Raw genomic sequence first — 144,179 nt, 5'->3', positions numbered from 1 at the left:
GTCCTTTCTATAACTAAAAGAGGGCAAAAAAGTTGTACATCGAAGACAAGTACATTAAATGTTTATAATACCTTACAATAGCACTCTGCTTCTAGCCTGGGAGGCAAATTTAGATGTTCAATACTGCCTTGACTCATATGCATGCATAGCTTTCGTGGTATCATTATATGGCAGAGGATAAAAGGGAAATGTCGACAGTGTTTTAAGAGAATTGCACAATCAGGACTGGAGAGAACAAGTCAAATCTTGTGCAAATGCTCTTCTCAATGCTTGTGAGCTAAGCGCACAAGAAGCAATGTACAGATTGTTGAGTCTCCCGCCTTTCAAATGTAATTTTTCAACCGTCTTTGTTCCTGCGAATTTACCTGAGAGTCGAGTTTCATTCCTTAAGCCAATGTCATTTAAAGTGTCTAGGGAAGATGAAGATGAAAACTTTTTTGCGACATCGATTATTGACAGATATGCAGCCAGGCCTGAGCAACTGCAAGACATGTGCTTAGCTCACTTTGCTGTTACCTATTCACCAAAGAAAATACATACCATTACAGACTAATATGATGAAACTACAGAAGAATCAAACATTTTAATTGAACTAAAAAACAATATTGGAACAATGACCACAAACAGAAAAATAACAGTACTTTGGTATTATCGACATTCGAAACTGAAAATGCAAAAACATATATCTATTCAAAATTACTTCTGTTCGTGCCTTGGACTGATGAGCAACAAATAATTAGGAATTTTTTGTTTGTTTGTTTTAGGTTTTTACGTCACATCGACACAGTATAGGTGATATCGCGACGTTCCAGCTGTACTGGTGGAGGAAGACCTCATGTGCCTTTCCGTGCATTATTTCGGCACGAACGGTCACTTGAGTAGAATCACCGACGTTCCCGAAGCTAGCAGGATAGCTTCCTCACATGAAATAATCCAAAGTCCCTGTCGGGTCAAACCCACAGCAGTGAGGGGCAAGTGGTTTGAAGTCAACGACCTTAACCACTCGGCCACGGACGCCCCTTATTAGGAATACTTTCTAAACAAACAACATTACGATCAGTATGAACATATTGTACAAGAAAATCGGCCAGAACTTGAACATCATGAACATATTATCACTCAAGCTGTTGAAGAGTTTCAGGAGTTTGGCCACCCTCTTCATGCGTTTGAAACTGTTGCCCCAGCCACTGTACAGGAAATGTTATTTTGGAAGTTGACGAGTTTGCTTTCTTAAATCCAACAAATGATCTTAGTTCCGCCCATTGTTTTCTCGTTTAGGGCACACGCTTTTTATTACTTGGGGACCATACGCCGCTTTTCATGGAATGGCACGGAAGTGTCACATTGAAGGTTCCATGATAACCGCCGTATGAACACATCTGCGGATGTTTCTAAATACAAAATTTACTATTTCACGTTTAAATGTTGAATTCTGCTTAAGCCGGTGCTAGGGGGCGTGGACGGTAACTTGCACTTTCCAGTACCGTCCATGAACAGGCTCAATCAAACCGAGCCTGCAACATTTTCAATTTTGCCTTGTTGGGCTTTCTTTAGGGATTCTGTATTTATCTATTTTTCTCAAATCACATCCAGTAATTGACATTCCAGTTGCACAAACCAGTTCTTCTTCATCTTAAAAGGCGTGGACGGTAACTTGCACTTTCCAGTACCGTCCATGAACAGGCTCAATCAAACCGAGCCTGCAACATTTTCAATTTTGCCGTGTTGGGCTTTCTTTAGGGATTCTGTATTTATCTATTTTAAAAGATACGTCCGAGGTTCTGGAATGACGATCAGTACCGAAATTATATCAGAAATTAAAATACCAATTACATTGGCCCTTAGTCAAACAAAAACCTACATAAAACTTTCAGATGACAAAAGAAATACTCTCAGAACCAAGGCAGATTATATTGACCTGCTGATAGTGGATGAAATATCTATGATTGGAAGTAACTTGTTGCTCCAGCTGCATTAAAGATTGACAGAAATTAAAAGTTCATCAAAGTTCTTTTATTGTACTAGGAGATTAGCACCAGTCGCGGATATTTCTAAATTCAAAATTTTACTATGTCATGTTTAAATGTTGAATTCTGCTTAAGCCGGTGCTAGGGGGCGTGGACGGTAACTTGCACTTTCCAGTACCGTCCATGAACGGGCTCAATCAAACCGAGCCTGCAACATTTTCAATTTTGCCGTGTTGGGCTTTCTTTAGGGATTCTGTATTTATCTATCTATATTGTAAAGCAAAAGTTTGTTTTTTAGCCTGTGCTGGATCATGTAGCAAAACTCCACGGGTCTCTTTGGAACTGCTTTATGTTTACCGAGCTTGATAAAATCATGAGACAAAAATACACTTTGCCGAATTAGTGAATAGAATCCGTACCGAAAGTCACACTGAAGATGATATAAAACTTTTGGAGTTTAATAAAAGTTCTCATACCGAACAATTTAACAATAATCTTCATATCTATGCTTGAAATTTTGATGTTGACCATTTCAACAGTGAAAAACTAATATGTCTTCAACAACATATCCAGATACTCACAGCTATTGATAAAAAACAAGAAAGCTTGAAAAACTTTGAAATTAAGAATTTTTCTAAGTTTACAGGAGGGTAACCATGTGAGTTCACAGCGGCTCTTGGTGCAAGGGTCATGCTTATTAAAAATATAGATGTTGCTGATGATGTAGATAATGGAAGTCAAGGTCAAATTGTCCCATTCATAAAATCTAGAAAAGGTGAGCCAGTTGCTATCGCAGTCAAAATTGATGCCCAAAGTGTAGGTCAGGAGGCTAGACGAGAATCACCATACATGTTTCAACTGAAAGAAAATTCTGACTCCACTCTAATATTAAAAGTAGAAACACCTTTTACTGTTACTAGAAAAAAACAGCACACTCACAGTCTATCAGGTATCAGTTTCCTTTAAAGTTAGCATGGGCTTGTACAATCCACAAGGTACAAAATTGACAATGGACAACATTGTTGTCGTTTTTGATGGTTTTTGCGTGGTGGACAGGCATTTGTTGCTCTCAGAAGATCAAGGTCACTCGCAGGATTACATATCATTAACCTAGATTCAGCTACATTAAGTGACTGCCTCTGTGGTGGAGGGTTTAGAGTCGATGATTGAGTCTGTTCATGAGGGATAATGAATGTGTGCAACATCCCTCACGCCCGCTAGCACCGGCTTGAGCGGTACTCGATTCTCAACACTTAATAGTGCTGGCATCAATGATACCGAAGGACCAGAAAAATATAACAACACTGAAGTGAACTTACAAGCAGTGCTTATGTATTTTCCTTTTTTCAAATACGAAATTATCATAGATGTATTATGTGGTGCGAACAATCCCTGGATTTGTACAATTAAGGTCAAGGTCACTGCTGGGGTTCAAACTTTGTCAATGTTGATGTTAATATACATATAGGCAGAGATGGTCGTGTCTGATCTGAAACTAATATGCATGAAAGGATTATATTTTTTATTTCACATATGAAATATCATAAATGTACGATGTGTTGCCCGTAAAATAGATAAATACAGAATCCCTAAAGAAAGCCCAACACGACAAAATTGAAAATGTTGCAGGCTCGGTTTGATTGAGCCTGTTCATGGACGGTACTGGAAAGTGCCATTTACCGTCCACGCCCCCTAGCACCGGCTTAAGCAGAATTCAACATTTAAACATGAAATGGTAAAATTTTGAATTTAGAAACATCCGCAGATGTGTTCATACGGCGGTTATCATGGAACCTTCAATGTGACACTACCGTGCCATTCCATGAAAAGCGGCGTATGGTCCCCAAGTAATAAAAAGCGTGTGCCCTAAACGAGAAAACAATGGGCGGAACTAAATAAAATGGAATTTTGAAAGGGGATCAGTGGTTATGAAGTGGTAAGACCCGTGTTCCTTCCCCTTAGTTCAAGGTCACTGCTGGGGTTTCAACTTTTTCAATATTTATGTTATATACTGATAAATGGTGGTTGTTGTGTCCGCTCTGTAACTTCCATATAGTTACATGAAATATGAAAAACAAGATCAACAAGGAAAGGCGGCGTTCAATGAACGCAACCCCCATATGACCCAGCAACAAGAACCAACGGCAAGGAGCCCAGGCGGACCCCAAACATAAAAAGGACAGGGCAACGACACGTTAATCATTAAATTATAAATAATTTGTAACTGATTAGGAATTCAAAGAAAATAATAATAGGCCCACAAAGGGGAAGGGGACAGAAGACCGGGGAAGGGGGGGGGGGGTTAATCAAAGAAATAAAAACTAGAGGCAATGGGGAAGATACTTACCGTAGACGAGAAAACAACAAGGGACACAAGCAAGTGTCACCAAAACAGTATAAAACAACATAGACAAACATCTGAGGAGACCGCCTCCGTGGTCGAGGGGTTAGAGTCGATGACTTCTAATCCAGTTACCTCTCTGGCGTGGGTTCGATCCCCGGGAGATGCTTTGGTAGTTTAGCGCGGAGGAAGGTAGTCTAGTACTGGTGTAACTCTCCAGGAACGATGGTTAGGAAACTACCCGCCTATATGACTGAAATACTGTTGAAAAAGGCGTAAAATGAAACAAACAAACAAACAAAACAACATAGACATGCATCTGAGGAACACAGTGGGGCGCCGCCTTGGAACGGTCAGCAGCATAATAATGACTGCTGGGGAGTTTAAACCGGTTAATGGTGCACCAAACCTCGCTCTTAGCCCCACCATGTTCCTATAAACGAGACAGTGTAAATAAAATGAATCCCCGCCAAGTGAAATTCTAACAGTTGTCATAGTTACAAAAGGTTAAATAAGTAAAACACTAAAATGATCATGTAGAAACATATAAAAGTAAACCCAATGACCATAACAAAAGTACTCAATGTCCTAAAGGAAGACAGAGCAACAAGAAAATCACCTACAAGGGCCCGACGAAGCAAGGCAGAAGACGAACATTAAGACAATTCAGTCCCAAAGGGCTTTACGAACTATCCATCATAGAGTCTCCCACTTGGTCCGTCAGATGCAATCAAAAGAGGAAAGCGTAGTGTCCAACTGTAAACGGGTTGAACACTAAACATGCAGTATGTCTTAAAATAGTAGGGTCATAATCTCAATTTAATAAAACGTTTAATGATTTTAGTAAAAACAGCAGAAAAATTACCATGACCCAAAATCTTACGAAGTTTGTAAACCACATCGCCATAAAAACCAGGCTGGCTAATCCCTTGTCGCAGAAGAGTTTTTAAATCACTATTGAATTTAGAAATTAAATCAAAGTTACGATTGTAAAATTTAGTAAAATATTTCCGTAATTTATGATAGCGGTAGCCCTGTTTTAGAAGCTTGCTGGTAATAAAAATATTCCGCTCGTTGAAATCCTTTACGTTGTTACAAGCTCTAGCGAATCTAATTAACTGAGAAACATAAACCCCGTAGGATGTTGCATGGGGTACGTCTCCATCCAAATGTGGATAATTAACTATACAAAAGTTAAAGTCATCTCTTTTATCATAAATTTTCGTGTGAATAGAATTGTTGTTGATAGTAATATGAAGATCCAAAAATGATGTACTAAAATTTCAAGAGTTCGTTTTATTAAGTTGTAGTTCATGTGGATAAATGTCAGACACCATTTGATCAAAATAAGGATTATCTAAATTAAAAATATCATCAAGGTATCTGAAAGTTTCATTTTTTATTTAAAAATATAAAGTCACCATAGATGGACAATGTGTTGTGAACAAAACCCAGGTGTCCTTGTCTAACTTAAAGTTCACTGCTTGGGTTCGAACTTTGTAAATTTTTACCACAACACTTAACATGTAATAGGTAGTTTATAACTAGAATCCTTCGGGGCATTTGTCACGTTCTGTCACAGCTCTTGTTCCCAATATTTTTTAAAAAATATTTTGGCTCATCTGGAGGCGTGCGGCTTTAAAACGATACAGTATTGCGGATTATTATAGATTATTTCACAATTAAGGTAAACTCCATATTTGTATATCGAATATATAAGCAGTCTTCAATTACCGTTTTCAGGCAACCATTTCAGTAGGAGTATAATTTATAAGCTCCGAATTTGCATGTGTATGATTAAGATAATGGGCAAAAACTAAAATGATTGCATATAATTTATTAGAAAAATACGATATATATTCTTTATAATGACGGATGTAAAGTCAAAATTATAAATCTATGATCTGCGTAACGTACTCGGATGAATCTGAAACAAAGTGATCCCTCGGAAGCATTAATCACAACAATATAACATAAGAATTGCAGACTCGGTTTGATTGAGTCTGTACATGAGGGATAATGAATAAGTGCAACATCCCTCACGCCCCTTTAGCACCGGCTTTGTTTGTACTAAGTTTGTTCAAATAAAAGCCATGTGGTCAAAATTGGCCCCGCCCCGGTGGTCATTCATTTTCCTTATATGTGTATAACAAAAACTTAAAAAATCTTCTTTGAAAAACCTCAAATAGCTAGAGTTTAGGTATTAAGCACGAAGCATCTTCTAGTGAGTGTCTAAGAAGTTTGTTCAAATCAAAGCCCTGGGGTCAAAATTGGCCAGCCCCGGGGGACATTGATATCCTTATATGTGTATAGCAAAAACTTCTTAAAAATCTTCTTTATAAAAAACCAAATAGCTAGAGTTAAGATATTAAGCATGAAACAATCTATAGTAAGTGTCTACAAAGATTGTTCAAATAAAAGCCCTGGGGTCAAAACTTGCCCTGCCCCAGGTGTGTCATTGTTTTTAACTATATGTGTAAAGAAAAAACTTGAAAAAATCTTCTTTTAAAAAACCCAGCGAGCTAGACCTTAGATGTTTAGCATGAAACATCTTCTAATGGGTGTCTACCAAGTTTGTTCAAATAAAAGCCCTAGGGTTTAAACTGGCCCCGCTCCGGAGCCTATATAAAGGTGAGCGACTTCAGGGCCATTATGGCCCTCTTGTTTTGTTTGGGGTCCGCCTGGACTCCTTGCCACTGGTTCTTGTTGCTTGGTCGTATGGGGGTTGCGTTCATTGAGCGTCGCCTTTCCTTGTTGATCTTGTTTGTCATATTTTGTTATAAGCCAATTCGTTCAGTAAAGACATGTATATGTACACTTAACTATAGAGACGGCTTTTTTCTTGTTGAGTGGTTCAAGTATTCCTCACTTGAATACTGTTGAATCACCCTTAGGATATGTGGCCTGCTTTTAATTTGGGATCATATGCCGCTTTTCATGGAACGGTACTTACGTGTCACATTGAAGGTTCCATGATAACCGCCATATGAACATATCTGCGGATGTTTCATGTACCAGTTCACCTTAAATGTTTAATTCTGCTTAAGCCGGTGCAAGGGGGCGTAGACGGTAGTTTGCACTTAAAGTTACCGGCCATAAACAGGCTCAATCAAACCGAGCCTGCAGCATTTTCAATTGTGACGTGTTGGTTTCTTTAGGGATTCTTATTTTCTATTGTTCTTATATTTGTGATCAATTTGTTGTGATGGGGCTGTGTGAGATGCTTTTTCTCTTGAAAACAGTTTGGATTGTCTAGCTTTTGTTTTATTCTTCTACATGTTTACTTAATATGTGAGTGTGAGCATGCAGATTTTCATTTAAGACCATTTTACGATATAAGCTTATTTGATTTTAGAACGCGAATGATCTTGACAAATGAATTTACTTTTACACTACAAGTTAATCAAATGTCTCTAGCAAGAATAACATGATTTATCAAACCCTTACGGTGGCTAGTCAATGAGACAAATGCGTTTTAACTTCATGGTTATTACGACGAAATATTTTCCGCCTCGAAGTGTAATATTAGATCGAGAACGCGCTTTTTGGTCCACTTAATTCGAATCTTTTTACATTAATTGCATACTTTCAAAGACAAAGTACAATACATTTCGACAAATATGTGCAAAAATAAAATGACTTATTTTATGTTTTTCAGTGGATTACTGATTTATCCATGAAAGTGATATTTGATAATTTCACAGTGAAAATTATCAAAATATAATTTCACACTTTTCAATGATGAGACTACTTTTTTAAGATTTCCCCCATGTGGTACATCAATGATATTATTGTTGACAATTCTGACATTGTCAGGGCTGTTTAGAGAAAAGCAAAGCTGAATTTGATAAATAACTGAAATTTATTTTAAAAGTAATAAAATGAAGAAAACTTACTTCAGTTCATTCAAATAACTTATCACCAAATATCGTCCCAAAATTTTTGTTTCATTTTTACAGTATGAAAAAGTACAATTCCTTCCACATGTTTATGCCATTTATGCAATATGAATTTGTAATTATGATTAAAGATCGCCCTTTTAAAAAAAAATCAAGGGAATCTTGTTCTTGTTTTTTTCACTTTTGTTTATCTTTTCATATAACATTATTTGTTCCATCAATTTCCAAGCCGTGCAAACTGTATGCACGAAAACATAATTGTTTACCATATTCTACACGCCATTGGGATATAAATAATTTTAGCGAATGAAATATTATATATTGATAGACACGTTTTACTTAATATAAAGAATTTAAAACCTTTGTAAACAAATCATCCACTTTGCCAGTGTCACTTCCATCTTTTAAAGCTAGTTTTACAAGCTAATGGAGTATTCAGACATTAACGGTGTTTGTTGACAGACTTAAAACATTTCATTTCATTTTAATACACCCGTTTCAAAAACGTGTCGTATGATAGGAACTCCTCTGGCTTCGTCAAATTTTGTCTGGAGCATATCTCCTACACACATGTAGATTTCATTAAAACTAATAGAAATTTTCACCATTATAAGAAGCCGTGGCGCGGCCATGAACCAGGCCTGAAGGTAAAAGGTCAAGGTCATACTTAGAGCTCACTGAAAAACGCTCATCCGAAACAAAACTTTTACATGTATTGAGGGATCTCAATATAACTTGGCACAGGTCAAAGTTCAGGTGAAAATATGAAGATTTGTATACCATTTAGTCGTCATTTATTTAGGGATTGTAACACAAATAGTCATTATCATTACTACGGCTGCGACACAAGTAATTTAAGTCAATATATGCAATATAAAAGTCACAAACGATGATGAAATATACCGATTTAGTATGGAGCATATCTCAGCATGGATGGAAGACTTTTAAAGTTACTTTATAGAAATGGCCAAATATACATCCGCCTGTCGTTTTGTTTACAAATATATATGATGGGACATGGACGGGAAGTAATTTTGGACCTAAGTACCCTTACAATATTAATTAATAAGCTTTGCATGATTGTCATAATATAAATACTTATCTTATTATTAAAATCATGAATATTTCTGACCCATTTTAGACAAGTGCCCTGTCCTGCTTTTGTTCGGGGTCCGCCTGGGCTCCTTGTTGTTGGTTCTTGTTGCTGGGTCATATGGAGTTGCGTTCATTGAACGCCGCCTTTCCTTGTTGATCTTGTTTATCATATTTTGAACAATTAAACATGTTTTATTGAGTGAGCTTTTTCATGTTATAGACACTTGTTATATAATAGTATATATTATTTTAAACGAACCTGATAATATTTTTAGTATATTAAAATGATTTATTCGGTAGAGAAATATATACATCTGTACATTGTACTTGTACTTGAAACCTTCTTTTCAATAAAATGTCACTTTCATTGCTTGAACTATTTAATTTGGGCTTGTGTCATAAAAAGTAATTTGTTTTAAAGATCATTTAACAACAATGTGCCAACAATATATTTAAAACATGCATTCCAGCTAAAACTTCTTATCCATAATGCCCACATCTCCATAAAAACCTTTTGTGACAAGCGTATTTTGCGACAATATCGCCCTAAGGCTTGTTAATGTTTTAAGTTACTGTAACAGCATCATTAATTTAAACTGAATGTTTGTTAACGTGGCTAATTTTTTATTCATTTTGATAATTAATTTTTGCACTGTTATGTTTTTACAGAAACCATTGAACAGATACTCAAACTTCATGCTCTGTATGTGAATGTAATGTTAGCAATTTTAAATGTAATCACTTATGTTCTTTAAAACAATTGGATTTAATTTACTACTTTTCTTTGAAACATGTAATTATTCTACTAAATTAAATTGTCATTCAGTTAATACAATTTCATTTTAATTGAAAAAATTCATTTATTACTTTTCAAAATACTTGAAGCCATGTTTACTTTCCATGCATCCGTATAGAAATTAATTTTGTGTCTTTGTGTTTCCCATAAAAATAATGGATAATTAGAATAAGATAAAATAAAACATTGTTTTAAAAGTAGCAATCAAATTGTAAACAGTCAATACTGACCAGAATTCGGTTTGCATTCTATCTTTTTACCTTATCTTTGAAAATCATAGCAAATAGGTTGCGATAAAACAATCATTATAAAAATGTGCCAGATTAGCATAGAACTGGCCATAAACATGAATTGAAAATAAATCAAAACCTGATCCCTCATTACGAGACCACTAATTAGCTATATAAAAACCTTTTCCCGACAAGGTCGACATTTGAATTATTTGTTATTTTACGATCAGCCTAACGATATTGACTTTCTTGTAATTCTTGTAATTCTACGGAACAAAATAATTACCGCACGAAGAAAAAGCCGGCAACTAACCAAGGAGGTGATGTGAAAATTGTATTGTCAATTTAACGTGCTGTATATCTGTGCATTTTGAAAAATGTGTGCAATTTTGACAGTCAACTTTATTCTGCGAGGCTTTGTAATGATACTGTTTTCAGTTTTACAAGAAAATACCTATATATTTGAAATTTGAAAGGCTAACAACAACGTTTTATTGCATTGTAAGGCCACCAGTCCAAAGTACATTATTATAATTACAGACTCAGAATGGTCCTGTTTTAATAACAAAAGTAATAGTACGCAGTTTTGTTTCCTACTTTAACCCTTAAATGAGGTTGTTATGTGTTTTGTGTTGCAAATCTAGACACAATAAATAACCGTAATATTATAATTTTTATGATCATATATTTACTATAAATAACACAAAATGAGATACGAAATTGTAGATCATACACAGTGTAGCTTCTTCTATCTTCAGAATTTGTAATGTGAAATTATTTTATTTTATGGCTATTTTCTTTTGTTTCGTTTTTTGTTTCGTTTTTTGTTGTTTTTTTTTTTGTTGTTGTTGTTTTTTTATTTACAGTGCAGGCAAAGTCGTTTGAGACTCATTTTCTTCCTAAAACTCTACTGAATCATAGTGAAATTTTGCCCATCTTAGTGTAAATTGTGGTCGTCAAAAGATATTGCCCTAATTTATTTCAGTTTTATAGTTGTATTTTGTATAATCAATAGTCCACAAGACTCACCGAAGATTCTGTACATATCATTCCGAATGTATCGTTAACGTTCATTTCAGAAAAAGAATACGGCAGTTTTTTCATATTGTCGGCATTTTTTATATTTTGTACTAAACATTTCTCATTATTAACTATTGGTCAATGATCATTATAATAGTCAATCTATTTACATTTATAGTCAATTCAGATGAACTCGACAACGAAAATAAAATTAATAAAATGTTAATTTCACCAGAATATGTAAACCGAGCAAAATTTGATTTTTTTAATAAAGAAGACCTCAATCAAGTGAAATGCATTGAAATCTCCGACGATCATTATTGTAAGCAGGGGAATGGCAATGACGAATTTGCATGATGCCATGATGCTTATCAAAAACTGTAAATCTCTTGCGTGTTTTACAATGCAGTCATTTAAGAAGATGGGAGAAATCCAATCTTTATCTGAAAGTTTGGAATAAATTCTCTCTAAATCTAAAAGAGTACTCGTGCATAGGAAAAACATAATTAAAAGGAAGAAAATGGTAGTGAGTTGATGAATGATCAGAGATGCATCATGGAACTATGCATAAATAAAAGTAATACTATAATTATACATTAACTATAACGATTGAAAGAATAAGGTGATCAGATATTTTCAAAGTTTCACAAAGATAACATTATATATAATAGCAAATCTAGAAAACAGACAAATTGGATATGTTTTCTTTTCGATCTATTGCACGGAAAATATAAGATTAACAATAAAAACTGATTACAAATACATTTATTTTCATTTTCATTGTCACTACGAGTTAAGGTAATCATTGCTTTTGTTTAGCTTTTATGACTAAAATATCTCATTATCGCCTATAGTAAGTAGAATTACTGCTTAAGAAATGTCTCTTCCGCATGTGCTCGTACCATCGGCAAAGTAGCAATCTATTTTAAAACATTTCAAATACATAATAATTTATAATTTTGCATCACCCAAAGTTTGTTTTCTCAGATAAAATAAGTAAAACAGCATTTATAGACATCTATTATAACGTCACCGTTGTAAATAAATACACGGTTGCTTACAGTCAATGAGCTAGATATGTATCGATTCTACAAGCTGTTTTGATTTGAAGAAATAATAAATGTTACAGATTAAATGTTTAAATGTCGGTGTACACATAAATAAGATTATCGTTCAGCGTACATTTATGAAAAAGCGATGTATATAATACTTCATAATCTGATGTTTTGTTTGAGAAACCTCGCTTGTTGTGTTTTTTTACGTAATTTTATTTGTTGCCCAACTAGATTTTTTTTTTTTTTTTTTTTTTTTTTTTGTTATTGTTGTTTTTATACACAAAATCATATGTACAACAGGAAGTCCTTTGGTGTTTAAATGTCAGTGACAGGCGAACATAAATTCCAAATGTGATTTCAGTTTTGTTTGAAATATCAACAAACCTGTTCCTTTTCTCCACATACAAGTGTGTATATTAGTATGAATATAAAAAGTAAGCATACTGCAGAGAAATGTTCTGTTGTCGCAATGATATGATGACCATTTGTTAATCAATTGTCATAAAAAACATTGTCCTTTATATCACAAGTTGATACTGTATCGATAAAAGAAACGTTTTCTCCATATTAACATTTTCAATGAAATTTATTATTCGCAAATATACTGTGTCAATAGAATAGAGATAAACAGAATCCCTAAAGAAAGCCCAACAAGGCAAAATTGAAAATGTTGCAGGCTCGGTTTGATTGAGCCTGTTCATGGACGGTACTGGAAAGTGCAAGTTACCGTCCACGCCCGCTAGCACCGGCTTAAGCAGAATTCAACATTAAACATGAACTGGTACAATTTGGAATTTTGAAACATCCGCAGATGTGTTCATATGGCAGTTATCATGGAACCAACAACGTGACACGTTAGTGCCATTCCATGAAAAGCGGCATATGGTCCTCAAATAAAAAAATGTGTTTGCCCTAAACGAGAAAACAATGGGCGGAACTAAATAAAATGGAATTTTGAAAGGGGATCAGAGGTTATGAAGCCTGCATATCACAGATAATACGTCAAAAGACAAATTTTAAAAGCAGGCCACATATCCTAAGGGTGATTAGACAGTATTCAAGTTAGAATACTGGAACCACCCAAGTTGAAAAAGGCCAAATAGAAGAAACTAAAAATACCACATAACATGAATACACAACAATTATGTCGTGCTGAACGATCTTCAAGGATCGAAAATATTACATCTCTATAAGCCTTATTTATATCTGTAAATCCATCAGCAGCATTGATTTTGGATAAAACAAAAGGCTTTTGTTTAAAGACCTTGTGTATCATGGGTAAAGTAAAGACAAAAGATAAATATAAATGTATATCTATTGCGAATAATCATTAGAAATGAAACAATTCACTTTTATTTCCTTAAGAATTAGATGCAGAAACACGTCTAACTTGCTAACTAACTTCGGAACTATGACGTAAATATATGTCACTGTTAAGTACAACTCAAAACGTTCAGTCGGTAGTTTTGGAGTTGTCCTTGACCTTAGTTGGTAAGTGTAACAATAAAATTTCGGCCACCAAGAATGTTCGTCGACCATGCAGTGTCAAGCGATTGACAAGTGTCCATGTTTTGTTTTCAATACCCGAGGAACTGATGTCCAATTACCTTATCCTAAAGGCCGTTCTGTCACATCTTAGTATCAAAGAGATGACGTGTCAAGAAAAGGTGAAATACATCTTTACAACGTTCGCCCTTCTACTGGTATAAAATGCCTGTATTTGTTTGTATGGCAACGCTCCGAAACACAAATTCACTACTAAAACAAGTAACTGTCCGTACTCACCCACTTGACACTCTGTTACTTTTCCTCTTTCCTAGACGGAAGAAAAAAACATCGTGCATATCATCGCTTCAAGAGTAAAAATGGACTAAGGTCAGCCATTTCACAGTTTTGGGAAGGTATACCTTATGAGGACTATGTCGGAGCATTAAAAATAGATTAATGTCTGAAACATATTTACTGCTGAAGCAAAAGCTGTCATACACATTACATCAAAATTGCAGTCTGCGAAGAAAAGGCAAAGCCCCCCAAGCCCCAAGTCTAGTTATTAAAAAAACAGTCGGGCTAGCATAAAATGCAAAGTACATAGTCCGACGGTTTTGCAATATTTCGGAATCCGAAATGATTAATAAAAATAGTATTATAAACCAGGAGAGATATAAGATATTGATTTCCTTCGAGTTATTGACACGGGATTTTCCGAAATAATATAATCATAGTATCATATACATACGTCGATTCTATTTATAACCACAAGGAGTGATATTTTGAAAGTATTGAAACGCCACAGGGGTAAACAAATTCCATTATTCTGAGATATTATAAGGAAATCAAAATACTCCGTTGTCGAATTGTCAAAAGGTAGTTTCCAAAGCCATTGGAGGTTGGGAAGTGACTGGTTAAAGTTAGAAAATGGCAGAATGTACTGTACAGTGACTATGTGTGGTGGGAAGGGCGATGTAAACAATAATTTTGTGATTGGATGCACGAATTTCAAACTTGAAGCGGTCGTATCACATGGCAGGTCAAATTGCCACACAAAGCCACTAATCAAAAAATACAGAAAATATGATAAACAAGATCAACAAGGAAAGGCGGCGTTCAATGAACGCCAATTCCAGAGAGTGAATCTTTGAAAACAAGAGTGGGCAGGCTTTATTGCAGTTAAAACAGGCAGAAAAATCAAAACTAAATGTTTTATTTAAAAATGCACATGTTGCAGCCAAGCACAATTTGTTTTTCAAGACTTTCAATGTTCTTTGTTTCCTTGATAAAAACAAATGAATCGATGTAGGAAATACATATTAGAATAACAATTCTTGTATACACTTTGGCGCCGCCTCGGAACGGTCAGCATCATAAATCCTGCTGGGTAGTTTAAACCGGTTAATGGTGCACCAAATCTCGCTCTTAGCCCCACAATGTTCATAAAAACGAGACAGTGTGGAAGAAGTAATAGCCATTTTCAGAAGCTTTCCAAAAACTTGTCGCAATGGTGGTCTCGGTTAAGCCTACACTGAATACAGAATTTTACAAGAGTGGTTCTTCTAGAAATCACTTGTGTACAATAGATATTATCATCATCTGGTAATTTGAAAGAAAATGTAGAAGTTATTCACATTCACTTCAACATATACTAAATGATGAAGAAATAAAATAGTTTAAATGATATAAAATTAATATACAAAATGATAAAAAAAAATAGTTTAAATGATTTAAAATTAATATATCTACAATGACTCTTAAATATAAGGAGGCAACAATTCATCACGGTAATCTAAGGAATTCCGATAAATCGCATCCTTATATCTGGTTCCATGTCAAACTTTAGTTCCCTTCTTAAGACTATAGACTTGCTCATTGACACGTTATTAATTAGGTAAATAAAAAAAGATAAAAATAAAAACAATATGATATCCAAACATGACACTGTCACTGAAGTTAACGCTTTTTTAATTCATTAAAGCTCGACTTTGTTGGGCAAACAATTATGCTGTTTTTCTAATCAGTATTTACATGATTAAAGAAGACAAGGTGTGACCATAATACAAATTGTATTTATTAAATAAGTAAAATACACTTAATTAAAATTATCAAAAATACATTCATAATCAAAGCAGAGTCAAAGAAGATAAAAAAGTTCAAGGCCTTTAATGGGATTAGTTCTGATACAGACACGTCATAAAGTATGTTATACATTTAAGACGGTATCCGCCTACTGCCTATATAATAGTATTTTATACCCAATTAAAGCATGTCTTGAAAGACTTTACGCAAAATTATACAAGACAGCTCAGACAGTTTATTTCAAGGTTGAACAAGAGTATGTTGTTTATATCACGATCAAAGCTATTCGTCACAAAAAAGTCTCGGTAAGTAAACACAAATATTGAAGTAAAACATAACAGTATAAGTGTTTTAAAATAATGAATAGTTTATTCTGCGACAGTTTTTTGTAATAAAATAGAATGATATGGTAATCCAAGCACATTAGTAAACCGTTAATATATTACAGTTCAATATTGTTATATGGTTAACGAGACATTATGCTTAGTTTTTCCTTGTCAAGTTTGGCTGAATTGACTATATATTTGAAAGGATTGACTTTTATAATGGTGATTGACCAACAGTTAACATCGGAAAATATTCAGGATAAAACAAGGGTAAGGAGAAACTCCTCATACTGTTTATTATCAAGAGAATGGACAGATCGAGGCCACGCGCGGGTGCTATAAGAACAATATTATTAATAAGCTTATACTAATTTAATTCAGCTTGTATGTGAAGCAGAGTTTATGAGGTTATCAAAGTCTTCTCCAATTTTGCATCATGGAATTTACATACATTGATTTGTGCTTCCATCCTGCATGATTATGCACTGTTAAAAATATTGAATAAGTTGAAACAACTGTGATTTACATAAAAGCAACTGCAATTGCTGCCGCACAATTTTCTTGATATAAGCAATCTAGATTAAACTGAATCCTTGAATATCCAGTTGGCTTTGTATATTTTATATGTAGTCATTTGTTATAATCAGCGTTTTTGCTGTCATTGAAAATTGCTGTTTAATGTTCTGTCGTACTAGGTGTTGTTTATATTTTTCTAAGACATTATTTTAACGGGGGATTGTTCTTATGCCACTAACAAACTTATGTGTCTGAATACAACAATAATAATACTGGTGAAATCCAATATTAACGTTTGTCTCCAGATACATTTGTGTGAAATTATATTTTATTTGTTTGGGTTTTTTTCTGCTGTTTACACCGATTTTAAATGAGTGTCCCTTTCATATCTCGTTGCTCGATCCACCTCACCAGCTTTTCGGGACAACATACCAGTACTTACCAATTTCTCCTCAGGTGACCGACTACTTATTCCGGCGTCATTTCCGAATCACCATTAGACTCAATGTCCGAAATCAATTGTCATTGAGATATAACGACACGCCCAATGATTGAACAAGCAGTCCGGTTCTCCATCGAGATGATTGACTTGTCAAAGTGGTATTTTGTCTATTTCCAATTAAGATATATTGACGGCAATCAAACCTAAATTTCCCGAATTTTAAGGTCACATACATAAAATACTTATTTCCGTTGGAACTTTATTTCTAATAAGAAAACGAATCGCAGAATTAAAACCCGGGAAATTTAAACTGTAATGTTGATAGGTGCCTGTACATTTTCTGTACATTCAGTATCACTGTATTCGCTTTTTTGCCTTTATAATATTATTTGAAGCTTCGTAAAAGCAGATGCATTAAATTGCTTCATAGCAAATTAAACGTGACGGCTTAGACAGTTTATTTCAAGGTTGTATTAGAGCTAAACGTCTATATTATAAATAAAGCAAATCCCCATAAAACAGTCTCATAAATAGACAATATGGTATTAACATAACACATATTGTGTGGTACGAATGGCACAATATTATTAGTGTTCTTAAATAATGACTTGCATGTAATGCAGGAGGTGTATTAAACATAATTCAAACAGAAATTCTGGCACATTTAAAGATTCTATTACAGATCAATATTTTGATATTGGTAATATTTGTGGCAACAAAAGTGTAATATACATGTAAATCATGACTTTTATATAATTTTTGATAACAGAGGTGAAATATTTCTTCATTATATAATTGATAAAAAAAGTCATATCATCTCTGAAGACTCTAATAACTTAATTGCTAACAATATGTGTGTCATATAAACTGAAATATATTAAGTTGTTAAAAAAATAAAAAAGTATTTTAACAAGACAAAAGTATAATATTTAACAAAGGGAATATAATGGAATTTTATTTTTAGAAATAAAACGAAATAAAAATTATTTTCATGGAACACTGTGCTATGCTATAAGTTTAATATAATTGATACTTGATGCTTTTACTTGTTTATTTCAGCTTGCATATTAAACATCTTATTGGAAGTTATTAAAATCATGCCCAATTTTGCATCATCCTAAAATTGACATACACTTATTCGTGGTCTCGGCTTGAGTAGTACTCCAACTTATCGTTTTGCATATGTTATGATATTGAAATAATTGACAAAAGTGCTAGCTAAAAAAAGCTACAGATACAAAGAATACCCGTCCGGATAAGAGTGACGTAGATTAATCTTGTCATTAAGACGTAAATATTTAAACATTTAAAGTCTACTTTATAACTCATTACCCAGGGCGTTTGTAAGTTAGAAGGTACTGATTTCCATCCTTTTATCCTGATAGGTCGTACTGAATTACATAAGGTTATTATTGATGAAATAACAAACATTTAAAAAGAGAAAAACAGAATCCCTAATGAAAGCCAAGCATGGGAAATTTGAGAATAATGCAGGGTAGGTTTGATTCAAATATGATCAACAAGATCAACAAGGTAAGGCGGCATTCAACGAACGCAACCCCCACACGATCTTGTACAAGCCTGTTCATGGACGGTACTGGTAATTGCAAGCTATCGTTCACACCCCTTGCACCGGCTTCTAAAGGCAGAATTAACATTTAACATGAACTGGGGATATTGTGAATTTAGAAACATCCGCAGATGTGTTCATTTGGCGGTTATCATAGAATAATCAATGTGACACGTAAGTGCCATTCCATGAAAAACGGCATATGGTCTCCAAGTAAAAAGATGCGTGTGCCCTACACGAGGAAACAATAGGCGAAAAAATTGGAATTTTGAAAGAAATCGGAGGTTATATATAAAGCCTGTGTATCACAGATAAGCTGTTAATAGATAAAATTAAAAAAGCAAGCAACATATCCAAAGGGTGAACTATTGTCTCAATAATATTAAGATACATCTTTAGAAAAAATAGAATATACCATATAATGCTCAGAACTGTAGCCAGGTCACAGTATAGTTTCCATATATTTTTTTCTGCGATACTTTTAGTCATATCATTTGTACACCGACAAAGTTACATTTATTCTGTTTTAAAGATACGCACCTTCTTCTTTTTTGTGACTAGATTTACTAGAACAGGAGTTAAGCAATTTTAAGTAGTTTAGGGAAATTGGCTACAGTGTTCCTCTGATTTCACCCGAAACAAGAGCAATTAGTTAAAAAGTTGAAATCATTGCAACAGGCAAGGTAAAGATAACTACAAATATGCAAAAGGATCTTCAGAAAACACGCATCATTTATCCGTTCTTAATTTAACAAGACAAAGACAATCCCGTTTATTTCTAGTAATGCACTCATGTGCCAAAACATATGCATTAAATAGACAAAAAAATGAATGAATGGCCCAATTTTCCCTAGTATGATTGATAATAGAATCCAGCTTGATTCTACAATATAATGATAAGATCTAAAGTAACATTTGAACAGTAAGTAACTTTATGTCTGCGAGTCAAACTTAAAAGCGTTAGAATGAATGTATGGAGCAGAATTAGGGTATTTATTCACTTGACTACTTGTTGTTTTAATTTGCATAAGTTTAAATCATATTCCTACAAATTTGATTCATCTGTGAGTAAATCAAAGTTCTTTACTTAAATATTTATTTATTCTTTCTTCATATGTTTATAGTAAGTTGTAATATTCTAAAGTCATTGCCAGTACATCATCTTAATTCGTTTAATTTAATATTAGATACCAATAAATTACTTTTTGTTTTGAACATGTGCTATTTCTACTTATTTAAAAGAAAGTGTGTTTTCTCGAACTTGTTTCTTACAAATGTATTTGTGCAACTCTTATTCTCATTCGATTCACATTGAAAATAAATTTGTATGTAGAGGCTATAAGAATTGTTGTTATAGAGATTTATCCATATTCTAACTTTATGAAATTATTAACATAAAACAACCTTCAGCGAAATAAAACTGACTCATTTCAATAAGAAGAACAGCAGAACAAATAAAAACTAGAAACCACGTGATTAATATTTGGTTTCTGTGTCCTAGCTGTAAAATTCTAGCGTAAAATCTTAGTGACGGGAGATAACTCATGTATTGCTTCGGTATTTTCCGTGAGCACAAGGTGTGAGGATACAATGCTACTCGGCAATTTAATCCAAGTTTATAGGTAGCACACCACAGTAATGTAAGACACAGCTTCGAATGGCCAGAGAGGATTCCTTTGATATAGTAATATTCTGGATTTAACCTTTTACCCCATGAGCATATTGTGAAAAATGGCAGTTGAAAAGCCTCCTGTTACAAGTTCAAACTGCTATAAAACTATAAAAAATGCTTCAATACTGATGAAACTTGGCACACATGTTGACTGGACCATGGCCTCTGTAACAGCATGAATCGTAAATTTTCTGTTACCATGACAACGGGGAACGTCTCAAAATCACTATTTTGCATTGTTTATTTTTCCCCATCAAAACTGGGGGGGGGGGGGCAAAAAGCCGTCAAGATACGTCTATATAAGGGAAAAGGTTAAATGACTGGTTGTCTTTAAAGTGCATTTTCAGCATGAAATTTGTTTTTGTGATATCTAATATGATCACTTGCAAATTCGAAAACATGGCCAGAAATCACATGCTGTTGATTATAGATGTCAAGGCCGCCATTTTTTGTAAAAATTGCTTTTAGTTTGGGGTCTCAAAAAGGAGGGGGGGGGGGGGCAAAAGCCGTCAAGATACGTCTATATAAGGAAAAGGTTAAATGACTGGTTGTCTTTAAAGTGCATTTTCAGCATGAAATTTGTTTTTGTGATATCTAATATGATCGCTTGCAAATTCGAAAACATGGCCAGAAATCACATGCTGTTGATTATAGATGTCAAGGCCGCCATTTTTTGTAAAATTTGCTTTCAGTTTGGGGTCTCAAAAAGGAGGGGGGCGGCAAAAAGCCGTCAAGATACGTCTATATAAGGGAAAAGGTTAAATGACTGGTTGTCTTTAAAGTGCATTTTCAGCATGAAATTTGTTTTTGTGATATCTAATATGATCACTTGCAAATTCGAAAACATGGCCAGAAATCACATGCTGTTGATTATAGATGTCAAGGCCGCCATTTTTTGTAAAAATTGCTTTTAAACAGCATGCACGGTAAAAAAACAAGTCATTTTACAGGGGGTATAAACTATTAGCAGTAGTAAAATATCTACAAGGTTGAGCACCAGTTTCTTTGTGATATTTTGCATGTAAAGGGAGTTGCTAAAGCAGAGACGGTGTTCCTTTAGCCTGTATATTTGCAGGTCTTTTTTGCCAGAGGGACGAAATGTGTTGTTTTGGGGATCGGGCCACTGTAGATTTTGGGCTTCAACGGAATGAATTGCAACTTTTTCGACTGCCTGCCTATTGCAGATGGGATGATTTCTTTGTAGATTTGCAATCTTATGTCATATATTTTCTCAACAAAATGTGTTTTCTTTTTCCAGATTGTGTAGTTTGGTATCAGAATTATTAGACGTACATGTATTGCTTGTAGGACATTGACGGCAGAAACTTGAAATTAACTGTGGAGTGCTACCCTGGATTTCGTGGATTTTTTAAGAGAATATTTCAATGGTTACACCGTCAGAAATTACGGACTTGTACGGAAATATTGGTTCCCGGCCAGATGTATAAATTTAAATTTCAATGTAATTTCGTATTCGTGTTATTGCAGTTCGTATTTGTCTAGGTGCATTCGTATAGATTTTATTTCATTGTTATGTAACCCACTTTGTATTCTTAAAAGGAAGGACGTTCAAGATCATAAGTTAAAACTAAATTATTCAAATTGAAAAGGAAGAAGTATGCAACATAATATCTAATCACGTAGTTTAAACAAGAAGTCGAAACAATTGATCCTTACATTCTGCAGTATCAAAATACAAATGTTTAACTGGCAATTAAAAAGTAGCAATTAAACTTGTTTAAATCAATTTAAATTTATATGATTATAGATAAGAATTTAATGAATACGAATATAAATTAGATAAATAGAAATTGAAAGATAATCAGTGAATAAATACCTAAATTCTGCTCCATATGAATGTCCATATATTTTGTATATGACATGTCTTACTTAATTATTTCTTACACACAGCTGTCTTGTTGTCATTAAAAAGAGTTTTATGTTCTGTCTTACCAGATATTAATCGGTTTCTCTTACTACTTTTTCTAGGAAATTGTATTTACAGAGAGGCACTATTTTATGTTAAAATGTTTATGTGCCTAAATAAAAGAGCAAATGTGGGTGAAATTGAACAAATACTTTTTTGTCTGAAGATTGTTTGTGTGAATGATTATTTGTATGTATGTTTGCTTCTTTGTTGTTTTGGGGATGTATTTTTTCGAGGGGGGGGGGGTGTTAAGCCGACTCATTTTGTCATATCTCGGTGGTCGATCCTGGATAACTTACCAGTAATTAACAATTTCCCCGCAAGTGACAGACAACTTATTCTAATATTATTTTATTTAAATATAGGTAAAGACAAATGACCATTAGACTCAATATCCGAAATCTTTTATTACGATGCGCCCGGTGACAAATCAAGCGATGTCTGCATTAGCAGTCCGACCAATCTGATTAAAATCAGCCCCTTAAGTAGATCTGAACATTAAACAGATTATAATCTGACGTTCTCCCTATTGATGTTAGCAGGCTGACGTCTTATAGTAATTATTATTGATGAGACTATAGCAGATATAAACTATATTGACAACCTAATATGATAACTTAGTCTTCCAAACACAAAAATACAGCTTTCTGAGTTGTATTAACTCATAAAAATAGCTATATTTTCGAAGCAAATTACTGTTGTAACGCATTAACAATTTCACTTAATACTAAAAACATCCAGAACATATTTATAACTATTATTGTAAGCCTTGATTATAAAAGCTCTTGCTCACAGAATCATGAGTATCATGGGTAAAATAAAGACAAATGATTTACATAAATGTGTATGTATTGTGCGGAAAATCCATTAGAAATAATATGATTTACTTTTATCATCTGCTTAAGTAGTAAAGGCAGAAAGATAACTATATGTCTGACTTGCATAAGTGACAACTGTCTTGGTTAAGTCAGATATAATCAATACGGCAGCTGTAAAACAGTTGCAATTATCATTGAATAAGGCGAATATGTTATGCTTGTTTACTTGTTTCGCACTTTTGCCTCAAAGATATTCAGTTTGGTTTGGAAGGAAAAAATGAATATATCACGTTTAATGTCCATAAATTCAATAACTTCTTATTTGAAAACACAATGTCATACTTAATTAATACAGTACCGCCTTTACGTCATAGTAATTACATGTATAGCATTTCAAGCTCAATAAAAGAACATACATTGAATAACTTCACTGAAAATTAAACAAGACATATCAGACAGTTTATTTCAAGGTTGCACAAGAGTACGTTTTCATCACAGTTATTGTAAATTTGTAAAAGCAGTTTCAGTAACAGATTTGTTGATATTAAATTAACATCGATAATGAAGTACGGAGAACACAAAATTGCTGATGTTTTTCAATGATAAATTGCATATTTTACAAAGGTTGTAACAGAACTAAATGAAAATAAGCACTTTTAAAGATTTGTGTTTTTTATGTACATACCATTATTTTATTAATAATATTTATTACATTTGCAGTAATACTAATTTACTATATAGAGGATATGGGTTTGTTTGTGTGTAAGATGAAATTCGATTTCATCGAGTGATCTTTAAAAACAGCATTCTCACGAGTGGCGTAGTTTTTAAAGTTCACAGATGAAAGTAAATTACATCTTACACAACAAACAATCAAATTTTCTTTTTATTTTATGCTTTAAACCCAAGTTAAAACGAAATCTCCTTGATATTAACTTTCATATTAAAATCTGTTTTCCCCACTGGTAGCCTCTATTATGTACATGTATAAGTCGAATTTTTCATAAAATACAAGAAGTCTTGAACTGAAAAATAAGTTCGATAATCAACGTTAAATGGCGGTGATATTCATTTTATTAAAAAAAATATGAATGATCGCTTGTTTTAATAATACAAACAAACAATTCTAGTAGGAGAAAATGTCCAGCCATCCATCCATATTTCTGGTTTCTGATTTGAGGATTGTAACAGACAATATCTAAGTATTGACAGATATGTAAACATTCAAAAAAATCGGCTAGGAAATTGGAAACTTGGATTTTTTTTTTGAAAGGCTGCCTTACGAACGCTGGGTTGTTTACTTATTCTTTGGGCTGTTGGCTGTCATTGCTTTTCAAGTTTTTCATAAAGCATACGGCAGTTATTGGCTCGTAGGATACTGGGAAAATATGCCCAAATGTCATCAAGAAAAGTTTTGCATGTGGAAGGAATGTATTTTTCAGACTGTAAAAATAAAACAAAAAGATTAAGAGACGATATTTGGTGATTGGTAATTTTGATGAATAGAAATAAGTTTTCTTCTTTTTATTACTTTTGACATTTAAGTTATTTATCAATTTCAGCTTTGCTTTTCTCTAAACAGTCTGACATTGTCAAAATTGTCAGCAAAAACAAAATTGAGGTACCACATGGGGAAAATCTTAATAAGGTAGTTTCGTCATTGAAAAGTGTGAAATTATATTTTAATAATTTTCACTGTGAAATTATCCAATATAATTTCACGGATAAATCAGTAATCCACAGAAAAGCATAAAATAAATATCAATAATTTTACGTTTAATAACAGTAAGCATTATAATTCCTCATACAATTAATTATGTTTTTGACTAAATTAGAAAAAAAAACAGAATCCCTAAAGAACGCCCAAAACGGCAAAATTGTAGTTTTAATTTACAACTGCCTTGATTAAGATAGACAGAATACGTACAGCAGCTGTTAAACCTGTTAAAATCTCCTTGAATTCTGCAAATATGTAATGTAAAATAGAGAAAGACAGAATCCCTAACAAACGCAATAAAAATATTGAAAATGTTGCAGGTTCGGTGTGATTGAGTCGGTTTATGGACGGTACTGGAAATTGTAAGTTACAGTCCACGGCGACTCCAGCAGAAGTCTGCATTTAAAAGCGTCAATGGAGAAATGTTGAATTTAGAAACATCCTAGATGTATCTAACGCCACTCCATCTCTCAAACTGAACAATATAAATGTCAAGTAAATATAAATATAGAATTTAATATTAAGCTGATAAAATATTGAGAACTAGAAAATAAAGGTATTGCTTGAAAGGTATGTAGGCGAGAGTGATTTAAATATGCTATCATTATGTTCTCATGTTGTTCTTGCTTAACATTTTTAAGGTCAGAAAGCACACGACTTTTGTTATATTAATCCACTAGTTATGAACGCATATTACTACTTACTTAACTCCTATTATTACAAAAACGAACATACAAATAACTTGTTTAAGTCTTAAGTGGTGGTACGTTATTACCTTTCTTAAACGTTTTTCTTTTTCCAGGAAATAATATAAACCGCACGATAGTCTGTTATTGTGTTTTGTCACCAAAAGACGGAAATAACCTCTAACTTATTGCATCAATTTGTTATCGCAAAAGCACAATTATGTCTCCACGGTGTGATTTATCCATGCTAAATAGTGTTAATAATCCGCCACTATAGACATATATCTAATTGTCTTATTTGATACATGTGTTATGATAGATATTTCACAGTGAGGTTTAACTATACTTTCTTTGATGTTTATTGTTCATAATTTCTTTGTCGACTTTACATCCATCAGAAGTTGAATAGGACAGCTTTTCGTCGTTCCATGATGAACTGTTTTATTCATTAACTTTAAAAGCTGCAATTCGCCGGGGCAAAAGTATTCTTCTCTGCATATCTGACTTAACTTACCCATTCAATTTAATGAAGAAAAGTTTACTTTATATTTGGCTTTTTTTAAATTGGTACAGACAAACAAATGAGCACGTAGGGTAAAATTGAACGACGTTCGTTCCCCCACTTCTATCCTTATTTCGAGGACTTTATGTGTTTGAAGAAGTAATTTTAAACGGCATGATATTATACCTTTGGACTCTTTACATGTGCCTGAACAAAATACTTGTTTCTCTCCTTCTTTTAATCATGTTATAATAAACACAAGCACTTAATGACAGTGTAATTAAAAAAACAACAAGACGTTCGTTTCAACAAAACAACCCTTCCTTTTAGCAATTTTCGAAGAAACGGGATAACTATGTAAAAATGGCATCGATTATTTCGTTTTAATTTCATCAGTCATTAAGCAGAATTTCTTTAGTCACTGGAATTAAGTTACTACATTTGTTTGACATGTTTTCATAAACAATATTTTATCTCAAATGAGACTAAACGACATTCCAGTACTTGTGTTATGAATTCGAGTTGTAGTGGTATATCCGCAAGAATAGAGACGTTTTACGGATAAGTGGTGTGCCTTTAGAGCCTTTTTTATGTTCAGAGTAATATTCAAAGTTAAAATTAGGTGAGGCTTCACAAATTAAAAGAAACATCTTTAAAGTCACTTAATCTTGTTAATGTAAACAAACATCGTCGGTAATTGCAATTTTTTATTTGCTCATAAAAAGCGTGTTAGTTTCTTATTTCCTTACAATTTTATAATCTCTAAAGATTGAATTATTAAATTTATCATAAAATATGATGCAAAAAGATCAGATTTATACACTTCAGTAAGCAAATGTGAACAAGACAAATATTTAAAATATTTTTATTATGTTTCACAGTGCACATGAGTATCTTTGAAAACTAGAAATGTGAAGTAAATGAACATTAATAAACAATATTGATATGTGAATACCTATAAAAATCGCATTTGTTAAAAGTATTTCTTTAATAGATAGAACTTGTTGGTGAATTTAAGTAACAATTTGTTTTCATTGCAACACACTTTATTTCTTATAAAGTCTGTTATTTAACATTATGATTGCATCTTTCTGCTCCATTCTTTCGCAATATGTTCATGGTCGGAGAAATAGTGCTTATAGTGTTCCAATGCGGTAATCACAATCTCCTCCAATTTTGCTTTCTGGAATTTACATACATTGATTCGTACTCTCGTCCTTAAAGCTGCATTCCTCCAGATGAGCTAAAATATTTCAAGAATAATAAACTTGAGAAAAACGTTCTTAGATCTTAAGAAAATTAAAATTATTTAAGATTCAAGTAAACAGTGATTTTTCCCCTGTATTTTACAACCGAATAAAGGCTGTTTCTCCTAGCTCAAAATATGTATTTTCCCCTAAAAATATCTAATTTTTTCCCCTGAAATGCCCTGTGCACTTATCTGACATACTATACCGGCAAGAAGACAGCAAGCTCTCCCTTTAGCCTCTGTTATGTCCCATGTATATTAAATTGAATTGAAATTAAAAATTTATAAAATATGTTGGTAAATTCCATCCTCAGTTGTTGGAATTTGATTTCCCCTTTTCTGATTTAGCGCGCTATATTTTCCCCTTCAGAAAGCCACAGGTTGTTTTGAAAATTGGAAACAAATCACTGAGTAATAATGTACATGTCATGTGCTTTAAATAACTGTTTTGCATAATTTATAACCATATTTCTACTGCGTGATTAACGCACTAAGGGCATATAAAAAATATATGATTTATATAAAAAAAATGCAATTGCTGCTCACAATTTTGTTGATATAAGCAATCTTAATTAAACTGAAAACATGAATATCCAACGTGCTTTGTATATTTTGTATGTTATGATTTGTTACAATCAGCATTCTTGCCTGGCGTTGAAAAGGGTTCAATGTTCTGTCTAGGTATTTTTGGAGTTTCTCCTTTTTTACGAAATTATAAACGCTGGGGGATTGTTATTACACCACTAACAAGCTTATGTGTCTGAATATAATACCAAATAGTGGTGAAATTCAATATGTACGTTTGGCGCCAGACACATTTGTGTGTAATTATTTTGTAATTTGTTTGGGTTTTTTGTTTTTGTTTTTGTTTTTTGTTTGTTTGTAATGTTTACACTGATTTGAACTCCAACTCTTTTTGTCATATCTCGGAGGTCCACTTCGCCAGCTTTCCGTGACAACATACCAGTACTTACCAATTTCCCCGCAGGCGACCGACTTCTTATTCCACCATGATTTCTGAATCAGCGGGGAAAGATAAATAGCCATTAGACTCAATTTCTGAAATCAATAGTTGATGAGAATATATGAAAATTTTAATTTAATATATAATGTTTTAACCAGTGATCTGATCTCTGGATAAGTTATCCGGAGCTTTCCCTATTAATCGCGATGATTGCCTTGTCAATGTGGTAGTTTGTCTATTTCAAATAAACGATACATATTGATTGCAATCGACCTTAAATTGCTCGAATTTAAAGGTAACATACATATGTACTTTTTTCTGTGGGAACTTAATTTCTGGTCTTTTTACTGAAAAAGCACGCGGATTTAAAACCTGAAGTAATTCGAATTATTATTATTGTACGTGCCTGTACATTTAGCATGTTGGAGGTTTTTCTCTATAATGTATTGCTTTATTGCGGTACTTTGTCTTTAAAGTACGCAAAGATTCAAAAACATCTCAAATATAACTGTATAAAATCATTTAAGGCACCTTGAAAGCGCATGCATTGAATTGTTTCATTGTAAATTAAACAAGACGACTTAGACAATTCAATTCAAGGTTGTATTAAAGTACAACGTTTATATTATAAATAAAGCAATTCTCAATAAAACATTCTCATAAACAATAGTATATTAAGTAAACACAGATTGTGTTGTTCGAATGACACGATATTATTAGTGTTCTAAAATTATGAGTTGCATAAGATGTATTAGACTAAATTCAAAACAGACATTTCAACACATTTAAAGATTTTTCGTCTATTGCAGATCAATATTTTGATATCGTTAATATGTGCGGTAACAAAAATCTGAAAATGTGTGATTTCTCGGAAGCATTAATCAAAACAGTCTGTGCATGAGGGATAATGAAAAAGTGCAATATTCCCTACGCCTCCTAGCACTGTCTTGAGCGATACACAATTATTAACACTTAAAAGTATGAAATCAATGAACCCAAAGGACCAGAAAAATATAGCAACACTGAAGTGAAGTACTTGACACCTGCTGCTGTGAAGTATAAACATTTGGAAAAGGTATGATCCCTCGGAAGCATTGGTCACAACAAAATTACATAATTACATAAGTTAAGTATACATCTGTATCAAGACTTTTACATAATTTATTTAAACAGATGTTAAATATTACTTAATATAATAATTTTTGTGATAGTTTTGTCTTATCATCTCTGATGACTCTTATAACTTGATGGCTTACATGGTGTCATGTTAACTGAAATATAAATAGTTGATAAAATATAAAAGTCAAAGTAAATAAATAAGACATACATTGTAATTAGATTATACTAAGGGAAGAGAATGGCATTTATATTTTTAGAATAATGAAATCAATCAAAAACTTGGAATATCATTTTTTAATGGAACACTGTGCTATAAGTTCAATATAATTTATAAGCTTTTACATATTTATTTCAGCTTGCATGTTAAACAACTTACTGGAGGTTATTAAAATCATGACCAATTTTGTATCCTGGAATTGTAGTGGTCTCGGCCTGAGAAGCTCTACAAAACTCATCATTAAGCACTGTTATGATATTGAAATAATTGACATAAATGCTGTTTATTTAATAAAAGCTAAAGTTGCATCGATACAAAAAATACTTTTCTGGATATTAGTAATCTAGATTAATCTTGTCTTTAAGACGTTAATATTTAAAATTTACTTAATAACTTATTACTTGTATTACCCAGGACGTTGTTAAGTTAAACGGTACTGATTTCCCCCCTTTTATCCTGATACGAGGTCGTACTGAGTTACATATTAGGGTAATTATTGATGAAATAACAATCATTAAAAGAGAGAAAAACAGAATTCCAAATGAAAGCCCAACACGGGAAATTTGAAAATAGTGCAGCCTCGGTTAGATTAAGCCTGTTCACGGATAGTACTGGTAATTGCAAGCTACTGTTCACGCCCTTAGCACCGGTTAAACAGAATTTAACATGAACTGAAGATATATTGAATTTAGAAACATCCACAGATGTGTTCATATGGCGGTTATCATAACATAATCAATGTGACACGAAAGTGCCATTTCATGAAAAGTGGCATATGGTCCACAAGTAAAAAGATGCAGCGTGTGCCCAAAACAAGGAAACATTGGGCGAAACAAAATCAAATTAAATTTTGAAAGGGAATCGAAGGTTATGACGCCTGCGTATCACAGATACCCCGGTAAGCTGGATAAAATTAAAAAAGCATGCAACATATCCTAATGATGCAATAATGACTTAATGATTATTTTAAGACACAGCTTTAGAATAAAAATAGAATATACCATATAATGCTCAAAACTGTAGCCTGGTCCCAGTATAGTTTCCATTGTTTTTTCTGCGATACTTTTAGTTATATCATTTGTACACCGACAAAGTTATTTTTATTTTGTTTCTAAGATATGCACCTACTTCCTTTATTTTGATTTGATTTACAAGAAGAGAAGTTATGCAATTTTATGTAGTTTAGGGAATTTGCATACAGTGTTTCTCTGATTTCACTCGAAACAAGAGCGATTAGTTAAAAAGTTTAAATCATTGCATCAGGCAAGGTAAAGATAACTACGAATATGCAAAGGGATGTTCAGAAAACATGCATCGTTTATCCGTTCTTAATTCTACAAGACAAAGGCAATCCCGTTTATTTCTAAATGCATTCATGTGCAAAATATATTCATTCTAAGACAACAAAAGAGAATAAATGGCAGTTATTCCTCTAGCATGATTGATAATAGAATCCAACTTGATTCTACAAGAGACCGATTAGATCTATGAATAACACATTTGAACGGTAAATAATTCTATGTCTGCGAGTCAAACTTACAAGCGTTAGAATGAATATCCAGTGGGCTTTGTATATGACATTTCATGCTTAATAGTTTCGGACACAAAGCCGTCTTGTTGTCATTGAAAAGAGTTTTATGTCCTGTCTTACCAGATATTAATTGGTTTCTCTTACTTATTTTCTAGGAAATTGTATTTACAGAGGGACAGTATTTTATGTCAATTATGTCACTGAAAGGTTTATGTGTCTGAATACAATAACATATGTGGGTGAAATTGAACAAATACGTATTTGTCTGAAGATTGTTTGTGGGAATGATTTGTATGTATGTTTGATTCTTTGTTGTTTTGGGGATGTTTTCTTTTTCGGGGGGGGGGGATTTTAAGCCGACTCATTTTGTCATATCTCGGTGGTCGATCCTGGATAACTTACCAGTAATTAATAATTTCCCCGCAAGTGACTGACAACTAATTCTAATATGATTTTGTTTAATCATAGGTGAAGACAAATGACCATTAGACTCAATATCCGAAATCCTTCGCGGAATTATTACGATGCGCCCGGTGACAAATCAAGCGATGTCTGCATTAGCAGTCCGACCAATCTGATTAAAATCAGCCCCTTAAGTAGATCTGAACATTAATCAGATTATAATCTGACGTTCTCTCTATTGATGTAAGCAGGCTGACGTCTTATAGTAATTATTAGTGATGAGACTATAGCAAATATAAACTATATTGTCCTCCGTATATGATAACTTAGTCATCCAAAATCATAAAAATACAGCGTGCTGAGTTGTATTAACTCATAAAAATAGCTATATTATCGAAGCAAATTACTGTTGTAACGCATTAACAATTTCACTGAATCCTAAAATCATCCAGAACTTATTTATAACTATTATTGTAATCTATAAGCCTTGATTATAAAATCTCTTGCTCGAAGAATCATGAGTATCATGGGTAAAATAAAGACAAATGATTTAAATGAATGTGTATGTATTGTGCGGAAAATCCATTAGAAATAATAAGATTTACTTGTATCATCTGCTTAAGGAGTAAAAGCAGAAAAATAACTATATGTCTGACTTGCATATGTCTAACAGTGACAACTGTATCGATTAAAAAAACAAGAATAAAGATCAACAAAAGCAACGTTTGACAGGACGAGACCCCCGACACACTCATGTAGGGCACCCAGAAGGCACCAAACAAGCAGGGCATGAAGGAGGGCAAATTTAGACATAATATATACAGCAGCTGTAGAAATGTTGCAATTCTTATTGAATTCTGCAAAAATGCCATGCTTTTTTTCTTGTTTCGCACGTTTGCCTCAAAAAATATTCAGTTTGGTTTGGAAGGAAAAAATGAATATATAAAGTTTAATGTCCATAAATTCAATTACTTCTTATTCGAAAACACAATGTCATAATTAATACAGTACCCGCCTTTACGTCATATTAATTATAGCATTTCAAGCTCAATAAAAGAACATGCATTGAATGACTTCATTGAAAATTAAACAAGACAGCTCAAGGCTGAACAAGAGTACAACTTTAACATAACAATTATTGCAAATCTTTAAAAGGAGTTTCGGTAACAGATATATTGGTATTAAATTAACAAAGGTTATGAAGTACGGAGAACACAAATTTGCTGATGTTTTTCAACGATAAATTGCATATTTTACAGAAGTTGTAACAGAACTAAATAAAAATAAGCACATTTAAAGATTTGTGGTTTTTATGTACATACCATTATTATATCAATAATATTTTTTACATATGAAGTAGTACAAAATTACTATATAGGGGATATTTGTTTGTTTGTGTGTAAGATAAAATTCTATTTCATCGAGTGAGCTTTAAAAACAGTATTCTCAAGAGTGGCGTAACCACAAGTGAGAATAATGTTTTTAAAGTTCACAGATGAAATAAAATTACATCTTACACAACAAATTTTATATTTGAAATTTTCTTTTTATTTTATGCTTAAAAACAAGTTAAAACGAAATTTACTTGTTTAAAATCTGTTTTCCCCACTGGTAGACTCTATTATGTACATGTATAAGTAGAACTTTTCATAAAGTACAAGAAGTCTTGAAAAATAAGTTCGATAATCAACGTTAAATGGCGGTGATATTATTCATTTGAATAAAAAATATGAATGATCGTTTGTTTTAATAATACAAACAATTCTTGTAGGAGACAAAGTCCAGACATCCATCCATATTTCTGATTACTTTCTGCGAATTTATATCTGACCTGGCTCTGTCAAATGTAAGCGGCCTCCATTTTTAAAAGTTGTGTATTTCACGGGAGGAAAATAATTGTGTTTGATTCAGAGAGATATCATTTGGATTTGTTAGTCATACACCTTTTTAAAAAAAGAAAACTTATTTGAGGATTTTAACAGACAGTATCTAAGTATTGACGACGACTCCAGCACCGGCTTAAGTAGAATTCTGCATTTAAAAGCGTCAATGGAGAAATGTTGAATATAGAAACATTCTCGATGTATCTTACGCCCCTTCATCTCTCAAACTGAACAATATAAATGTCAAGTAAATATAAATATATAATTTAATATTTAGCTGATAAAATATTGAGAACTAGATATAAATGTATTGCTAGAAAGGTATGTAGGCGAGAGTGATTTATATATGCTATCATTATGTACTCATGTTGTTCTTGCTCAGAAGGCACACGACTTTGATTATATTAATCCACTTGTCATAATTGCATATTACTACTTACTTAACTCATATTATTACAAAAACGAACATACAAATATCTCGTTTTAGTCTTAAGTGGTGTTAAGTTATTACCTTTCTTAAACGTTTTTTCTTTTCCAGGAAATAATATAAAACCGCACGATAGTCTGTTATTGTGTTTTGTCACCAAAAGACGGAAATAACCTCTACATTATTGCATCTATGTGTTATCGCAAAAGCACAACTATGTCTCCACGGTGTGATTTATCCATGCTAAATAGTGTTAATAATCCGCCACTATAGACATATATCTAATTGTCTTATTTGATCCATGTGTTATGATAGATATTTCACAGTGAGTTTAGATATATTTTCTTTGATGTTTATTGTTCATAATTTCTTTGCTGACTTTGTATCCATCAGAAGTTGAATAAGACAGCTTTTCGTCGTTGTTTCATTCAATTAAATTCGCCGGGGCATATCTGATTTTACTTAACCATTCTATTTAATGAAGAAACGTTTACTTTATATCTGGCTTTATTTAAAGTGGTACAGACAAACAAATGAGCACGTTGGGTAAAATTGAACGACGTTCATTCCCCCACTTGTATCCTTATTTCGAGGACTTTATGTGTTTGAAGAAGTAATTTTAAACGACATTATATTATACCTTTGGACTATTCACATGTGCCGAAACAAAATACTTGTTTCTCTTCTTCTTTTAATCATGTTATAATAAACACAAGCACTTTAAGGCAGTGTAATTAAGTAACAACAAGACGTTCGTTTCAACAAAACAACACTTCCTTTTAGCAATTTTCGATGAAACGGCATAACTATGTAAAAATGGCAACGATTATTTCGTTTTAATATCATCAGGCATTAAGCAGAATTCCTTTAATCTCTGGGATTAGGTTACTACATTTTGACATTTTTTCATAAACAATATCTTATCTCAAATGAGACTAAACGACATTCCAGTACTTGTGTTATGAATTCGAGTTGTAGTGGTATAACCTCGTCGGTAATTGCAATTTTTTATTTGCTTATAAAAAGCGTGTTACTTTCTTATTTCCTAACAATTTTATAATCTCTTAAGTATTAAAATTATCGTAAAATATGATGCAAAGAGATCAGATATATCCACTTCAGTAACTGTTAGCAACTGTGAACAACACAAATATTTAAAATATTTTTATTATGTTTCACAGTGCACATGAGTATCTAAGATCTTAAGAAAATTAAAATTATTTAAGATTCAAGTAAAGATTGATTTTTTCCCTGTATTTAACAACCAAATAAAGGCTGTTCCCCTAGCTCAAAATAGGTATTTTCCCCCAAAAAAGCTAATATTTTCCCCTGAAATGCCCTGTGCACTTATCTGACATATTATATCGGCAAGAAGACAGAAAGCTGTCCCTTTAGGCTCTGTTATGTCCCATGTATATTAAATTGAAATTAAATTTTTTATAAAATATGTTAATAAATTTCATTTTCAGTTGTTGAAATTTGATTTTCCCCTATTCTGATTTAGCGCGCTATATTTTCCCCTTCAGAAAGCCACAGATTGTTTTGAAAATTGGAAATAAATCACTGAGTAATAATGAACATGTTATGTGCTTTTTATTACTGTTTTTGCATAATTTATAACCATATTTCTACTGCGTGACTAACGCACTAAGGGCATATATAAACTATATGATTTATATAAAACAACTGCAATTGCTGTGCACAATTTTGTTGGTATAAGTAATTAGTACCAGAGAGAGGGGCCATTTATTTCAAATGTGTGTCCAAACGTATAATTAGTCTCATTTGAAAGCAAAATGTTTACAGATTCCAAAAATCCATTTCTTAAAAAAATCCTCTTTTACAATCACCGGAAATCCAAGATGGCCGCCAAGATGGCCGCCAAATTTTAAGAAATCACCCTGTATAATAAAAAGTATATTTCTGAGTGTATATTTTGATATCTAATATTGTTTTATTACAGCAAATGATAGGATGTATATTATTTTACATGAATTTAATGTTTTTAAAATAAATATGTATCTTTCTAGGAGGAAATATGCCTAAAACCAACAAAAATATGCTAAAATGAATGATTTTTTTGTGTTGAAAACGTTTTTTAAATCCATCAGAAAGAGTTTTTATGTGCAAATTTTATCATTTTGTGTAGTTTTGGATAGAATAAGTTGTTTGATACTGGCACAATTGTTCTAAGATTAAAATTTCTGCTTTGAAAATAAGTTTCATCCGAAAAGTAGGTGGGGTAAATTAAACTGATTTTGCAAAAAAAAGAGTTTCATAAAACAATAAGATTTTTTTTCATTTTCAACTTTTAATTTACTTTTCTGCTATGCAATTAATGTCAAATGTAATATAACAGTCTTGGTTATGTAAAGTTTGTAGTAAATTTCAAATTTTAGTTTAGGGAGGGTGGGGTAAGGTTATATATGATATGTATACTACTTAGAATACTGATTATCATTATAATTGGTAAATATTAAAAACGCTTGCTTTAAAATGTGAATTAGACGAATCAGGTTTTATTTACAAAAGAAAAGCTCGTAAAGGTAGGTGTTTCTTTGTTATTTATAACCTGATAATAAAATATGTTTTGCAAAGTTGTTTCCCTTTGCAAAGAATTCGCTATTTGTTCAGCAGTGCAGACGACACATCAATAAATTCAGATACATTTTTTCCAAACCTTTACATATCATTATACCATCGTGTTAGTGCAAAATGTTTTAAATTAGTTATTTATATTTTAAATAGAAAAGTATATATTATATAGAAGGGTCATTTTAAAAATATTCAGAATGTTCAACATAATGTTCACTTTCCTGTTGGAAATGAAAAGCAGCATCATAATGAGATACAGACTGATGAACAATATCTTGCGAAAGTGGTTTAAGAACTTTTAAAGTCTTGTTCAAAACGAAGTCTCCTTGCAAATGATACGGAACTCGCACCACACAGAAAGAAACCAAAAATGTCCTTGTTTCAGTACAAGATAAAGGACTCAGAAAAACCAGATTGCCTAACTAGAATAGGTAGACTTGATACATTTTGGATATTGAATTTTTTTTCAGTCCTTGATAATACTCCGATGTGGACTGGATGGAATTTTTTGTTTGAAAAAGACCATTTGCCTCAGCAGAGAATATCCTATATGGAAAATATTTCCATTCCACCCACACAACTTGATGTAGTAGTTGAAACGATGCCAAGGTCCCTAATAGTTGCTGAAGAATGTGGTGATAAATACATGGCAGTTACATATGACCTTGCTATTGCAAGACCAGCCCTGCAGATTCAAGCATCAGAATCGCCAGCATTTGATAATCTTTTCATATGTTTTGGTGCATTTCATATCATTCTATCCTACTTCGGAACAATTGGATATTTACTAGATGGTTCTGGTGCTCTTGAAATCTTTAGTGACACTGAAGTGTTAGCTGATGGATCTATAAATGGATTCCTAAAGGGAAAACATTTTAACAGATACACTAGACTTCATCAGGTGTTGATGTGTGCCTTTAAGTCTCTACATGTCAAAATATTTTTTTCAGAAGAAGGACATCTTTTTGAGACATTAGTAAAAAATATGACGACGTTAGCTGCTGACCCATTTGAGGAACACATGAAAATAATTGAATCCTCTCCAGAGTACGAAGATTTCACGACACGTTATGAAGCCTTTACAGAGCAAACTCCCAAAGGAGATCTTGGTAGTACTGCCCAATTCTGGATGATATTAATATATATTGTCTCCATATACCTTAAATTCAATCGAGCCAGTTGAACGAACAATCTATCATTATTTGTTGATTCACTAAAAGACATGTGTCCAGTTTTCTTTGCAATGAATCGGTCCAATTATGCCAGATGGATGGTCAGGTATTACTCTTATTACTCTATTATAATTCCTCTCGTACACCAGTCGATATGGCACTTGAGCAAACAATTAATGCTGATGCAGCTTCAAGACAAACTGGTTTAGTTGGTTTTAACAACTCCGAATCAGCACGTAGACGATGGATGCTGACTCGATCTATGAGAAGTGGTATTTTTGGAGGCTTACTTGAAATTACTAAATTAAACTGAATACATGAATATCCAATGGCTTTGTACATTTTGTATGTTTTGATTTGTTACAATCAGCATTCTTGCCTGGCGTTGAAAAGGGTTCAATGTTCTGTTTAGATATTTTTGGAGTTTTACTTTTTCTACGAAATTATAAAAGCTGGGGGATTGTTATTACGCCACTAACAAGCTTATGTGTCTGAATATAATACCATATAGTGGTGAAATTCAATATGTACGTTTGGCTCCAGACCAATTTGTGTGTAATTATTATTTGTATGTTTTTTTATTTTATATTTTGTTAACACCGATTTTAACTTTAACACTTTTTTGTGATATCTCGGTGGGTGATTCACCTCACCAGCTTTCCGTGACAACATATAGTACTTACCAATTTCCCCGACGGTGACCGACTACTTATTCCACCATGATTTCTGAATCAGGGGTTAAAGATAAATTGCCAATAGACTCAATTTCCGAAATCAATAGTGGATGAGAATATATAAAAATTTTAATTTAATGTATAATGTTTGAACAAGTAATCCGATCTCGGGATAAGTTATCCGGAGCTTTCTCTATTGATCGTGATGATTGCCTTTTCAATGTGGTAGTTTGTCTATTTCAAATAAACGATATATATATTGATTGCAATCGTCCTTAAATTGCTGGAATTTAAAGGTTACATACAAAATGTACTTATTTCTGTTGGAACTTAATTTCTGTTCTTTCTACTGAAAATACACACGGATTTAAAACCTGAAGAAATTTAAATTATTATTATTGTACGTGCCTGTACATTTTGCATGTTAGAGATTTTTCTCTATTATGCATTGCTGTATTGCGATACTTTGTTCTTCAAAGTACGCAAAGATTCGAACAAAAATATAATTCTTAAAAAATAAAACGAACTGCATTTAAAATTTAAACTTGATTTCATTTACACATTTCTACATAATTCACGCATTTATTTGTATATCTGAGGAAAAAGAAATATTGTAAATGTAATGAATGTTTCTTTTTTTGTCAATGGATGCGCCGACAAATTACTCAACCTTAGACACTATATTTAGGATACAAAAAAATCTGATCTCATATCAGTAAATTGTTCATTTGAAAGATTAGTTCTTAAAAATGATATTGACAGGCGGATTGAAAGTACAACCACTGAACATGGACTGGTTGATATGTAAAAGTGCTGCCAGGACTCTGAGAAACGCCTACATTCAACCTTGGTGTTGCTTGAACTTCTTCATATATTTCAATACTTTGAAGTGTTTTTTCAACTTCCTGAGAGCAGTTAACTAGTTCACTGTCGGATATTTCATCAGTTCTGAAGTTTGTCTCACTTGTCATAGGTGTGTCTATCTTTTGTGGTGCATGTATTATCTCTGACAGTTCCTGTTGACGTTCAATGCTTAGGGAATGGTAATGGTTAAGTCACTGCAAATTTTTTATGACCAGAAATTTGAGCAACCTCTGTTGGAGGGACACCTTTATCTAAAAGATTGGAAATGAATGTCTTCCAGAATGGTTTCTGTGTTTTCCACTGAAATCGGCACTTTCACTAAGTGCCTTGGCAATTGTACCGAGAGAATCTTTTCCCATAGGACAAGTGTTAAACCAATTGCCCTTTGTTTGCCAGTATCTATAAACTTGCAGGTAGAACCTACTCTCTGGGTCAACTGTTGGTTTGTTTATCTTATAAAACAGGTACATTTTCACGGGACAATGAGGATCATCTGTAAAAACAACAATATTATTTCAGTTTAATTTCATTTATTTACATTTTTCAACACAATTAGTTTCTAAATTAATAATATTATTCATTCTAACACGACCCGCATTTTTCCCTATTGAACATAAAAGAACCGAAAGTGTGTGTTATTATGCTATAAAGTCACTGTTTGACGTTCCATATTTAGGACATGTGACGTTATCATTATACACGTGACGTAGTCACTAAAAATGTGACGCGTTGACAATAAGTACGAAAACAAATCAGGCGCAATTTAACTTAATATCAGGTACGGCAGCATTAATTTTGTTGATGTCGTGTTAGAATCGAAATAATATATCCAAATCGGTGATTTTATTGCTTGATAAAATCACTGTTTGTCGTTCGGATGCGCATCATTATATCACTCGGGCTACACACTGGTGATATACTTCCCCGCATCCGAACTCCAAACAGTGATGTTATTGAGCAATAAAATCACAGTTTGGGATATATTATTTCGTAAATATATGTCACGTTTGTAATAATTGGTATAAGAAAACTTTTTCTTATCTAAAATTAAAACTTTTTTGAAAATATATCTATAATAAGTTTGCCTTTATAAAACATTTAATTACTAGATATGGCTAACCTATTTCTTCCCATAGTTTAACATTCTTGGTTCATCATTTAGACCTTTCCTGGTCTTGGTTGCCCTCTCTGTAAATTGACGCCCATCTGTGCCATTTGTCTTTCGCAACTCAAGGTCACCCCATAACATCGTAATATGTCCCTGTCTTCCTCACAAGCCTAGATGCATTGTGTTATTCAACTTGATAGTTGAAATAAGAGCTTTTGTGTTACCTGAAATCAGTAATAAAATTAAGATAACGTAAAATATTCAGAATCTTTTTAAATTCATTAGTCAGATATGTCAATTTTAAGAGAATATGGTAATAATAAAATTCTTTTTATAGGATTCAACTATACTTTACCGAGTCCGTAGTAAATAACCGCGTTTAGACCTACTCACTTATTTAAAGTTGTCGCCCTTTACGGTTACTAAGAAACATGTTAACAAATATCTGTCAAACATACATGTAAATTTTTTACCCAGGAATTAACGATGCTTAAGGTAAATAAATATATTGATGAGTTAAAATAAAAATGTGACAGTTTTATGTTACTCATGTACAACTGTATTTCATGTTGTATATTATATACTGTATAAATAAAAGTAAAATATGAATAGCCGAAGAACTTACTTCCGCCTAACAGTTTCTTCTTATAAAGAGTCTCAATTTCTGCATTCGTGAAAGGACCTGATCTGTATCTTTTGTTCCCCAGTCCTTTCTGTTTGAGATCTTTTGCCTTCGCCTTTAGTGTATTTCACGTCTATGTTTAAAGTGAGATGATGTTGTGAGATCTTCTGAATAATCAACGTCAACGAGATATCTTCGGATAGACGAAATTATCTCCTGAATCGTAGAGGGTTCAAGTTCTTCGTCACTGGTGGTATTTCTTACAGTTAGAATAAATACATATCTAGTTCTTTTGGATCTATATTTTCAATATCCCTTTCTTCACCGTCTATTTTCAGCCATTCTCGAAACTTTTCAGGTCACTTCTTATCTTTGACACTGTAGATGAATTCTTTTTAGAATTCACAAAGTTGATAGTATCTTCAAATGTTATAATTCTCTTGGTACGCTCAATAATATATCTAAATCCATAATTCGGTTAGCGATCGACTCTAGTGTTTTTTCACCCGACGCCATTGTCAAAAGCTTTGTACACTGTTTACGTCATTTTGCACGTGCGCTTATTCACTCGCCCATTATGGAAAAACAATGCCGAGTAGCAAGGCGGCCGAAATCGCATAATGACCTATATCTTGCCAAATTGGCCCTGAAATACTCTAGATTTTGTTACTATATATAGTGACATAGGTATTAAAAAATTAAAAAGCATGCAACATATTAGGGGTGAAATAATGTCTTAATAATATTAAGACACATCTTTAGAAAAAAAAATAGAATATACCACATAATGCTCAAAAGTTTAGCCCGGTCACAGTGTAGTTACCATAGTTTTTATTCTGCAATACTTTTACTTATATAATTTGTACACCGACAAAGTTACTTTTATTTTGTTTTTAAGATACGCACCTACTTTCTTTACTTTGATTAGATTTACTAGAAGAGCAGTTAAGCAATTTTAAGCAGTTTAGGGAATTTGCATACAGTGTTCATCTGATTTCACTCGAATCAAGAGCAAGTAGTTAAAAAGTTTAAATAATTGCATCAATCAAGGTAAAGATAACTACGCATATGCAAAGGGATGTTCAGAAAACATGCATCGTTTATCCGTTCTTAATTTTACAAGACAAAGGCAATCCCGTTTATTTCTAAATGCATTCATGTGCAAAATATATTCATTCTAAGACAACAAAAGAGAATAAATGGCAGTTGTTCCTCTAGCATGATTGATAATAGAATCCAACTTGATTCTACAAGAGACCGATTAGATCTATGAATAACACATTTGAATTGTAAATAATTATATGTCTGCGAGTCAAACTTACAAGCGTTAGAATGAATATCCAGTGGGCTTTGTATATGACATTTCATGCTTAATGATTTCTTACACACAGCCGTCTTGTTGTCATTGAAAAGAGTTTTATGTTCTGTTTTACCAGATATTAATCGGTTTCTCTTACTTTTTTCTAGGAAATTGTATTTACAGAGGGACAATATTTTATGTCGATTATGTCACTGAAAGGTTTATGTGTCTGAATACAATAACATAGGTGGGTGAAATTGAACAAATACGTATTTGTCTGAAGATTGTTTGTGGGAATGATTTGTATGTATGTTTGATTCTTTGTTGTTTTGGGGATGTTTTCTTTTTCGGGGGGGATTTTAAGCCGACTCATTTTGTCATATCTCGGTGGTCGATCCTGGATAACTTACCAGTAATTAATAATTTCCCCGCAAGTGTCCGACAACTTATTCTAATATTATTTCATTTAATCATAGGTGAAGACAAATGACCATTAGACTCAATATCCGAAATCCATCAAATTATTACGATGCGCCCGGTGACAAATCAAGCGATGTTTGCATTAGCAGTCCGACCAATCTGATTAAAATCAGCCCCTTAAGTAGATCTGAATATTAATCAGATTATAATATGACGTTCTTTCTATTGATGTAAGCAGGATGACTTCTTATAGTAATTATTAGTGATGAGACTATAGCAGATATAAACTATATTGCCCTCCTAATATGATTACTTAGTCATCCAAAATCATAAAAATACAGCGTTCTGAGTTGTATTAACTCATAAAAATAGCTATATTATCGACGCAATTTACTGTTGTAACGCATTAACAATTTCACTGAATCCTAAAATCATCCAGAACTTATTTATAACTATTATTGTAATCTATAAGCCTTGATTATAAAATCTCTTGCTCGAAGAATCAGGAGTATCATGGGTAAAATAAAGACGAATGATTTACATAAAATTAATGTGTATGTATTTTGCGGAAAATTCATTAGAAATAATATGATTTACTTTTATCACCTGCTTAAGTAGTAAAAGCAGAAGAATTACTATATGTCACAAAGTGAAAGTACGTTTGTAAAATCTTGCATTATATTTTCACGCCGAACCTCATTTTTACTCTATATTCATTGATGTGAGATTGCATCATCTTTTGTTCAATTTAGAGTTTTCGGGTGAAATTATTATTTAGAGTATTTTTATGGTTTGCATAAATTTCCATGTCTCAATTTAAACATCTTGCCGTTTATTTCACAAAAATCCTTTCAGTAATAAGAAAGTTACATTTTTGTTTTATGAACCAGATATATGTATTATGTCTGTATTTGAAGGACGGGCCTTTATTTTACATAACTATTTTTCCCGCCGTCCCAGCTTTAATTCGTGCAAATCGATTTTTCATGTTTTGCACGATCCGTTTTCCCGCTCAGTACTCAGTAGTTTGCTATATAATAACTAAATTTTAAGTGATATATTGCAATGCACTGGACGTTATACAGGTCACTATGACGGTGACAGACAAATTATATTTGAAATAAAGTTACAGCTTGTACAAGGTAAATTTAATTTTCTAGTGATTTTGCTTCATAAATTTTTGCTATTTCGTAAAATACTATTTTCTATTAGAATTGTAGTTTATTTGATTCAGGTTTAGTTATTTGGCAGTAATTTATTGTTTTCTAAATTTTCTAAATTTTTGCAGATTAAATTTCAAAAGCTCTTTTTATTCTAGTGTTTCGCTATTGCAAATTTATACCGAGACATGTTAATTGATCTATGTTAAATGAAGTTTTAATTATATTGTAATTGTATAGGAGCCATGAATATTTTATAGATATATATATATCTATTCATAAATAATTTATTATGGTTCTACCGTATTTGTGTAACTTTATGTAAAATGCTGCAGTATCGTAATGATTTGTTTCAATCAATTTAATTTACGTTATCATCTTACTTCATTTCATTTATCATCAGTTTTTGTTATAAGTAAATATAACGTATCAAAACAAACGTATCTCTAGAGAAGGATCTTCAGTGGCATGATTTTGGAAAGACGTTTATTTATTGGGGTTATTATGTGGCGTATATTTGAATATATTTGCAACGCAGTATTATGCGGATGTGATTGGATTTTTGTTCCACGGAATGTATGGTGTACTATAGTGGACATTTTGTTTATTCAAAGAAGCACGTTATTTTATTGGAAACCGACAAAGGTCGAGTCCAAGGGACTTTATTATACCCTTATGTTTGATTATCATGGAACTTACCATGTTTTATACTTTGTAGCTTGTTATTTGAGGACACACCCGAAGATGACACGGGCCCTCCACACGTATGTCCATGGCTAAAGGGTGACGCATGCCCTTGTTCAGGATCCTATCAACTGTGCCAACACTGTATGAAGTACAATTACGCTTGATAAGATTTTATACAAGATGCCCGCCATTGTGACGAATTTTGTTCAACAACGCCACCACCTTATTGTAACATCATGACAGAAACTTTACGGGAGAAATAGACTGAGATACGTTGATAGTGTTTGTTTGCGCAGTGATTTTTCATATATAATCATTTTTCATTTATAAATATTCGTTTCTTGTAAATAAATTTGTATATATTTTCTGCTCTGATTTGTTAACCTTGCAATAGAGTGTATTTATAGATTTATAGTTCTTTGGAAAAAAAATATTAACTGCATTTTATTTCATTCCCAACATATTTTAAATGGGGCTCAATATGGCACCAAAAGTTATCAAGTAAATGACCGACAGAACGGGATATTTTTCGCTGCATCTTTTAATTCTAGGAATGCACAATTTCTGTACTAGAGTATTTTGAAAGGTAGCATAAAAGTGACATTTGTATTTTTTTGATACTTTTTTTTTTGTTTTTCGTACATATTTTTTTTTTGTTTGTCGTACATATTTTTATTAAAATTTTGAATACATACATTTTTTAGTTTTGCATACATATTCTTTTTTAGTTTGCATACATATTTTATTTTAATTTTGCATACATATTTCTTTTTAGTTTGCATACATATTTTATTTAAGATTTTTTTTGTTCATATTTTATTTTGTTTTTTCGTACATATTTTCACATGACGCCATTTGCAAAGTAAAGATTTGGATAATTGTGGTCGGCCTGGTATCCCATCGTAGTCCCTATTGTGACACTCTATGTCTGACTTGCATAAGTGACAACTGTCTTGGTTAAGTCAGATATAATCAATACGGCAGCTGTTGAAATGTTGCAATTATCATTGAAAACTGCGAATATGTTATGCTTGTTTTCTTGTTTCGCACTTTTGCCTCAAAGATATTCAGTTTGATTTAGAAGGAAAAAATGAATATATCGAGTTTAATGTCCATAAACTCAGTTACTTCTTATTCGAAAACACAATGTCATCAGTACCCGCCTTTACGTCATAGTAATTATAGCATTTCAAGCTCAAAAGAACATGCATTGAATGACTTCACTGAAAATTAAACAAGACAGCTCAAGGGCTGCACAAGAGTACAACTTTTACATCACAATTATTGCAAATCTGTAAAAGGAGTTTCGGTAACAGATATATTGGTATTAAATTAACATAGATTATGAAGTAAGATAAACACAAAATTGCTGATGTTTTTCAACGTTAAATTGCATATTTTACAGAAGTTGTAACAGAACTAAATAAAAAATAAGCACATTTAAAGAATTGTGGTTTTTATGTACATACCATGATTTTAATAATAATATTTATTACATTTCAAGTAATACAAAATTACTATATAGGGGATATTTGTTTGTTTGTGTGTAAGATGAAATTCTTTTTCATCGAGTGAGCTTTAAAAACAGTATTCTCAAGAGTGGCGTAACCACAAGTGAGAATACTGTTTTTAAAGTTCACAGATGAAATAAAATTACATCTTACACAACAAATTCTTTTTGAAATTTTGTTTTTATTTTATGCTTAAAAACAAGTTTAAACGAAATTTACTTGTTTAAAATCTGTTTTCCCCACTGGTAGCCTCTATTATGTACATGTATAAGTTTAACTTTTCATAAAATACAAGAAGTCTTGAAAAATAAGTTCGATAATCAACGTTAAATGGCGGTGATATTATTCATTTGAATAAAAGAATATGAATGATCGTTTGTTTTAATAATACAAGCAAACAATTCTTGTAGGAGACAAAGTCCAGACATCCATCCATATTTCTGATTACTTACTGCGAATTTATATCTGACCTGGCTCTGTTAAAATGTAAAGCGGCCCCTTTTTTTAAAAGTTGTTTATTTCACGGGGGGGACAAAAATTGTTTTTTGATTAAAAATATGCATTTGGATTTTGTTAGTCATACACCTTTTTAAAAGAAAGAAAACTTATTTGAGGATTGTAACAGACAGTATCAAAGTATTGACGACGAGACTCCAGCTCCGGCTAAGTAGAATTCTGCATTTAAAAGCGTCAATGGAGAAATGTTGAATATAGAAACATTCTCGTTGTATCTTACGCCCCTTCATCTCTCAAACTGAACAATATAAATGTCAAGTAAATATAAATATATAATTTAATATTAAGCTGATAAAATATTTTGAAAACTAGAAAATAAAGGTATTGCTAGAAAGGTATGTAGGCGAGAGTGATTTATATATGCTATCATTATGTACTCAATGTTGTTTTGCTCAGAAGGCACACGACTTTGATTATATTAATCCACTAGTCATAATTGCATATTACTACTTACTTAACTCATATTATTACAAAAACGAACATACAAATATCTCGTTTTAGTCTTAATTTAAGTGGTGTTAAGTTATTACCTTTCTTAAACGTTTTTTTCTTTTCCAGGAAATAATATAAAACCGCACGATAGTCTGTTATTATGTTTTGTCACCAAAAGACGGACATAACCTCTAATTTATTGCATCTATGTGTTATCGCAAAAGCACAACTATGTCTCCACGGTGTGATTTATCCATGCTAAATAGTGTTAATAATCCGCCACTATAGACATATATCTAATTGTCTTATTTGATCCATGTGTTATGATAGATATTTCACAGTGAGTTTAGATATATTTTCTTTGATGTTTATTGTTCATAATTTCTTTGCTGACTTTGTATCCATCAGAAGTTGAATAAGACAGCTTTTCGTCGTTGTTTCATTCAATTAAATTCGCCGGGGCATATCTGATTTTACTTAACCATTCTATTTAATGAAGAAAAATTTTACTTTATATCTGGCTTTATTTAAATTGGTACATACAAACAAATGAGCACGTTGGGTAAAATTGAACGACGTTCATTCCCCCACTTGTATCCTTATTTCGAGGACTTTATGTGTTTGAAGAAGTAATTTTAAACGACATTATATTATACCTTTGGACTATTTACATGTGCCGAAACAAAATACTTGTTTCTCTTCTTCTTTTAATCGTGTTATAATAAACACAAGCACTTTAAGGCAGTGTAATTAAGTAACAACAAGACGTTCGTTTCAACAAAACAACACTTCCTTTTAGCAATTTTCGATGAAACGGCATAACTATGTAAAAATGGCAACGATTATTTCGTTTTAATATCATCAGGCATTAAGCAGAATTCCTTTAATCTCTGGGATTAGGTTACTACATTTGTTTGACATTTTTTCATAAACAATATCTTATCTCAAATGAGACTAAACGACATTCCAGTACTTGTGTTATGAATTCGAGTTGTAGTGGTATATCCGCAAGGATAGAGACGTTTTACGGATAAGTGGCGTACCTTTAGAGCCTTTTTATGTTCAGAGTAATATTCAAATTTAAAATTAGGTGAGGCTTCACAAATTAAAAGAAACATCTTTAAAGTCACTTAATCTTGTTAATGTAAACAAACCTCGTCGGTAATTGCAATTTTTTATTTGCTTATAAAAAGCGTGTTACTTTCTTATTTCCTAACAATTTTATAATCTCTTAAGTATTAAAATTATCGTAAAATATGATGCAAAGGGATCAGATATATCCACTTCAGTAACTGTTAGCAACTGTGAACAACACAAATATTTAAAATATTTTTATTATGTTTCACAGTGCACATGAGTATCTAAGATCTTACGAAAATTAAAATTATTTAAGATTCAAGTAAACATTGATTTTTTCCCCAACTATTTAACAACCAAAATAAAGGCTGTTCCCCTAGCTCAAAATAGGTATTTTTCCCCTAAAAAAGCTAATATTTTCCCCTGAAATGCCCTGTGCATTTATCTGACATATTATATCGGCAAGAAGACAGAAAAGCTGTCCCTTTAGGCTCTGTTATGTTCCCATGTATATAAATTGAATTAATTTTTTTATAAAATATGTTAATAAATTTCACTTTCAGTTGTTGAAATTTGATTTACCCCTTTTCTGATTTAGCGCGCTATATTTTCCCCTTCAGAAAGCCACAGATTGTTTTGAAAATTGGAAATAAATCACTGAGTAATAATGAACATGTTATGTGCTTTTAATTACTGTTTTTGCATAATTTATAACCATATTTATACTGCGTGACTAACGCACTAAGGGCATATATAAACTATATGATTTATATAAAAACAACTGCAATTGCTGTGCACAATTTTGTTGGTATAAGCAATCTTAATTAAACTGAAAACATGAATATCCAATGGCTTTGTACATTTTGTATGTTTTGATTTGTTACAATCAGCATTCTTGCCTGGCGTTGAAAAGGGTTCAATGTTCTGTCTAGATATTTTTGGAGTTTTACTTTTTCTACGAAATTATAAAAGCTGGGTGATTGTTATTACGCCACTATCAAGCTTATGTGTCTGACTATAATACCATATAGTGGTGAAATTCAATATGTACGTTTGGCTCCAGACCAATTTGTGTGTAATTATTATTTGTATGTTTTTTTTATTTTATACACTTAACAAATCTTATAAGTGTGCACCATTTATGTCCTTATAACTTTTTCGTTTATCAATATATTTCTACAAAAGTTTGTGTACTGACTATTGGCTGCATTCCACACTTTTCCCGTGTTCAGGCATGTCAATTTTAATTATGAGGTGCGTTCAACCATGAACGAACGGAATTCACAAAATGCACGAGAAATTGTCAGAATGGGTGAAATAAAATTGCCCATGATATTCTCGGATACGATAGATGTCCACCTATCAGAAAAACATAACATGGGTAGATTATCTATACAACAGCATGACATAGCCTAGGATTGGTCAACGCTGGTGTACACGAAACACAGGTTGGTTACAAAATTATTTGTTTTAATGATTATTTTAATTCCTTTGCATTGTAAAAGCCGAATATCATTTAAATTCAGTTTCTACCTATAATACAAACATAAATGCAAATTTTTATTTACTTATTACATGTATGTAACATTTGTAGGTTGCGCCTGGCATGGTGGTACACCGGAATATTTTCAAAAGGCTAATCATTGAATACAGAGCAACTGGCATCGTGGTAACCTTCCTCACGGACACCAAAATTATCTACAACGGTATGCAACATCGATGTGACGACACTTCCAGGCTGTAATACACAGTCAGGGTGGGCACATAAGGTATCAGGACATCATTTTGCAACATCGAATTTTGACACGCATTCACATATTTTAGTAATACATCTTAAATTTGTATCTTGAATGAAAAAAAAATGAATAAAAATGATACTGTGTCTCTTTTCTGTATTTATTCAAAATTTCAGCATGATCGGGCAAATATTGATACACCTTTGAAACCATTTATACATGCACACTTATAAGATTTGTTAAGTGTATTTTGTTAACACCGATTTTAACTCTAACACTTTTTTGTGATATCTCGGTGGGTGATTCACCTCACCAGCTTTCCGTTACAACATATAGTACTTACCAATTTCCCCGACGGTGACCGACTACTTATTCCACCATGATTTCTGAATCAGGGGTTAAAGATAAATAGCCAATAGACTCAATTTCCGAAATCAATAGTGGATGAGAATATATAAAAAATTTAATTTAATGTATAATGTTTGAACAAGTAATCCGATCTCGGGATAAGTTATCCGGAGCTTTCTCTATTGATCGTGATGATTGCCTTTTCAATGTGGTAGTTTGTCTATTTCAAATAAACGATATATATATATATATATATATTGATTGCAATCGTCCTTAAATTGCTGGAATTTAAAGGTTACATACAAAATGTACTTATTTCTGTGGGAACTTAATTTCTGCTCTTTCTACTGAAAAAGCCAAGGATTAAAAACCTGAAGAAATTTGAATAATTATTATTGTACGTGCCTGTATATGTTGCATGTTTGAGGTTTATCTCTATAATGCATTGCTGTATTGCGATACTTTGTTCTTCAAAGTACGCAAAGATTCGAACAAAAAGATAAAAATAAAACGAACTGCATTTAAAATTTAAACTTGATTTCATTTACACATTTCTACATAATTCACGCATTTATTTGTATATCTGAGGAAAAAGAAATATTGTAAATGTAATGAATGTTTCTTTTTTTGTCAATGGATGCACCGACAAATTACTCAACCTTAGACACTATATTTAGGATACAAAAAAATCTGATCTCATATCAGTAAATTGATCATTCGAAAGATTAGTTCTTAAAAATGATATTGACAGGCGGATTGAAAGTACAACCACTGAACATGGACTGGTTGATATGTAAAAGTGCTGCCAGGACTCTGAGAAACGCCTACATTCAACCTTGGTGTTGCTTGAACTTCTTCATATATTTCAATACTTTGAAGTGTTTTTTCAACTTCCTGAGAGCAGTTAACTAGTTCACTGTCGGATATTTCATCAGTTCTGAAGTTTGTCTCACTTGTCATAGGTGTGTCTATCTTTTGTGGTGCATGTATTATCTCTGACAGTTCCTGTTGACGTTCAATGCTTAGGGAATGGTAATGGTTAAGTGACTGCAAATTTTTTATGACCAGAAATTTGAGCAACCTCTGTTGGAGGGACACCTTTATCTAAAAGATTGGAAATGAATGTCTTCCAGAATTGTTTCTGTGTTTTCCACTGAAATCGGCACTTTCACTTAGTGCCTTGGCAATTGTACCGAGGGAATCTTTTCCCATAGGACAAGTGTTAAACCAATTGCCCTTTGTTTGCCAGTATCTATAAACTTGCAGGTAGAACCTACTCTCTGGGTCAACTGTTGGTCTGTTTTCCTTAAAAAGCAGGTACATTTTCACGGGACAATGAGGATCATATTTAAAAACAACATATTATTTCAGTTTAATTTCATTTATTTACATTTTTCAACACAATTAGTTTCTAAATTAATAATATTATCAATTCTAACACGACCCGCATTTTTCCCTATTGAACATAGAAGAACCGAAAGTGTGTGTTATTATGCTATAAAGTCACTGTTTTACGTTCTAAATTTAGGACATGTGACGTTATCATTATTACGTAGCCACTAAAAATGTGACGCGTTGACAATAAGTACGAAAACAAATCAGGCGCAATTTAGCTTAATATCAGGTACGGCAGCATTTGTTGATGTCGTGTTAGAATCGAAATAATATATCCAAATCGGTGATTTTATTGCTTGATAAAATCACTGTTTGTCGTTCGGATGCGCATCATTATATCACTCGGGCTACACACTGGTTATATACTTCCCCGCATCCGAACTCCAAACAGTGATGTAATTGAGCAATAAAATCACAGTTTGGGATATATTATTTCTTAAATATATGTCACGTTTGTTATAATTGGTATAAGAAAACTTTTTCTTATCTAAAATTAAAACTTTTTTTGAAAATATATCTATAATAAGTTTGCCTTTATAAAACATTTAATTACTAGATATGGCTTACCTTTTTCTTCCCATAGTTTAAACATTCTTGGCTCATCATTTAGACCTTTCCTAGTCTTGGTTGCCCTCTCTGTAAATTCAAGATATTGCCGCCCATCTGTGCCATTTGTCTTTCGCAACTCAATGTCACCCCATAACATCGTAACATGTCCCTGTCTTCCTCACAAGCCTAGATGCATTGTGTTATTCAACTAGATAGTTGAAATAAGAGCTTTTGTGTTACCTGAAATCAGTAATAAAATTAAGATAACGTAAAATATTCAGAATCTTTTTAAATTCATTAGTCAGATATGTCAATTTTAACAGAATATGGTAATAATACAATTCTTTTTATAGGATTCAACTATACTTTACCGAGTCCGTAGTAAATAACCGCGTTTAGACCTACTCACTTGTTAAAGTTGCCGCCCTTTACGGTTACTAACAAACATGTAAACAAATATCTGTCAAACATACATGTAAATTTTTTACCCAGGAATTAACGATGCTTAAAGTAAATAAAAATATTAATGAGTTAAAATAAAAATGTGACAGTTTTATGTTACTCATGTACAACTGTATTTCATGATGAATATTATATACTGTAGACTAGATGCAAATAAATAAAAGAAAAATATGAATATCCGAAGAACTTACTTCCGCCTAACAGTTTCTTCTCATAAAGAGTCTCAATTTCTGCATTCGTGAAAGGACCTGATCTGTATCTTTTGTTCCCCAGTCCTTTCTGTTTGAGATATTTTGCCTTCGCCTTTAGTGTATTTCACGTCTATGATTAAAGTGAGATGATGTTGTGAGATCTTCTGAATAATCAACGTCAACGAGATATCTTCGGATAGACGAAATTATCCCCTGAATCGTAGAGGGTTCAAGTTCTTCGTCATTTTTGGTATTTCTTACAGTTAGAATAAATACATATCTAGTTCTTTTGGATCTATATTTTCAATATCCCTTTCTTCACCGTCTATTTTCAGCCATTCTCGAAACTTTTTAGGTCTCTTCTTATTTTTGACACTGTAGATGAATTCTTTTTAGAATTCACAAAGTTGATAGTGTCTTCAAAGGTTACATTTCTCTTTGTACGCTCAATAATATGGTCTAAATCCATAATTCGGTTAGCGATCGACTCTAGTGTTTTTTCACCCGACGCCATTGTCAAAAGCTTTGTACACTGTTTTTGTCATTTTGCACGTGCGCTTATTCACTTGCCCATTATGGAATAATAATGCCGAGTAGCAAGGCGGCAGAAATCGCATAATGACCTATATCTTGCCATAATGTCCCTGAAATACCCTAGATTTTGTAACTATATATAGTGACTTAGGTATTAAAAAATTATAAAGCATGCAACATATTAGGGGTGATAATGTCTTAATAATATTAAGACACATCTTTAGAAAAAATAGAATATACCGCATAATGCTCAAAATTGTAACCCGGTCACAGTGCAATTACCATAATTTTTATTCTGCAATACTTTTAGTTATATCATTTGTACACCGACAAAGTTACTTTTAATTTGTTTTTAAGATACGCACCTACTTCCTTTATTTTGATTAGATTTACTAGAAGAGCAGTTAAGCCATTTTAAGTAGTTTAGGGAATTTGCATACAGTGTTCCTCTGATTTCACTCGAAACAAGAGCAATTAGTTAAAAAGTTTAAATAATTGCATCAATCAAGGTAAAGATAACTACGCATATGCAAAGGGATGTTCAGAAAACATGCATCGTTTATCCGTTCCTAATTCTACAAGACAAAGGCATTTTCGTTTATTTCTAAATGCATTCATGTGCAAAATATATTCATTCTAAGACAACAAAAGAGAATAAATGGCAGTTATTCCTCTAGCATGATTAAAAATAGAATCCAACTTGATTCTACAAGAGACCGATTAGATCTATGAATAACACATTTGAACGGTAAATAATTCTATGTCTGCGAGTCAATCTTACAAGCGTTAGAATGAATATCCAGTGGGCTTTGTATATGACATTTCATGCTTAATAGTTTCGGACACACAGCCGTCTTGTTGTCATTGAAAAGAGTTTTATGTTTTGTCTTACCAGATATTAATTGGTTTCTCTTACTTTTTTCTAGGAAATTGTATTTACAGAGGGACAGCATTTTATGTCGATTATGTCACTGAAAGGTTTATGTGTCTGAATACAATAGCATATGTGGGTGAAATTGAACAAATACGTATTTGTCTGAAGATTGTTTGTGGGAATGATTTGTATGTATGTTTGATTCTTTGTTGTTTTGGGGATGTTTTCTTTTTCGGGGGGGGGGGGATTTTAAGCCGACTCATTTTGTCATATCTCGGTGGTCGATCCTGGATAACTTACCAGTTTTTAATAATTTCCCCGCAAGTGACCGACAACTTATTCCAATATGATTTCTTAATCATGGGTGAAAGAAAAAGAGACCATTAGACTCAATGTCCGAAACCAGTTGTCATGGAGTTCTTACGACACGTCCGATGATCCACAAGCGATTTTTGCGTTAGTAATCTGACGCTCTCAATATTGACATAAGCAGGTGGGCGTTTAGTAATGAGACCAGTACAGACATAAACTATATTGTCCTTATAATATCATAACTTTTTCATCCAATATCATCATAATACAGCGGTGTGAGTTGCATTAACTTATAAATATAGCTTTTTTATCGAAAAAAATTACTGTTTTAATGTATCAACGATTTCAGTAATTCCTAAAATCATCCAAACCTTAGCCTTGATTATAAAGAATACAAAAGTGCTTGCTCGAAGAAACGCAAGTATCATGGGTAAAATTAAGAGAAATGATGTACATTAAGGAGTATGTATTGTGCATAAAATCCATTAGCAATAATATGATTTACTTTTATCATCTACTTAAGTAGCAAAGGCAGAAAATAACTTTATGTCAGATTTGCATATGTCTGAAAGTGACAACTGCCTTGATTAAGTTTGATTTAATAAATACACACAGCTGTAAAACTGTTGCAATTCCTATTGAATTCTGCAAAATTGTCTTGTAAATTTTCTTGTTTTGCACTTTTGCCTCAAAGATATCCATTTTGTTTTGAAAAGAAAAAAATAATAATTCAAGTTTTATGTCCATGAATTCCATTACATTTTATAGAAACACACCAATATCATACTCAAAGAACTCTTTAATACAATTCCATCAAAAAACATCATTGATTATTTGAAAGAGATAAACTTGTATTCTAGGATCTAATTGGCTCATTTTTGTTGTCATTTACAAAGTTTTACATAACATTTTAAGCCTATTTTGGCATTCGGCACGATATGGCCAGTTATGTGTTGACGTGCCATAAAAATCCAAACAAACAAACAAAACCAATATCATACTTAATTAATACAGTATCTGCCAATAGGAATTCAAGCTCAATAAAAGCACATGCATTGAATGACTTCACTGAAAATTAAACAAGACAGCTCAGACAATTTATTTCAAGGTTGTACAAGAGTACGACGTTTACATCACAATAATCTGTAAAAGGAGTTTCGGTAACAGATATATCGGTATTACATTAACATAGATTACGAAGAACACAAATTGTTGAAACTTAAAAATGATAATTTGCATATTTTGCAGAAGTTGTAACAGAACTAAATAAAAAGTAAACACATTTAAAGATTTGTCTTTTCGTTTTTACATATTATTATTTTAATTTGGTTTTACATTTGCAATAACACAAATGTATATAATCAAAAAATTTACATATAATAATAACAGCATTATAATTGCTCATACAATTTATTATGTTTTTGTCTAAAATAGAAAAAAAAACAGAATCCCTAAAGAACGCCCAAAACGGCAAAATTGTATCTTTAATTTACATCTGCCTTGATTTAGTTATAAGACATAATATGTACGGCAGCTGTAAGACCTGTGGCATTTCTCCTATAATTCTGCAAATATGGCAAGTAAAATAAGAAAGACAGAGGTACTACGAACGATTAAAAGTATTGAAAATGGTGAAGATTCGGGTACCGCCCCCCCCCCCCCCCAGCACCACCAGAATTTAACATTAAACATGTCAATGGTGAAATTTTGAATTAAGAAACATCCTCAGATGTGTCCATACGTCACATTATCCCTTTAAACTGAATAATATAAATGTCAAATAAACTTAAAATATATCATTTAATATTCAACTGATAAAATATTGAGAACAAGAAAAAAAGATATTGCAGGAAAAGAATGTAGGCGAAAGTGATTTATCTATTCTATCATTATGAAGTCATGTTGTTCTTGTTTACTATCTTTAAGGTCAGAAGGCACACGACTTTTGTTATATTAATTCACTAGTTATAAACGCATATTACTACTTACTTAACTCCTGTTATTAAAAAAACGAACATTCAAATATCTTGTTTAAGTCTTAAATGATGTAACGTTATTACCTTTCTTAAACAATTTTCTTTTTCCAGGAAATAATAAATAAACAGCACGACAGTCTGTTTTTGTGATTTTGTCACCAAAAGACGGAAATAACCTCTAACTTATTGCATCTATGTGTTATCGCAAAAGCACAATTTTGTCTCCACGGTGTGATTCATCAATGCTAAATAGTGTTAATAATCCGCCGGAAAACACATAACTATAGACATATATCTAATTGTCTTATTTGGTACATGTGTTATGATAGAAATTTCACAGTGGTCTTTGATGTTTTTTGCTCATAATTTCTTTGCTGATTTTATATCCATCAGAAATTGAATATAAATATATCCAAAGACAGCTTTTCGTCGTTCCGTTATGTTCTGTTTTATTTAATAACTTAATTTAATTGATATTTGCAAAATAAAAGCTGCAATCCCGCCGGGGTGAAATTATTCTTCTCTGTATCACTGACTTTACTTAGCCATTCCATTTAATGCAAAAAGTTTATATCTGACTTTATAACAGGCTTGATTTTAATTGGTGCAGACAAACAAATGAGTACGTTGGGTAAAACTGAATGATGTTCATTCCCCACTTCTATCCTTATTTCAAGGACGTTATAAGTTTAAAGAAGTAGGTATTATACCTTTAGACTATTTACATATGAATGTATCGAAACAAAATACTTTTTTCTCATGTTATAATAAACTCAAGCACTTAAAGTCCGTGTAATTACAAAACAACATGTCAACAAAACTTCCTTTTAGTGATTTTCGATGAAAAGCAAAAATAGAATCGATTTCTTTCGTTTTATCGCTTTAATTTCATCAATCATAAAACAGAATTCCGTACGTCACTCGGATTAAGTTACTACATTTGTATAAACAATATTTTATCTCAAATTAGACTAAACGACTTTGCAGTACTTGTCTTATGAATTCGAATCCGCAAGAATATAGACATTTTACGAATAAGTTTTGTGCCTTTTAGAACGAAATCATTGTAAGCCTTATTTATGTTCAGAGAAATATTCAAAGTTAAAATTAGGTGATACTTCACGAATTAATAGAAACATCTTTAAAATCATTTATTCTTGTTTATGGAATCATACCTCGTCAGTAATTGCAATTTTTTATTCGCTCATAAAAAGTGTGTTAGTTTCTTATTTCCTTACAAATTTATAAGTTTTTAAGTATGACTACACATCATAAATTTATCATAAAATATGATGCAGAATGATCAGATTTATCCACTTCAGTTAGCAACTGTGAACAACACAAAAGCAATAATTTTAAATATTTTTATTATGTTTTACTGTGTACATGAGTACCTTTGCAATGTGAAGTAAAGGAACATTAATAAACAATAAAAAATATGCAAATACCTACGGAAGCGTATCAGGGCCTACAGTTGGTGAGATGTTTTGCGCTAAGTCGACTTATTTTTATTCACATTGATAAGATGTTTTTGCATTTCTCAATAAAATTTACTGACAAAGATGAGAAGCTTTTAGGCATTGCAACTGAATTATTTTTTCGATATGCTTGAAGATTTTGTCTCTTTGACAAAAATCCTGTCAAAACTTCTTGATTTCACGACTTTGCTGAAATATTTAGTAAGACGCAAAGACGTTTCTCGCATTGACAAATAGCTCACGTAATTCAACAAGGTTTTTTTGCAATGACTAAAAACTTCTACGTATTACGTATTAATCATAACCTCTTCATGGAATGTTTTACGTATTACGTATTAATGATAACGTTTTCATGGAATGTTTTTGGTCAAAACGAGAAGAGACAAGTTGACATGACGTAAAACGTTTAGATAAGTGGAGGCCCTGATAAGCTTCCGTAAATACCTATTAAACTCGCATTTGTTAAAAGTATTTCTTAAATAAGTAGAACGTGTTGGTGTTTTTAAATTAAAATTTGTTTTCATTGCAACACACTTTATTTCTTATATAGTCTGCCATTTTAACATTATGATTGTATCTTTCTGCTCCATTCTTTCGCAATATTTTCATGGTCGGAGAAATATCCAATCATATGTGATGTATATTCTCATAGGTTCTGTACAATTTTAAACACTGTACGATATTTATTTCAGTGCGTTTGTATACTGCATGTTATCATAATATAGACTGCGTACTTATTGTGTTCTATTCAATATTATGTTTATTTGAAGTTTACTGGAATTTGAAAAACAAATGTTTTGGGTCATTTATGTGTTCGAAATGCTGTTTTTATTTTGATCATTATTATCATAATAATAATAACAATTAACCCATTACCAGATATACACGCCTTTAAATGCCCTTTTCACCCCTTCCCTTTTTGTTGTCTCAAATGGTGAAAAAATGCCTTATTTAGGCCCCCAACACTTGTTTTGTTTGAGAAACGTTATTTAAAAAAGTTACCACTTTTTCAGTACTTTGAAATCAATTTTGATGAATAAAATCAACGCAAAATAGTGATTTTTGACAATTTTGAGATGTCCCCTCGTTGCCATGGTAACAGGAAATTTAAGACTGAGCATGTTGTTACAAAGGCAATGGACCAGTCAAGATTTGTGCCAAGTTTGATTATAATTGAAGCAGTTTTTATAGTTTTATTGCAATTTGAACTTGTAACGAGAGACTTTTCAATGAAAACAGCCATTTTCACAAAATGCTCATGCAGTAATTGGTTAGCACCTATCTAAAGGTTTCAATGTCAACATTTAAATGAGTCACCATGATCGAGTGTCCTTAAAAATTACTAGTACTTTGACTTTCCCACACACTTTTTTTTACATTTTACCAAACACTAAAAAGCTTTTATTGATTTTATTTTGGTTTCTGTTTGAAGCATTGATCATTGAAACGTCCAACAAAAGTATGTGACAGATCAGGTAAAGAAGGTGGTTTGCTTACCACTTAATAGCATACAATCACTTTCTAATCAAAGTATGGTAGTACATTGATGGGTAAGATCTTTTACATCTGTGATAATCTTTCGACATCATTGATGTCCGAGTTTTAAAGATGACTATTTTCAGGTCGACAACTACAGATAGGTTTTTCATCGATGTTTTGCTCATGTAAAAGCTACCAGATTCAAAAACGAAGTTCGTTTCCAATTGTTCTTTTACTGATAAAATGTCTTTACATGAATTCATATTTATATAACCATATTAATAAAATTATTTACACATTTACTGAATTATTGCAACATAGATCAATCATTTCTTTTATGTTTCAGAACATAGTCGAATGTCGTTTACAGTTTTTAAAGAATGCAACATTTTAAGTGAAACATTTCTATTACAATTATGCATTAAGTAGTATAAATTCGTTGTTTTTATCTTTAACAAAGCTTTAGGCATATTAAGAGTATCATTTATAAATCTTTAAGCGTAATGATATATTGCATGATTCACACAACTTTAATGATACAGCAAAAATGTATGCATGCTGATATATATCAATGATCAAACTTCAAGCATGATATTATGTAATTTATTAAACTTTAAGCATGAAGGTCCATATAATTAACATAGCTTTAAGCACGAAAGTTCATATCATTTACACATCTTTAAGCACGAAAGTTCATATCATTTACACATCTTTAAGCGTGAAGGCTCATATCATTTACACATCTTTAAGCGTGATGGTTCATATAATTTACATAACTGTAAGCATAATGGCGACAATAACGAGAAAGATCGTAGATGTTGCTGTGGCTGTTTGCATTCTACTTCCGTTACACAGATCCTCATCGTTACATACACATATTCTCAAGTTGTTGGTGTTGCTACATCCAGCAGATTTTGCCGTTTTCGAACAGCCCCGATTGATTATAGCTATAAGTATGAAAAATAAATTGTTTAAAATAACAATTTTTGAAGCTCATTTGAACATGATTGTATATGTTAATGTAACAATTTTGCATTATTGGCAACGAAAATGTCGTTCATAAGAGATATAGTTCAGTTTCCTCCGTACAAATTCTTATTATAAATTTTCATTCAAGAACATTTTCGCAAAGTTTTTACAGTTGTCTTGAATCAATATGTTTTTAAGGTACAATACTCACTTCTTATTTTTCAATGTATGAATTGCCTTTATACTTAAGGAGTTCAAGAACAGAAGAAAGAGAAAAAAACCTACTATCATTCTGATCTGCAGTCTTTGTACAAAATCCACCATTGCAGTCTACCTTATTTAGATTATCAGTGTCTGCGCCACAGTTTGTTGAGCAGGTGTAGCACTTTAAACCGTCAACTACTGTAAAATATAAATTATATCATCAATATACATGGATGTGTATATAATATTTTTATAACACTCTATATGTTTTATTGTTATGATATACATGTATTTTAGTTTTGTTATTCTGTATGTCTTAACTCTGATTTCCAATTTATTCAGCACCAAGTTTCAATCGTTCACTGGACTAACCAGTTCTATAGTCATCGGTGGCAACGTGGTTGTAACGAAACTAAGATTCAGACCAATTATCGTTCGTTGATAATTATGTATACATTATAATGTAATGTATTGAGACCACCAGTTTTACCTAAGGTTGTAATGTCGCTTTTCACTGGATAGTCGTGACGTTTATACTCGTATAATCTTATATACAAGGCAGCTTTCAATCAACGAAGAAATCACATTTTTATCCTCTAAAAAGGAAGTTACCTGTATAATAAATTCGATATAAAAATTCCTGATACGTTTTATGGCCGTATATAAATGGTCGTTTGCAATGTCTATTGGCTTGTTTAAACCTTTCAAAATAATGATATAAGCATGAAACACTTGTACTTCATGTACTTATATTTCATTAAACCAGACAAGCATGATAAGTTTTGCAACTACACAAAAGTGTGTTAATATAAGTTTGGGTTCATTAAAAGTATGCTTATTGCTTATTGTAAAATGTTTATTTTAGCCCTATTTTGTAGAGAAGGTTAACACCTTATTTGAACCATTCTAAAGTCTGAACCTTTAAACAACCAGTACTGGTATCCACAGAAGGCTTAAAGTAGTTACAGACACCTTCACCACCAGGCCAAAAGTTAGTTACATAACTTTTCCCACACTTAAAATTTTTAATATCTTAAATCCTTTGCATAATCTAACCAAACCCAGTTTATATAATGAGAAAAAATTTAATCACATGATAATAATGAGGAGTAAAACGCATGTGAACATTTTACTTCTGTCATGTAAACCTAATGTTTGCTTTTATTATGAAAGTGATGTCTTGTCATATACTAATCTATCCCCCGTAAAGAATCGTTCCATGTATTATATTTTGAAAAAGAACACACACTAGGAGGAATGTTTAGTATGACAGTTGTGATTGATATATTGTAATAAGAAACATGGTGTACAAGAATTTCGTTGCATATTTTCGATCATTACGATAAAAGGACCTACCGAGAATGAGTATTATATCATAAGTTGTAAGGATATGACACTTCTCTCATTTAAACTGTTCAGCATGTTTTAGCTTTCATTTGATAGTATTGTAAATTAAAGAAATAACGTGATTGATTCAACAATACTATTCCTTATAGATGTAATTTAATGTTACAAATATTACACAAATTCCTTACACAATTTCCTGCAATTGAATTTTCTTTTAATTCATATATTATCTTCACTATTAAAATATAATGAATGCAATTTCAAAATACAAAAGAGATTTCATTGATCCCTTTCATGGAAAGAAGTGATTAATGCAAGCTATCGTCCACACATCTTTGCACCGTCTTAATGAGCAATATTCAACTTTTTACTTTAGGCTTAGAATACTTTTAAAATTTGAGACTTGTATTTGTACTTGCGTTATTCAATGTTGCTCATTTATGCCCCTTTTCGACACAAAGACTCAGTTAACATTTTCTCTTAAAATTACTTAAGTTATCAATTTAAAACTTGTTCACTGTCAATGGCAGTAAGTTTGCATTTTCGCAAAATTGTCTACTTTGATTTTATTATACTATACAGCACTGACAAAAGTAAAACGTAATATCCATGGACATAGCTTGTTCATACATGCTTGCTTTGAATACAATTAAAACATAAAAAGGGTTATTTAAGTCTGTTTTATAATATGTATGTAGTTTAAATCGTATACTGCAATTTGTTTGTACTAGATCTGGCTCCTTAAGGCTTATTTGAAGAACAATGGACAGGTAGATTTTTAGCACGTGGTTTTCGTGAAAGATATAAATGCACCTATCAATTTAATACACACTATTAATACACACTGTGTTACATTATTGGAGTACAATACATTATCGTGAAGTGTTAACTGAAAATAAATAATGAAAATGGTTAAAGAGAGTACACGGTCGAATTCAAAGAAAACGCACAAGGGAACTGATGAAGATTCAGCTTCCGTCGCTTCCGTCGCACAAAGTCCTAAACCAACGAAACCACAGAAAGGGCAGAAACATGATCAACAAGTTGGGCAACAGACACTTGATAAGCATATAAAGTCTTATGCAGAGCTAGAAGAGTTATCAGAGAGAGATATGTTGAGAAAGATGCAAGAAACTATAAACACTCTGGTGACCCAGGAGTATATAGAGAATAAACTAAAAGGAATGTTGACAGCAGACCTCATGGATCAAAAGCTAGAAGATATGAAAATTGTGATTAGAGATGAAGTTACAAAAGAGGTTATGAAAGAAGTATATGTTATAAAAGATGAGGTAAAAGTTCTATCTGACCATGTTTCGGGTATGACAACTATGATAACTGAACTTAGAAACAATATTTTGGACATAAACGAAGAAAACATGTGTCTTTATGGAAAGGTTAAGGACCTCAAGCAGGAGAACGACAAGTTAGAAGAAAGACTAAATGATCGAGAGCTAAAGCTCAGAGCGCTAGAAGAGAAAAACAATGCACTGGAACAATATACACGCCGCAATAGTGTACGCATATATGGGCTAGAAGACGAATTTAATGAGAAAGACACAGATACTTTGGCTAAGGTTCTAACTTTTCTTCAAAACAAACTACAGAAAACCCTCTCAAATTCAGATATAGATGCTTGCCACAGATTAGGAAGATTCGATGCAAAGAGTCACAGGCCGGTTCTTGTTAAATTTGTCAGACGAACCACAAAATTTGACATCATACGAGCCCGACGAAACTTGAAAGACTCTGGCAAAAGCATTCGTGAGGATCTCATCCATCATAACGCAAAACTTCTATCTGATGCACTTGATTACAATGATAAAGTGGAATCTGTATGGAGCCATGAAGGGAAAATTATTGCTTTACTTCATGCTTAAAGACAATCGAAAGATCGCCCTCCGTAGTATAGAAGAGCTTAACAAAGTGGCTATTGAAATACCCCCTCCAGGATCGAAGGCACTCACCATTGGAAAAACAACCAGATTCTCCACTCCTAAGGGTACTTCAGGTTTAGTAACTATATTCTAAAAGTGTATAAAGTGTTGTGGGTGACAGTTGATTTCTTTAAATGATATTGATAGATAAACTTGTGTCAGTCTGAAACAACTGGAATTTAAAACGATTGATATTCATTCTGGACAGATAGTCAAGTTTACTAACGAAAACAGTTCATCAGATATAATTATACTGTTTTTGTTGTTGTTGTTGTTGTTTGTGTGTGTGCAAATTTATGTAAAATAGCTGTAGTTTCCATAATATTTAATTGATAGTGTAATGAGAAAGACATGGCAGCTCATTTGATATTATGTTGCAGATAACTTAAAACTTGTTCCCCTTCATTTAATTGTTTATATTGTTTGGGTTTTTTCTTCCTTTTTTCAGACAATTTGAATAACATGTGGTTTTGTTATTGTCAATTGAACAACACGTGGGTTTGTTATTGTTTACCAGTGCTACACGGGTTTCATTGGCTTTCTAATGGCTGTGACGCGTTTTAGATTTTCTATTTTAAGAAACGCGGGAACTTATTAACCAATCAAAGTCGATTGATAGGTCACGAACTCTAAATTCGTCACATGACCGTCTGCTAACCTCTGTTGAACTATGACGTCAATTTATCACGCATCGTGTGTAAATAGTAATGGCCGCGCCCATGACATTGAAGGGATATATTGAAAAAAAGAGGAAAAGGCCGTTAGCAATAACTTTAGATAAGTATAAAGCGCATATTCTAGTTATTGGTTCACTGTGGTATTAATCTCTTTATTTATGTAACGGTAATTCGTAAGAAATTATGCATAGTATACCGAGGGCCACGAATCTCGCGGCAATAACGCTTTTACAACGAATAATTTATGTAAATAAACTTACCAAATCTAATAGTTTTCAGAAACTTTAAATTTCATCCAATTTCTTCAAAATGACACATTCGTACAACGAAGAAGTCACTCAGTAACAGTTTAATTAGGTCACCAAATGTCATATTGTGGCAGCCATTTGCAATCAGGGGAGGCTACTAAACTCGCGGTAGACTGGTATACAAGCACATTTGTCTATTGCAAGGTTAAAAACAACTATTTTTTTTAAGTCAGGAAGAACTTCAAATCATATCATTGTCACAACAAGTTAACTAGTAAATTCAACAACAATAACATAAAAACTTTTGCATTTTTAACAGACAGTCTTAATTTATTCACAGCATTTGCAGAAGAAACTGACACCTCTTCTGATACTTGATATTTCACAACAGTGTGTGAGATGTACCCAGTGACCACATGTGTCACATTGAGCCCACTTAAGGATTACCAGACCTGGATATCCTTTCAAATGTGGTGTAAAAGAATTTTTGCACTGGCAACAGGGCTCAGAATCATCTTCTAAAGAGGAGTCCTCACTTTCAGTGCTTTCATCAAGATTTATTGGTCCACCTTTGTTACTATTTAGTCCTGATGTTGATGGTTTAGGGTTAGTTTTTATTTGACTAACATTTGCATTTACTTTTGTCTTTTCAGATTTCAGACTATTTGCCTGATGTGTTTTCTTAATTCCTGATTTGTCATGATTTTCTTTAAGAATCTCCTGATTTTTTTCAGAATGAAGATTTCCAATAATTTTTTTTGGAGGAATAGATTTTTTCTTTGGTCTTGATTTTACAACTGTGGTTGTGATTTTTTTACTTTTGAGGAATTGATTTCCTTTTTCAAGAGTTGATATTTCAGGGGAAGCAGTTTCAACAGGACTATTAATAACCTGTGAACTTACATTTTCCACCTCTGTTGTGCAGGGAGCATGCTCTGATAGGTATATCTCTGCTGGAGCAGTTTGCTTATTGGATATCACATCTGGATTAAAGGGATATATCCAGCTTTCTTAAAAGAATGTATAATATTGTCAGGGCAAAAAGCCTTAGCATATGGCCTGGCAGTCAGTTTTTGCAACCTCATATCTGGAAATATACCGTCCTGGGTTGGCATGCATATATAATTTGCATTCACTGTAAAAGTGGCGCTTCATAGGGCCAAATATGCCAACATCAAGGGGTTGTGTAAGATGAGATGAAGTGTGGCGGCAGTACAAAGAGAATAACATTATTTTTTTTTGCCCAGTCTGTTAAAGTCAAGGAGATATGTGCTTTGCATCCATCATATAAAACAATAATCTTAGTATCATTTCTAAGATTGACATGCTTTGAAAAGTGGTTATCATGTATGACTCAAACAGCCCACGGTTTACAAACCCACTCTCAGACATGTCTCCATCAGATCCAGGGGCACAACCTTCAAGAAGTTCATCAATCCAGCGTTTTCCAGGGAAGACATAAAAAGGGGTATATGATTTCCAATGGCATTAGCAGATCCAATTACTGTAACATTTTTTGATTTTTCTGATACCACACATTGGGGCTTAAACTGCTTTCCACAGACAATCTTTGGAGGTCTGTGCTCAGTTGAGAATCCACTCTCATCAACATTGTATATATTTTTGAGGTTTGTCTAATAGGTCATTTTCTCTTAATACTGTGGACAGCTCATTGAAGTAGTTTTTGATAACTTCTGCTGAGGCATTCTTTGCTCGATTAAGGATAACTTCTGTGGTTTCACAACTTTTAATTCATCCGAGTTCCTCTTTATGAACGCTTGCACCCATCCTTTACTTAGGGAGTTTTTAATGTTAAGTTTCCAATTGACTTGGCATAATCTGCTGATATAACTCGGAGTTCACTGGAGCCATAACCATAACCTATAGACGACATATAAACAATATGTTGGACTAGCTGTCTCTCTTCAGCCTCACTGAAGAGACGTGGTGCCCCTAAACAGCAATCAATGGCAACATTATTTCTTGTTCTATCTCTAAGAGTGCTCTCTGGCACCCCAAACATCCTTGAGGCTTTATACACTGATGCTCCATTAAGGTAAGCCTGGTATGCCCTTTGCAAATTTTCCCTATCATAAGGCTTTTGTCTATCGGTGATAGTTTTCACTTTTAAGTCCTGAAAAAAAAAATAATATAACTTATCCCAGAGGAAATAACTCAAATAAGTAAAGCTAATTTTTGTTGAAATATATTAATGATGGAAAATATTTAGTGGTTTCACACCAAATTTAGTGGCCTGGACACAGTCTACTTAATTTGCATAAAATTTAGCACTTTGAGCCTCAGTTGTTTGACAGACGATGGATGTCATTGTTGGATTTGGGTTATTTTCAGGAACATGTGAGTGAAATTATTGATAGTTTTGTTTGAAAACGTTAAAATATTATTAATTGTGTATATTTACTTACCCAAATTGGCGGCATGTTGATGAAAAATATTTCTTTTGTAAGCGTGAAGAAATCGGGTCACGATTGTTTATGTTTACAACGGCTAGGTGGCGCTTTTGTAAACACCGCGAGTTTAGTGATACCGCGAGATTAATGGCCCCGATTATATAACTTTGTCATATGAAATCGCGAAGAAATGAATTTAATCATCGACATCAGTAAGGTTGTAAATGAAATATAATCTATTTTATTTATTCATAATTTTTATAAAGTATGCGACATCTTAATGTTGTGTAAGTTAAAAGCCCTAAAGAATTTTCTTTACTTTGTTTATGAATGAACGCGTTACTTTGTGATAGATTTTTTCTTGCAGCGAATTGAAGAAAACAGTCAAAACTAAGGGAAGCAAAGATATCCGTGTAGCACAGCATGTAATATTATAAGGTAATTTTGTGTTCACTTTTTGTTTAGATTGTAGCAGAAGTGTAAATAACCTTCTGCTTGGATATTGTTATATGAAATATTTTTTGGGCAAGTACCTGTAAAGTAGTACTGATGCCTAGTTTTCTCTGTATAAGATAATGACTTTTTATGCAATTTTTCCAAAATTCAGTAAATGTCCATATCCTTTTAATGAATTTAATTAAAAAAAGAATTGTCTTATGGTGGGTGTCTCTTGGGGTTGATGGGAGTGTGGTGCACAGTTGTGGGTATGCAAAGTTAAAGGTTATTGATTTTATTTCAACTGTTCTTAGTAGTAAATGGTGCTACTGTAATTACATGACAATATCTAAAGCATACGAATTAGCGTATTTTAATTATTTATTATGACAAATAAGGTATCAATCATTTCAATGAATGTTCAGGGTATGGCTGATAGGGCAAAGCGTAGAGATGTCATAAATTTTCTTAAAAGTAAAAAATACTCTATTTGCATGTTGCAAGATACACATTTCTCAAGTCAAGAAGAACATTTTATACGCTCAACGTGGGGATATGAAACTTATTTTTCCAATTACAATACCCAGTCACGTGGAGTTGCCATATTTATTAATAATAATTTTGATTGTAACGTAAATGCTATTGAAAAAGATAATGATGGTAATTTACTTATCCTTAATTGTAAAATATGTGAAAAAGACATAACACTAGTAAACTTATATGGACCAAATAAAGATACTCCTCAGTTTTATGACTCAATTTTGGACAGACTTTCTAAATATGAAAATTCTTTGTATATTCTTGCTGGGGATTTTAATTTAGTGCTTAATCAAGAAGTAGATTGCCAAAATTACTTACATTTGAATAATCCCAATGCTCGGGATAAAGTTCACTCTATTATTTCAGAGTTAAATTTAATCGATGTCTGGCGTGAAAATAACATAGAAAAAAGAGAATATACATGGTTTAGGCATAATCCAATAAAAAAGCACGTTTAGATTTCTTTCTTATTTCAGATCAGTTATATACTGAAGTTGACTGTACAAAAATATTACCAGGGTATCGAACCGACCATTCATTAATTTATATGTGCTTAGAATTTGGAAAATTTAGGAAAGGGAGATCTTACTGGAAATTTAACAATTCCCTTTTACGTGATGAGGCTTACATTGTTAAGGTAAAAGAAGTCATCTCGGAAACTAAAAGACAATACTCAACTAATATTGTAGAAAATCTAGATGAATTAAATGAAATCCCAGCACAGGATTTAATTTTCAATATCAATGAACAACTATTTTTTGAAACTTTACTCATGAATATTAGAGGAATAACAATATCGCATTCATCATATAGGAAAAAACAAGACATAGATAAAGAGGGAGTTATTTTAAGTGAAATAGAAAAAATAGAAAAAGAACAAGATATAAATTATGAAATATTGCAAAACAAAAGATTAGAACTTTCAAATTTGAGGAAAAAGAAAATGGATGGTGTACTTGTAAGATCAAAAGCTAAGTGGATTAATGAAGGTGAAAAGCCAACTCGTTATTTCTGTAACCTCGAAAATAGAAATTTTGTCTCCAAAGTTATGAGTTCGCTTAAAAATGTCAAAGGGGAAATTTTAAATACACAAGAAAAAATTTTGAAAGAAACAAAGAATCATTATGAAAGGTTGTACAACTTAAGAGAAACCAGTGATATTTCTTTAACTAGTCTACTTGCAGAAAATCAAGATATTCAAAAACTTACTGAACAAGACAAACAAAAAATTGAAGGTGTTTTAACTTATGAAGAAATGTTGAATTCTCTAAAGCGTATGTCAAATGGTACAAGTCCCGGTAACGATGGATTTACCACAGAATTTTTCAAATTTTTCTGGTCTGATATTGGTATATTTTTAGTCAGGTCAATTAATTATGCTTATTCAGTTGGTGAGTTATCAGTAACACAGAAACAAGGGGTAATAACTTGTATTCCAAAAGGAAATAAGGATAAGCTATTACTTAAAAATTGGCGACCAATATCTCTTCTAAATGTAGCATATAAAATAGCTTCCGCATCAATTGCATCTCGTTTAAAAAATGCCTTAGATAAAATCATAAATCATGATCAAACTGGTTTTCTTCCTGGTAGATTAATGGCGTCAAATGTTAGAATGTTATATGACATCTTATTTCACTCTGAAAAATATAATATTCCAGGATTGTTATTACTAATTGATTTTGCCGCTGCGTTTGATACTGTTTCTTGGAAATTTATGCATCATGTACTAGAATTTTTTAATTTTGGTCCCTCTTTTAGAAGTTGGATCAAGTTATTCTATACTAATACAGAATCATGTGTTATTATAAATGGCCACATGTCAGACTGGTTCAAACTTCAAAGAGGTTTTCGTCAAGGTGATGCCCTATCGCCATACCTGTTCATCATTTGTGCAGAGGTACTGTCAATATTAATAAGAAAAAACAAAGATATCAAAGGTGTTATAATTAATGAGAAAGAGTATAAGATTTCACAGTATGCTGATGATACTAGTATATTTTTAGATGGCACAGCCAAATCTTTAAAGAATACCATGGAAGTTTTAAAATTCTATGCAGAGATATCAGGCCTTAACATTAATATGGAAAAAACCAAAGTAGTCTGGTTTGGCTCCTACAGAAATAGCCAAGTAGTTCTTTGTCCTGACTACAATCTAGATTGGAACACTGAAGTTTTTACAGTATTAGGTATTAAATTCTCAACAGATCTGAAACAAATTGTAGATTTAAACTTTGATTTAAAAATTGAGGAATTAAAAAGATTATTTGCTTCATGGTCCAAAAGACTAATCTCTCCATTAGGAAAATTAGTAGTTATAAAGTCTTTGGCCTTGGCAAAATTGTACCACCTTTTTTTAAGTATCCCTAATCCACCTACTGAAAAAATCAATAAAATTCAAAGTTTATTTTACAAATTTTTATGGAATGATGGTATAGATAAAGTTAAAAGAATTATTATTACTCAAGATTATAAATACGGTGGCCTTAAAATGGTAGAATTGAGCTGTTTTATGAATAGTTTAAAATTGACTTGGTTAAGACGTATTGTTCATAATGACAATAAATATAGTCAGTTGGTAGAAAGTACTTTGCCTTGTATACATAATATTTTTAAGTATGGAACAGATTTCATAAAAACAAAACTAAGTTGTGATATAAATCCTTTTTGGAAAGATGTAATGAAAAGTTATATGAGTCTTTCTATGAAAGTTAAGCCAAAAACAAGTAAAGAATTTTACTCTATTAATTTATGGTACAACCCTGGCATAAAAATTGGAAATTCTTGTGTTCATCTAACTAGATGGATTAATGGAGGAGTCCTATTCTTAGGTGATTTAATCAGTCAGACAGGTGATTTTTATTCATTCAATGAATTTAATGAAGTATATAACATAAGAAGCAACTTTCTAGAATATATGGGGATTATTAGAGCACTGAATGAGTTTTTAGAAAGAATTCATGCCAGAGATCTACCTAAGGAATATAAGTATAATGTACATATTCCTCAAACACTAGGCATAATTCTTCATGATAAAAAAGGTTGCCAACAGATTTATAAAACTATGATTGAAACCGGACAATATCCTAACTCTCTTTTGAAATGGAAAAATGATTTAACAGAGGCTGTAGAAACAGAGTTTCAATTTAATTCAATATATGAATTACCATATAAATTTACAAAGGATTCAAAATAATCTGGTTCCAGTTTAGACTGAACCACAGAATACTTGCCACAAATTATTTGTTGAAAAAAATGAACATTGTAAATAACGATATATGCACTTTTTGTAAATCTGAGAGTGAAACTCTTATTCATCTTTTCTATGATTGTGAAATTGTCAAAAACTTTTGGAGAATATTACAAAATTATGTCAAAGATAAATGTAATATTACTTGTGATGATTGGAATGTTACTGACATTCTTTTTGGTAATACAAAATATGACAAAGTCTTAAATGGTTTGATTTTAAACGGAAAACATTACATTTACTATTGTAGAGTTAAACAAATAAGGCCTTCTATTTCTAATTTTAAAACTCAAATATATGCCAGATATAAAATTGAAAAATAGAATACATAGCTAAACAGAATGATACATATGAGTTGTTTCAGACATCAGGGCAGAAAAACAAAAACCAAGTAAATTTAGAATAGTGTTTGTGTATTCTGTGTATTAATGAAGTTTAAGTCATGTATTATTATTCTACAACTTTGCACGTCACTGCTGCGGCACCGGGAGACACCACCAAAAAAAATCTAAAATTCCCTATTATTTGAAATTTCAGATTTGAATCTGAGATAAAAACCCTTCTAGTAGATTTCACCGAACCCTTTTTATTTTCTCCATTTTTTATATCCTTTTTCTTTAAAAAGCATATTTATCCCATAGGTACAAAATTTAAATATGGTATTTAAATTTAAGCATTCATTATTACATTACTTCAAGCTATAGAGTAAAACTCTAAATATTATTAAAGGGGGAGGAAGGAATGTTTTTTTTTTCCTTTCCTCTTCTCAAAATCACTGTACAATATGAAAATCCTCGATTGATTTAGAATTCTCTCTACTGCATCAGAATAAAGCAATATTGATAATAGTTATGTACAAATGATATGGTTAATACAGGTTCAATTGAAATCAATGTATTTGTACTGATTAATATGGTTTCATATGAAATTACTGTATTTGTGCTGATTGATATGGCTTCATTTGAAACTATTGTATTCGAACTGCTTAATATAGTCTCATTCAAAACAGTTGTATTTGTACTGATTAATATTGCTTCATCCAAAACTACTGTATTTGCACTGATTAATATTGCTTAATTTAAAATTATTATATGTGTACTGATTAATGTTGCTTCAATTGAAAGTATTGTATTTGTACTGGTTAATGTGGTACTGGTACTGTTTAATATAATTTCGTGGGAAACCATTATATTGGTACTGATTAATATTGCTTCTTTCGAGACTGTTTTGTTGGGGTTTTCTTTTTGGACTGATTAATAGTATATTTGTACTGATTAATATGGCTCCATTTAAAACCATTGTATGTGTACTGATTAATTTTGGCTTTAATTGAGAGTATTGAATTTGTATTGACTATGTACTTTGATGCATGATTACAGTCAAACCTGTGACCAGGGTCTTACAGAGGAGAAATATAACATTTCCTCTATAGACAAGAAGAGGTCTTTATCAAGAGAAACCTCTATCTGTTAAGCACTGTAGGGTTAGTAAGGGTGGCTTTTGTTATGAAAATGAAAAATTAGTTTGGTGGTTTTGACACAGTTTTGACTGTTTATTGATTGCCAATACATTATATTGACCAAAAAATATTTCTGTTACATGTTTTGTACAATATGGGAAATAAAATGTTAATTACAAAAAAAAAAGATCTGGCTCCTTAAGATACATTCTTTGATACAATATTTTAAAATTTAGCATGCAAATATCTTGCTTTTTTTGTTATAAGATAAACAAAATAAGCAGTATCTCTAAATAAAATGAGCAGTCGCAACGTTTAGGTTCTTTCCGTCAGTTTCGAGATAAAGATTATAAATTATCGGCGAGGTGTTCCAAATGTAAAATGAAGAGTTAATTAATCTAGTGAGAAAATCGGTTTGATATCATGGTTATGACAACTGCATGTATATACACATATAACAAATATGCAAACCAACAAACAGCTACCTTCTAAAGCTAAAAAAAATACGATCATTAACTTTTAAAAGAAGATACATTTTACATGGCGAGTAAGTTAAAATATACTGTAATTTTATATATTATATATATATATATATATGACTGGGGAGGACGTATACCTTGATACATCAAGCATGCCGGGAAAAAAAGAAACTGGATATATTTGCGCCAAAATTGAAATCACTAAATAAAGATACGAAAACGACTTTCACATAGTTGGTTTTTATAACTTAAAAAGCTATTTATTTTAGATTACTGAAAGTTTATAACGTATAACGATTTAGCGATAGTACCTTACGAATTCATATGTAGGATTGTTGCGAAACGGTCATAACTTATATGATATAAAACCAGGAGATACAATCATTTAGCGCAGACGTTTATGAAACTTAAACCATTAAATAATATGAATTGTTTTTTATATATTTGAATATTTGTTTATTAAAAAAAATTATTCGACTTTAGAAAGTAATTTGTAATGTTCACAAGATGATTACTTTCACAATTTGTTTTTAAAAGTAATTAACTAAAAAGTAAATTGCCAGAAAATTAATTTAAAACGAGCGAGTACGAGTTTTTATGTTAGATATGCACAAAATCGTTATGCCTTGATAAAAGTGAAGATTTTTATATAAGGCTAAATATGCCCAGTAACCTTTGTAGTTATATATTTTAATAACCAGTTACTTAATTTAATTAATATTTCCTGTTTAATGAATGATAAAATGCGAAATTTTATTTATAGTGATAACCATAAATAAGACAGGATAACATTTATAAATGCAGTAACTACCCCTAAGGGTAGACATGTGTTGATGTGCCTACCTGCGAAAATGCAGGTGTATAAGTGTATTTCAAATTTGAAATTATCTACGCATTAAGAAAATAAATATTGTAATACAAGTTTTATAACACAACATTACTTCACTGAACCCTATAATCAAGAGTTTCATAATGATGGTAATGTTGTTGTTTTTGTTACTGTTACTGTTGTTGTTGCTGTTTCTCTGGCTGCTGCTGTTTCTTGTTGTTGTCGTTGCTGATTAAAGTTTATTTATTATTTATTTTATTTGTTTATTCATTTATTTTTTTATTCATTTATTCATTCATTTTATTTATTTATCTATTTATGTATTTATTTACTTATTTATTTATTTATTTTATTTTTTTAAATTTAATTTATTTATTTATTTACTTATTCATTCATTCATTCATTTATTCATTCATTTATTTATTTATTTATTTATTTATTAATTTATTGTTTTTTATTCATTTATTCATTCATTCATTTATTTATTCATTTATTTATTTATTTATTTATTTATTTATTTATTATTTATTTATTTATTTATTTATTTATTTATTTATTTATTTATTTATTCGTTCATTCATTCATTCATTCATCCACTCACTCATTTATTTATTCATTCATTTATTCATTCATTCATTCATTTATATATATATATATTTTTTTTTATTTATTTATTTATCTGAACTGGAAATATAAACGATCATCGATGAATTGTATTTAAGACAGAACCGCTTCAACTTTTTATCATTAAAAATAACACAATGGAATGATAGAATGAACCGTTTATATCGAAGTTATATCGGCCAAACTATGATAGAAAAATATATTTATATCATATATATAGAGGACATTTCAGTATTTTACGATAAATAGAGGATTTTTTTTCATCGAATTGTATGAAAATAAATATTTCATGAGCGGTGGCAGCCACGAGTGAAATATAAAAGTTTTCAAATCACAAGATTAAAATAAATCCTGAATTTATGGAAAAAAAACTTGAATTTTCTGTTTGTTATATGCACGTTTCTCTTTCTGACATTACAATTTGAATAACTACCCCAAAAACTTTGTGTTTTGGTTAAATTTAAAAGAAAGTAGTCCGACATGACACCAGTGGAAATACGGAATATATGTTTCACTGCAGTGAAAAAATATTTTTTTACATTAAAAATACAGAACAAATACGCATTTTTTTTAATCAATATTTCTCGATATTTCATTTATAAGTATAGACATACTGCGTCAATTGTGTTCATGTGATTATTCTCCATTTACAACTTTCATAACCATTTTTATTCTCAAATAAACTTTAACCTTGTATCATGTTTAAATATCTTCAAACAAGCCATTACATTAAACATCTTAAAATAAGATTAATAAAAAAGATATATTGAGCAATGCAAATGATGTGACAGGAGTTGCCTCGTAAATCAAGTTTTAAATTTACACGCTTTAATTAAGGTATGCATTTAGTAAATTAATTTAAAATTACAAACCAGTTTTATTAACTATTATTTTCTATCTACGTTGGCGTTGAGGATAGGCCATTGTTAGAAAAGAGTGTGATTTGTAGACTAGACAAGTCACTATGAACATAAATCTGGTGCAAATAGCAATATATTGTTAGCGGTCCCTAGTATTCATGATATTAGAGTATATTTTAAAGTGAAATAGTCTGTAATACCATAAATAATAATTATGTTGATAGTAATCAGTATCATACCTGAAAACAAACCGCAAAATAATTATATATGGATGTTGTTTGTTAGTGTTAGATACATGATCCGATATGACTTGTCAACAAATATATATATAGCTGATAATAAATTGTTCTAGAAAAAATATTATTACTCATCATATATATATTCATAATAAGTCACTTTAAAACTCGACATTTTTTTTTTTTCAAAAGTATTTCGTAACATTATCAGAATTGTAAATTTTTACTGTTTTTATCAATATTTTAAATAAATATGGAAAATGTGCGCCTTGTACACCAATCTACTTTAAATAACTTCAATAATATTCATGAAGTGAACTGTCATGAAAAAAAATGGATGCATTGACATGTTGACTGTAATCATTGTATTGTGCACAAGTAAAGTAATTTTATCTATGCTATGTTATTACAGATATCACTTTATAATAAATTAATTCCATCTTATTCAGGCGGACAGTCAATAGAACGCAAATGTAAATTTACATAAATTACCATAAATTACCATAAATTAGACAGGATAACTTTCACAAATAAAGCATCTATACAATAGGGAAAACAAGTGTCGCTACGCCAATCTGTCAAAATGCATGTGTATTAAGTTTATTTGAATATTAATTTATTTACGCATTAAGAAAATAAATAATTGGTATAATACAAGTTCTGTTACACAAGAAAACAAATTATCAAAAGGTTAATCGTGTCTACGAGATAATAAAATGTGGGGGAAAATCAAGAGGCTGTCACGTGGTTGGAGATAAAGGCCTGGTCACACAGCCCGAACTTTGTTGTAGCGTTCCTTAAACGGTAGGGAGAGGGACAAAAAATAGACAACGCTCGTTACCGCGCACAAAATGGGAAAAAAAATCGAAAACACGGGCGTTGCCTTAGCGGTGTACCGCTGCAGTTGGCGTTGTTATAGCTTTGGCTTAACGGTAGCGAGCGTTGGTTTAGCGATGACACCTCCATACCAACGCCAAACCAAAGTTTATTACCGCAATGGACCGCTGCTTCAACGCCTGACACCGTTCGAGCAATCCCGAGACCGCTCGTTAAATGCTTGAATCCGCTCTGACAAAGTTTGTACAACGTTTAATCACCGCCTGGGTAAAGCTGTGGTGGTCCAGCGTTCAAAATTTCACGAACTTGCGTCTAGCGGTGCCAAACTTTGACTGGGCGTTGTCAGAGCGGTGGTGAACTTTGCCGGAGCGGAATATTTCCCGCTCCTCACCGCTCGCAATATTTTGTGCAGCTCAAAACTTTCGGAGCGGTAGGAGGGACCATAAGCGGTGACCGAGCGTATACGGCGTTGCCTTAACGGGGGCCAACTTCTGGTGAACGGTAACGAGCGGTGATGATTTTTTTTTTCACCGCTCCAGGAACGCTCCAGCAAAGTTCTTGCGGTGTGACCGAGCCTTAAATAGTCAAAGGATAGATTCGTGTCTACGAGATGGATAAAAGGAACACAAACATTTACTCGTGATCCTGTTTTAACAAAACATATTCCTTTGTGACCATTAATTAAAAACGTTTGGCAACTGGATAATAAAAGAGTGTTTCCTTTGCATCTCAACTATGACGTCTAAGTGCTTGGTCAGAAGTTCTAAAAATTTTAATGTTTTAAGCTTAAACTCAGATCGCGGGTACCAGATCGGCCAGAAACTAGTATAATTATTATAATGTATACTGAACGACTTGACACAGAGCTCAGATAAAAAATATTTTTATTATCTCGAGACTTAACGTGAATTGGTCTATAAGAAAACGTTTGTCATACAATGAAAAATTTCGTTGAACGTATTTAGTGTCAGACCACGAAGGACATATTGAAACATGATCAAATAGTATATATAATTATATAGCAGATAATAAAATGTTCTAGAACAAAATATTATTATTCATCATATAAATGTTCATTCTAAGTCAAAGAGAAGTATGCCAACATTTTGTTCAAACAACTCTTAATAAGATAACCAAATGATATAATTATATTGTTTTTCTCAATATTTGAAAATTTTACGGAAAATGTTCACATTGTAGACTTATCAAATTTTAAGAAAAGAATAAGGATAAAGAACTGAATAAGTTTAAAAACATTTCTCTTACCTAATAGTTGAGCCAGAACAATTCCAAAGAGCGATACAATAACCAAAGAATTCATTTTGCCGACTTATGAAAGGGTGAAATTATATGTTACAAAACTGTTTCTCCTTTTTACCCTTCTCGCTTGATTCAGTTCATTTACTTAAGATTCGTGATACAGTGGATACATTTGAATAATTTTTGATAAATCGTTTCATTTACGTAATTGTGGAGGCTGTAATCAGTTGTTAAATCATCCGTGAATGTATTATATGTACTAAGCTGTGCTCTGTTTGGTTTTTAATGATAATTGAAAACCATCTAGACTAGTTTAAATAATCATCATTGTTAGCTTTTTAAGTATTAAATATTTTATTATCTTGTTTTTATAAATTTGAATCAATACAAAGGTCGACATGAATGTGATGAAAAAAATGAAAACTCAATTTCTACATCACGTTTATTTTTATTAAGGCCTTTAATTGACCTAACAGTCTAAAATATTCGCTTGTAAAAATTTTAACCAAATTGTAAATATGTAACTTTATATTTTCGTATCTTAGAGTTTTTTTCGATAATGCTGTAAAGGTATTTTACTGCAACTATTATAATATTAATAATATCCCTACTTTTTTGCTGCGTGTATGAGTTAGTTTGTCATGTAATTGAGTTAAGCGTGATGTACTTTGTCAACGATTTGCATTTAGCTTCTTATACCACTTCTAGTTTGGCAAGCAATCGATGCTTTCACATAGCAATTGTTATCTCCCCTGGTCGACATTTTAGGGCCATTCCCAATATATGATGATGAAAATTAACTTATTGTACCGTTGTTTCTTTACCTAGGAACCTTTCTAAAATGTTAAATAGGCTTTTGTAAAATTCAAAAAGTGTAATCAGTAATTATATGTAACATTATTTCAATAACTTAAGTGGTTCAGGTAAATTTGTTCTGCAGTAATATTTTATAGAAATATCAATCTGTAGGTGACTTCTTTATTGCGTGTTTGCTTAAATTTTGGTCAGGAGTTGGTTTTACTTGCTGTACCTAGCATGGAAATTGCCTTCCGCTTGTTGTACCGTTACCTTTTTTACATCACGAACTAATTTCTCATAAAAAACATTCTTCACAAGAAAATCTAAGTGCGTGTTTGAATCATAGCTTATATATTATATATATCATATTTATAGCCGCTATAATCATTGCATATTTAAATGGTTAAATTTAATAAATTTTGTTTTAAGTAAATGTAATTCACATGCTTATTAACTATATACGTACACTGATTCAAAAATAATGTTAAAACAATGTTATGTTAAGAAATTAATGTTAAAAAATAGATATTGTAGTAAACTCGTAATACCTCGATTTCATGTTTTCATTCATAAACAAACAAGCAAGAAAATAGATTAACTTAAGACAGAACAATAATTTAATTCTAAAGATAATTAAATTATAAATAATAAATTCCATGACATCAGTGTTTTCAACATAAGTTCATACACAAATAATTTATATTCAATAAATAGAGGAGTCTTTAATATACGCTTAGTTATAACAAATTAGACTATGCAAGAAGACGGAGGTTGACAATAAGTGTTTACATTGAATTTATACATGTATGTAATATAAAAAACGTGTTTTCTTTTTGTTTTTTTATAAATCCACACGCTAAAAATAGGTCATCAGTAGTATATTTTTATAAAAATTATTGATTACAAACCTGATAAAACAAGAGTACTTACATACGAGTAACGATGAAAAAATGACATTTCATGTCCTTTATATTAAAATGTTCTGTTTCAGTGCGCTTTTCATCACTTAGTGTCCCATTTGTTCCGTTTAATGGTTTTATGGTGTTTTAAAAGTAATATTGGTTTTATCCATACCTATTTGAAATTATTATCAACATTCACTCAACAGCAATGTATTTTTATAAAAATTATTATAATTAGAAACAATTTCATTTTTAAATTATTTTAAATTAAATAGGATAGTAAACTTGTAGTGTGAAGAAGTAAACATTTCATTTCTTTCACATAGTTTATTTGTATATTATAATAAAATCTTTTTCGTTTTTCAAAAATAAAGATTTTTGTTTTGTAGGTATTATTCTTAAAACCCCATTTCGAAGAAAACATGTATAAACTATTTAGCTGTGCTTGTAGAACTTTTTAGGATTAGTAGTTAACAGAACTTTGTCGTCTGCAAAATGTTGCTTATACATACATAGCAAGTTTAAGACATTTACGCCCATTTTACTAAAGTATTAGTCCAGACAACTCATGATAAGATTTACAAAAAAATGATAAAAAGTTTTGGCGAGAGTGGTTTCCCTTGTTTTAATCAAAGTGGAGCATAAAAATAATTGAAAGTAAAATTTAAGTAAAGAAAGATTAAAACAAGATTAAGCTTTATCATATAAAGAATTATCATGTTATTCTTACAATAAATGCCAATGCATAGATCTCTGACCTGTTTAATTCTAATTATCAGATTAGTGGATACAATAATAATTTCACCACAACATGTTTGTTAATTAAAGAGCACATGTCAATGTTTGTGGTTAAATGTATTGTTATTCAAGTCAAAGGTTAGATCTATTTATATTATACAATTTTATCTATAAAGCATCTTTAATAACCGTATCAAAAGCTTGTTTCATAGTCAACGAAAACGCAGTTAATTAAATGGTTTTTCTCTCAAGAATCGGGCTGGTATTCATATAAAAGCACTATTCCTTGCCACTGGTTCTTGTTGCTGTGGCGTGTAGAAGTTGCGTTCGTGGAACGCCGCGTTTCCTTGTTAATCTTGTTAATCATATATGAAGCCTACCCCTGAGAGTCAATGAGAATTTATTTGCAATGATATTTACTCAAGTAATGCCTCAATAATTAGCCGGATAAGAATAATCACAATTCTAATAAATTAATGCTATCATACCTTTACACAACTGCTCCGGATTACAACAAGAATAAAACGATCTTATTGAACATGCTTACTAAGTATGGGGTAATAAAAGAATTTGAGTCTTTGAAATAAATAGAAACATTTCCGGTATAATCATTACGTCTATGTCTTTGCAGACTAGATATTGTTTTTGAAATTTCTTCAATTAAAAATGGCTGGCCTAAATCATCAATTTCTACAGATTCTCCTGACATAACTCTTTCTTATGTGGACTCTCCAAGTGAAGTATTCGAAACTTCTTTGACTTAAATCGTCCATAGAAATATTAATATGACCGTTTAATTGTTGTTTTCCTTTAAACATTTTTATAAACATGTATTTCCAAAATATACGTGAAATAGTTTTGCATAGACAGTTATGATGTTTTTTGTTGTTGTTGTTTTTTTTTTCTGGAATAATAATGGCTTTTAGCCTTTAGTTTACTAGTTGGGTATGAATTCATTTGCTCTAAAAAAAATCAGCTCTATAACTATAAGATGAATTTTCGTTGAAAGTCTTTATATGGCATTATAAAACAATGATTTAGCATTTTGCCGTGATTTAATTTTGTTAAAACCACAGTAACTTTGTTATTTTATGATTTCTACGTGAAAAACTTGTAACTAAAAAGATGAGACTTAGTCAGAAATAACATTAATTAATTTATTCATACATATATCAATATAACTTTAAGAAAACAGCTTATTTGTAATTTTATATTATTAATATAAGGTTCAATTTACTATTGGATTAAGGTCACCAGTTTGAAACCGATCCCCTGTCAAGCTGTGCCTGCGTACGTCACTGCTTATCTTCTTAAAAAAGTCAAACTTATACAACTCGAAGATATGTTTTACAGTCACAGAAATATGTATCATTTCCAAAAGAAAAACTCCTTTGTTATTCTAAATCAATTTATTATCCGTGTAATTTTATGTTAACAAGTCACTTTAAGCAGCGATCAGTAATAAATAGCCATCCAAACTGAGTATGTTTGCTACTGTTATACAAAGATAGGGTTTTCAACAAAATAAAATTGTATTTCTACTACAGATATTACATAGGACAATTGGATCAAAAACCAACACAAATTTAAGTATCAAAACATGTTTCGCTTTATTCAGCTTCATCTCACAACTATTATGCGTTCAATGTCATTTTCACTCTTGCATGGCACCTCAAACGGGGCGAAAATGATTACGTTCTTTAAGACTTTGCACAAAGTTAAAACAATACTTTAAAATGTCGATAGTGTGTCTTGGGAAATTACGTAAGGTTACTGCCTTAACATTATAATTGACAGCAGCCATGTATACTGTTAGTTATAAAGATTTTTGGCAGGTTATATGGCCCTATATAAATGGTTGTTTGAAAATATTACCCGAGCCGCTTTGAACATCACGATTATCAAATGAAATGCGACGTTACAGAATTGCAGTATTAAACGTCACGTTTATCCAATGAAAAGCAACGTGACAAACGTGCGGTAGTATAAATCAAAGTATTAACACGACGAAGGCAATAACGGGCAACATCGATGTTACTGCTGTTGTTGTGTGAGCAATGCTCCCATTACACATATGTCCTTTACATACACAAAGCACTAGGTGTCTTTCTTTGTTTTTACTGCTGCTGCTGCTGCCGCCGCTACTGCTGCTGCTGCTGCTGCTGTTTTTGACGGTTCTGCTACCGCTGATCGTTGTGCAACCTACAGTTTTTTCCTCTTGTATGCATCCTTTGCTGATAACTTGAAGTTTGAAAAATGAATGAATAAACGAAATTATAAAATGTTTAAAGATGATTTCCATACTAGCCAAGACAAATGGCATCTGTTAATGCACAAAAGTAATATTTGTATAATGAGTAAAGAAATGTCTTGACAAGTTGAAAATAATTAGTATTTTCTTTCTGTTTTCCTTTTACAATGTGGCCATACCACGTGAATTTGCGGGTACGGAGCACGTTGGTTTTTCACCCGATTCAGGTATGTTTTTATTTATAACTTATTTATTACTCAACCGCTTTTTATCAGATATGGCGAAAATGCGATTACCCGAAAAGTCACATGGTATGGCCACATTGTTTTATTTACTAATAGTTGTTTTTTTTAAACGTTTCCTTCGCAGAATGTCACAGTTGGCATGAATGAATATATTATCAGGATACACGTTTTGTACTAGATTTACACTAGAAAAAAATTATCAAAAACAAATTAGAAAAGGAACCTACCACCTGTGTCATCAACTGCCTTTGTACATAAACCACCATCACAATTTACTAAAGTTTCAACAGGACAACCAACTGAGCAAAAGAAACAGTCATTGTATGCCACTGTTATATATCAATTATAAACTACAATGTAAATATCATAGCTAAAACAATAGCTGTTATTTTTCACCTTTTCATGAAGACCACTTAAATATGCACTGGTTACTGGAAACAAAGTGATCCCTCGAAAGCATTGATCACAAGAAAATTACATGAAAATTGCAGACTCAGTTTGATTGAGTCTGTACATGAGGGACACCGTACTCAATTTTAAAACACTTAAAAGTGCTGAAATCAATGATCCCGAAGGACCAGAAAAATATAACAAAACTTTTTACAGCTGCCACACCTACTGATACTGTGTGCAAAATTTCATATAATTCACCCAACAACTCCGTTATTCCAGAATAATTATTTTAATTAAGGAAAGTTACCTAAATATCGGGCTAGCACAAAAGTACGATTTTCAATTTAATTTCAGAGTATATTTCTCAATTATATTTTGCATATCTTTCTGTTTTAAGTCCGTTAGATGGTCTATGTAAAGATTCCAATTTCAGTGGTTCTTTTCTAGGCTGTTGGACTTCAGTGGAATTCCATTATGTACATGTACTACAATTTATTGTATTGTCATAATTAAAGTGGTTAAAGTTGGCCATAATAACTCTTTTTTGTTCATATTTTGTAAAATCCATTGAACATAAAATTATATAAAAAATAACAGTTCTTTTTACAAATATTTTTCCATAAATTCAAGGATCTTATTTCAAATAAGTGATTATTTAATACTTCAACATTTCATCAAATGTATAAATATTTAAAGTTCTATTTCAAATACAATAAATGGAATGTAATAAAATAGAGAAAAACGGAACCTTTAAGAACGCCCAAAACGACAAAATTGAAAATGTTGCAGAGACGGTTTGATTGAGGCTTTTCATGGACGGTACTGGAAAGTGCAAGTTACTGTCCATGCACCCAGACACCGACTTAAGTAGAATTTAACATTTATTCATGGTATTGGTATAATTTTTGAATTTAAAATGGGCAGATGTGTTCATACGGCGGTTACCATACGGAAGCCTTAAAGAACGCTCATCACGGAAAAAATTTTAGAATCGGTAAGACTTGGCATTTTGAGGGTGATCAATGCAAGCTGCCGTTTAACCACATTACATTGGCTTAAAATTGTATCTGTTTAAGTAACACCTGAAAAAATATAATCATTGGAATCAATCACTTATCATGAAAATTAAGTGTTTCAATTGCAGACATGCACATATGCCACTTCTTTACCAAGCCTGCAGAGTTAACAGTCATGAATAATATATTTGCAATTAAGTCAACAAATTTATAAAGCTCAACCACGAGCAATTCGTTGCTTTAATAATATATATTCGATTTCCATTTTCAACGATTGAACAATGTTACGTTATTTTAAATTAATAGCCTCGTTTTAAGATTTTTATCTGATAAGGGGACTATAGTTACATGTATCAATTTAATAGTTTGTGGGGGAAAATACATATATTTGTCTTAGAGAAAAAATGCTACCCACATTTCATGACTTTAAAAATAACCTAAAATTAGCTTGGACTATTTACAAAAATGCAGATTTGACTGACTCTGAAATTAAAAGATGGCAAATTGTAAGATTGTTACTTGAATAAATTACACTGGTATTCTATATTTATGTGATGTATTTCTTTTAAATAAATAACTTACATACATGTGTAAAATAGATAATTTGTAAACCTTCTCTAATTAATGTGATAGAAGTTTAAGGTATTTTTATGATAATTTATTTGTAAATATTACAATGTGATATGCATGTATAAATAATGTAAGGTATGAGGGGGATGACCCCGACCATCTCATACCTATTACGGGGTAAATAAACGGGGTTACCCAGTTGGGGCCTCAAAAAAGTTGTTGTTTTTTGTTTTGTTTTTTTTTTCTTCTACGTTGTTGTTGTTTTTCTCTTTCTGTTCTTTTTTCAAATCTGCATAACGCATATCGACCATTTAATTTTTACACCATTTAAATTAAAAAGTGCATGGTAATATTAACTATCTGTCATCTCAAAATTATTTCGTAAAAACATTTAACCACATTTTTAACAGGTCACCTACATCTTAGTTATTGTCTAAGTAAATATAGACTAAGTAAATACAGAAAAAAGATTATTGGTCAATATATTTTATAGATTGTTTGAAAATTTTGTAACTTTATCGCAGAAAAAAGTCAGGTCTGAAATATGTCAAAGTTAGTCAACCGCTAATTTGATATTTTATAGCAAATAGTACTGCACTTTTACATAGGTAAATAGTTGAAATAAGTGCCAAGAATTTTCTTGAACTTTGAATTATTATAAGAAAGCATAATAAAAACAAGTTCCTGTTAACAGTTGCGTGTTCCAATACACCACTTTTTGAGTAATCTGCCAATAAAAATGAGTTTGTAGCTCATTTTCAAAAGCAGATCATTCAAAACCGTGGCAAGATTGTTTTTTATTATTTACAGATATTATTATTCCCTTGTAGGTTGCAATATTTGTTGAACTTTTATGTAATTTTTTAATACTATAGCTGCTAATGGTAAAAGGTAGAAATTGTCCCAAAGTTTTTGCTCCCCATTGTTTCAACATGTTTAATATGCAATATATTAATGTAGTATGCATAGTATATTGGCTGCTGTATTATAGTATATTGGCTGCTGGATAGAATTTTTTAACGCTTTGCAAAGTAACTAAAACGAGATAACAATAAATAAATTATACAAAATAAGTTATCAAAATGCTTAATTTTTAGCACGTTGTCTCGAAAATGACCAAAAAAAGAGCAAAAAATGTCGCATTCTGATCGATTACTCAAAATGTACTATAGTGACATAAATTTGTTTTCAATTATCATTTTGTTCAATCATGTATTGCTTACAAGTAAGATAGTCTCAGTTCAGGTATTGTTGATTTTAATACGAAAAATAACAAATCAAGAAGATCTTATATTGTCCGTTTTTATGAAGATACCCTGACGATCGATATGTCCTAACTAAAGGAGTGCCCGTAAGATGGAGTATCACTGTATATTTCTGCAGAAGACATGAAAACATGAAAAGGACGATCAGAATATAGTTGAAATATAACTTTTTATGTACTAACATGAGAAATCTTACCTGATACACGAGTCAGCGTTATTCCAAAAACAAGTGCTGCTGTATAGAAATTACTCATATTAATATTTCTAACAATAGGTTTCAAATTATCAAAAAGGCTTTTTCTTTTCTCCTTCGGCTATTATTAATCAAATCATACTTAAAAAGACCACTTTATCTAGTGGAAACATAATAATAATTTTGATATATCATTAAGTTATGTAATGGTAAATGCCTTTAATTAGTTTATTCATCCGTGGGTGATTTTTCCCTATCTACACTAATTACAAAATAACAATGTAAATTTGCATAAGCAGACATGATGAACAAATGAGTATTCGTTCTCTCTATAGTGTCAAATTCAAGGCTAAAACACCACACTAAATATCCCTCTAAAGACCATTGTATGATTAAATGATATAATCTCGCTTTTGCGGCCAACGGAATGAAAATCTTTTTAAAACAACTTATTCATCACAGATTTATATACGATAATGAATGAAAAATGGTAAGTATCGGCGAAAAAAAGGATATTTGTCTATTGTGTGACCGTTATTTCTGCAAGCGTCTAGAGGTACTGCTCCGATCCTGAATTGTAAATTCCAATTCAACAGAGATCTTGCGTTCATAATCTCTGATTCCCTTCCAAAATTCCATTATGTTTAGTTCCGCCAATTGTTTTCTCGTTAAGGGCACACGCTTTCTATTACTTGGGGACCATACGCCGCTTTTCATGGAATTACACTACCGTGCCACATTGAAGGTTCCATGATAACCGCCGTATGAACACATCTCCGGATGTTTCTAAATTCAAAAACCAGTTTCATGTTTAAATGTTGAATTCTGCTTAAGCCGGTGCTACGGGAGGGACGTGGGCGGTAGTTAGCCCTTGACAACAGACCCAATCAAACTGAGCCTGCAACATTTTCAATTTTGTCGTTTTTGGGACTTTCTTTAGGGATTCTTATTTTCTCTAGTTGCGAATTATTCATTAAATACGATAATACACACGTCTTTGTCTGCTTAAGGAGTCAAGCTGTTGTTGTTGTTAGTTTCTTTCTAAAGTAAACAACTGAATCCGTTCGTCCTTAAACCTCAAATTTTTAAAGATTTCAAATTGACAGTTGTTCGGGTTTTGCTGTACACAAAGACGGTAATTTTAAGAAACGCTTTTAACATGTTATCTACTAGTATGTGATAAATAGTCTAGATATAATAAAATTAAACACGCAAGTACTGACTGGACGAGAGGTCGTTTTTTGGGGTGTTTTTTTGGTGTCCAATTGTATGCCGATTACTTGAAAAGCGTAGTGTTTAAATCGTTTATTAATTGTGTTATTATACATATATAATTAAAATTTAGATAGATAAATTTTCATAAAATCATGAATGCACTATGTGCTAAAATACTGTTAATATCTCTCCGCAGTTTGCTTTTATTTCAATTGTTTTAACTGTTAACTACAGATGAAAAATACTCTTTAACGGTGATCAACAAGGCAAAATGGTATATGCTACGTCTTATTGAACGAAAAGATACCGTGTCCAATAATATTAAATAAATGTATATTTTCATAAAAGAACACACATAAACGTAAAACAGATACAAGGACATTTACTGTATATAACAGCAATTAACGTTGTACATGCTCATGTTTCATAATATATTTATTTCAATTCTAAGTTTCAGTGCGTTCTTCATTACAGAGTAAAAATAATGATTTTCCATTAGTTCCGTATAATGATTTTGTGCATTTTTAAGTATCATTGCATGAAAATGTAGATAGATCTCAGGTTGGTGGATTATCTTAAATGAGTAACAAACATTTTTATTGGTTTATATCCTAAATACGATGCTCAAATTAAGATTTATCAATTTTGTAAAGCCCAAAAAGCATTATTTTTAAAGATAATACCGAATTTAACATTTCATGTAAATAAAGGGAGGTAATAAAAAATTTATTTTCCATAAAGTCTAAGTCATATATCACATCTTGCGATATTGGCAATGGCTATATTTTAGCGAATCATAATTAGCACTGTTGCCGTTTACGATTGTTTAGGGGCTTTCTTCTAGTAGCACGACATCTCCCTATTTGATAGAAATACATGACGCCTGAGTTTAATCCGATACAGCAAATACAAGACATAATATATCGTTGCTTTACTCTGTTTTCAAACGTATCAATTCTGATTTATACACAAATTCTTGGTCAAATAAAATAAATGGTTATACTTTTATTTGAATATAAATTGTAAATTTTAACAGTGACTATAGGCACGCGATCAGATATGATAAATGTATGCCTGCCTTTAACAAGGAAAATTATGATGCATGTATAAGTTATGATGTTCGAGTGGTTAACGCGTCTGATAAGTAATCTAATGAACGCTTGCCGCATGGGGTTCAAAATCCGTCAGGGGCAAGTCGTTGTTTCCATGAGCAAGAAATTTTACACTCATTGCTCAGTACTGGTTGGTTCTAGGAACGGATTCGAAAGTATGTCAATAAGCTAATAGCTTCCTACACAATCCAACTAAAATAAATTCTGAGTGTATAAAGTTTAGCCAGAAATACTCCATGAATGAATTATGTACCTGGGCTATGATAAACACACGGGTACTTCAAATGTAGTAGTTGCGATAAGTGTTAAATAAATAATTACAAACAAACACTGAAGTAGTGAAATTCATATGAAAATAGCAAGTCTCTAGTGAGATACTTCTCATAGTGGAAACTTTAAAAGGGTGTGATTATGGTGCGTTTGTTGCATATTTCACAGTTAGCTGACTGAGCAGATTCATTTTTTAAAGAATCCGAACATGTTTTAAAACAAACACAATGTAGAAAATAAATAACATTATGTAACTTTAGCAAGGAAAAGGTTTCAATGAACTTATAATAGAACAAATATTAACAACATATAAAAGTGAATACTAAGCTTTATTGGTGTGAGTAAAATTACGGATATTCGCAAAGTGATATTAATTGATTTTGCTAAATTTGTAGAATAAATTTCTAAATTGTTTATACAAAATACTAGTGTGAGTTGAACATTAGATTAACAAACAATGTGTTTATTAATTGGCAAACGACAAAAGGCATATGTATAAGTTACCTGATAAGAATAAACTAGTTTAAATATTTGTATCTGCCATATAACACGCATACCCAAATCTACAAATTATTAAAACATTGACAATTTTCTTAACAATTTGCATTATAACAATATTGACAATAGCAAAGAATAAAATACTAAATTCGGAAAGACATATGATATATTTACTTCGGTGTGTTTTTGTGTAGAAAGGAGTCATTAAAAAGCTAAATTGTATTAATTTCTGAAACTATGAATGTCACGGAAAAAACTCTTGAAGACTTTAGACAGTACAATATAGGGAACTTTCTTTGGATTTATGTTTCACCAATTCTTATAATAGTTGGGACATTTGGGAACATTCTATCCATATGTGTTCTCCTGCGTCCAAAATTACGTTGCTCGACAACAATGTTTTATCTAACTTGTTTAAGTTTTGGTGATTTGTTTACACTGTACACTGGATTGTTACGTTACTGGATAAGTAAAGCTTTCGATGTGGACGTGAGACATTTTTCAAACGCCACTTGCAAGATTCATGCGTTCTTAGTGTACTTATCCCTGGATTTCACTGTTTGGATTCTGGTGTCTGTGACAATAGATAGATGTTTGCGGGTGTCCATGCCATTCAAAGCTAAGATTATATGCACTCTGAAAAGATCGCGCTATGTAATAGCTGTTATCTTATTTTTGCTGGTCATCAAGAACATGCATTTCCTTTGGAACCTTCAACTTGTCGATACGTCGGAATGTGATGCCAAAACGGAAGCAGTCAGTAACCTTTTGAAATATGTTTGGCCATGGATTGATTTTTCAACATTTTGTTTGATTCCGTTTTCCATTATGATAGCATGCAATATCAAAATCATTTACAGAATCATCCGTTCTCAAAAGAAGCTGAACAAACACAAAGATTATTATCGGACACCAACTTTAAAACCTAAGCATGATAGCCCGTTATCACAGGATAATAGTTCTGAAAAGTCTGTTCAGTCGACGTCCATGATGTCACAAATGACGTCACATCAGACATCGCAGCAAACGTCACGTGTCAAAAAACGTTCATCAGCACGAAGGATTTCCTCACTGACAGCTATGTTACTGACTGTTAATTGTGTTTTCCTTTTAACAACATCGCCAATTCAAGCGTTTTTGATTGGAAAAGAATATTGGTATTCTGATAAAACACCAGAAGAAAAAATTGCCTGGTGTAATTTTTGGCGGGCTGTTGTGAATATGTTGCAATATACTAACAACGCTGTACATTTCTTTCTTTACTGTTTGACAGGTCCGATATTCCGAAACGAACTGAAGACGATGCTCCTTGATATTGTAAAAGGACAGTCTGGTGGAACAAAAGTTTAAATGATAAATATTACTGAAAACTTTCATTATGATATAACTATAGATTCATATTGGAGATGATTAATTATTAATTATTATTTGAATACATTACTTATCTTTATTTATCTGACCACTTGCCGGTAGTGATAGATTACGGCTTATGTTTCAGTTTTACAAATTCAACGATTTCAACCTTGTGAATTTATGATTTCATGTTCTAATCACATATCAACGTTTTCACAACATGAGCATTTACTTTACTATTTCAACTTTATAAATTCACGCTTTTATGATCTTAATTTCATAAATTCGGGTTTTTACGTCTGCATGAATTCTCAAAATTGCAAATTAAAGAAAGTGAATGCGTGTAGTTATAATTGTGTGTATATTTAATGAAATTAAAATCCAGCAGAAAATTGTAAGTAATTCCTTAAAGGTACAGTGCTACTTGTAGAAGCCATATTTATCTCTTATAACTACCAACTTGCATAACAATAACACATTATCAGCAGAATATTCTAAGTACCGTGACTGTAAGCTGATAAGCCTCAAAATTGTAAAATAAAAGTTCATATTCACGGACAAATACGACGGTGAGTCAAAATGTAATGCAATATGAAGTATATTATCTAATTTGGCTGGTGATTCGTGTGTTTGTATAAACAATGCTATGCTTCAAAGTATCTCCTTTAAATGGTGCCCAAATCATAATGTGTAGTCAACCGATTAAGAATTTTATTGACATACAGGCGTAACTTCATCAAACGTATGGCCAGTGAACACTCAGTTAATGGTGCTGAAATACGTGCAGACATAAAGGCACAAGCAGAACGCAAAAAATTCTGCTTTTTATGGTTATAATTATATTTGTATTATTTATCGCAACAATAAAGTATTAGTAATATAGCTACTGTGATTGATTTATTTTCAAGAAAAAAACTTTCTTAAATATCCAGCGTAATCTCCAGACGTAGCACCCTGTGACTTTTTCCCATCTCCTAGACTGTCAAAAACACCTTGCAGGTCAATGCTTTCTGAGTAGAAATGGTCATTGATTGGCCATTTGTCCGTTATTGAAGGTATAGCTAAGGATGACACTGTTAAAGCGTTTAAAAATGTAATTAAACATCTATATTTCTGTAGCAAACGATTATTTGGAAGCGTTGTTATCACTTCAGTATGTTGTTTTTCTGGTCATTCGGGACAATTGAATCCTGCACCTTTGAGTGCAGAAAATTGAGTACCGCTCAGGCCGGTGAAAGGGGCATGAGGGATGTTAGCAAATTGTTTAGTGTTACTTTATTGACCATATTGCATTACACACCCTCGTAACTAAAAACAAAACGGAAACGTCAACCCTCAATTTATTTCGCTCAAAATGTGTCTGTTATCGTTTAAAGGAAAAAATGTAAATAAGATAAATGACGAAGTATTCATGCCGCCGATGCATCTACATGAAAGCTGGAAAAAAAGATCTTATTAAGGCATATATGTAATTTGGAGAGGAGTTTTGCTAGCGAAATAGTGACAAATATTTACAATCGTGTTTGCATTATTTCTGGAAATTTTTCAGTCGTATGTAAGATTTCTTAACTCTTCAAAATCTACCAACTTATGAGTTCATGTGAACAATAGCCTTCTAATAAAATGGCTCAAAATCTGATGATTCTCTAAATTCATAATGCAGCTTTGCTGGTACATAGTAGACAAAAGATACAGTGAAAAATCAATTGGGGAAAAACATTTGAACAGTAAACAGTTTATGAGAGACTTTTTCCAAAACTATACATATATGAACAGTGGCATTAAACATTATATTATAACAAGCATTCATTACATTTAAATCATTATGCATCATTCCATTTAGACCTCAGTCCGTATTCCTTTGGCAGTGCAGGTGAAAGCAGGGACACCGAGCCAAAGTCTTATCTGCTGTTTATTCTGGCATTGCCTCGTCAATAAGATGGTTTTACACAGGCATGGAAATAGCAAAGAACATATCCAAGCATTTATCGGTGATTTACATTATCTTCCTTTCCTGTCTGACGTATTTCGAAATCATCTTTAATAATGGCAGAAGAATGAGTATTTATTTCTAAATAGAATGATAGTGCAGTTCACTCCTGTTATCGAATTTATTATTAATGTATATCCATGAAGTCCAAAAATACTTAAGACAAAATAAATAGGACATTTATGAGAAAAGTGTTTTAGTCCATGAATACTTGGGTCCAATTTAAAGCAAACACTTACTCATTGCATGCAACCTTGCTGCAACCTTTGTCGGTCATCTATAGATAAGACCCATAAAACTTTGAACAACCGACTTCATTATCCACTCTACAAACTTAGGAAGTAATAATTTGAAAATAAAACCAAACTTGACAACACGATTGTAAATATTTATGGCGGCAATAGGCACGCGCTAAATAATGGTAATCATAAATGATAATTTTATACCATTAACAATGAAAAGCGTGTTGACTAAGCTGGTCAGAAACATTTATGTAACGCTAGATTAAATAAACGGGTACTCAGAATACACTGATTGCGAACCGTTGTGTTAAACTGATATAAACAAAAGGCGTAATAAAACAGTCGAGTGGTAGTGTTGATATGCAAATGTGAACAATCAAATCTTCGTTGGGATACGATTTATGGAACCTTATACCAGCGCAAATTAATTGAGTTTCAGACATCTTTTGTAGTGAATGGAGTTACGGAATCATATTCAAATATTTCCGAACATTTTAAAAGCCGGAAAATGTGCTCAAAATTGTGGATGTATCTTATGAACAAACAGTTTCAATAGTATGTAAAGATAAGATTTAAAACAAAATGAAAACGTTAATTTAAAGATTCAATAAAATATCATGACGGTTTATCAAAAACCTGAAACAATTTGATTTCGCTACCTTAAAGTTATTTTTTTTTAAGTTATGATTTTTCGAATTGAATAAACAAGACACAAATATTTATTGGGCATAAAAAAGATCGCTGAAGTATATGATATGATATTACACAGGATTAAGACATGTCAAGAAATAAAGAATAAAGAATGCGCAGACCTTCGTTGCAATGTGTTTTGAAAGGTTACGTTACAATGTGCATTGACAGTTTTATGACATTTATAGGACATTCGGACAATATAATGACATATTAATTACGTATCGTATTTTTTGATGTGCAAAACAACTTACTAAATGGAATAATTTAATGATTTTACAGCTATGAACACCACGGAGAAAGAACTTGAAGACTTTAGGCAGTATAACATAGGAAACTATCTTTGGATTTATGTTTCACCAATTCTTATAATAGTTGGAACATTTGGAAACTTTCTTTCAATATGTGTTCTCCTACGTCCAAAATTACGTTGCTCGACAACAATGTTTTATCTAACTTGTTTAAGTTTTGGTGATTTGTTTACACTGTACACTGGATTATTACGTTACTGGATAAGTAAAGCTTTCGATGTAGACGTGAGACATTTTTCAAACGCTTCGTGCAAGATTCATACGTTTTTAGTCTACTTGTCCCTTGATTTTACTGTCTGGGTATTGGTGTCTGTGACAATAGATAGATGTTTATCAGTATCGATTCCATTCAGAGCAAAGATCTTGTGCACTTTGAAAAGAGCAGGCTGGGTTATAGCAGCTATCATAGTTTTCTTGGTCATCAAGAACATGCATTTCTTTTGGAACCTTCAACTTGTAAATACCTGGGAATTCAGGTGTGATGCCAAAACGGAAGCTGCCAATAACTTTTTAAGATATGTTTGGCCATGGATTGATTTTTCTACATTTTGTTTGATTCCATTTTCAATCATGATAGCATGCAATATAAAGATTATTTACGAAATGGTCAGTTCTCAAAAGAAGCTTGATAAACACAATGATTTCTATCGGACACCAAATTTAGCAACAAAGCTTGATAGCCCGTTAACACGGGAAAGTAATTCTGATATGGCCGTTCAGTCCATGACGATGCAGGACACAACGCAAACACGGGAAATTACGTCACAAATGACATCACAACAAACATTGCGGCAGACGTCACAGGTTAGAAATCGTTCACCTGCACGGAGGATTTCTTCACTTACAGCTATGTTACTGACAGTTAATTGTGTTTTTCTTGTAACAACATCACCAATTCAGACATTCTTGATTGGAGAAGAGTATTGGTATTCAGATAAAACACCAGAAGAAATAGCCTGGCATAACTTTTGGTGGGCTGTTGTTAATATGTTACAATATATCAATAATTCAATTCATTTCTTTCTATATTGCGTAACCGGTCCGAGATTTAGAAACGAACTGAAAAGTATGTTTCTGAGGAAGCATAAGATATCTGTTGTAAAAGAACCATCTGGTGGAACTGAAGTCTAACTATTAAAGTGAAATGGTCTTAAAAGGAAGGTCTGCATAAAAAAGAATAATTATGGTTAAAGAATGTAGTATCAGACATAACAACTAACCATAAAAGAATTATTTATGGATGTCTGTGGCACGTAAGACACATGATCCGATATTATATATAATTATATAGCAGAAAATAGTGTGTTCTAGAACTAAATATCATTGTTCAACATATAGATGTTCTTACAAAATCACTTTGAACTTTACAAACATTTGTGAGCAATATTTCATAGGAACAGATCTGATGTTTTGATCAATATTTATATTATTTATGAAAATTGTGCACTTTGTAGACTAATTTACTTTAATATTTCATAATATTATCACAGAATCCTATATAATATAAGCTGTTTATCCATCTCCCAGAAATTGTCAGTTGAATTAATTGTAATTTTCTTACGTGTTACTTGTAATAAACTAAAGATCTGCAACCCTCAACATTAATATCGAAATGTGTTCACTCTGTATATATTTGCTTTTGTATATCCCGATAATGTAATTTTATGATTTGTTTGAGAATATAGAAAATGTTTTGATCAGGTTAACCTTGACCTGTTTTGTTTTACCTTTGGCTTTTCGGTGTATGACAAAAGCCTCTTAACTGTCATATAGTAATAGATTAGTATTTCTTTAAAAAAAAACGTCATGGAACAGCTATTATAATACCAACATTTTATACATACTTGTATATTAATTTAAGTGTGCAATTCTTTAATGCATTCAATAAGTGTGCAGTTTACAAAACATTAATACTTTAATTTGCAATTTATAAGTAGCTGTTGAAGGTATAATAAATTTCCAGTAAACATTATCATTTAAAAAAAAATAATTATCGCTTTTTGTTGCATTGATTCTGGAAATAATGTTTGCACTTTAGAACAAAAATGCATTGATTTCGGCACTGTTAAAAATTGACTACCGCTCAAGCTGATGCTAGAGGGCGTGAGGGATGTTGCACTTTTCCATAATCCCTCATGTACAAACTCAATAAAACCAAGTCTGCAATTTTCAAGTTATTTTGCTGCTTTTGGTGCTTCCGATGGATATTTTTTTTTCTGATATTTATCAATTTTAAGAATAAATATGTGAGAACATGTGATCAAAAGAAATACTTGTGGTCGGCGTTAAACCACTATATCTTATATGTTATGTAATATTTTAAAGAAATGATACCTTCGAAATATTCCATTTTTAATATATAGTTCTAAATAAAGGAAAATATCAATTAGACTGCCTAAAATACTTATTGTCCATGAAATTTAATAACTTTTAAAAAATGTAATAAGCTTCATTCCGTAATTATCAGGGTAGTAATATGTTGAGAAAATACAAAATGTCACATGCATTGTGGATATTTATAATACTCTTACATTAATTCTATAAATATTATTAATATATATTAATATATAATATATTTTATTTATTTATTTCTGTTTTGACCAATACAAGTACAGTTAGCACATTTTATAAAATATGTCTACTTAAAGTTTGCATTCGCCTATTTTCTTTAATTACAATGTGTACATTTCAAACAATTTTTTCCTTATTATTATTAAATTGGTATTCTTTATTTACTATAGACCAATAAAACCACAAATGCACCAAACAGACAGGAAGTTTCAGTTTTCAGATTAATTTCATAGACCTTTGTTTATAATTACTATCGAACTGGTCTCTTGCACTTCCATTCAATTATTTAATTAATATTTTATTCTATCTTTATTGACATTTAGTGTTACTTTATTGGTAAACAATAGGTCAAACTGTCCGTATAAACATCGATTTTACCACAGTACTACTGCGTGTCGATCATTTAATCAAATAAGACAAATTTGTCCCAACAATCAAATCACTTGTCATTTATTGTTTTATACCCAGTCATAAATACTGAAGACAGTTTATTACTGCTTACGCCAATTTATTATTCTTTTCGCCAATTTATTACTACTTTCACCTAGTTGAAATACTACTTACAAAATACGTGACAATAAATGTTTGATCTACTTTTTGTATTTAACTGTTTGTTATACATCTTCAGAAATAATAAAACATCCTGGTGAGCTGTTTTATATAAGAAATTTCAAACAAGAGATAGGTCTAAGGGGAAATGTTAGAATTTATTAAACCGATTTAAGTCTTGCCATATCACTGTTTTATGCTTTTTATAATAATTACATTTAATGTTCTTCGATTTTGCGTCGGAACAGTATAATCCAATACAGAAAATGACAACAGCAAAATATAGTAACTGAGAGGGACACAAAACTGCAAAAACAAACGCAATAAAACTTTGACATTATCCTTCATTATTCAAAACGCTTGCGATATTTATGTGGCAATAGGCAGTAAACGAGTACTAATGGAGAAACAACTTAAAAGATGCATGAGTTGAAAATTATAAATGTATAAAACTTATATGTATTCGTATGTTGTTGATGCTATCTGGTAGAAATATTCAACATTTGAGCCGTGTCACGACAAAACCAACATAATGGGTTTGCGACCAGCATGGATCCAGACCAGTCTGCGCATCCGCGCAGTCTGATCAAGGCTTACAAACCCCATCACAAGTAGAGAAACTGATAGCGAACAGCATGGATCCTGATCAGACTGCGCGGATGTGCAGGCTGGTCTGGATCCATGCTGGTCGCAAACCAACTATGTTGGTTTTGTCATGACGCGGCTCAAATGTATAAAACTTGTACATACTCGTATGTTGTTGATATTATCTGATAGAAATATTCAAGATTTATTTTAAAGTAATTATGAGAATATAACTTATGTTGGTGGTGTTGGTTGTTAACTCTCTGAATTTTGACAGTAAGTTACTTTGAATTTACCAGAGAACAGTTCAGCCTGCGTTTCGTACTGGGCAGGCTGTCAAGTAGTTTACCAGTACTGCTTACCTTGCAAGGAATTGATAAGTTATGTACGTACCAGAGCAAAGGTACGGTTCGAATGACCGTAGTAACGGTTTCATGATCAATCACAGTGAAAGAGACCTACACCATCCGGGAATCAAACTTTTTTCAATCAAAAAGATTTCAAAGTGCTGCAACTTCTCAATGGATTGAGATAGTCAAAGGCTCTTCAGCGTTGGCTACACGTTACCTTATGATTGACCTGGGGTCATTTTAGCATCTCACAAGTCCAAATTTTCTTTTGGATAGGGGCGGCGCCGAAAAAGTTGTCACTTTTTTAAACAACATTTCTTAAACAAAAACAAGTGTTGGGGGCCTAAATAAGGCATTTTTTCACCATTTGAGACAACTTATTTGGGATGAAAAAGGCGTTAAAAGGCGTGTATATAGAGTAATGGGTTAACAGGACACCAAATATAAACAGAAGCATATCTTTAGCATAATGGCCCTTTAATTGTGCCATTTTCTTACATAAAATGTAAAAAAAATAATTTTATTATTTATAGCATCTGTAATTAAAGCGGAAGTGTTGTAATTCAGCATAAGGTGACTTAACAATTTTAATATACAAAGTGGGATTGAATTCGGCACTCGGAATTATCACTCATGAACTGACATTTAGTTTTAAGCTTTTTATACTTGTTTTCAATGCCCTCGAACGATGTCACCTTTCCAGAGGCTTGAGCTTGCTTTTTGGCCGTCCTTAAAATGTTGAAATATGCACTGGTTTAAGTACTTCACAGAAAGTGACGAGTGCATACATAATATTAAAATGCCTACTTTGAAAACTCGAGATGCATGTATATCGCTTGTTTCTAAATGTATCTAAACAAAAATAAATGATCAAATTAAAACTGTTCCAGCGCATAACTGATTGCAATTAAATGCATGTACCACAAATGGCACCCTTTAAGAATCATTAAAAATGACGATAATATTATGCATACATGTACATCTACATGTAAATGATTGATAAGTAAAGATAAAAAAGAGGCAAGCCCAGGAGCAAATAACAAAAACTGTACTCTCCATGATTTTACAGAACCCCATTGCAGCTCTTTTTAGATTTTAACTCTTATTCAAAGAGAAGTGTGGGCGTAGCTGGTGTTAGTAAACGCAATTAAAACACGATGCATATTTTAAAACGAGGCAATTTGTAAACTACAAATAGATATTCACCGTTCTAATCAGGCGCGCCTAAGGACTTTGCATATTGAAATAGCACAGAAATAATATAAAATTCCGGTATTGTTAATTATATATGTATATATATAATTAAATGATAGAGACGCAAGTTGCATTAAAGTTCATGTTTGTACTAGACATTGATTTCAGCGAATGTTTTTGTTTGCTATTTAGCCATGCTATCAAGCCAGTCAATTTTCCCAGAATGAAAACAAATTGATCTTACTTATAATAAATAAAATTACCTTTATATCAAGAGCCTCGTTTTCAGATTTGTTTATCGGATTCAGGGAATATGAATGAGAATCTACTGATTGATTATTGGAAATCTACACTAAAAATATATACCAATTAAATCTACACCATTTTAAAGAAAAGAATGTCATAATATAAAGGAAAATTTCAGTTGTTTCGTATACTAAATTTCTTAGCACCACCATGAAACTAGATAAGTACTTTTCTAACAATTTCAATTTTGACTTTACCTGTTTATGTAGCCTACTATATTAAAATCATAATGAAAAACCTATAAAATGTCATATCAAAATAATGTCAGTTTTATGTCGAATACCGGTTATGACGAATCTAGGATTGTGACAGCTATTGCACTTTTACATTATCTCTCATGAACAAGTCGAATCTGCATATTTCATTTAATTTTAATTGTTATCATTGTTTGAGAGGAATCTTCCGTTTTCAAGATATTTGTGGGAGTTGCCTAGTAAGAAATGATTTAATTTAAAAGATAGTATGTATGCACTATTATATAAACAACTTGTTCATATCGCAAAACAGGATTTGAAAATATGATTATGGGAGTTGCCTACAAAGAAATTATTTAATGATAGTATGTATACACTGTTATGTATTTAAAGAACTTGTTCATACTTACTGCAAAACAAGTTTTGAATATAAGATTATTATAACATTACTTTTATCTATTTAATTTACGTTGGCGTTTAGGATAAAAGATCATTGTTAGAAGCACTTACCAATAACCAAGTAGACGAATCACTTAATGACTTATGTCCGTCTCTCAGAAATACAGATATTCATCACGTAATTAATTTATAATATAAATAGATGTTTTCATGTGTATATCATTGTTAGCAAGAGATTTATAATATACATACCTAAATTTATAAAGATTAATTACAGTTTTAATTGGATAAACTGGAGGATTATCTTAATTCTTTTATTAATTTTATGCTGTAGTGTGTATATAATGTGAGATGTTAAGACTACTGATCAAAGTTTTTCAACCGCTATATACAACAGATGTGAATTGACTAATTTATTTAATAAATAGGATATTCGGACAAACAACATACATATTTAGTTAAATAGAGAACTTTGATAAAATATTAAGCTTGATCAGGTTCCTAAATATACCCGTTACAGGGATCGTACCTTTATAAGCAACGCGATTTAATGATTTTATTCAGCTATGAATGAAACAGAGAAAGATCTTGAAGACTTTATACAGTACAATATAGGGAACTTTCTTTGGATTTATGTTTCACCCATTCTTATTATATTGGGCACTTTTGGTAATGTTATGTCCATATGTGTCCTCCTGCGTCCAAAATTTCGCTTTTCAACAGCAATGTTTTACCTGACCTGTTTAAGTTTTGGTGATTTATTTACACTGTACACTGGATTGCTACGTTACTGGATAATAAAAGCTTTCGATGTGGATGTGAGGAGTTTTTCCAACGCTTCTTGCAAGATTCACGCGTTCTTAGTCTACTTATCCCTGGATTTCACCGTCTGGGTTCTGGTCACCGTGACCATAGATAGATTTTTATCGGTATTCGTTCCATTCAAAGCACGGATTTTGTGCACATTGAAAAGATCAGGCTTGGTAATAGCCGTGATTATTTTTCTCTTGGTCGTGAAGAACATGCATTTCTTTTGGAACGTGGAGCTTGCCGGATCCTTGGAAATAAGGTGTGGTAGCAAACCAAATGATTTTATGAAAGATATTTGGCATTGGATTGATTTTTCAACATTTTGTTTTATTCCGTTTTCAATTATGGTAGCGTGCAACGTAAAAATAATCTACGAAATGACCAGTTCCCAAAGAAAACTTGGATTCTTTCGAACACCAACATTAGCACCAAGGCTCAGTAGCCCATTGGCACGAGATGCTCATTCAGATCTGAACGCTCAATCTATGACGATGCTAGACACAACGCAAACAAGTGAAATGTTGTCACAAGAGACATTACCACGGACACCATCTTTAGCAACAAAGCTTGATAGCCCGTTAACACGAAGAAGTAACTCAGATTTGACCGTTCAATCCATAACAATACACGACGCAACGCAAACAAGTGAAATGTTGTCACGTGAAATTACGTCACAAATGACGTCGCGGCAGACATCGCGGCAGACGTCAAAGGTCAAAAATCGTTCACCAGCTCGAAGGATTTCTACACTTACAGTTATGCTTCTAACAGTAAATGGTGTTTTTCTCATTACAACATCACCAATCATGGTGTTTTTGATTGGACAAACGTATTGGTTTTCTGATGAAACACAAGAAGAAATAGCCTGGCAGAATTTCTGGTGGGCTGTTGTTAATATTTTACAGTATATTAACAATTCTATTCATTTCTTTCTATACTGCTTAACAGGCCAGAGGTTTAGAAAAGAGCTGAGGGTTATGCTGAGAAATCATAAAATAACTATTAAAAAAGGAACAACTCGGAGATTACTAGTAATTAATAACGTTTTAAATCATATAAGACTTCGATTCTCACGTGTTTTATCAAATTAACTGTGTATAACCTTACATCCAGATCTTTTTTTTTAAACTACATGTACACTAATCATATTTCTTTTCTTCGTGAAATAATCTTCTTCTTGTTTTCTGTTGTTTTTGTTGTTGTTGTTTCTGCTTTTTTGTTGTTTTTTGTCGTTGTTGTTGTCTTTATTTTAATTTGGACTTGAGTAAATTGAATTGCGTGGTACTACATTATATATATATATACATTTATTTAATCACTTTCACTAAATACGTTTATTGAAACATTTCTTTATTCAGTTTCTTATTTTGCAAGCTAAATCATTAAATATTCTCTCTGCAGTAGTAAACTTAGTAAATTCAGTAAACGACCGAACACTTCAATTTATTCGTGTTTAATGTATGCATTTTGTACCATAGACATTTTATTGCTTACTGAAGACAATCTGATTAAATTCAGCTCTTAATAACGCCCCACTTTTTAGATCTGACCGTGACCAAATATGAAGTCATTTCTGGTGATCTTTGACGCTACCAATCATTGACGAGCTTTCATAATTTTGAAAGCGATACGGTTTCTAATTTTAATCCTGGAAAATTTGATACTTCTTCTCATGTCTATGTCAAACCGGTTTGATTGCATGACTAGAAATAGCTTTCTCGGGAATCCGAATGAATGATAAAGAAGGCGAAGCATATCGTCATCAGATCTACACAACAGAAATAAGTAGAGCTGAACTTTAGTCAGATTGTACTGAAGATGCATTCCATTCGTCAATGTTTAATGGAAGATAGAGGACTTATAACTGCCCACAATTTTCATCATTTGTTGCTGTTAACATTTGATATTGTTTAATGCAAATACAATTTATTGTCATTGTCATTTTCACATCTCTTCTAGTTTTAATGTACGTATTTTCAGTGTTACAATATATGAAGATAAAGCTTCTTAACTGTTTGAAACATATAGATGTATAAGTATATACTATTTCATTCTAGATCGATTGCGTAGGTAGCTATAAGCATAATGAAGCACTCGAATCCGTTCCGGAAACCAACCAGTACTAAGCAATGAATGAAAAGTTTCCTGCTCACGGAAACAACGGCATGCCACACCGTTGCGGCCAAGCAGATATATCGTGAATTTTAAATAAATAAGTATTTTCTTCACATAGGTCTTAGGAAAAGTTTTTAAATGTTCATTATTTCATTTTGAAATCACGATCAACAATATGTTTCTTGTTTATATAAGGTTACTTTGATTTGAAATTATACTTACCAATTAAAAAGTATAAATTGCAATTTACAATTTCGAGTTTAAATTGTTATTTTTAAAACCAAACACTACAGCTTTTGTTGTCAGAAATATTGTTAGCACTTTAGAATAATAAATATATGGTCATTTGGTTGAGGAAGATATTTTTGAGGAAATTTGGCCATAAAAAAGTGTACTTATCAAGTTATGCATATATAGTTTAGTGTACAAATAGTTTATGTAGTGTCCAAATGCCTTGAAAGTACATGTAACGTTGTTGTTTAAAGCAGCATGTCTCCGACAATTTACGAGGTTTTATAAGTTGTGTTAACAGATGCATTTTGAGTCCTAACTCCGTCAGAAACGGTGTAGAAATACGGTGATGAAAATAAGAATACATGTCATAGCTGGCATGAAAGAAATACAATGTAACATTTATTAAAGTCTCACATTGTTGTTCTGAAATTCAATTCATTTCTTTATTTTTAATTTTATTTGTACGTGTATATTTTTATTCTTTTTGTTATTAGATGGTTATACGGACGTTTTGACCTATTGTTTACCAATTAAGGAACGCTTAATGCCGATAAAGTCAAATATTATTTAAATAACAAGTTGCAAGTACCATATTACTACCGCGTGTCTGTCATGTGACCAAATAAGACAAATTTGTCTTACAATCAAATAACTTATTAACAGTTATTGTTTTATACCCAGCCATAAAAACTGAAGACATTTTATTACTTCTTACTCCAATTTAGTATTCTTTATGCCGATTTATTACTACTTTCGCCAAAGTGAAATACTTCTGTAGAATAAAATGATGTTAAGTTTTATCTACTGCATTAACATGTATAAATGAGATGTTTTGTATTCATCTTCAGAAATTATAAACGTCCTGGTTGATTAATTTCGAACATAGTTTAAAAAGTTTAAAAAGAATTAACTGAATTTATTGGTTCGATTTACGTTTTCAATTTTGCAAACATACACACTAAAATTTTAAATTATTTTCAAAAAAAAGAAACACCGTCATGACGTAGACATTGCATTTTACGAAAGCGTCCTGACACGGAATCGTTCTGGTGCCAATTCATAATGGTCTATAAAAAAGAGGCTTTTTATCTCCTAAATAGGATTTGATCTATTTGTAGAACATTATAAAAATCTGGCACCAGGACGCGCTTCCGTAGCATTATATTATTTAAATATTCAAATATTGAACATTGCAGTTAATTTGTCATGGGGAACAACATTAATTTGGAACTACAGTGACAAAGAACACGTTTTTTTATCTATTTAACTATTGAATCACGACATGCAACAATACATATTTACATAACGACCAATCCCATGACATGACGCGACTTATAAGTGTTCATATAATACATGCATACAGAGGGTTTATATCGTTGACAAGCACTATTAAACAACTTCCGCTGTGTTAAGTAGTTCTCAAAATTGAAACATTAGTAAATATTAATTTATTAAAACTAGTTTATTTGATTAACATCTGATAGTTCACGTCCGTAATTTATTTTATAATCTAGATTAGCCTGTATTCTATGTACTGTATCGGAAATTCTTGCAAATAAGTAAGTGCGCGGTAAAAATTGTCCACGCTGTGAGTATTGCTAAGTTAAGACAGTTTATTTGTCGAGTAGTGGTCAATTAGAATGGTCATTTGTTCGTTTGTTTGTTTGTTTGTTTGTTTGTTTGTTTGTTTGATTGATTGATTGATTGATTGGGTTTAACGTCACACCCATACAATATATGTCATATGGCGACTTTTCAGCTTTACTGGTGAAGGAAGGCTTTGCAGGGAGAGGCCCCTGAGAAAAACCACCGACGATCCATAAGCTAGCTGTCCACACTGTAAATATTGCTAAGTGAGTAATCCTCGTGAAGTGGGTAGTATTTAAACATGAGTTTTGCTTATCTAAATGATCATAAAATGTGAGAATTGAGAAGTAAATAATGTTCACTTGATGAATATTGCTCAATTAGAAATACGTGAGCAATACATGACTGAAAAGTTCCAATTGAGTAAGAACTAGTAAATTTGGCATACACGCTTTATATTAAGGGCAATATTATGGAAGTGGCCGTGTCATAAACAAATAAGCCTCCCCTGGACTTGATTTAAATATCATGAAAGGGTCTTTTAAGATCTTTAAAGATGACAATGTCAATTTTTCGATGGTCCAAAAGACTACAAGCTGCTATGACACTGATGATTTTATATATGAGCTACGTCACGACAAAACCAACGTAATTCATTTGCGACCAGCATGGATCCAGACCAGCTTGCGCATCTGCGCAGTCTGGTCAGGATCCATGCTGTTCGCTATCGGTTTCTCTATTTGAAATAGGGTTTGTAAGCGAACAGCATGGATTCTGTTCAGGCAGAGGCTTGAGCTTACTTTTCGGTCGTCCTTAAAATGTTGAAATATGCACTGGTTTAAGTACTTCACAGAAATTGACGACATTGCGTTCATAATATTATATCCGAACGCCCACTTTGAAAACTAGAGATACATGTATATCGTTTGTTAAAAAATAAGGCAAGCCCAGGAGCTAATAACAAAACCTGATACTCTCCATGATTTTACAGGACCCCATTGCAACTCTTTTTAGATTTTAACTCTTATTCAAAGAGAAGTGTGGGCGTAGCTGGTTTTAGTAAACGTAATTAAAATCCGATGCATACTTTAAAACGAGGCAATTTTTAAACTACAAATAGATATTCACCGTTCTAATCAGGCGCGTCTATGGGCTGGGCATATTGAAATAGCACAGAAATAATATAAAATTCTGGTACTGTTAATTATATATGTATTAAATGATAGGGACGTGCGTTGCATTTAAGTTGTTGTTTATACTAGACTTTGATTTCAGCGAACGTTTTGTGTTGTTGTTGTTGTTGTTGTTGTTGTTGTTGTTGTTGTTGTTGCTGTTGTTCTTGTTTGTTGTTTTTGTTGTTATTGCTGTTATTTTTGTTGTTGATTTGTTGGGGTTTTTGTGGGTTTTTTTTTAATTCAATCAAGAGCCTCGTTCTCAGATTTGTTTACCTGATTCAGAGGATATGAATGAGTATCGAGTGATCGATTGTTGAAAATCTACACTAAACATATAAACCAATTAAATCTATACAAGTTCAAAGAAAAGAATGTCATAATATGAAGGAACATTTCAGTTGTTTCGTATACAGTCAAGACTGCCTTAGCGTGTACTAAATTTCTTAACACCACCATGAAACTAGATAAATACTATTCTAACAATTTCAATTCTGACTTTACCTGTTTATGTAGCCTACTGTATAATCATATTAAAAGACCAGCGACGTCTTATTTCTAGACAACTGGAGAAATTTAAAGACAAGTTGTCACTTTCGAAGAAGTCAGCCCTGCTCGAAATCATGGAAGAAAAAGCCGAGATTATCAAGAACCTCAACGATAAGATTGTTTATCATGCAAATATAGACGATTTGGAAACAGAATTAATAGAGAGTGACGAATATTTAATTGATTTACGATTGAAACTACGAAGATAGATATTACCAAATCTAATAACACTGGCAGCGGCAGCGTGATCCGTAATTCACAGGACATTAACGGTAGTGCTAGAACGTTATCAAGTGAGAACTTTTCTATTCATAACTTAAGGGTGTCGTCTGATAATTCATCTTTTCACAGACTACCTAAACTGACTTTGCCTACGTTTGATGGAGATGTTGAAAAATGGCAGTCATTCTGGGACTCGTATGAGGCTGCTATACATTTGAACCAAACACTATCTGATGTCCAAAAGTTGTAGGTTCCTTACTACAAGACACTGCATATACCGCCATAGCAGGTTTTCCATTAACTAACGGAAATTACCAGAATGCAATAGATTTGTTACAAGAACGATTCGGACAGTCTCATAAAATAATAGATAGTACATGCAGTCGCTTTTAGATTTGCCGATTCCAGACAACAGTGTAACGAGTCTACGCAGGTTTCACGACAAAATGGAAAACTACATCCGGGGTTTAGAATCTTAAGGGGAGAGTGTGATACAAATGTTACCACATCAAACCCTGTACATTATATACCACATCATTATGTAAAGAAGGACTCGCACACGACACTTATCCGCATCGTGTATGACTGCAGTTAAAAGTCACGTGACCAGCCTAGTCTGAACGATTGCTTGATGTCGACACGACCTGAACTGAATGATTTAACTGGAATTCTTATTCGTTTTCGAATGAATAAATACGCCATAGCAACCGATATTGAGAAAGCCTTCCTCAACATTACTCTTGATGAGAACAACCGAGATGTGACGCGATTTCTATGGCTCAGTGATCCAAGTAACCCCAACAGCGAATCGACAACATATAGATACCGAGCAGTCCTTTTCGGGGCTACGTCGTCCCCTATTACTCTCTGCGCAACTATACTTAAGCACCTTGAACTTAAGAACGACAAGCAAGCTAGTGAATACCTACGTCAAGATCTATACATTGATAACGTGATATCAATTTTCCAACAGGAAGAACAACTTCTACAATTCTACAGCGATTCACGTGAGCTGATGTCATCTGCAGGTTTTAACCTTAGGTCCTGGAGTTCAAATAGTAAAATGCTTCAAATACAGGCAATCAACGATTCAGTATTAGATAACGCACAAACTCCCTAAGGTACTTGGAACGAAATGGGACACAAATAGTGACGTTTTACTGTATCCTGTCAGAAATATACCAAATACCCAGATTGTAACAAAGAGAGAAATATTGCAACATACATCTCGAATCTATGATCCCTTAGGTTTACTAAGTCCAGTTACCATCAGAGCTAAATTACGTCTACAGGAGTTATGGCAACAGAAGTTTGAATGGGATATGCCATTACCTGACAGTATTCAAGAAAAATGGCGTAGTTTAATAACAAATTTGAAATCCGTGACAAAAACTACGTTTCCTAGATACTACTTCAAAAATACATTAAACGCATCAAGTAACACGTGCATTCACATATTCTGCGACGCTAGCTTGGTATGGTATGGTGCTACGGCTTACATCTGTAGAGACAACCAATCTACTCTGGTAATGGCTAAAACTCGGGTTGCTCCATTGAAGAAGTTAACGTTACCTAGGTTAGAGCTAATGGTGGCAGTAATTGGATACCGGCTCAGAAAACATATGCAGCGAAACACCAGCATAACACGGATATACCTGTGGTCAGATAGTCAGATTGTGCTTTTTTGGCTTCAGACGCCTAAAACCCTTTCACAATTTGTAAGGAACAGAGTGATTGAAATCCACGCGCTGTCCGAAAACCGGAAATGGAATTATTGTCCGACGAAAGAAAACCCTGCCGATTTACTTACGAGGGGAATCTCTGTGACTCACTTCAAGAACAGTAATCTATGGTTTCATGGACCTACATTGCTTACCACACCCAGCAACCGAGCCAAAAGATTAAGCAACATCAGTTTTATAGACATGTCAAGATTCAGTTCGTTAACAAAGCTACTCAGGGTTACAGCTTATGTCCTGCGTTTTATATTCAAGTGTCGAGGCGGGAGTCATACTGGAAGATTAGACTTGTTAACTACAGATGAACTACGCAGAGTTGAGGAGATGTGTTTACGGTGTTGCCAGATGTCCAAATATCAAGCAGAAATAGAAGATACAAAATCAAAAAGAAACAAACTTCCATTATGTAGACAACTTCAGTTATTCTTAGATAATGGCATATTAAAGTGTCGTGGTCGTATCCACAATGCTCCATTAGACGAGCTGACCAAGTTTCCGTACCTACTACCAGCTAAACATCCATTTACAAAGTTAGTTGTCAACAACGCACATTCCAGATAATTGCATGCCGGCGTTAGTTCAACTATTACGTTTTTAAGACAAAAGTACTGGATTCCCTCGATTCGTCAAACTGTAAAAAACATATGATGTAAATGTACATGTGTGAAGATTATTGTGAAACCCTATTCAGCACCTGACCCATCTCCATTACCAAAGTGTAGAGTTTCTGACGTCAAACCCTTTACTTATACAGGAGTAGACTTCTCTGGAGCATTACTGGTTCTGGATAGCAACAAAAGAGACATAGAAGCTTACTTATGCTTGTTTACATGTGCTACTACGAGAGCAGTTCACCTAGAACTTGTTTCAACCCTAGCAGCAGAATTATTCCTACAAGCTTTCCGATGTTACTGTAGCAGAAAAGATGTCATGATGTCAGACAACGCTAACACCTTCATATCAGCCTCAAAACAACTAAGAGATTTGTTTCACTCACTCACAGTTAGAGAAGAACTCAACAACAGAGGAATTGAGTGGAAGATGATACCGAAACGCGCCCATTGGTTTGGTGGAATGTAGGAACGTCTCATAGGTCTGACGAAAACAACAATAAAGATAGTGCTAGGACATTCCTATGTAACCTACGAAACTTTACAGACTGTTATCACAGAAATCGAGGCAATGATTAACGATAGGCCGTTGACATATGTGTGTTCTGGTAATTCAGATAAACCGGAAGTACTTACACCATCACACTTACTTTATGGCAGACGAATAACCAAACTCCCTTATGAGGATGTCCTTACATGTACATTTCCTACGCCAAGTGACCGATCGTCAGTTATCAAACATGCTACGATACAAACGAAGTTATTTAACCACTTCCGGGATAGATGGCGTCACGAATACCTGACAGCTTTACGAGAACGTCATCAGACTACTGGCAAAAATGACCAGACGATATCCGTTGGAGACGTTATATTAGTCCACGACGATGTTCCCCGCTTATTATGGAAACTTGCTGTGGTTGAAGAACTCGTGCCAGGAAAAGATGGACTTATTCGAAGCAATCGTGCTATTGTAAAACATTACCCCATCAAAATGAATTAATCTAAAATTTCAAAGGAAAGGTGATACATGAATAAGAGACTGTATTCAATATATTTATGACTGCTTTTTAATTAATAATACTTTATATGAGATACTATAGCAACTGTAGTGTTCAAATAATGGATTTATTACTAAACTTTAAATAACATTTCGCGCCCCGAGTATGTCGGGAACTGATAACGACAATTTATAGAGCCTTGCATAACGTGACGTTCCGCGCTTACGTTAACGTCACTTCCGACTTAACATTGTATTGTTGTTTACACTATATATGATTGTTGATAAGTAAAGGTCGAATCTGGAAACTACAACGCATTTTGTCTAGTTACTATACACCCCCACAGGGTCATTGTTAGAAGCACTTGTCAATAACCAAGTAGACAAATCACTTAATGACTCGTGTCCGTCTTTCAGAAATGCAGATATTCATCACGTAGGTAATTTATAATATAAATAGATATATATTTTCTTGTGTATATCATTGTATGCAAGAGATTTATAATATACATAACTAAAATTATTAAGATTAATTACAGTTTTAAATGAATAAACTGGCGGATAATCTGAACACTTTTATTAATTTGATGCTGTAGTGTGCATATAATGTGAGATGTAAAGAATACTGATCAAAACTTTTTCACTGCCATATACAACAGCAATTAATGATCGACGGTATAATGTGTATTGACAACGTTAGTTAAAATGTGAATTGACAGTTTTACTTAATAAATAGGATATTAGGACAAACAACATACATATTAAATTAAATAGAGAACTTTGATAAAATATTAAGCTTGATCAGGTTCCTAAATATACCCATTACAGGGATCTTACCTTTATAAACAACGCGATTTAATGATTTTATTCAGCTATGAATGAAACAGAGAAAGATCTTGAAGACTTTATACAGTACAATATAGGGAACTTTCTTTGGATTTATGTTTCACCCATTCTTATAATATTGGGCACATTTGGTAATATTATGTCCATATGTGTCCTCCTGCGTCCAAAATTTCGCTTTTCCACAGCAATGTTTTACCTGACCTGTTTAAGTTTTGGTGATTTATTTACATTGTACACTGGATTGCTACGTTACTGGATAATAAAAGCTTTCGATGTGGATGTGAGGAGTTTTTCCAACGCTTCTTGCAAGATTCACACGTTCTTAGTCTACTTATCCCTTGATTTCACCGTCTGGGTTCTGGTCACTGTGACCATTTATAGATTTTTATCGGTTTCTGTTCCATTTAAAGCAAAGATCTTGTGCACATTGAAAAGATCAGGCTTGGTAATAGCCGTGATTATTTTTCTCTTTGTCGTGAAGAACATTCATTTCTTTTGGAACATGGAGCTTGCCGGATCCTTGGAAATAAGGTGTGGTGGCAAACCAAATGATTTTATGAAATATATTTGGCCATGGATTGATTTTTCATCATTTTGTTTTATTCCGTTTTCAATTATGATAGCGTGCAACGTAAAAATCATCTACGAGATGACCAGTTCCCAAAGAAGACTTGGATTCTTCCGAACACCAACATTAGCACCCAGACTCAGTAGCCCATCGGCTAGAGATGTACATTCAGATCTGAACGTTCAATCCATGACGATGCTAGACACAACACAAACAACTAAAATGTTGTCACAACAGACACTACAACGGAAATCATCTTTAGCAACAAAGCTTGATAGCCCGTTAAAACGAGAAAGTAATTCAGATATGAACGTTCAATCCATGACGATGCTAGACACAACGCAAACAAGTGAAATGTTGTCACAACAGACACTACAACGGACACCATCTTTAGAAACAAAGCTTGATAGCCTGTTAACACGAGAAAGTAATTCAGATCTGACCGTTCAATCCATGACAATGCAAGACGCAATGCAAACAAGTGAAATGTTGTCACAACAAACACTACAACGGACACCATCTTTAGAAACAAAGCTTGATAGCCCGTTAACACGAGAAAATAATTCAGATCTGACCGTTCAATCCATGACAATGCAAGACGCAACGCAAACAAGTGAAATGTTGTCACAACAAACACTACAACGGACACCATCTTTAGAAACAAAGCTTGATAGCCCGTTAACACGAGAAAATAATTCCGATCTGAATGTTCAATCCATGACGATGCCAGACACAACGCAAAAAAGTGAAATGTTGTCACAACAGACACTACAACGGAAATCATCTTTAGCAACAAAGCTTGATAGCCCGTTAACACGAGAAAGTAATTCAGATCTGACCGTTCAATCCATGACAATACAAGACGCAAAGCAATCAAGTGAAATGCTGTCACAGGAAATTACGTCACAAATGACGTCAAAGCAGAAATCGCGGCAGACGTCAAAGTTCAAAAATTATTCACCAGCTCGAAGGATTTCTACACTAACAGTTATGCTTCTAACAGTAAACTGTGTTTTTCTCATAACAACATCACCAATCATGGTGTTTCTGATTGGACAAGAGTACTGGTACTCATATGAAACACCCAAAGATATAGCCTGGCATAATTTCTGGTGGGCTCTTGTTAATATGTTACAGTATATTAACAATTCAATTCATTTCTTTCTATACTGCTTAACAGGCCAGAGGTTTAGAAAAGAGCTGAGGGTTATGCTGAGAAATCATAAAATAACTATTATAAAAGGAACAACTCGGAGATTACTAGTAATAAATAACGTTTTAAATCATATAAGACTTCGATTCTCACGTGTTTTATCAAATTAACTGTGTATAACCTTACATCCAGATTTTTTTTTTAAACTACACTAATCATATTTCTTTTCTTCGTGAAATAATCTTCTTTTTGTTTTCTTTTGTTTTCTGTTGTTTTTGTTGTTTTTGTTTTTCTTGTTGTTGTTTTGTTGTTGTTGTTGTCTTTATTTTAATTTGGACTTGAGTAAATTGAATTGCGTGGTACTACATTATATATATACATTTATTTAATCACTTTAACTAAATACGTTTATTGAAACATTTCTTTATTCAGTTTCTTATTTTGCAAGCTAAATTATTAAATATTCTCTATGCAGTAGTAAACTTAGTAAATTCAGTAAACGACCGAACAGTTCAATTATGGTACATTTATTCGTGTTTTAATGCTTGTATTTGTACCATAAATACTTTAATGCTTACTGAAGACAATCGGATTAAAATCAGCTCTAAATAACGCCCCGCTTTTAGATCTGACCGTGACCAAATATGAAGTCATTTCTGGTGATCTTTGACGCTGCCAATCATCGACGAGCTTTCATAATTTTGAAAGAAAGCGATGTGGTTTCTAATTTTAATCCTTGAAAATTTGTTACTTCTTCTCATGTCTATGTCAAACCGGTTTGATTGCATGACTAAAATAGCCTTCTCGGGAATCCGATTGATAAAGAAGGCGAAACATATACGATCGTCATCAGATCTACACAACAGAAATAAGTAGAGCTGAACTTTAGTCAGATTGTACTGAAGATGCATTCCATTCGTCAATGTTTAATGGAAGATAGAGGACTTATTACTGCACACCATTTGTATATATGGGATGTGTAATATATTGTTTTCATCATTTGTTGCTGTTAACATTTGTTAATGTTTTATGCAAATACAATTCATTGTCATTGTCACTGCCACATCTTATCTTGTTTTAATGTACGTATTTTCAGTGTAACAATATATGAAGATACAGCTTCTTAAGTGTTTTGAAACATATAGATGTATAAGTATATACTATTTCATTCTAGATCGATTGCGTAGGAAGCTATAAGCATAATGAAGCACTCGAATCCGTTCCGGAAACCAACCAGTATAAGCAATGAATGAAAAGTTTCCTGCTCACGGAAACAACGGCATGCCACACCGTTGCGGCCAAACAAATCTATCGTGAATTTTAAAATAAATTAGTATTTTCTTCACATAGGTCTTAGAAAAAGTTTTTAATGTTCATCATTTCATTTTGAAATCACTATCAACAATAATGTTCTTGTTTATATAAGGTTACTTTGATTTGTAATTATACTTACCAATTAAAAAGTATAAATTGCAATTTACAATTTCGAGTTAAAATTGTTGTTTTTAAAACCAAACACTACAGCTTTTGTTGTCAGAAATATTGTTTGCCATTTAGAATAATAAATATATGGTTATTTAGTTGAGGAAGATATATTTGAGGAAATTTTGCCATAAAAAAGTGTACTTATCAAGTTATGCATAAATAGTTTAGTGTATAAGTTCAAATGCCTTGAAAGTACATGTAACGTTGTTGTTTAAAGCAGCATGTCTCCGACAATTTAAGAGGTTTTATAAATTGTGTTAACAGATGCATTTTGAGCCCTAACTCCGTCAGAAACGGTGTAGAAATACGGTGATAAAAATAAGAATACATGTCATAGCTGGCATGAAAGAAATACAATGTAACATTTATTAAAGTCTCACATTGTTGTTCCTTAATTCATTTTTATTTATTTATTTTTAATTTTATTTGTATGTGTATATTTTTATTCTTTTTACTTTTAGATGGTTATACAGACGTTTTGACCTATTGTTTACCAATTAGGGACGCTTAATGCCGATAAAGTAAAATATCAGTTAAATAACAAGTTGCAAGTACAATATTACTACCGCGTGTCTGTCATGTGACCAAATAAGACAACTTTGTCTGACAATCAAATAACTTTTCAGTTATTGTTTTATACCCAGTCATAAAAACTGAAGACATTTTATTACTTCTTACGCCAATTTAGTATTCTTTTTGCCGATTTATTACTACTTTCGCCAAAGTGAAATACTTCTGTAGAAAAAAATGATGTTAAGTTTTATCTACTGCATTAACATGTATAAATGAGATGTTTTGTATTCATCTTCAGAAATTATAAACGTCCTGGTTGATAAATTTCGAACATAGTTTAAAATGTTATGTAAAACTTTGTAAATTATCTACTGCATATACATGCATATACATGTATAAGTGAAATGTTTTGTATATACATTGTATCTTCAGAAATTATTAACATCCTGTTGGGTTGATTTCAAACATGATAAGTTTAAAAAGAATTAACTGAATTTATTGGTTTGATTTACGTTTTCAATTTTGCAAACATACACAATAAAATTTTTACATTATTATCTAAAAAGAAAAACAGCGTCATAACGTAGACGAAAGCGTCCTGGCACGGAAGCGTTTTGGTGCCAATTCATAATGGTCTATAAAAAAGAGGCTTTTTATCTCCTAAATAGGAATTGATCTATTTGTAGAACATTATGAAAATCTGGCACCAGGACGCGCTTCCGTAGCATTACATTATTTAAATATTCGAACATTGAAAACTTGCAGTTAATTTGTTTTAGGGAACAACATCAAATTGGAACTACAGTGACAAAGAACGCGTTTTTTTATCTATTTAACTATTGAATCACGACATGCAACAATACATATGTACATAACGACCAATCCCATGACATGACGCGACTTATAAGTGTTCATATAATACATGCATACAGAGGGTTTATATAGGTGGCAAGCACTATTAAACAACTTCCGCTATGTTAAGTTGTTCTCAAAATTGAAACATTAGTAAATATTAATTTATTAAAACTAGTTTATTTGATTAACATCTGATAGTTCACGTCCGTAATTCATTTTATAATCTAGATTAGCCTGTATTCTAGGTAGTGAATCGGTAATACTTGCAAATAAATAATGTTCCTACTGTAAGCTGTACTTGTCCATGGAGAAAGAGGTGTAAGAGGTGTGATCATGTACGTTTTGCTAAGAGAGTAATGTTTTGTGGTGAGTTGTGCTCAATAAGAATGGTCATATTAAATATGAGTAGTGCGCGGTAAAAATTGTCCACGCTGTTTGTTTGTTTGTTTATTGGGTTCAACGTCACACCGATACAATATAGGTCACATGGCGACGTACCAGCTTTACTGGTGGAGGAAGGCTTTGAACGGGGAGGCACCTGAGTAGAAACATGTTCGTGAAGTTGGCAGCCTAACAGCCTGAAGTTGGCAGCCTAGCAGCCTGAAGTTGGCAGCCTAGCAGCCTAATGAAAACTAAGGATAGTAAAAAAATAAAAACATGAATCAGTAGCACATACTTAGACCATTCCACGTCTTATTTCAATATCGCGATCTTTATTTTCTTATAAATATGGCACTTTATTTTTTTCATTTTGACGCTTCGAAAGTTGTGAAGTTAGCAGCCTAGCAGCCTGAAGTTGACAGCCTAGCAGCCTAAAGAAAACTAAGAATAGTACAAACATGAAAACAATTGGAAATATAGTAGCACTTCCTTAGATCATTCCATATCTTTTTTCAATATCGTGATCTTTTTTTAAGATGTTGAACTTTATCTTAACATAATTTTGTCATTCAGATGCTTCGAAATTTGTGAAGTTAGCCGCCTAGCAGCCTGGCAGCCTAACAGCCTAAATAAAACTAAGGATAGTACAAACATGAAAACCGTCGGAAATGAATCGGTAGCACATACTAAGACCATTCCACGCCTTATTTCAATATCGAGATCTTTGTTTTTTATCTAAAACTTAGCAGTAACAAACTTTATCATATTCTTTACAAAATTACAACAGAAAAACAACAAAAAATATCATCTTGCTTTATAAATTATTAATTAATTAATACATATTATGCATTAGGAGATTTACCATACGAGTTTAGAAATATTTACATTTTAATTTGTAATGTAATCTTGTTTAACATCATTTTACACTTAAAATTACAAATAAAACTACTGTAACAAATATCTCTTAATAAAAACGTCTTCAGAAAAATAAAATAGTAAACCTAAATCTGACTATATCAAAATGTAAAATATAAACGTTTGCCAACAATGGGATTCGAACAAACGCCCAACGCATAATCTGTTCCTTCCCTGAAAATGAATACACTTCCGAAAGGAGGTACTGCGTTGGGCATTTTATAAACGTTTCTCAAACGTATTGTCAGACAGTAGCAATGTCATTGCTAGAGGAAGGTATGATGTCGACAAAATCATAGATATATTTGTATACAGTGAAATCGCAGAAATCAAACTTCTAAACCTGACAATATACACATGCGCAAGAACGGTCAATCCATATTCCAAAATTGGCGTTTACATTGTACTTGTATTTCAGGAGGGGGAATGGGTGGTGCCACGAGTCAAAACTTTAGTGTTTGCAAGATTTTCGCTAATAAAAGTTGATATCCAAGCCTATGCTGCATCATGGGCCAGATTATGAAAATCAGAGATGTCATAAGCAGCTCGGCTTATGCAAATATATTCAAAATTCAATAAGATATCCGCAAAAATATCTTACCCGACACATCACTATTTTACTGTTTTCTACTTGTACGTTATCTAAAGGTCACCTTGAACCAAAATAAAGCTATAATTAAATGATAGATTACTACAGAAATGATATGATAAAACAAATAATATCGGTCTGAGCGGTGTTTATCGGACATATCACAGCAGGCCTGAGTGGTTAATGTTTTCTCACCAAAACGACAAAACCGGTGTTAAATAGCCGATAAACACCGCATAGACTGATATTATTTCGATTCTTACAAGGCAAGTAAAGACCACTTATTGCTATTTTTTCAAGCGAACATTACTTCCGTCGCCGATTTTCGTATAACGATGTTCTATTTCGCACTCTACTGTCGCTAAGGTATAGAAATTACTCCCCGTTCACACATAGACGCCGCTTCTACTACGATCAAAGCGTGGCCAAAAACGTGGTCGATCGTGGCAAATCGCATGAGAAACGTAGTGGAGTCTACATAAGCGCAGTATGATCGCGGTAGCGTCTTCATGATCGGAAAGCTCTACGCTCTCGCCACGTTTATTTTGAACGTGCTCAAAACAAGCGTAGCGGGATCGTGGCCAACAAGGATCGGGGTAAAGTCGTAAAAAGAGCGTGGTAGACGCGCCGTAATCGTATAGGCAGCGCGGAAGCATCGTGGATAGTTCTTCATGATCGTAGTAAAAGCGCAGTAAAAGCGTAGTACAGTCGGGAACATACCGAGTACGCTTCTACAACGTTCCCACTTTGTTCTTACTATGTTCCCACTACGATATCTCTACGTTCATGACGATCCTACGAAGACCTACCATGACCTTACGACGATCATACCACGACCTGTCAGGTAGCAGTTTGTTTTTATAGCGCTGCTATTTAACCAATCATAATCTGCCAACAACTGCGGCACTTTACTTGACGACCATTTGCAGCTCCGCCGCCTGTTAAAAATCTGTGCAATTTCAATTTCAACCAATATTTGTTCTTGCTGAAGTAAAGCCAGATGAATCAGATCAGCATTAATACGTTCGTTCATGTTTGAAGTTTGGAAAATAATTTTTGAAACCCAAGATATATATATCATTGCCAAAATCGTACCAGAAGCGTACTTCAAGCGTGATATGATCGGCACCGTCGTAGCTATATCGTCGTACAGTCTTCTAGGTCTGCATAGCGTCGTAGTGCGAGCTTAAATGTCGTAGCGGCAGCGTAGTATAAACGCAGTAAACGCGGTCGCTGGTCGGCATCGGTCAGCGTAACATCGTAGTAGAAGCGTGTCAGCAGCGCGTTAGACGTGGGAACATCGTAGTACAGTCGTAATGAAGACCAAAAGTTGCCAAATTGCTCGATTTCGACGACGATCGGCCTCGATCGGCCCCGATCCAATACTTTTTCAGATCGTGGCTTGATCGGCATGATCGTCCAAAAGTCGCAGCTCTGTGTGAACGGGGTGTTATTTAACCAAAACAAAAATAGAAAAAATGTTTACCTTACTCAAGAATTATGTATTTTATCAAGTTGTCAACAACTTAAACTTACTTATTGTATTGTGTTAACATCCGTGTCGGATAAATCAGTCTTCAAACCCCACTCATGTCAGTTTAAAATGGCGTCATTCTGGCGCCGTTATGTATGAGTTAGGGTGACGTCATTACAGTACGCTGCTTCCGAAATTGGCGCCGATTTGTCTTAATCAATTATATCATCTGATATGGATCAAACCTGTTGCGTTAGTGCATTTTAGAATCATATGAAAAGAAAGCATAATTAGAACGAAAAAATCAATAAAATGCGTTATTACTGATGCCTTTATAAACTATTTATACAGAGGGAGAAAATATAACAGCCGCATATACAACTAGTCCCTTTGCAGTTTAACGCCGTTTTTTTTTCTTCTTTGTGTATAGTGACAAAACCACTAACAATTAAAGTTCCTAAAGTCAGTTAGTTTTAAGCAAAACCTTGCTTTATTTTGATCATTTGAGACACCGCTTACAGGCGACGGCAACGAACGTCAACTCTTCAATATAAATTTCAATGCTGATGTATCTCGGTTGTCGCCCATTGGTGCATAATTTACGGATCTTGATAAATAACTTGGTCTGTACTTATCGCATTTTAATTATATTTATTATAAGGAGAAAGACACTCAAACGTGATAATGATCAACATAAAGTATAATAAAAATTTTATAACAATTTCATTATGCATTGTATATGCTTTCAGTCAAATTTTAAGCCCGTAATTATCGAACCTTCAATTTTTAATTATTGATAACGAGAAAGGCTATAGATGGTTCAACCAACGATCCTTACGTATACAAAACAAGCCCCTTGACCACAATGCCTTGAAAGGCTGGAAATAAGTATTTAGATTAAGCCATGAAAATACATAAGATTTTACTGTTCCCCTTTTAATGTTTCCTTTGTTTTCTTGTTGTTGTTGCTCCTGTTGTTGTTGTTGATGATGATGATTCTGTTGACAATTTTCAGACCAGAATATTTAAATGTATTAACTGACCTATTTGCGGCACGATTATGTGAATACGTAAGCCATTTTGTCACTTTTTTTGAATATGTTTTAAATATTTTGACTGATTTACGTGGATTGTCAGAGGTAAAGCTGTATTGCAATTTCAAATTTACATTTTTAACATTACATTTATGGTGAATAAGTTGCATTACGTAAATGTTGTTTTTTGTTTACTATGGGGCAAAATATTACTGTTTTTCCACCACAAAATTCCGCTAACTGGAAAGCAAATAGTTATAGTGGTTTCTTTCATACCTACACACATTGACTATTGCACGAAACACGGCGCCCCGCAATCCTCTATTCTTGCCCCCTTTATTTACATAAACACTCATTTCTACTGGCATGTACGTCATCGACCGGTAGTATCGGCTTTATTCTTTACAAACGATGTGTCAAAATTAATTATTATCACTGTTAATAGCGAATATAATCCGAATATTAAACTTCTTAATATATTCAAACAAGCATTGGTCAACGCAAATAATTCTATATATTCATACTATTTATATACCTAATTACCCCAAAAAATGTAATTAAAGACCTATGTTTATCGATAAAAACATTTAAACCAAGCCTTTCAAACTTTAAATGACGCGTGGTATCTTTTATCTTTTTAATAATCGGGACCTTGTTCTTAAATATGATGGCAGATCGTATATATATATAATCGGTTATATTAAATCTCGTATCAGTACGGTATATTGTGACTATCAAGGAGGTATTTAAGTGTTTCAAATAAGATAAGATATTGATCATTTTAGTTTTGACAGAAGAGTTCAATCAATGTTATAAAGTATGCGATAAATTTTAAAATATGTTTAGTTAAATTAAACAAGATATTAAGATTTTTGAAGTTTTATTATTGCCTACTTTAAGATAGTAATATATTAATTGTGTAGTAGCAAATTCAAGCGATGTGTAATCATTTAAAATAAAGAGAAAGGTAAGTTGTTTTGTTGTTACTGTTGTTATTGTTGTTGTTAAACTTGTTGTTTCTTTATTTTATTGTCCTTTTTATTTTTTGTTTTGATTTCATTTATTTATGATTTCTCTTTATTTCACCTGTATATTTTTGTTGTTTTTTTCGTTTTCTTTTTTCAAACCTTTGATGATATTCTAATAATATGAAAACTGTCCACATTTGTATTGTGACTTTTAAAAAAAATAGCTTTAAAGTATTTTAATATAATAAGAATACATTATTAAGAGGCCATTGAGTCACAAAAATTTAGTCTACTGTGCTCTTTTCTGTTTCCAGTAAATCATTATATATTTCAAAATGACGATATCTTTGTAATTGGTGGCTTGGCATAAAGCTATATCTAACGAAAGATATTTATTTTTATTTTTTATTTTTTCGTTTTTAACGGTAAAATTAGTAAGTTGTTGGTCGATTCCCGAAAACACTGTCACATAAAATGTATCCATGATTATTGTATCTTAGGAGAATACAATGTTCGCAAAACAAAATAAGTTGCTATTTTAAGTAAGATGTTAACCTTTAATTAAAATTTCGTTCATGCTTTATTCGCTCTTAATGAAATTTACAAGCATATTTCTTTCATCTTGATATTTTGGAAGCACCCTTTTCAAGTTTAAAACAATAATGTGTTGACTACATTCTGCTGATATATAGCTTGATACAGCGAAACTTACTTCTGGCATTATTGAATATATAGATACTGATCATTCTAAACTTTACTTATTTAAAAGATAACTTTAAGCACGGACTTTAGTTGGTTGCACGGCTTATTCGGAAGAAATCCCATTATAATACCCCAAAACTAATTTTCATAAATAATGTGCTCGAAACTTTATATTGATAACAATTTGTTAAGATTATGAATTTTTTTTTCCAAATTAAGAACAATATTGTGCAGTTTTCTCAATGAATGCGATCCATCTTCAGTAAAGTATTTGCTTAATTGTTTGTTGGGGTTGTAGAAAGAGGGAAATAACGTTAGTTAATTTTCTCAAGACCCCTGCCTTGACCTTTGAACTAATAATTATAAACCCGTATTTGATACTATTGTTAACCGGTGAAGTACCCTGGGATAATACTTTATTTAAATAGTAGCCGAGGGTACATATAAGTAGCCCTTGTAAATATAATCTACTTAATATGTACTTGAGACAAATGAACGTTCATTTGACAAAACCGAACCGTGCATGGAATTCTTTCGACATAATTAATGAATAAATGTATAAAAACAAAACTGTATGTAAGAAAGGCCGACTTGTGTATAGATTTTATTACAAACCTAATGCACTGATTAACCTTGTTCCCGGCCCAACGGCCGGGCATCTGGGGGGTGCCGGGCAAATGAGCTGTGTTGTTCATTATATCTTCCCTAACAATGCAGTTTTGTCGTCTTCTTCTTTTTCCTTCCGCGTGAGGGAAAACCGTTGCCACGATTTAATTTTTGGGACAGCAAAAATTATTTCTTTCTGGAAAAAAAACAGAGAGAGGAAGTAAGCTAAAATTGTTCACATAAGTTATTGGATAAGACCGAAATCAATTGGTACACACATCTCCGGGAAAAAAATTCAGCCCTGTTATGCCTAGAATCTTCAGTGGAGAGACACTGAAATAATGTGGAAAATTTCACAGTTCGCAGTGAAGGGACATAATATTATAATTACAGATATTTTGCCATCTCTCTGTCCCCATATGCTGGAGCCTTTCTGGTTGTAAATCTTTAAATAAGGGCTTTATTCTCTAGGGATGCAACAATAGTTAAAATTGACTGGGACATAATCTATTGCGTGCAAGAAATGTTGGCATTCGTACATACGATGAGAAATACAAATGAGCCGCGTCATGACAAAACCAACATAGTGCGTTTGCGACCAGCATGGATCCAGACCAGCCTGCGCATCCGGGCAGTATGATCAGGATCCATGCTGTTCGCTCTCAGTTTCTCTACTTGTTATAGGGTTTGTAAGCGAACAGCATGGATCCTGATCAGACTACGCGGATGCGCAGGCTGGTCTGGATCCATGCTAGTCGCAAACCCATTATGTTGGTTTTGTCTTGACGCGGCTCAAATGTATCATAACGTTTCATAGTAGTTGCGAGAACACAATATTACGTATACCTACGCCAAGACGGACTATTGTTTTTGTTTCATTGACAACATGAATGATATAATTGATTTACATACATAAAATATTAAAAACCTAACTAAATGCTAGTACAGTATGATAATTAATGGAAAGCTTTTAAATGTCTGTAGTGAAATCTCTTTTATAAAAATCATCATGGAAGCTAAAAGTACTTTCAACTTAAAAAAAAAAATTATAACGTTAAACATGTATTGTAAAAATATGGTACAAAAACTTGTACATTGATATGAATATTTGTTCTTTGTTAAAAATGTTGAAAGGTACATTTTCATGCCATTGGATAATTATTGTTGTTGTTGTCGTTGTTGTTTGGGGATTGTTTTGGTAGGAGGTCAAAAGTATTGAAATTTTATACATTGCAATGATTGATATTTTCTTCAATCAAAGCAAACAAATTGTCGTCCTATATAGATGAATAAACATTGCTTATGACCTATGAAATATATGTTTCATATTTCAGATTCATGCATTAAATTTTAGTGCATTATACAGGAATCCACAGATGTTACAAAACTTAACAAAGGGCAAAAATTGTATTCGAAATAAATGTTAAATGCATAGGTTACTTAATACCCGGAAAGATATCCTTTATACTGACAAAAGACGGCGTCTTCGGATTTTTGGTCCATGAGATATTCGTGCTTTTTCACATATTTACATATATGTAAATCATGTAAATAACATGTGAAAAAGTAGGTAAGATTTTAGTTTCACGTGAAGATCATCAAAATTAACCCAACTAAAATAATGAAGCATGAAAGTTAAAAATAAGGGATAATGTTGTAGTAACAGTTCAAATTGGTGATAAAGTTAAACGAGTAAATGAATATTTTGATTCTTTGTAAACATTTTAAAGTCCGTTACACATATACAGTAGAGTAGTATCAAAAAGAATCACTGTTATATAAATAGAAATAAATTCTACTTTTTCATAATTAACTTTATTACCTTTAGAATTACCTTTTGAAACAATATACAAGCACGTGGCATACCCTTTTATAAATTATTATCATTATCATTAATCATTATTATTATTATTATTATTATCATTATTATTACTATTATTACTATTATTATTATTATTATTATTATAAATAAATGGATTAACAGTATGCTCATTTGACTATATATTTCCAAAGATTGACTGATATAATTGTAATTGACCAGTAGGTTGATATTGGAATATGTTAATGACAAAATGTAAATCTGCCTAGGATATAAAAAAAAGTGTCCCACTCTTTATGACTGAAACGTTACATGTCAAAATTTCAATGGATATTTGTATGAAATTTGCTTGGGTTATGTGAGTTTTTTTGTTATCGTTCATCGAACTAAATTATAAAATTGCAAGGAATAATGATAAAATGTAAAGTTCTCTTGGCATTTACATGTCCATTCACTTTATACCCTTGGATTGGCATAATGTCACTTTAACAAATGTTCACGGATCTTGTGCATATACATACATTGCATTATCAACACATTCTGCGCTTTTTCCTTTAAATAAACATTAAGCAAAACGCAATATTTACATTGTCATTCAACTGATCAAAATTATTAACAATATAAGCCCCACACGCACCTGTGTGTGATTATGTGAGAAATTATGCAATTTTTCTATTTACACCCCGTTTGAACGAAGACATCGCCTATTTAAGGCAACTGTTTAACATTACAGTAAGTAAAGGCTCCTTTAACCTATGTTGTGCATAGTTTTAATTTGCCTTATTTTAAAGTTCGACAGTTCTATAAAAAAAACAATTTCCAAATTATTTCAAATACAATGTATGTCGGAATGTATGTTCATATTATATGTAGCCATATTGTTTAAATATAATTAATTATTACAGTTTTCCACTTTTCAACTATTATGGCATTTTCAGTCATTTGATACATTGTATATGCAGTGTCTGTTTCAGCACAGGGATTTTAAATTTTTATATTGATTAAGATATTACACAAATAGAGAAAAACGGAATTCCTACAGAACGCTCAAAACTGAAATATTGAAAATGTTGCCGACTCGGTATATAGGAACCTGTTTATTGGTGGTACTGGTACTATGTAATTACAAGATACCGTCCACACATTATATCACTGTCTCCGTTAAATGTTGTCTCCGTTAAATGCTCCTTTTTGAAGGCAGTAGGAGTGAGTGAGTCAACATTTATTGAAAACAGACTGTAAATGAATTTTCAAATATAATATAAAAGCCGAACCCTTATCCGCGGGCGTGCTCAATACCCCGTAGCTTTGTGTATAGAGTTTGTAGCTAAAATCGAAATACAATACTGTTCTATTCCGGCATAATTAATATACAAAAATGTACGAGCGCTCGGCAGTAATATTATTACAAATAATTGGCCAGGATTTGTAAAGAAAATATCATTATTATTAATAAGACCTTCAATCTTGGCTGATACATCTATAAATAAGAACACAACGGCTTAATGTCGGATCGATTCTTTGGGAACGAGTTTGAGGTCAATTCTTACTTAAAACGTGCTTTAGATCTATACCGGTTGGACTTAACTTTTATGTGTACCAAATTATTAAAATGATACGATTTCGAACTAGAACTGAAAATAGGAGCGTTTTAAAATGAGAATTTTGAGATATGTTAAGGATTTTGTTGTTGCTGTCTGTATGTAAACGTTGGATTTGTTTTCAAGTGAGGGGATTAGATAACTTTGTTTGATTATACAGGTAGTTAAAGCCTTTTGAAAACGATATAAGAACAATCCGTGATGTATTTCATTGAAATATTATTAGGATTTTTTTCTTTTGAACCGTTTTTATTGAAAATCATATATCATTTAGTCCGAATGGAGGTCTGTAGGCACGTGTTTTAGATAACATGAATCCAGTTGGTGACTTTTAAGTTCTTGCACTCAAATTCGCTCCCGAGCGTGAACATACATGTATTTAAAAGTATTATTCTTTTTTATCTTTTTAAAAATGTTTTCTTTCTTCCGCTGTTGATTAATAAAAAATTACTTTGAAACAAATAAATTAAAACTTCCAATTGTTTGTTTTTTTTTTAATTCATTGGATGCACTTGGTGTATTAAAGTATTTAAATGTGTGAAACGTTTGAAATTCTTGAAAAGTTTAATTGTTTGCACAGCCAAAGAAAATTTCAGCACTGATAAGTGAATTAAAATTCTTCTGTTGTGACATATAATCTATTGTTTAAAAATACATTTGTAAACGGAAACATTATTCGCTTAATACCATAAATTGTCTTTTTCTGTGAAATTTGCTTACATTTGTGTGTAAACTTAAATAATTGTGTAAAATGTTAGCAATATAAAACCATTGACCAATATTGAACCACTTCATTGTTATTTGAATGCATTTGATAAAAACAACAAATAAAAAACAACATATTTACATAGTTTACATATATATCATTACAGATAAACTGTGTGAACTATGAACAACAAACAGAAGGAGGTTTTACATCAACACCGCCATTTTTTAATAAGGAATTTACAGTGGTCGGACGATGTAGCTAACAAACTGCTGGCTAAAGGAATTATTACGGACAGTTTTCTTAAAGATATACAGGTTAATTTTAAACTTTATAAAATCTTTCATTAATTATACTTATTCTTGACATACCGATCTATACTGTTAACTCATGTCCGTTTGAGTTAAAGGGACTCCACTGCGAATTTTTGACCTGGAGGGACGGGAAATAATTTTTCGAGATTAATGTTGAATGTGATGTAGGTCTAGACCTATAACTTGTTTGCAAAATTTTAGATAATTCGCTTACTTCATGATTATTATTCTTATGGTGGAAACTGACCCAAAATTGTAAAGCGTTGCAACGCTTTTCTAAGAATAGCACTATATATGGTTTTATTTTTGTCTCTGAGTAAATTTCTTTGCTATCTTTTGCATATCTTTCTGTTTTAAGTACCCTAGCTGATCAGTGTAAGAAATTCAAATTTTATGTTTTTAGGCTTATGGACCTCAGTGAAGTTTCATTTATAAGGCAAACTGTTTCAGTCTATTTTTTACTGAATAAAGATTTGTTTTAAGATTAAAAATTACTCTTCCCTGTATTTCTTTGTCTGCATATCCATATCATAAAATTTATACAAACTGATCGTTCTGACTTGCGACATTTAAGTATTATAATTCAAAATAAAACGAGACTAAACGCCTTTTTTTATCGGAAATGTATGTTAATAACCATATGAAAAGATTTTTAGTTGTCTGAATAAAACATACATTTAATGGCCTTTTGGGCCTGAAAATATACTGATATTAAAATGTGTATATCTATAGATCTACAATTATATTTAAACATTAATGTATAAATTTCACGTATGTATGAAATGTAAATTCACAAAATAACGAAAGAATAGGAGCACTGTCCAGATACCATACAAAATATTAGTACAAATGTATACACAATCTATATACTAGTATGTTCTGACCACTTCTTACAATACCATTCGGAACACACAGTTCTTTACCGAAGAATGACGGAAATGGCCGAGAAATGTCGATTGTCTATAATACGAAACTATGCATATGAAATGATTCTCAGAGTTAATTATGTTAGCACATATTGTGTGTCAGACGCATAACGATTGTCTACAATACGAGCAAGCTTTATGACTTTAAATACATCGTTATAACATTGATTTAGCATCAATGTCACTTATTGATTCAAGAATATTTAAGTCTTGCAAAGGTTTTGATGAAATTATGTCACTGGGCTTTTTTCTAAATTGATAATCCATTGCTGTTAAGTTTCTGCAGTATATATAATGACAGCAAATGTCTCAAGTTACAGACGACTGTTCAATAATGAGCAAAACCTTCCGACTTTTAATGATTGATCACTTAATGTCGATCTTAATAAAGAACTTTTTCATACATTCTTAAATACAGGACTTTTTCATACATTCTTAAATACAGGACTTTTTCATACATTCTTATTATGCCTGTTATCTTAACATTAATATTGTATCCCAAGATCAAGGTGAGACGAACTTCATTCATAAGTTTACAAAAGCAGTGTATATGGGTAATATGAACCTCGATATTATCCAATAAAAACCGATGTTACAAACGTGCAGTGTTATAAAAATAATTAGCCACAATTCAAAATGACCGCATCCATTGTTTTGGTAGTGTATGTTGCTAAGTTTGAATCATATACGCTTCAACGGAATAAGCCATTTCGCATTCGGGCAAACATAATGGTAATTTCTTAAGCTTGTTAAAGTGTACGGAATGCGCGTAACAATCTTCCATTTATATAGTTTTAAAGCTTTGTTTAGATCAGTTGGCAAAGCAGTCTGGACAGCCCTAACTTCCGAATAAAAATAAAATTGAGTGGACTTAGATGTAATGGCTGCTTGACTAACTCATTTCACAATAGCGTCAAATAGACACAATAAGCAATTACTACTCATAATATCTTAAATAGACTTGTCCATTAATCATTTTTAGGGAAAATAGTGACAATTTCAGAATATATACTGAATGAATAACGCAAAATGCCGACCAATATCAGACGGCCGGCATGGATGCACCGGTGGATCTTGGTCTGCACTGGTCGCATTGGTAGAATCAGTTACCTTCAGCTTGCTTTGAATCAAAATAAATTACCACATGGAACCAATCTGCTTACTCAACAGGAATTGAAGTGGTCAAAATACAAATCAATTCAGATAATTCGAACCTTTCTAAAATGTGTCGATGACTATGTAAATTTAGTGTATATACATGTTTTTCAATATCTATGTATTGTACTAAAAATATGCACAATTTCTAAACCCATTACGTAGCATTGTCTGTACTATTCAGCATTAATAGTATTCAATAAGTAATTAAAAGGTATATAAATGCCCACTGTTACGAAATAAAATCGGTACGCACTCATATATGATCTCCCAGACAAGCCGGCGGTAATTTGTTGCAACATAAGCGTATTAAGATTAAAATATTCACAAATGTAACCAAATCGCTTAATCGGCGTAATAATTACATTGAAGGGGCAATTAACCTTTCATGCAAAAAGGCTTAACAAGTAACCACAAAGTTCAAATTGCAATGAGAAAATATTACCGTTAAGAAATGAAAATTAAATTACCGAAACCACAAAGTAATTTTGGGCGACTGAATTAAAGGCAATTCATGTGTGTTTTAAATACAAGGCAATTGTATATACTGTACAAATAATGATAGGTTATATTACATGTACGTCAACAAAACTGCATGATTTAATTGTTGGAGTTATAAATGAAATAGTTGATCATGCGTGCCGATATATACGTAAGACAATCATCAGCCATCAAATCGTGTGGATTTTTTTTTGTAAATGAACAATAAAAAAACTTGTAATAAGTACAATACATTCATTTAAATATTACTTACAGTTAGTGTTTGAATCAACCACATTTGACCATTTTCCTCTTTAAAGTGTCAACATAAGAAAAAAGAAATACCGTCAAACATGTATTTATATGTATATGATAATAAATGGACATTGTGTCAAGCGTTCTTTTGATATGCTGCTCTGATAGAAATAGCAAACAGTCATTTGTTGATAGGTGTGTCTGTATGTATGTAGTCTTATATTTTGTTGCGGATTATAAAATAGGTTTTATAGTTAGTATATGACTATGATGAGCTAAATAAAATGAAATAAGCTAAGATGAAATTAAAATTTTCGGCTAAACCTACATTTGTTATGTACGTGTATTAAAACAACTCCAGTTAGTGTCATTATTCATAGGAGTGCCTTTAAAAAGTAAGATTCCATTACAATCCATACAAATTGTAAAACCAAGAAAATATAAATTGACATAACCTTACAATCAAATGAGCCGTGTCACGACAAAACCAACATAATGGGTTTGCGACCAGCATCCGCGCAATCTGATCAGGATCCATGCTGTTCGCTATCAGTTTCTTTACTTGTTATAGGGTCTGTAAGCGAACAGCATGGATCCTGACCAGACTGCGCGGATGCGCAGGCTGGTCTGGATCCATGCTGGTCGCAAACCCATTATGTTGGTTTTGTCGTGACACGGCTCAAATATTTTATAATTGATCACACTCATGACACCTATACATTCGATTTTAAACGGTAATATGAAATTAAACAGATTCCTTCTTATAACTAAAACTCATGTCATTTGACTGAAACAATGGCACAGTAGATCTTTGACATGCAAACTTGTTATTTTAAAGAATGAAAGAAAATGTCCGCGTTCCATCTAATGGAAATAAATTTAGAAGGGAATTGAGACGCAATCTTGCTAATTTATAAAAAAAATCGAACCTTTTTCGCACTCCAGAAAGAAAGGTTTTGAACACAAGGAAACAAAATTAAAACGCTGTTTTTGTATTGATTTGGTAAAATATGCTCCGAGAGATTTATGAATTTGATTTTCAATTAGCTTATATTATTACCCCTCACTTTTTTCGTAATGCTAATTTCCCATAGGCCTCTGGGAGTTATTCTTACTGTTAATGCAAGTGTACCACGTGACTACGAATTTTGTACTGTTACATAGGTAACAGTATTTTTTAACAGTATAAAATCTGGTCACGTGGTCTTTTTTCTAAATAAAATGAAATAAAATGGCCGCCATTTTTTTCTCGATTCATTCTTATTTTCGACGATAGGGCATCGCCGAAGTAACTATTACTCTGATAAAATTTAGTTCTTTGCACCCTAGAGTCCCTTTCGCGTATTAAATATCTTTTTGTTGAATAGTCAACAGGAAACATCCGTTTTCAACGGAAGTAATTGTAATGTAAATAATTTTGTGTCAAACTGGAACATGCAGACAATTAAAGCATGCAACAAAGGATAATTTAACAATTTTAACCAGTGAAACGTTACAGATAGAGTTGGTGGACAGACATCTGTAGGATATCATCGTTATTTTCTAAATGCACTTTGTCAAAAACCATGCGAAGAATATTCTGGATGCAGAAGGATCAGATTTCACAGATCATAACCTTATAAATGGGTTAGTGTTTTGTTTTCTGAATAAAACACAGCTTATTTTATGTTTATGACTGGTAGATATCATCACTTGCCTAAAGAATAAAAGAAAAACAGCTTCTCAAGTAGGCCTACAGTGCACTTAAAACTTGCAAGGTAAGGGCAGTTTAGTTATTGCTTCTCGTGGCTTATTTTTGTTACAGTTAGATTTAGTTGTCAAATTCAGATCATCACAGTATTTGTTCGGGGTAATAAAATAAATAACACATGGGTTTGTGGGTAACAGTAAAAATATCATCCCTCGTATAAATACTGTTACCCTCGGCTACGCCTCGGGTAACAGTATTTTCCTCGGGATGATATTTTTACTGTTACCCACAAACCCATGTGTTATTTATATACTGTAACGCTATACACTATGGGCCACAGGGGGCCCACACAGTGTTTGGATGGTATATACTGCTTGATAGTGACCTTAAAATGAGATTTTAGTCATAACCTTATAATATGTATATAAATTATAAGGTTATGACTAAAATCTCATTTTAAGGTCACTATCAAGCAGTATATACCATCCAAACACTGTGTGAGCCCCCTGTGCTATGGGCGGGGAGTTTGTTTTAATCAAGTCTTTATTTCCTATCAGCAATGTTAAGATATCTGATCCCTTATTAGTTTTTTATAATTCGTTGTTTTTAAATCAGAAATAACTATGTTCCATAACCTATTTGATAACTTCAATCTAACAAGTAGTTAATATATAAACATTTCCATTTCGCAAATTTTTAAGCAACTTAAACTTGAAAGAGTCCTTCACTTTAAGCCGAATTATAAACATACAGTTGCACTTCATAAGGTTTAAATGATTTTCAATTATTGTTTATATAAAAAAGGCGAAGCTTATTTGTGTTCGATATAAGTGGAGTTTTCAAGCCTAAATTATACTACCGAATATAAATTTTTGACATAGATTCATGATATTTTTATCTTTTCCTCAAAAGGGGTGCCTCCTTAGGACTAGCAATTTATTGCACACATCGCAATTAAATCCAAACTTTTCAAGGGGGGGGGGGATAATAAGCAAGATGTTAAAAGAAGCATTTAGTGTTTTTTCTCCCTGAAATTAAACAAACTTTTAATCTCCTTGCGATTTTTTACTTTTTTATGTCGCTAAATTTTACCAGTGGAAACGAAAACGATTTATTTCTTAGTTTTTAGTGGATTAAGTATGAAAGTATAAAATTGCATGTATAAACATATAGATCTACATAAAATATACAATAACCAAGATGGTCGTGTTAAAATTGATCAAGAGACATGCATCAACTGTGTAAAATATAAGAGGATAAGGTCAGAAGTTTTATTGCCATACAAGGTAATATTTAGGTAGGTAAAGAAGTAAACATTACGTCAAGAGCATGATTTGTGTCGTCATAGAACTAAAAGAATACAAATGACCTATTTTTATTCGCACCAATTAAAGAGGTCATGCACGCAACGCACCGCTGAATGCACGTGCGCGCATTTTTACAAGTTTGTGGAAGAATACAAATTGTTGTTTGCGTGACAATTTATTTAAGAACTGCTTTAGCTAGCTGTAAGTGACTTGCTTTATTCTAACAAAAATACCGGATTTCGGTCTAAATATAGAAATCTTGTTAACTTTCCACGCAACAGTGACCGCTATTAATTAGAGGAAATCATACAGTAGACCGATTGAATAGAATATATTGAACAAATATTGGCAGCATGGATTTTAATATCGACTGTAAACGTTAATTGTGGGAAAGAAATAAAAGAAAAAAAGTGGCGAAGCATTTATGATTAGGTGTTAAAATATTCGAACCTCAATCATTAAACAAACGGCCTGTACTGACAAGAGCACTATCCCTTGATTCATCTACATATTGTTTGTTGCTGAAAGGAAAATTAATTGTTGACAAGAAATCGCATTTATAAAAATAAAATGGCACCATTTCGCTTTAAAATTTTGATAAAGATTTAATGTACGAAATGGCACGTTGTGATTTATCTCCGATAAGTGAAAGTTTATAGATCGATTCTCTACAAAAAGCTGTCGACCCACCACAATAGCCTTGATTAAGGGTAATTGAATTTTTATAAAACCTCTTAAAAGTTCGCATTATTAGATTTTGACAACATTCCCTGGCGAAATAAAATATTATTGTTTTTTCAATAATAACAGAATGTTTATTCATTCAATGTAATATTTGCATTCATAAGAGCTGTTGTGTATTTATGTTTAGATAATACGAGAAATCATTAAATCTAACTTAGATTTCAAATTGATCCTTCAGTTACTCTTATAGATCTATGAAGCATTTAATACACGCTCGAAGTATCAATTTCCGGTTAATATATATGATACTGATTAAAAAATTTATTGCCGTGTTGATTGTCTTATAGAGAATATATTCTTTAACTTTTATGTACTGTGGAAAAGTTGTCGTGCCCCAACTAGGGTTTATACCCAAGGTACCTCCATCAAATAACAGATACCGTGTCCGGACACACCACTCCCGTTTATATATATAAAGTATTTATTACAAATTCCTCATATTTACAAGTCTCCATGTACTGAGAGAAATAAATATTAAAATGTGAAAACTGTTAAATACATGTATTTGGTTCATCTAATTATCACCTTTTCCTAAATTTTGTTACATGTTCATTTTTTTTAAAACTTTCATTCAAACAAAATTGATTTCGAACTTTACTGTCTTGTCAGCGGTAGATAATACTTAGTAATACTTTGATAACCATGTTTATTTGAGTCAAAAGGAAAGTGAATGACATGCGTGTGTTTCAAACTTCGCAAAGATAACATTCCATAACAACGCCAGTATCTACAACTTTTAAAAATATGTAAATGAATATATTGGTTATCAAAAACACAAATAATGTAAAATGTATTAGAAATGACTATTTCAAATATTTTAATAGGAAGACACTCATAAATCATTACCCCAAAATTATTAATGTAAACCGGATTCCTAACAGCTTATCACGTTCTTAAAACGTTCTTAATATTATTGTAAATTGTGCATCATTAAAAATGTCAATTTAAAATATTTTGGCATGTCACTTCTTTAGAACAAGATAAAACGGTGCATCATTAATACTTCATTAAGATTTCGTCTACAGACCCTCCGTACATTTGGATTGAAAAGAAATATGCATCTAAAATATACCATAGACAACTTTATTCATCAACAAAATTAATCATATGCATTGCAATACATTTAAAAGATTTCATATTCTCTTTTTTTACAAACTTTAAAATTATATAACTAAATTATTATATAATTATCATAACCAGTATTTGGTGACGAATGGTGTCTTTCTGAATACATTAAAGGACCGTTATGCACCAGAAATGCCACAATTTTAAGTTCACAACAACTTTTATTTTTGGTGTATTTTTACATTTTCCAAAAAAATTCTCATTCGCCAGCTGTGACCTGAACCATCTTTTTGGTTCTGTTTCTTTTTGGCAATAAGTAAAGTTATACAAGTGTAGAGAGTTTGTATTTTGTATGAAAGTGTTTACGTACTAATAAATTTTAACCAGCTTAGTATTTCAAATTATATCTTTTTATTAACAGCCGATTTACCAAAGTAAACGTGTTACGATTCATTTGAAATATTGCAATCCTATCGGAAAAAAAAACATAATTTCAAACACTTAACAAAAAAAAATTATGACAAAATCACATTAAATACTATTTTTCTGATAAAATACATCGAACATGCTCTAAAACCATTATTTAAACAATACATAACTAGTTTTTGCCCTTCTAAAGAAATAAAAATTATAAGTTTTTTGAGGCATAATGTGCCTTTAATCTTTTGTCGATGGAATGTATTAATTTTACTGTCGTAAAATAAATAAGTGTTGTCACTAAATAAAGACCAGGACAAGGTTATCGTTATTAATACTATTATAGTCGTGATAAATGACGTAACTTTAGAACTATCTGCCCCTTTACGGTTTCTTTATAAAGAGATCAATTCGTTAATTTAAAGTATTAAATCCATTGTGAGAATGAAAGGTAGCGCAGTTTTTATTACCTTATGGTTGAATGTTATATTTTAATTTTGAAATCAATTCGGTCTTAAAGATAATCTCCAGGACGACCTGTTATGGGATTTAGAATTCATAATTTGATTTGATTAATGAATTTCATTATACGCGCGTGCATAGTCGTATTAGTTTTTAAACAAGATTTTCGTGCCGCTATCCCGCAGATGTCGGCTGCGTTCACAGCAGGTTGTCACAGAGTAATATCCGGACGTTGACGTCACAATATAATCGGTTAAGACAAAATTCGATCTCAAATAAAAGTTTTTATATAATGTATTAGAATACCATGCAGGTCGTATGGAGTTTAAAACATTTTAATATGAAAATCAGTCTTGAGTATTAAAACATAAAAAAGTTCATCTCGCCTTTTATTCGCATTGAATATGGAAGGTTGTTGTCAATGTAGGTCAATTTTTACAATAGCTTCACAAAAGACAGTTTCACGAAAAAACTATAAAACATAATGAAAAATGTGTTTGTAAATATCTTTATACAGTTTTATCTATATCAAATATCTTACAAGTTTGTTGTGAAAAGTTTAAAGACTATTTCACGAGTCAACTTAAAATTATTTTCAAAACAGCGTTGTATTTTAAATACATATTTATCTATAGAACATAACTTAAAACTTTGTTATGAAATAAGTTTGTCCTGAATAAACCGTTCATCACGCTTTGAAACTTGAAACTGTCGTACCCCTTTCCATAGAAAGAAAACAGTTCTATTGTCTACATGTATAGACGGTGAGCTGTGGTCTAGTGGTAAAGGTGTCTGCCTTCAACCAAAGAACTATGGTTTCGAGCCGTCCTCGGGTCACGACCGTGTTTCTGCATAATGACAACAGTACCGTTTGTTCAAGGAAACGGACTCGAAATAACTAGTTTTGCAACCGATCTTAGATAAATATGTTTTAACTAAGCAACTGTCCATATTGATAAACATACAACTAACATATGGATTTAGAAATTATATTCTTAAATAAAATAGAATGGTCTCAATCCTTTGTAAAGAACGTCTTATAAAAAGAAATCTTTCTACATATATCAGTAAATAATGTTTCCTTTCCGCAAACGTAGATTTTTACTGAAATATATACGAGTAATAATGTTTGTAAATTTCGCCATTAAGACAAAAAAAAGTTTCCTGAAATTCATTATAAAACTGTATCAAACACAGAATATAAAAATCATTATCACTGTATGTAACTTTCCGTTTATTTACAGAATATAAAATCATTATAACATTATGTAACTTTCCGTTTCTTTACAGAATATTAAAGGCGGAAATGACAGTAGAAAGATTCTCTCTAAGTTACTGGACATTCTTCCTCTAAAAGGATCTGGTGTATTTGAAAAGTTCTGCGAATTTCTTCTCTTAAATGGACATCCATTCATTGCAGATTTCCTCAAGGATGAAGGTATGTGTTTACTTATTTTCCAATTTATTTTCAATCAAAACAACTATAAGAGTATATATTTCCTATTCATTTAATCATTGAAAATAGCATGAAAGGTCCATTAAGTCTCTGAAATACGACCATTTTCATTTCTCAATTACTTTTCCCTACCAAACATATAAGTATATTATGTTCGTATGACTTTTAAAGAAATGTTTCAAGAGAAATGAATATCAAGTCATTTGAATGGATTTCGTGATATTTACGATTTTGAAACTAACAGAGTAAAGTTTAAAACAAAACTGGACTCTTACAACATGTACAAACCAAAGATATTTATAATACTCGTACTGCACGTTTGTTACATTGTTTTTCATTGGGTAATCATAACGTTTATATAAACTATTATATATACAGCTGCTGTAAAGTTATAAATTAATATCATTGTTTCGTTTTAAAAAAAATTCAGTATTAAAAATTCGATATAAAGTTGTTGTTTTTATAAGTATCATTACAACTAGTAATGTAAATGTATTCGAACTCATTCATCGATGATATTACTTCTGAACAAACGTCTGAAATACTTATTTGCCTAAATATTTTCAGAAAATTCAAACACAGATGTATCCGACCTCAAAGAATTGTATAAAAGAATTCCTTCACTGGAAAAACAACTTAAAGAGGCCGACAAGCGGACCCTCGAGTATTTTATTAACGAGAAGGTAAAGTATAAATTAACCATGAAATGGTGACTTTCCCACTCAGCATGAATGAAAGACTTTAGGTGCCACTCCTCGCGTCCAATATTTTTAATGTGAACTACCGACCTTCCAAGAGCTAGCTCGATAGGTTCCACAAATGAAAGGTTTCAGAGTATCTGTTGGGATTCGAACCAACAGTTGATAGTTAATGCTTTTTGAAAAAGATAATAGACTTCTAAAGAACTCTAAAGAAGAAAAACAAAGCAATGTATCGATAATGTTTTTAAGTCTTCTGCATATCAATATAAGCGGGGTTTACTGAATACCTATTTAAGTTTAATCGTAAAATAATTTATATTGATGAAGTTAAAACCTGCAACATGTAATCATTTCAAATTATCGTACAACATTCTACCTGTTTACAGGTGAAAGAATCGAACCTGAAAGGTCTCTGGAGCAAGGAAGCAATTGCTAAGGAAAAAGACAAAGCTATAGAAGCCAAACAAAAACAGTTAGAGGACGCCTTTGCATATGAAGACAAAGAAAAACGAAAAAATGAAGAAATTACCGAGTTACAGAAAAAGCTTTCACAGTCACGTGATGAAGTTATAGAGCTCAAATCTCAGTTAGGTTTCATTGGCTCAAAGTTGAAAGAAACGGAAGATAAATTTCAGTCTGACTTTGGAGTACAGTTGAAGTACAATAATGCCAACGAGAACGCGATGAGGAAGTTACAGGAAAAGCATGAACAAAGCGAAAAAGTATTAGAAAACATTGATGCAAGTATTAAGGATTTGGTGCATATACCACAAAGAAATTCTGAACGTGATCAAATGGCACTAATGGAATTTAAATTCTGTTTTCTGGAAGAAAATTTCAAGAAATTGACAGAAAAAATAAATAAGCTACAGGAGACTGAGAAACAATATGAAAAAATGCTGCATGAAAGGAATTACATCCTTGCTCATCTTGGACACTCTAAGGAGCAAGATAAAAGCTTACTGAACGCGTACAGAGATTTTGCTGTGAAGACGGACGAAGACATGATGACAATGAAGGAACAACTTCAGAAACACAATAATATCATAGAAGGCCAGCAAGAAACTATAGAAAATTTACACAAAGAAGTGGAAACCAATGTAACCCAAAGAAAGGTTAAACAAGCAGGGACGGTTTGGCAAAACGCCATGATGTCTGTTATGAGGAAACAATTAAGTGATGTGAAACATGACAACAGAGTGAAAGACACTAGAATTAAACATTACGAGGGTGAAGTAGCTAAATTAAAAGCAAGGATTGCCGAATTAGAGTCAGCTACAGCAAGAAGTTATAACCATTCATCTACTCACAGCCACGTGCACAAGGACTTAATAAGCCCAGACCATAATAGATTCACTCCTGCACTACATACAGATGATGAAGACAGTCAGCTTGATAACCTTGAAACCAAAAGTAGGAGAAATACACTAATTCCCCCTCTTGGCGGGAAAGTTCTTTACCAAGCGTCTGAAATGCGCAAACCACAAGCGCAATCGCCAAAACGCTCGAAAGCAAAACCAAACGTCTACCAAAAAGGAATGTGGTCGTCTCCGAATGTTGCTATGCCACAGGCCTTGCATACGCAACAACTAAAAATAGAAAATAGAAGTTTAGGTCCTAATGATAAATTAGGACACATGGGTCACGGACTTGGTGGTTTAAAGGCACTGCATGGGAAACAAGGAAAGCCTGCACATGTTCGAACATGAGATAGATCTTCTATTTATTCTAAAATGGCGTTAAGACGATCTCAAGCTTATTGTGATTTTAACATTTCAGATTAGAATTAATTTCAACTGATTTTTTTATACATGTACCTTTCAAAAAAAGAAAACTTTATAGTTTTACAATTTTCGGATTTCGGAGCAGTACTAATTTATAGTACATGTTTCCATGGTGATATCAGCATTTATTACTTTCAATTTATTTTGAACCACAATGCATTTTACCATATCTTTGTGATAGTCATTTACTGTGATATTTAAATTTTTTTCACAAATTAGAAAATAAAAGATATTGTTTTGATTTATTTTCGTTGTCTAACAACATCTTATCTATGATGATACATGTACAAACGAACGGCGTATATCTGAACGCTACTTAATTACTTCCCCTGATCATTCAGATAGGGAACAACGATTTTCTCCCTTTAATGCTGACAAAGTATAAAAATTGTTGTGATGCACACAGAAAATGACTTCAAATAAAGTATAAAGTGTTAATTTTACAGTATAACCGTTTAAAGTGTACAGTTCATACAAGTTTATCGTTTCAAGTGTACATTTTACAGATTAAAATGTGAACAATAATATAAAATTAAACTTTAGAATGGCACCTATAAGCTTCGATAGAAATCAGACAGATGTTAAGTTCAGAGGTATGATATGGATGCATGATTACAATAATATGAGTCATGATGTTATCAATACGGATGCTGATAATGATGATAACTATCATGATAATGGAGATTATTATTGTTACGATGATAACGAAGACGATGATAATAGTCATGATGATGATGGCGATGCCAATGACAAAGATAATGAAAAAAGTTATAATTATGATTAAAAAGATGATCACATTTGCAAATATAATGGTTATGATAGTAATGATGATGATGATAATGATGATGATGATGATGATGACGACGTACACGTACCAAAGGGAAGAAAGAGACTCCTAGGCATGTATGTATGTAGTCTATGCTTAATGAGGGTCCATCAGGCACAAAAAGTAGCTAGCTTTACTGTAGAGTACGGACCCCGGACATGTCACGCCCTTTACCCATTACTTCATGAGCATTTTGTGAAAAATGGCTATTTTCCTTGAAAAGTCTCTCGTTACAAGTTCAAATTGCTATAAAACTATAAAAACTGCTTCAATACTAATCACAATTGCCAAAAATCACAATTTTGCGTTGATTTTTTCCATCAAAATTGATTTCAAAGTGCTGCAACTTCTCAATGGATTGAGATAGAGTCTAATGCTTTTCAGTGTTTGTTACACGTTACCTTATGATTGATTTGTGGTCATTTTTCCATGTTTAACACGGCCTAAGATATAAATTTGAAGAAAAATTGTTGTTTTGTAGATTTTTTGATTTTTTTCATTAACCCATTACTTCATGAGCATTTTGTGAAAAATGATTGTTTTCCTTGAAAAGTCTCTCGTTACAAGTTCAAATTGCTATAAAACTATAAAAACTGTTTCAATACTAATCAAACTTGGCACAAATGTTGACTGGACCATTGCCTTTGTAACAACATGCTCAGGCTTAAATTTCCTGTTACCATGGCAACGAGGGGACATCTCAAAATTGCCAAAAATCACAATTTTGCGTTGATTTTTTCTATCAAAATTGATTTCAAAGTGCTGCAACTTCTCAATGGATTGAGATAGAGTCTAATGCTTTTCAGCGTTGGTTACACGTTACCTTATGATCTATCTGGGGTCATTTTTCGCCTCTCACAAGTCCAAAATTTTCTTGGCGATCAGGGGGACTGCCGCCCCCGTCAAACCCCCAAACAAAAGGGGCACATCCCCCTTCTGGCAACCCCCTGATGTATCTTTTTGATGGGGGCCGCGCCGAAAAAGTGGTCACTTTTTAAACAACATTTCTCAAACGAAAAACAGTCTTTGGGGCCTAAATAAGGCATTTTTTCACTATTTGAGGCCTAGAAATGGGGGGGGGGGTCTCGAAAGTGCGTTGTTTCGCGTTCATATGAGGTAAAGGGTGAAAGAGTTAATTTTCAAGCACTCAGTGGAGCCAAAAATAGGCTACTCTACGGCGGCCAATGAGAACCTAAATGTACAGTAGAACCTGAGACAATATGAGATGAAAATAGCCCCGAAGCAAAGAGCCGGTCTGTCAAGCCGCCAATTTCTGTGTTCTTTCCTCGTTGTCCCTACCTTATTTGTTGGGCGACTTCCATTGGCTTTGGTTAGGACAAGTTCTCACAAATGCATATGAAGGAATCAAATATCCATATACATACCAGTATAGCTACACTTTGTTTACTGAACTGACCTGGGTATATAATAACACATAACTCTAACAGGATTCTGATGTTGATATGTTAATCTTATCAGAAAGTTGTCACAAATATTGAATCATATACGATACGAACTACGAATTGTTAAGTGATTATCACGACATCAAAAAGGAATTCATTTGAATATTTGATCTATCACTTCTTCGAAGAAGGCGCGTCCTTATGTATTCATTATGACAGATACAACTGTACATTGTATATACGATTATATTACCGGTGAATAATGATGTTTCTAGTAATGATAATGATATGGAATGGGATACGAGTATATCATATAGCTAATGATGATTATCACTTATGCTGACTAATGATGAATAATGTTGATTAATAATAATTATTAACATACAAAAGAATAAAAAGAAAAATATAACGAGATTGACCCGAATATTTAGCCAGTTCGTTAACAGTATCTCTTGCTTGCACTCGAGAATATTATACGGGGAAAAAAAAGAAACTCCCCCCTATAAAAATCAAAATGTCAAGTCAGGCACTCGAGTATGCTTCCGATAAAACAAATATTTACTTGATTTGCAGGAGAATCCAGCTGACCACGATTTTCACGGGCATGCAGGGACCAGTAGATTCGTGTATTTTTTTTATGAAAGCTTTCATTGTAATTTTATAGACTTTAATGTCACAAAGAAAAAGACGTTGAAATTGTTTTCTTCAGTTTTTCTTTATTTTTGATATGCCTAGAATTCTGTACAATCTACACGAATGTGCGACTGGCATGCTTAATGTTGAAATGACGATGAGTACCTTCGCTATGAATATTGGATGTTCTACTCGTGCTATTCGACCCTATTGGCAACGTTTTCAAGCAACAGGACATACAGAAGATCGATCACGTAGTGGACGTCCGACGTGGACACAGACGTCGACCATACGTTGGTTGTGTTTTGAGGCGACGTCGCCATGCGCATGTATATCGTTTTAATTGGGCTCTGTTTCAAATAATGCCAAAAGCACTGATCTAGACCTCATTGAACACATTTGGGATAATTTGGACCAGCGTGTTAGACGTCGCCCTATTCCACCGTCAAACGTCATTTAGCTTAGTCAAGCCTTAATTCAGGAATGGAACAACATTCCACAAGCCAAAATCAATACGCTTATCCGTTCTGTGCGCAAACGATGCCAGGCAGATCTTCCATATACCGATTTTTATTTGTGATTTTGTTGGGCGACCCCTTTTGCATTTTACCTACCATTTCACTACTTTTGGATAAACCCTCAGCAATATTTTATTCACAAACAATCGCAATAAAATACTCTTTCAATACGTAAAATATTTACTTCAATCCTGATTTTCATATTTTGCGTATATCTGCACTTACATACACGGGAATTTCTTTTTTGTACAGTATAGATCTATATGACAAAATTTTGTCGTCTGCAAATTTCTTTTAAAAGTACTGTTCATTATTTCTTCTCACGTCGTTCACCACACAAAAACATCACCCAGAGTTTTCAATTAGTAAATAAAAGAACAATAACAGATCGGTATATATTTGTAGACCCGTTAAGCGGTCGGTAAGTGATTTACTAGACCGCCTTTAGTAAAAGACCAGGTTAGTGAATATCATGTCTTGTATGAAAGCTTTTCAATTGCAATCGGGCATAAATGATTGTCACAAAGTGCCCGTGTTCCTTATGAGTATGCGATTCTTCGTGCATACATGTATTACGAGATTTATCCCAAAATTTCGCATAATACTTCTATAAAATAAAAATAAATCGTCCTCAAAGCGTTTACAAATTTACATGTAAATTCAATACATGTATATAGCTGTTTACAAATAGACATTTTAATCTATCGCGGCGAAGACATGAGGTGCAAAATACAATGGCATGAGCTTCAACCCACAATGTTCATCTGCATCGCTATTCAGAATTTGACAATAGTCTGTCTCAGTTTTGGTTTTTAGACATATTTAAGACTTCTAGAACTTTTCATGATACGCAACCCAGAACTTTTACTACGATACTTAACACACTATCGCCTGTCTCTAATAAATCCTTAACTGATGTCAGAATTCCGCTATAGACTAGTTCTGGGTCCCGTTTTATCAACGGTCGTACGCCCGGTCGTAGCTAAGATTTGGTCTTAGCTGCGACTGAGGGCGTACGACCGTGTTCATAAAACGGTCATGTGGAAGCTCGGTCGTAAGTATCGGTCGTAAGATAAGATCGCAGTTACGACCGTCTTTGTTGATAAAACGGCACCCTGGTCTCTCCGCTCGGAAGTCGCTTGCAAAAGTCCTTTTCACTTTTGTGTCACGCACGTGACATTTGTAAACAGTACATATATATTCAAACTGTCCTTCCATGTTACTTGTTATTTTTATTGATTCAACTTAAGAGACATGCATAACTTTGAGATATTTCGAAATAATAAGTGAATGCTGGGGCTAAAAATATGTTATCTTTCTGTCCCAGATGAACGTCAAATTACGTCATATTTGCTTACTGTTTCTATGCAACATACCATGAAGTCTCTGACCATGTAAGAACTAGTTGATGTATGATGTACATCCGCAAACTAGTCTCAGTAAATCATGTTATTGTCCAACAATATTGACCTGGCACCTCTTTAACTTTCGTAAAGGTCATTTGAATAAACACTGACCAGTATCTATCGAATATATCGACATATTTGCTAATTTCACTCGTCAGGGAGGCGTGGTGT

At 32.4% G+C, this 144,179-nt stretch overlaps 7 protein-coding genes across 9 annotated transcripts; 6 read left to right on the top strand and 1 right to left on the bottom strand.

The window, feature by feature from the left end:
• Positions 1-59,329: 59,329 nt before the first annotated feature.
• On the bottom strand, positions 59,330-78,196 carry LOC132735293 (uncharacterized). The gene is made up of 3 exons (XM_060722236.1): positions 78,022-78,196; positions 60,668-60,784; positions 59,330-60,360 (listed from the first exon to the last, which is right to left on the bottom strand). Exons 1-3 carry the CDS (start codon positions 78,074-78,076, stop codon positions 60,182-60,184), a joined length of 351 nt encoding a protein of 116 aa, XP_060578219.1. The 5' UTR covers positions 78,077-78,196; the 3' UTR covers positions 59,330-60,181.
• Positions 78,197-89,169: 10,973 nt separating this feature from the next.
• On the top strand, positions 89,170-90,844 carry LOC132735151 (FMRFamide receptor-like). The gene has a single exon (XM_060722067.1). The coding sequence runs from the start codon at positions 89,719-89,721 to the stop codon at positions 90,829-90,831; it is 1,113 nt and encodes a 370-aa protein (XP_060578050.1). The 5' UTR covers positions 89,170-89,718; the 3' UTR covers positions 90,832-90,844.
• A 2,679-nt stretch (positions 90,845-93,523) lies between these two features.
• Positions 93,524-95,198, top strand: LOC132735313 (G-protein coupled receptor dmsr-1-like). The gene has a single exon (XM_060722258.1). It carries the CDS (start codon positions 94,041-94,043, stop codon positions 95,196-95,198), a length of 1,158 nt encoding a protein of 385 aa, XP_060578241.1. The 5' UTR covers positions 93,524-94,040.
• A 5,263-nt stretch (positions 95,199-100,461) lies between these two features.
• On the top strand, positions 100,462-102,153 carry LOC132735284 (uncharacterized). The gene has a single exon (XM_060722225.1). It carries the CDS (start codon positions 100,782-100,784, stop codon positions 102,114-102,116), a length of 1,335 nt encoding a protein of 444 aa, XP_060578208.1. The 5' UTR covers positions 100,462-100,781; the 3' UTR covers positions 102,117-102,153.
• A 5,382-nt stretch (positions 102,154-107,535) lies between these two features.
• On the top strand, positions 107,536-109,723 carry LOC132735303 (uncharacterized). Its single transcript, XM_060722248.1, has 3 exons — positions 107,536-107,932; positions 108,153-109,173; positions 109,489-109,723. Exons 1-3 carry the CDS (start codon positions 107,536-107,538, stop codon positions 109,721-109,723), a joined length of 1,653 nt encoding a protein of 550 aa, XP_060578231.1.
• Positions 109,724-110,735: 1,012 nt separating this feature from the next.
• On the top strand, positions 110,736-113,875 carry LOC132735274 (uncharacterized). Its single transcript, XM_060722215.1, has one exon. The coding sequence runs from the start codon at positions 111,126-111,128 to the stop codon at positions 112,986-112,988; it is 1,863 nt and encodes a 620-aa protein (XP_060578198.1). The 5' UTR covers positions 110,736-111,125; the 3' UTR covers positions 112,989-113,875.
• A 6,891-nt stretch (positions 113,876-120,766) lies between these two features.
• Positions 120,767-139,463, top strand: LOC132735253 (uncharacterized). 3 transcript variants are annotated; one of them, XM_060722198.1, is made up of 5 exons: positions 120,767-121,031; positions 126,633-126,783; positions 136,572-136,719; positions 137,305-137,420; positions 137,825-139,463. In XM_060722198.1, the coding sequence occupies exons 2-5, from the start codon at positions 126,649-126,651 to the stop codon at positions 139,145-139,147; spliced, it is 1,722 nt and encodes a 573-aa protein (XP_060578181.1). In that variant the 5' UTR covers positions 120,767-121,031; positions 126,633-126,648; the 3' UTR covers positions 139,148-139,463. The 3 variants fall into 3 exon arrangements, with proteins under 3 accessions (XP_060578181.1, XP_060578189.1, XP_060578175.1); XM_060722206.1 differs by lacking the exon at positions 120,767-121,031 and adding an exon at positions 125,426-125,885; XM_060722192.1 differs by lacking the exon at positions 120,767-121,031 and adding an exon at positions 125,427-125,920.
• Positions 139,464-144,179: the final 4,716 nt, after the last annotated feature.

The sequence above is a fragment of the Ruditapes philippinarum genome, unplaced genomic scaffold (genome assembly GCF_026571515.1).
Source record: "Ruditapes philippinarum isolate M1 unplaced genomic scaffold, ASM2657151v2 ctg1521_1_1_1_1, whole genome shotgun sequence".
Classification (NCBI taxonomy): Eukaryota; Metazoa; Mollusca; class Bivalvia; order Venerida; family Veneridae; genus Ruditapes; species Ruditapes philippinarum.
The sequence above is the reverse complement of the archived record's forward strand: the minus strand, read 5'-3'. Positions and strand labels throughout refer to the sequence as shown.

Coding starts and splice junctions, on each gene's coding strand:
- LOC132735253 (XM_060722198.1), top strand. CDS start 126,649: ATGAACAACAAACAGAAGGAGGTTTTACATCAACACCGCCATTTTTTA. Junction 136,720..137,304: donor AGATTTCCTCAAGGATGAAG/GTATGTGTTTAC, acceptor AAATATTTTCAG/AAAATTCAAACACAGATGTA. Junction 137,421..137,824: donor AGTATTTTATTAACGAGAAG/GTAAAGTATAAA, acceptor ACCTGTTTACAG/GTGAAAGAATCGAACCTGAA.
- LOC132735274 (XM_060722215.1), top strand. CDS start 111,126: ATGAATGAAACAGAGAAAGATCTTGAAGACTTTATACAGTACAATATA.
- LOC132735284 (XM_060722225.1), top strand. CDS start 100,782: ATGAATGAAACAGAGAAAGATCTTGAAGACTTTATACAGTACAATATA.
- LOC132735313 (XM_060722258.1), top strand. CDS start 94,041: ATGAACACCACGGAGAAAGAACTTGAAGACTTTAGGCAGTATAACATA.
- LOC132735303 (XM_060722248.1), top strand. CDS start 107,536: ATGTCGACACGACCTGAACTGAATGATTTAACTGGAATTCTTATTCGT. Junction 107,933..108,152: donor TGAGCTGATGTCATCTGCAG/GTTTTAACCTTA, acceptor ATGATCCCTTAG/GTTTACTAAGTCCAGTTACC. Junction 109,174..109,488: donor GCTAAACATCCATTTACAAA/GTTAGTTGTCAA, acceptor TGCTACTACGAG/AGCAGTTCACCTAGAACTTG.
- LOC132735151 (XM_060722067.1), top strand. CDS start 89,719: ATGAATGTCACGGAAAAAACTCTTGAAGACTTTAGACAGTACAATATA.
- LOC132735293 (XM_060722236.1), bottom strand. CDS start 78,076: ATGAATTCTTTGGTTATTGTATCGCTCTTTGGAATTGTTCTGGCTCAA. Junction 60,785..78,021: donor TGTTCTGGCTCAACTATTAG/GTAAGAGAAATG, acceptor TATATTTTACAG/TAGTTGACGGTTTAAAGTGC. Junction 60,361..60,667: donor GACTGCAGATCAGAATGATA/GTAGGTTTTTTT, acceptor TCATACTTATAG/CTATAATCAATCGGGGCTGT.